At 40.6% G+C, this 116642-nt stretch overlaps 5 protein-coding genes across 5 annotated transcripts; 3 read left to right on the top strand and 2 right to left on the bottom strand.

Annotated features, from left to right (window-relative positions):
• Positions 1 to 12200: 12200 nt before the first annotated feature.
• Positions 12201 to 17911, bottom strand: mak16 (MAK16 homolog). Its single transcript, XM_080853435.1, has 10 exons — positions 17758 to 17911; positions 17396 to 17445; positions 17184 to 17293; positions 17012 to 17076; positions 15402 to 15553; positions 15242 to 15296; positions 14150 to 14224; positions 13767 to 13871; positions 13121 to 13186; positions 12201 to 13030 (listed from the first exon to the last, which is right to left on the bottom strand). The coding sequence occupies exons 1-10, from the start codon at positions 17770 to 17772 to the stop codon at positions 12800 to 12802; spliced, it is 924 nt and encodes a 307-aa protein (XP_080709561.1). The 5' UTR covers positions 17773 to 17911; the 3' UTR covers positions 12201 to 12799.
• A 10849-nt stretch (positions 17912 to 28760) lies between these two features.
• coq2 (coenzyme Q2 4-hydroxybenzoate polyprenyltransferase) lies at positions 28761 to 33435 on the top strand. The gene is made up of 7 exons (XM_080853683.1): positions 28761 to 29096; positions 29841 to 30007; positions 31297 to 31418; positions 31529 to 31614; positions 31704 to 31837; positions 31960 to 32148; positions 32585 to 33435. Exons 1-7 carry the CDS (start codon positions 28793 to 28795, stop codon positions 32723 to 32725), a joined length of 1143 nt encoding a protein of 380 aa, XP_080709809.1. The 5' UTR covers positions 28761 to 28792; the 3' UTR covers positions 32726 to 33435.
• Positions 33436 to 34927: 1492 nt separating this feature from the next.
• On the bottom strand, positions 34928 to 66903 carry gldc (glycine dehydrogenase (decarboxylating); the record flags this gene model as incomplete). The annotated part of the gene is made up of 21 exons (XM_080853878.1): positions 34928 to 35065; positions 36322 to 36494; positions 37616 to 37711; positions 37815 to 37926; positions 44604 to 44745; positions 44854 to 44966; positions 45073 to 45222; positions 49437 to 49562; positions 52858 to 52933; positions 55314 to 55456; positions 57518 to 57652; positions 57730 to 57810; positions 57900 to 58039; positions 58143 to 58248; positions 58392 to 58488; positions 59795 to 59969; positions 61124 to 61305; positions 61413 to 61490; positions 61638 to 61802; positions 62164 to 62299; positions 66888 to 66903. 21 exons carry the CDS (start codon positions 66901 to 66903, stop codon positions 34928 to 34930), a joined length of 2580 nt encoding a protein of 859 aa, XP_080710004.1.
• An 8750-nt stretch (positions 66904 to 75653) lies between these two features.
• On the top strand, positions 75654 to 81864 carry mboat4 (membrane bound O-acyltransferase domain containing 4; the record flags this gene model as incomplete). Its single annotated transcript, XM_080853877.1, has 5 exons — positions 75654 to 75748; positions 78411 to 78479; positions 80712 to 80881; positions 81002 to 81560; positions 81843 to 81864. 5 exons carry the CDS (start codon positions 75654 to 75656, stop codon positions 81862 to 81864), a joined length of 915 nt encoding a protein of 304 aa, XP_080710003.1.
• Positions 81865 to 84612: 2748 nt separating this feature from the next.
• Positions 84613 to 109969, top strand: LOC308377041 (major facilitator superfamily domain-containing protein 10-like; the record flags this gene model as incomplete). The annotated part of the gene is made up of 13 exons (XM_080853583.1): positions 84613 to 84662; positions 93983 to 94191; positions 95202 to 95298; positions 95558 to 95661; positions 95800 to 95958; positions 98364 to 98552; positions 99091 to 99199; positions 99489 to 99600; positions 101313 to 101421; positions 106127 to 106217; positions 106300 to 106347; positions 107365 to 107454; positions 109866 to 109969. Exons 2-13 carry the CDS (start codon positions 93988 to 93990, stop codon positions 109967 to 109969), a joined length of 1416 nt encoding a protein of 471 aa, XP_080709709.1. The 5' UTR covers positions 84613 to 84662; positions 93983 to 93987.
• Between the last annotated feature and the right edge of the window lie 6673 nt (positions 109970 to 116642).

Below are 116642 nucleotides of genomic sequence, written 5' to 3'. Positions count from 1 at the left end.
AAGTGTTTTCCAAAACCATATTTCAAACTATCAAGATAACTACGTTGGTAATTTGCATAGTCCGAACCATAGTTAAGTGACACAGGTGTTTCCCTAAACCATAGTTTGACCAAACGTATGGAAAGTTGTTTAATGCAAACTGCAGCTCTTGACCTGTGGTTAGAAGCTTGGTGTCAGAAACTTTCTGTCGTAAGACGTCACTTTTGGTATTAAAAATGTATCATAAATAAATGTATTCCCATTCCTGGTTGATATTTGACCTTGTTAACCATCTCACAACCCTACTTGCCATAAGCCAAAAAAGGATTAAAAGGCCAACTTGCAGAAAGGAGCTGCATGCACCTCTGCTAAGTCAGGTGATAATATGGAGCCCATTATATTAATATTCTCCTGTTTTAGGGAAGGAATAATAATGTAAGGGATAACGGCCGACGAGCTGTGAAGTTCTACAAAGTTAATGGACGCTGCGGGGCAAAGAACTCCACGACGTGCAGCGGAGTGGTGTTGCTCCGCGAAGTCCATTAACTTTGTAGAACTGCACAGCTCGGAGGCCTTATCCTTTTTATTACAGTGCATGAAATGCCCTGTATTGTTATTCCTAGGCTTCTTCTTCTTCTTCTTCTTCTTCTTATTCTTGTTACCTTTTTCTGCGATTAATTCAGCCCGAACCGCTTAACGTAGAAACTTCATTCAAACTTTGTCGCGTAGGTCTTGTAAACGACACTTATGCTATGTATTTTTCACTTTTCTAAACTTTATACTTTTTAAGATATTAAAGAAAAACGAATATAAATTTCTCCCATTGACTTACATTGGGCCATTATGACATCATAATAGAGTCTTTAAACTGGCTTGCACCTGTGCTTTACTGACACCTGTGCCAAATCCAAGGAACCTCTTCTCTCTCTGTCCCTCTCAATTTAACTGTAACTAGGAACATTAAGACACCATCCATTCTCTATTTTTTTCTCTCCATCTCTCCATCTTTCTCTCTCAGTCAACTTTCTCTCACACTCAATCTCTCTTCTTCACTCATCCAGAGCCACTCTTGTTCACTCTTCTTTCCTTCTTCCACTCTTCTTTCCTTTCTTATTTTCTTCTTCCATTTTTCTTTCCTTCTTCCACTCTTCTTGCCTTTCTTTTTTCCTTCATCCACTCTTCTTTCCTTCTTCCACTTTTCTTTCCTTTCTTCGCTCTTCTTTCCTTTCTTCGCTCTTCTTTCCTTCTTACACTCTTCTTTCCTTCTTTCACTCTTCTTTCCTTTGTTCTTTCCTTCTTTCACTCTTCTTTCTTTTCTTATTTCCTTCTTCCACTCTTCTTTCCTTTCTTCTTTCATTATTTCACTCTTCTTTCTTTTCTTCTTTCCTTCTTCCACTCTTCTTTCTTTTCTTCTTTCCTTCTTTCACTTTTCTTTCCTTTCTTCTTTCCTTCTTCCGCTCTTCTCTCCTTTCTTCACTCTTCTTTCCTTTTGTCTTTCCTTCTTCCACTCTTCTTTCCTTCTTTCTTTTCTTCTTCCTTTCTTAACCTTTGCATTTCATGCACTGGTATTTCCTTCAGGAAATGCATTTTCTAGTTATTATTATTATTTAGAATTTCCTTTATCTTTAGGAAATTTAATATGAATAATAACCTGATGAATTCGTGATTTGAAGCCTAGTGCTCCCGTTAGAGAAAGTAGTGCCTGGAACCGGCTGTTTAAAAAAAAAAAAAACGTTACGTTGGTTGTCAATGGAAACCATTCAAGAGCATTGATATGGAACGGCGATTTAACTTTTCTACTTGGACTACGTCCAAGGTGTGCGGTTCCACAAACTTAATGTACACCCCATTAGCCAATAAGAAAACAGTATTTCGTTCCAGAGGGAGATAAAATAATAATAACAGAGGATTAGAATGATAATTATGCAGACTTAATAATTATTTCAAGTTGGATGTGAACCCATTGCCTCAAAGGTGCAGGCGATATGAGTATTGGCCACAGAGCTGACAGCAATTGTTGTGATTATTTAGTAATACCACAATAGACAACTGATCAAGGTTAATACATATAAAAGACCTATAAAACTAAACTGAACAGACAGCAATTTTACAAGATACAGTCCTGCTCACCATTATTGGCACCCCTAGTGAAATATGTCTGTGCTGTTTATCCTCTTGGTGTTTCACTCAAAATATTCACAAAAATCTTACCTTTACATTGAAGTTAAATTATTGTAAGAGAAAACAACGGTTGAGATTAAATAAATATTTTTTACAAAAACATGTGTGCCACTATTATTGGCACCCCTAGAAAAATCTTATAATTGAAATCTAACTGAAGTATATTTCCAGTCATGTTTTACATTTTTAAGTTCACCTGTTTAATTATGAACTCTTAAGAGGTTAACCATGACTTCCTGTTCCACTGATGTACAAATATGAGATGACACAGGCCAAATTCCATAAGTCATTCATCACAATGGGAAAGACCCAAGAACACAGTGACGATGTGCAATGAAAAGTTGTTGAGCTGCACAAATCAAGAAATGGACACAAGAAAATCTTGTACCAGTTGAAAATACCCATTTCCACTATCATGGAAATAATAAAGAAGTTTAAAGCGTCAGGTGATGTTAAGAATCAGCCTGAAAGACGACGTGTGTGTACATTGACCCCACGCACCGTGAGGAGGATGGTTCAACTGGCAAAATAATCTCCAAGGATTACAGCTGGACATTAGTTGAGTCTTGGGGTTAGAAAGTCTCCAAAACTACCATCAGACGCCACCTACATCACCACAGGTTGTTTTGGAGGGTTGCCAGAAAAAAGCCTCTGCTGTCAATCAACAACAAACTAGAGTGCCTACAGTTTGCCAAATGGAAGTCAGACTTTCAATGGGACTGAGTTAAATGGTCAGATGAGACCAAAATAAAGCTTTTTGGCAAAAACAACAAAGGTGGGTTTGGCGTAGACAGAAAGATAGCCATACAGAAAAGCACCCCATACCTTCTGTGAAGTATGGTGGTCGATCTTTGATGTTATGGGGCTGTTTTTCTTCCAAAGGCCCTGGACATCTTGTTAGGATACATGGTATCATGGACTCGATCAAATACCAGCAGATATTAAATGAAAACCTAACAGCCCCCTCTAGTAAGCTTAAAATGGGCCATGGTTGGACCTTCCAGCAGGACCATGATCCGAAGCATACCTCAAAATCAATACAAAAATGGTTCACTGGCCGCAGAATAAAGGTTTTGCCATGGCCATCACAGTCCCCCGACCTAAACCCCAAAGAAAATCTGTGGGATGAGCTGAAGCCGAGTCTACAAGCGTTGACCTCAGAATCTGAAGGATCTGGAGAGATACTGTATGTAAGAATGGTGTCAGATCCCGTGCCATGTGTTCACCAACCTTATCAGGCATTATAGGAGAAGACTCAGAGCTGTTATCTTGGCAAAGGGAGGCTGCACAAAACATTTAATTAAGGGGTGCCAATACCTGTGCACACATGTTTTGAAGAATAATATTTATTTAATGTAAAAAAAAACCTTTTTCTCTCAATTATTTTACCTCAATGAAAAGGTAAGATTTTTATGAATATTTTGAGTGGAAGACCAAGAGGATAAACAGCCAAGACATATTTTTTCATAGCCTGTTTGCCCATATTCACTAGGGGTGCCAATAATGGTGAGCAGGACTGTAAGCCTATATGATCAAATTAATATGCACGATTGAAGCAAGCCTGAGTAATTTGCTTCATCAAAATACACAGATGTGGCAGTCCACGTGCTATCCTAGTCATGAAGTAAGTCATGAAGGAAGTACGAAATACTAACATAGTTTAAACTTACTTGGTTCTCTGTTGGTCCGACAGTTTTGGGAAACTTCAGATGTTCGTTAGTCGAACAGTGCACTGTACCATGTTAGTTTGGAGCTAACCTTGTTTGGGAAATGTCCCCCTGATCCGTAGTTACCATTTATCGTCGTGACATGTTATAATAATAATAATAAACTTTATTTGTAAAGCACCTTTCATGCAAAACAATGCAGCTCCAAGTGCTTACCGTAAATCCTCAAATAAAGACCGGGATTCAATTAGATGCCGGGCTTCATAGGAGCCGGGGGCGTGGTCGATACGGACAAATAAAGGCCGGGCCGAATACAGGCCGGGGGTAAAACAAAGGACTATTTTACTGTAGCATACCAGCATCAGTCCATCGGCACAAAGTAGACATCACAATTTTATTGAATGCATTTCATAAATACATGTTCTCCTCATGTTTAATGTTGTTGGCTAATTTCATGGGCTGTTTGCAATAAAATAAATAAAAAAAATCCCACGTAGGACTGCTAGGCGAATTTGTTATTGTTCATGAAGGCGCGTCTGGCAATTTGATATTTATTAGCCTGAATGCACGTATCGTAGCCTACTGTTGTTTATCTGTAACGTTTTAGTTGGCTAGGTTAGTTTACCAGAAGGGATCATACAGCAGTAGACTATGGCACTACGGCGAAACTTTGATATTAAATTCAAAGAGAAGGTGTATGCTGAGCCCAACTAGCAGGTGTAGGTAGAAAGAAAGTTAGCCTGGATATGGAATCCAGACTCGTCGAATGGATTCATGGATGACCATGATGCAGTGTCTAGAAAAAAGATTTAAAAAAATGAAGCTTTGGAAATCTTTTCCTCCTTGACTTACACTGGAGACCATAACTTCGATGTTTATTGTTACGTTGAGACCGAACATAAAGCGGTACGCGATGTGCAGGAAGAGTTCAACGCACATGCAATGAATGATATTAAGCCTACTGTAATTATGACCATTATTCGATTAAAATAATACAATTTTATAACAGAAGATAATTAAGAAATAAAAGCCTGCCCCAAATAAAGACCGGTGCGCTGTGCAGCCTAAAGGCTGATTCATGCTTCCTTACGTAAGCGTAAGCGCAAGCGCAAGAGGCCGCGCAAGCCCCTTGCGCGACCCTTGCGCGACTTCTTACGTCTTGCGTGCGTCTGCCCCTTTTTCTAGACTTGCGTAATTTTTTACGTAAGCCCTTACGCGAGCCTCGCAGCCTGCATTCTATCAACGAATGATACGAGATGAGGTTACTAAAATATTCTGCATGTCTACTCAGTTTTACAGTGCTTCCCAAGTAAAGGTTTGAAAAGAACTTCAAGCTTCAGACTTTCTGTTAGGGAACCTGTTATCTATCTGCAGAGCAAATGTCAGGCTCATACAAAAACATTAACGTGAATTACTTGATGCTAATACCTAGCGCGGTGTCTATAGGATTTTCCATATACGTTAGCATTAAGCTAACGTATTTTCTACCACAGTTAAACATGCAATACTATGTGATTGTTTTTAGAAAACGAATGTTACGTGATGAGATTACTCAAATGTAGTCTGCATGTCTGCTCAGTTTAACAGTGCTACCCAAGCAAAGGTTTGAGAAGAACTTCAAGCTTCAGACTTTCTGTTAGGGAACCAGCTTTCTATCTGCCAGGCAAATGGCAGGCTCATGACAACACGCGCAACCTTTGGGAGCATGAACTGCACCGAGTAAATTTTGCGCAACCGTTAACCCCCAACGCTGTAGCATGCAGCCGCCTTAAGGGTTCGAATACACATACGCGTTTTTTTCAAACGGGACGGGAGAAAATGCATTGATTCCTATGGTACGGCGCGCTTTGCGTGTGCGCTCTTTCTCCACCACGCGTTGCGTCTTTGTAGCATTTTTTAGGTGCACTTAAAAGTTGAACTATTCTCAACTTTCCAGCGCAAGGCAGAGAGGCGCACCGCTCATCAATGTCACATCAGATCAAGCAACAGGCGGGCAACAGGCGGGCTTAACTTCTTTATCACTTATTTCCTGTTTTGATGCTGGAAGATGTGGTATGATTAAGCAATATAGCATGAGTGGGAGTGGGATTATCCCTTACCTACCCCACTCCCAAGAGTATTGCTTTTATAAAACAATTGCACAGTCAACAAATTAACATTTAAACACGAAAAATAGTTCCATTTCCAACGGTTTTCATCAATGCGCTTTCATCGCGGAGTGATTATTATTAGCTGTGAAAAGTCTATTTTGGCCTCTGCACTTTGCCAAGGCGTTACTGAAGCGTCTGCGCCTGTAAAAAGACGCTTATGTGTATTTGAACCCTAAAGGCTGATTTATGCTCAGAGACGTAAGTGTAAGCGCAAAAGGTCCTTGCGCGACTTTTCACGTCTTGCGTGCGTCGGGCCCTTTTTCTAGACTTGCGCCATTTTTTACGTAAGCTTTTACGCGAGCCTCGCAGCCTGCAAGGCTGTGATTGGTCTCATGGTCTGTTGACAACATCCTTTCTAGAGTATCACATTTCCTGTTTTCATACCGCCATTTTAAAAAGCCAGTACAGCTCAGAAGATGTTTTAAAGATGAATGCTCTTGAAGAGCTTTTGACTGAAGAATCTAGAAAGTATGAGCAATTATATAACCCATTGTAATGAACCGAAGGCACTTGTAATGAGCCGAAGTTTGTTCCAGTTGTTACTTTGAAGAATATGCTAGCCGGTAGCGTGATCTATGGAATTTGCCCTATACGTTGGCATTAAGCTAACGTAGGTTCTATCAACGAATGTTACGAGATGAGGTTACTAAAATATTCTGCATGTCTACTCAGTTTTACAGTGCTTCCAAAGTTTGAAAAGAACTTCAAGCTTCTGTCAAGGAGATAAACCCTTAACCTAGGACTGTATTCTTTACCTCAGAATTGAGACTCACACACCCAGAATATAGTTAAATACAGACATTTACTCTGGGCCCTCAGAGGAATGACTTGCATGAATTTCTTCAAGCAAGGCACTAACCTCTCCTACAAAATGTCTGCTCTTTATTGAAATTAATATTCACACATATTCACAAATGAAGACACTCCCAGATCCTTTGTTCATACATTTAGCTCCTAGACAGTCTCTTCTTCGTTCCACTCTGTACCAGGCACTAAGGCAATAAATCAGGTTACTATCTACATTGCATGCCATGTAAGTTAACCAGACTTCTTTCGTTCCCAGACTCTGCATTTCTCTCAACAGAACAAAGAAACACATGGAAAATCTATTGAACAAACTAAAACACAACATGATAAAATTATAAAGCATATTTCCTTCACATTTCCCTCCTGTTTATCATGTAAATATACTAGTTTAGACATCAACTTACACATCTCCTTCAGCTTTCTGCATAGACATCATTACACTAAAGAATCAGTTTCCTGATGAGACAGCAGGGCATCAAATTCCTGTAGCAACATGACATTCTGCATAGAATTACGTACTAGGCTAGAAATGAGAACTTTAATACATGTAGAAATACACATCATAAACAGACAAGAAAGTATAAAGATTGCAACAATAGTTAACAGACCTTTCAACACAATTTGCAACCATGTACCAGAAGTGAGCCAAGCAAACGGATTAACCCACCCAGAAACATCAACCACTTTATCACTTGTTATAGCATCACGAACAGCCCTCATTTGCTGTAAGGCTTCAGCCCCAGATATCCAGGTATCATTCAGCATAACACAAACCCCTCCAATAGCGGCAGTAAGTAAATCTAGCAGTAATCTATTTTACAACCCCATCAGCCAAAGGCCTTCCACGCTGACTAAGGTGACATTAACAAATAGTCCTAACCTATAGTTAAGTCTTTCCATTATTAACATGAGTTTACCTATCCCTAGAGACAGAATCAGAGACAAAATGACTTTGATACTCTTGGTCCAAATCTTTTGGTCATCAGGCACGTCAGTCCCCCACACGCTGTTGTGATCCTAACAGAAAATCTCTTCTTAGAGATAACTCTGGCTGTAAGGTGGCACTACCAACATAAATATGGTCCATGAACTGAGCGGGGGCGCAAAGGCCATCCCAATGTGAAGAGAGATGATTGTACCATATAATACCACACACCCACATTACCTATCCCAGCGTAGGGGTACCCTTGTCAGAGGGGCAGTGCTTTTCATTCCAACCCCAACATAAGGAAAAGTTTCCCCATGCATGGACATGGCACAATACATACCCATTTTCTGACGTTGGAGGAGGAAGTGGTGCTTGTGGACTCAGTAGTCTTAGTAGGAATTACAGTTTTGTTACACTGTCGCCGTCTCAGAGAGTTGTTCCATTATTTGCAAAACATAATGTCAATACAGAATGGACTATCACATAAGGTGACAGCAAAGATGTAGTATTTAGCTCTACTAGGGGGTGGGTGTGTTACACGCATCCTGTACCTGGGTACCATTTGTGTCATAAGATGGAGTATTGTAGCCCCAGCTGTCTGGGCCACACTTCTCTCCAACACAGATTGTGGCTTGATATGAGAGTGGTCTAGCTTCAAGTCTAGGGTGTGAGAAAGAAGTTGACATTAAAGAACATACAATTGGTCTTATTACATCTATTAGCTTGCACAGGTGCATATCTATACCATGAATTAGTAGAATACAGATGAGTAACGTTCCCCATGGCCTCATGTTCCCCATATGAAATCAACCTCTTATGGATTCTCTCAATCAAATTTGTAGAGGACCAGAAACCCAACATTACCCCTGAAGTAATCACTAATAGCAACATCTTAAACATTGTTATAAGGGAGTGATATGATTTATACAGAAAAACAATAAACCCAAACAATAAAAACACAATAAACAATAAAATAATAAACACAGATGCACACACCCCTATGATGAGCTGAGTTTCCAACTGGGGCTCTACCTCCCCAGCTGGGTGACGTTCAGACGGAAAAGATCTAAATTTCTCAACCCCCTCAGGGAGCCACTAAACGCTACTCAACGTTAGTGGTGCATCCTAAACAAATAAACGAAGTTTACAGTGTGACAGATGAATACAGGTGAATACAGGTGGAGCGTTGACGGCTGTTGGGGTGGCCAGTAGCACCTGGTATGGTCACTCCCCTCTGTCGTCGGACCAAGTCTTTCTTTTGATGACTTTGATGAACACCCAGTCTCCCACCTTCACCTGTCCTTGTACCTGTGGAGACACAGAAAAACTCGAACAGTATGTGTTTTTTGTACATTCCCTAGTCAGTAAAGTTCTTTTCATATAATCTGCTAGTGTGGAAATGTCATCTGGGTTGGCCTTTTACAGTTGGAGTGAGATCTGGTATTATGTATGGTCTACCAAACAGCATTTCAAAAGGTGACGACGATTGGCCTTGAGCAGGGGTAATGTGCATGCTTAAAGATACTAAATCTAAACAATCAGGCCATTGTCTACCTGTTTCTGCCATAGTCTTTCGAGGTTTAGATTTAACCGTACCATTCGATCATTCCACAAATCCAGCACTCTGGGGCTGGTATGCACAATGCCTTTTCAAGTCAATTTTTAATTGTTGTCTCACTCTGTCCAGCACATCATTCACAAAATGTAATCCATTTTCAGACATTATAATTTCACATTGCTGACTAAAAGACTAAAAAAAAACGTTTTTATAATTTATTAATCTTAATCCATATGTATATTGTTTATGTATACCTTTATCTACATATTCCCCCTATTGATCCATGGCCCCGCCCATGAATCAAAATCACTGCCCATTTAAATAAAGATCTCACTTGTTAGGCAATCATATTGCTTCAAGTAGATCTTGTAGTAACTTTTTATATTTAACAGAAAATGTGTGAAGCAGTGTTGTGGAGAATAGGATCTCACTACACCTCTTCTTTCAATCATAAGACCAGATCAATAAGCTACAATAAGGAAATGTTCCTTAGATTAAATCAGTCTCATTGTATGAATGTTCTGAAAGCCATTTTAAGGCCTGTAAATTGTGGTGTGTGTGTGTGTGTGTGTGTGTGTGTTTGGCTCCCCCCGGGTTCCTGCGAGACCCCCGGAGACTCCCTCCCAACAGGGATTCTCTTGGAATGCGCCTATGTCGTAACTCCATTGCTGACTTTAACATCAGTGAATCATGTCTATGGCTAAGTTTACTCCTTCCCTAAGTGAGACTTTCATACAGATGAATTAATCCATGTTCATCTGAACATAAAAAATATCCCACAGCAGCAAAATCATATTGGCTGTCCGTGTATACAATCAATTCCTGACTTTTGTATAACAGACACGCCCTGGTCAATGTAACTATCAGACAAGCTAGACGGTCATCAATCACGTCCATTGACAAGCTAGAATCTCTGAGCTATGTGCTATACCTCTGAGTTAGTTGAAAATAACCACAGTCAGTCATAGTTTTCTTAATCAAGTGCAATGCTCTTTACTATTCAATCACCCCTTAAAATCACAGAGAGAATGAAAAACGCGATTTCATCTCAACCAAACATCTCAATGCCATTGATCCTCAGCTCATGAACAAGACGAGACAACTAGACAACCGAACACGGTCAGAAACATTGCATTAGCTGAATACATGAAATAACCAAGGCAGATTAGAACCCAAAACCATTTAGCATTTATCATAAAAGCTGAAAAAGCATTTAACATATGCAACAAACCGCAACACGTAATTTCCAAATTACGCACATCCTCATATTCACGCATACTCAGCTATAGTAGCCAACATTGAATTATTTTCATCTCACTTAAGACAAAACAACAACACAGCCTTATGCTGCAGTATTCAATGGTATATTTTCACTATCAAACAGCCAGTCACTCTAACAAACAGTATGGGCTCAGTTAATGTCCCCGTTACGTATGTAAACATACACACAGGACGAATACTTGTTCCATAAAAAAAAATGCTAACAATTACTCGTAATTGTAACACATACACTGCTCGTATCTCGGAACACTGTCAGGTCAAACTGAATATTGTAGGTCTTAAATTAAGCTCCTAACCGTTATGTTAGCTTGCTGCTAACGCTTTGATTGAAGATGAATGTAGAAGCTAGCTGCTAAAATGCTATTAGCGCTGCAATGCAGGCGAACTTGCTACTTGACACTCGCTGCTACATGACAGCCAAACTGATTTTTCTGACCACGACCCCCAGGCGAAATATCGCCTACGAAAATTCGCCCCCAGTGTGTACGCTACGTTAAGCAATTCATGCTCCCTGAATGGTTGCGGGTGTTGCCAAACAATTCACACCCAGAACAATAGTCTTGCGTAAAAAATGGCACCGGTCTAGAAAAAGGGCCGACGCACGCAAGACGTGAAAAGTCGCGCAAGAGGCTTGCGCGGCCTCTTGCGCTTACGCTTACGTCTCTGACCATAAATCAGACTTAAAGGGTTTGAATACACATACGCATTTTTTTTTTAAAACGGTACGCGAGAAAATGCATTGATTCCTATGGTACGGCGCGCTTTGCGTGTGGGCCCTTTCTCCACCACGCGTTGCGTCTTTGTAGCGTTTTTTAGGTGCGCTTAAAAGTGGAACTATTCTCAACTTTCCAGCGCAAGGCAGGGAGGCACGGGTGGTGTCCGGCCGTAGCCACCAAGGTTTCATTAAGGCGGCTGCTTGCTTCAGCGTTGGGGTTAATTGTTGCTCAGTGCAGTTCATAAATCGGCCTTTACCTACCCCACTCCCACGAGTGCTATATTGTTTTTATAAAATAATTCTACAGTCAACAAATTAACGTTTCAACACAAAGTTATTGATTAAAAATTGTTTATTTCGCATTGTTTCTCCGCAACAAAAAATTGTTCCATTGTCAACGTCTTGGTTTGGAATTATAAGAATTTTTAATGCGCTTTCATCGCGGAGTGATTTATTATTAGCTGTGAAAAGCCTATACAACAGGCTGTTTTGGCCGCTGCACTTTGCCAAGGCGTTACTGAAGCATCTGCGCCTGTAAAAAGACGGTTATGTGTATTCGAACAGTAAATAAAAGTCCCGGCCACAATTTGAGGATTTACGTTATTTAAGCACCGGGCCCTGAGTGTTGAGGTGGTCTTAATGCCAGGGCTGATCAGCCAAGTTCACTACAGCGTACGCGCTTTCCGGGCCAGGAACTAAGTTCAAGCCCCATGTTTGGCCGAGTGTAAACGGAGCTATTGTTAATGTTCGTTTAAGGGCTGTTTTTATGTGACATTCAAACAAGCTACATTTGCTGATGCTGCTCCAGTACAATTTGAGGTTCCTAAAATAAGTAGGCTTACTGCAGTTAAACTTTATGAAGCCTTATATATACGTTTTTGTTTTATATAATACTGATTCCTAATGAACAGATTGTGAAAAAGAGACGACAATGTAACAATTATATATTCTTTACTTGTTTTTTTTTAAAGAGAGAAGAATTACATGTTATTTGTGTGGCTTTACCTCCGCTATTGACATCATTAAGAGTCTTAGATCATTGTACAGTTTGGATATCGTAGTTCTGGTTTCCAAAGGGTTTAGCTGCATATCAGCTGAACCCCAATGTTCAACTTATTGCACAGCTGCATGTGAAAAAACTCCAAAACAAGTCATAGAGTAAAGCGCAGCAAAGACAGCAAAATGCTACCTGACAGAGCGATTGCCCATTCTTACTTAGGAAAACCAAACCAAAACAATTGCCTTGAGGAAAAGGCATTTGTTTAGCTGGAGTACAAAATCACATTTCCTTTGGGGGCATAAAAAAAAAAATCCTATTTATTATTCAAAGCAAAAATGTTCTGCTTTCAATTGACCTTCCATATCGATGGTTAAAAATGATGAATCACACACACAAATACGCTGTACAGTCCAAAGCCAGAGAAATCCATAGGATATGGAGTTCCAGAGTTCTTGTGCCCTCACTGAAGAACTGGGGTTACATGAGCAGACATGTAGACAGAGACGTACAGCTCAGAGGGGGTTTACGTCTATCTATGTAGCTTTGCTCTTTGGAGCAGGCGTGGTCTCTTCCTCATATTCAATTTCCACATAGGCTCGTTTCTTCCTCAAAGGTCCCTTGAGTGGAGCCTTTCCTTTTGAACTGGTCTTTGCTTTGACCTCTGTGTCCATCTCCTCTTCACTGGATTCATTGTCTTCCTCACTGTCCTCTTCGTCATCATCTTCCTCTTCTTCATCATCACTTCCCTTAAGGCCGTCCATGTCCTGTATTGTTAGAGTAAACGTATTAGCCTATGAACATACCATTAAAGGTTCAAATTATATGCATTTTCAAAACACTAACAATCCTTTTACCTCAAAGTCACTTAGATCACTCTCTTCAATCTCATCTTCTGCAACAAACTCTTTCTGGCCAACATCCTGCCAACACATCACAGAAAACATTGAAGAACAAGACATGACCTTAAGATAACCTTGTGTAACATTAGGACGGCCCAACATGGCAGTGAGACTACCATAAAACAAAGTGGTGGCATGCAGGAGTTCCTGTGCAACTGAGAAATATTGAGACTTGGGACCAGGGCAATAATGAAACACTGCAAGGATGAGCCCTATTTCTGTGAGATAAGAAAATGGAATCAAAGTAACTGAGTAATAATAATGGACCCAAGAGTAAATTAATGAAATTAAAAAGAATTTCAAACTGAAATTCAAAGTTATATAGGTATGAATGATACCATCATTACCATTACAGACTAGGATTACCACACTGGTTGATTAGTCAAATAATCTCACAGGGCTAGAGCGGACCTCAACATTCTGTGACCCTTATAGAGCAAATTCAAAAATGAAAAAGAATCTGTCGGGAAAAAAATAAAACAAGTTTCATAGGGCCCTCAAAGCTTTCTATACTTCATAACGTGTGCGAGTGGAATAATCTACTAAACTTCCCTCAGGATAAATAAAAGTATCCATCTACCGCAATCCTTCTGTGTTTTACCTTTTCTTCTTCCTCCTCCTCCTCTTCCTCTGACTCAGACTCCTCATCCTGTTTCTCCAGAGCCTTGTCAAAGGCGTGGATGGGGAAGTTATAAATGTCTCCATACTGAAGAAAATCAAAACATCACAATCATTGTTTGACATTGTTGAAATGAAAACATTTTAGACAAACAAACTCTAAGGGTGTTCCGATTCTTATCTGTGAAGCGTTACACCCCTTAGAAATGCACATTAATCTGCATTAGTGTAAATTCACCCTTTCCTTGGATTAATGATGACATATTTTGCAGTCATGAACTTCAAGTGAAGTAATACTAAAACAAAAAGCTTAATATTTACTGACTGATCTGTGAAGTGCATTAACTTAACAGTACTTGTACTTACCGTTCCCTGTTTCAGCCTTTCCAAGAGTTCTTTCTCAATAGCATTGTCAAGTTGTGCAGCAATAAGAGCTTTTTCCTAGAGAAATAACAAACAATCAAAACTAAAAAACATTTCTTAACACGCAATAGTATTTGTGTACAATTTTTCAATGCCATCTCTTGAATGGGTATTGGAAAACTAGACAATGCCGTCAACAGTGTTAGACTAGAGATACATTTGATCCAGCCAGATTATCCATTTAAAACAAGGGATCTGATCAAATGGAATAAAAAATGTTTAACTAATACAATATTTCAGTTAAAGAAAAGCTGTGCAACAGCTCATGGATATCTGTTTATTTCTGTATTCAAAAACAAGTACTAAGCTATATGAGCGTCTCGATCTTAGCACTGTGGTGTTGGGAGGGGGCCAGGCATGAGAACTTTGAGAACCACTGATGTAAATAGTTCTCCGTGTTTAAATGTCCATATCTGACTAAACACAATGCTCCATGCTGGGGCCAGACCAGTTACCCATAACCAAGTTGTTTCTCTCGGATTCAGAGTTGAAAGAATAATCTCCTAATTTTTTCCTATATTTCTTTCCATCATTCCCTGTGCATACACCATTTTCTTCTCATTTCCAAGTACTCAAAGATACATTAAATCCAATAAAGAACTTCATGTAATCAAATATGACTACAGTTTATTCACTTAGGTTCATGGCTCCCAGAACCTCCCAGGTATTGACCACTTCTGCCAGCAGTTTGCTGAACCAATGGCCTTAACACATCAGTCCTTCTGCATATGTAAGCTTGTCTTCTTAAGTGCTCCAACAACAACCATCTGTCCTTTCTATGGACCCTTGAGATAAACCTCATCACATACAAAAGGCTTAACTGTGACAGATGTCACTGGACATCATTCCAACTTATATTTTATATAGTGCATCAGCCATAAGAGCTGTGCAACATGTCATTCTCTATAGTTAATTACAACTCACACACAGGTTTGGACAGGCTATGAACAATTTCAGCTACTCAATATTGGGGTTCATGTTTGGAAATTACTCTGTGATAAAAGCACACATATTCAGCCAATAACGACCACCTACCTCTTTCCTCTTCTCTCTCCTCTCCACTTTTCTACTCAAGGGGACCAATTTTCTCCTGATGAAAGAAGAACACAACAATGTCACAATACAATATGTGAAAGATATCGCCTCATGATTTCAACCTGTAAGACTTTCTTCTTCTTCAACTTCAATAACTCACTGTCGCTTTAGCGTGAGCTTGCGAATGCGGATGAGGTACTGTGTGATCTTGGTGAAACGCTGTTTGCACTTGTGTCGGATAAACCGTGGCCAGTAGATAAGGTTCTCATCAATCTGTTCCAGAGCCTTCTCATAGTTTTTACTTAACTTCACCTGCAAGACAATAAAGATGAGAAAATAAGATAAGTCAAACAAGAAAGCATAGAAAGTGTTGCAAATAAGTTTAGGCAGCAGATGCAGAGCATGTGAGTATTTTTTTCAAGGCTTATTTGGTTTTAAAGATGCTGTATTGAAACATTATACACTTTGGTTTTAATCAAATTCAGTGAATTGCTCTTCACAACCCTCCAGCTGTCCTTTCTGTGAATATGCATCAAAAAAATACCTGTGTTCAAAGACAGCCCTGGCTCTGCAAATGATACACAAAGTGGCTCAGACCGGGCCATACAATTTTCTAGCTAGCCAATCAACATGTTGTCATAGACTTTACCTTTGGTAAAAGAACATATATTCCAGTCACCCGTTCATATATCAAATTAGCAACTTCAACTACTTATGTAAGGTTTTATAATGCTAAACATCTCCATCACATGTTTTATTTTGATGTTAGTTAATTTAAAAGAAAGTTTTCAAAGGCATGGTTTCGCCATGAGTCTCACATAATCCTGATCTTGCCTACCTTATCTTACAATCGGCATCAAAAGCAAAGCACAGCATCTCTTAAAGCTGTTTTGTGGCTTGTTTTAGACGCAGGGCCGTAAGCACGTAATTTACACAAGGGACTTGTTTTAGACAAGTTTTGATTAACGGTCCCTTAAGGTTCCCTAAGGATTGTGCGTGTTGCAAAGCAAATTGACGCCAGAACTGTAGATTTATTTTAAGTGAAGTAAGCGTATGCATTGCAGCAGGACAAAGGAAAAAAAAATTACCGGAGCATGAAAGTGTAGTGGGCGAAAGGCTTGATGTTATGAATACATGTGTTACACAAAATACAAAGGTTGGCAATTCAGTAACAGTAGGGAAAAAGACAGATCACATGACGCAAAAGTTTGTTTATTGACACATCTTTTAGTGACTGCGACAGGCTTTAAAACAATGTGTTTATGAGTTACATTATTCAAAGATGAGAGGTAAACGGCGAGAGAATCTCATCATGAATGTATGTTGCCAATGCTTGTAAATACAATGGTGCTGGCCACAAGTTAACGCCACGTTACTGTTAACTTTTGTATATGAGCTGACCGGGCTCATTCTATCAAACTCGCGGGTGCAATTGATTGATTCACGTCAATATGAACTCAATGAATTATATCACCATGACTCACAAGTGGTGGAAAATGAATATGAAAGTATTTGTTCGTGAATTAGCACATTCTCTCCAAACAATCACGGGTGAGAATGGGATATTCTATCCATAAATTTGCGGTCATTTGAGCATCCTAACTCAAAACTTGTCCTTGTGTAAATTACGTGCTTACGGCTCTGCGTCTAAAACGACCCTAAATTGGCCTTTACGTGCTTACGCGTTACGTCTAAAACAGAGCATATATCACCCTTTAGGACAGTAAGTTTAAAGCTCCTTCTGTTTTTTTGAAAATAAACATCACCTACCTTTTCCCACATACGTGCAGGGAAAGCTGCCCTCTCAATCACCTTCATGTACAGAAAACAATTACCTGAGAAGAGGAAAATGCTTGTGTTAAATTAGACTTTTCCTAAACTAATACGAAAATGCCTAAGAAAACTGATGACACAAAACTCTCAACAACAAAAAAACGTTTACCTTTGTCTTCTCGAATGGTGGCATATTGGCTATTGGCAAGAGGACACGCCGCCCGATTACAAAGTCCTGTGATGTTGTACTCGTTGCGACAGAAACCCTGCGTCTTGGTCCTAAAGATAAAAATATGAACTTAATGCAGCTTGGTAGCCAATAGCATATAGTACCACGTTCTCATTAACATGTCAAGCCTCTCGACACAATACACAACTTACTTGACTTTATAGGAGCAGAATTGTGTATTTCCAATAATGTCCCATATCACCTGTGAGGACAAGAGTAAGGAAAGTAAGATAAATGGAATTCGCTAAGCTTGTTCGGTAACTGACTGGTAAAGGAACGTTAGCTGGTAGCTCGCAAACTTCTATGGCTTGGTGGCTACGATGGATAAGATTAATTGAGAACACGGAAAGATTGAGGTAAAGACAATTTGGTGACTTCCTTCATAAACAAATACAAACAAAAAACGAGAACCTTTAACCACACATCTGGACAGTTGCTGACACATTAACGGCAACTAGCTAACGTTAGCTGTTGTGACTTAAATGCAAAAATACAAAAACAAATCCCTACTTACGTCGTCGTGCTGCATTTTTGGGCTAGTCTTTCACTGTTTCTTGTTACAAATCTCGTTTAATATAATCGTACAAAACCCAATGTCTGCTGAATAACAATATATTTAACTATATTCTACACAACTACAGCCACATGTAACTCATAGGAGGCAGCCATTTCATGTTCTTCTAATTTTGTGGTTGATTGCTACCTACGATTTGTGCATACCGCCACCTACAGTACAGGAGTGTGTACAAGGCCGTAAAAACCCAACAAGGAAACAAATTCTTGACGGATGACGGGCATCATTTTGTTTGTGACAGACAGGGGTCAGAATAGCATTTAGGCAAGTTATGTTTTATGGCAAGTTATGTTTCCCTTCTAATTCTCTGAGAGAATGAATGGGGTTTTTGAAAAATCATCAAAATAATGCCTGTGGTAGTTAAATGGCAAAACTGCTTGAGAGACCCCACATTCGATTATGTTAATTAAAATAGGCTACATGTGAATGTTGTCTCCGTATAGACCTTAAACACATTATATCACCAAAATATGCCTGTCAAGTCCCTTTGATAACAGCGAAAAATAAAGAACCACATCGCAAGTAATTGAGCTAATGTCATCAATTTCACAAAGTAACAAGAAGAATAGCTTATTAATTGGGGATTGCAGGTGTTCTCATAACAACCACTTGTAGTCCTTTTTCCATCCGATTTTCAAGCGAATTAACTCTTAAAGCGAATTAATTTGTAGCGATGAAGCGCCTAAACGGTTTTCCATCGACAGAATGGCGAATTAAAATTGTGTCACAATGCCCCGTGTTGAAGCGCATTTTTCTGACCCACTAGATGATTTTCCATCAACAATGTAGCGAAATAGAACCTTCTGGGAAGGTTACAGCAGCGCAGGGACCGATGTACGCGAGCCTCTAGGCTCTTTTTAGCTGCACTTCGACGACATAATAATCTATCTATAGTAACGCGACCTATTATCCCGCGGGCCACCAAAAAATCCGCTTAACAAATATGTTTTTATCAATATTAATATGGTTTAATGAATCAACCTTACATATTTCAGAAGTGGCAGGTGTGTAGAACATGCACGAAGTCTTGTTTGACTCTCAGCATGAACATTTCTTAACGTATTTTCCGATTTGTTTTGTACAGTCGCGAAATGGCAACAAAGTTGGCGACGACCTATTATCCCGCATTGATGTAAAATGCCGTTGGGAATCAAGCTCAACAAGAAAAAGAATTTACACCGAACGTCGCGAAATCAAAATTCTACTATTTGTATCAGGCTGGTTTGTACACGCAGTATTACAACACTATATACACTTCAACAATCTGTATATGTGCCATTTTTGCTACAAAGCTAATTTAAATACCCTTTTTGGGCAGGGACTTAAGTTTTCCGAAATCTGCGATCCTGGATGACACCGAAATCAATATTAAGTAACGTGTACCAGCGCTTGCGGGATAATAGGTCGTGCGGGATAATAGGTCGCGTTACGATATAAATCCAGGAACTCTGTGTGTCTGTCTGTCTAGGGCGTATCTCACTGACGGTAGTTACGTTAGTTATGAGATTTCACATGTAGCTTACGCATGTCATGAACCTGTGCATCCTTGATTTTGAAGATTTTTGAATTTATAGTTCGCGAGATATTTGTATTTTACCGTTTCCCGTAGGAAACAATGGGTTATCGTTTCCCGTCCCGTCGGCACTATGGGTAGTGACGTCACAATCAAACGCGTAGCGTTATTAAACTATCCTGCCTTCACTCAAAGTTCAGAATAGCGTTGGATATGATAAGGAGGTCCGCATTCAAATTCTTCTTGGTGAACAGATACAGACTTTTGCTCAGGTAGTCTTAAGACAGTGATTGATTTGATCTATTCGTTTATTTTTAAGCTTCTTTATATTAAGTTTCAAATATGTAGCTTACGCATGTCATGAACCTGTGCATCCTTGATTTTGAAGATTTTTGAATTCATAGTTCACGAGGTATTTATTTTACCGTTTGCCGTAGCCTACGGTGCAAACCCATGTCACCGTTGTAGCGGTGTAAGTAAGTAAGTAAGTAAGACTTTATTTATATAGCACATTTCGTACAGGAGTTGCAATTCAAAGTGCTTTACATAAAATCAATAAGAGCAAGCAGCAGGAGCAATAACATATTGGTCAACATCGTATCAGAACCTGATGTTCCGATAGGCTTAAAATATTAAAATCATAATAATGATGTAGTACTCAACTCTTGCAATGCGTTGTGATTTTGATTGGCACCCAGCCTTTTATTCACAGGTTTAATGAACACAGAGCAAAGGCGAGCACACACAGTATCTTCCGAATGACAGCCTCTCCCAGCCAGGGTAAATGCAGACTGAGGTTTATAATATTGCAATAATGAGAAAACAAAGTACAAACGAATTACAACAGATACATCGGGACACTTTTTTGTGAATGATGTCATAGTCATAGAACAGTTGTCGTCATAGATGTTACCCCCTACGGGCACTGCACTAGTCTATCTATAAATCCAGGAATCTCTGTGTGTCTGTCTAGGGCGTATCTCCCTGACGGTAGTTCTGTTAGTTATGAGATTTCGCATGTAGCTTACGCATGTCATGAACCTGTGCATCCTTGATTTTGAAGATTTTTGAATTTATAGTTCGCGAGATATCTGTATTTTACCGTTTCCCATAGGAAACAATTGGTTATCGTTTCCCGTCCCGTCGGCACTATGGGTAGTGACGTCACAATCAAACGCGTAGCGTTATTAAACTATCCTGCCTTCACTCAAAGTTCAGAATAGCGTTGGATATGATAAGGAGGTCCGCATTCAAATTCTTTTTGGTGAACAGATACAGACTTTTGCTCAGGTAATCTTAAGACAGTGATTGATTTGATCTATTCGTTTATTTTTAAGCTTCTTTATATTAAGTTTCAAAGTAATGTAGCTTACGCATGTATGAATTCATAGTTCGCGAGATATTTGTATTTTACCGTTTGCCGTAGCCTACGGTGCAAACCCATGTCACCGTTGTAGCGGTGTACCTACTCAACTCTTGCAATGCGTTGTGATTTTGATTGGCACCCAGCCTTTTATTCACAGGTTTAATGAACACAGAGCAAAGGCGATCACACACAGTATCTTCCGAATGACAGCCTCTCCCAGCCAGGGTAAATGCAGACTGAGGTTTATAATATTGCAATAATGAGAAAACAAAGTAAACGAATTACAACAGATACATCGGGACACTTTTTTGTGAATTATGTCATAGTCATAGAACAGTCGTCGTCATAGATGTTACCCCCTACGGGCACTGCACTAGTTATCATAATAACACAATATTTCCCTCCGTTTCCGTCAATGGGAATCGTCAGCTTACGGGCGAACAGAGGTGAACTGAAATGGGAAAACCTCTATCCAAAGACGAACTGATTCTGAAAACGCGGAACATTAGCCTACTTATATAACTTGCTGAAAATGAATTAAACCCCCCTGTTAAATATCCTAACTTAAATATCCTAACTTTTTATTGTAATCGTCTTTATGTGGCTCATCTGAGACTAAAAAGAAATAATGGCTCAACAAAAAAGTCTCGCGGCACCTTTTGGCAGTTATTTTCCTGACTCGCGCTACCAGGCTGACTGGTTTTCAAACGGTATATTTAGCCTACTACATACTAGTATTTGTAATGGAGAACCGAATGGCCAGACAATGTTTAATGTTAATATGTCAGCTGATCACAGCTATAATAGTATTGCGGCGAAGGATGAGGGCAAGAAGGGTGGAACTGCTGAGCCTGGTCGAGGCCTGCCTGGCGTTACCTCGGCGCCCATCGCCGCAGGTGTGGCAGCGACATCGCTCAAGTGTCTGGTGGGAGGTAGATGTTTTGGGGCATTTTACTGAGCACCAGTGGATAACATACTTCAGAATGTCCAGGGAGACTTTTGGTGAATTATGTTCTGCCTTGGAGCCACATCTTCGGCCGAATACACCAAGCCGAATTAGTAGTTGCCGGCAAGTTCGGTGTGAGCATCACCACAGTCCACCGATGTGTGTACTCTGTGTGCCTTACAATCCGTTGCCATCTGCTCCGGCATTACATCAACATGCCGTCAGCTGAAGAGGCCCAGCAGATCGCCTACAAGAATGCAATGAAGCATCACATCCCCCAGGTGAGTGTAGGCTATGAGAGGACTTCCTCACCTGCTGTCATGTTGTCCGTATAAACATTCGGTTCTGTGCTTGCTCTTTTTAAACTGGCAGGCGATGACGTAGGATAGTCCTGCCACGCCTTCACAGCAGACTGACAAACGTGTAGCCCATATTCATATCTACGGTGTAGTAGCCTTTGCGTTGTCTGGGAAGTCTCGCCCCTCTACTTCCGGCCAATTGGATTTTGCCTGCTGATAGCCAGAATAGCCTTTGCCCCCACTTCCCAACGAAAATCAACTGTTCAATCAATTGAATGTTAACATTGAACATTTTTGGATGCACTACCTGCTGTTTCAGCTCAAGTAATGTCTATCATTGGAAATGTGCTTCGAAAACATTTCATTATATTAGCCTACAAAACTATGCACAGTTCATGGAATGGAGGAAGTTGGGATGTCTCAATGCATAAATCACACCTCAAATAACGCAATGATATGCTAGAGCATATTTCTTTATTTTTGATTAAAGACTAAATAACAATTGTGTCCATGTGTTCTTTTTATAGCCTATTATGTATTAGTTATGAAGGTGAATGCCACTTACGAGAGTTAGCAAATGTTTAATATTAATATGTAATTTTTCTCTGTAGATCTATGGCGCAATTGATGGGTCGCATATCCCAATTCTTCCACCCCAGGAAGGATACAGAGATTATATTAATCGAAAGTGCTGGGCCTCTGTCGTCCTACAAGCTGTGGTGGATGACAGAGGCTTGTTCCGAAACATTTTTGTCGGAATCCCAGGGAGCACACACGACGCAGCTGTATTAAGACAGTCCAGCCTGTACTGCAATCCGGCGCTGCATCCCCAAGCCAGTTTGAATGTAGAGGGTGTAGACATCCCATTGGTAATTGCAGGTGACCCCGCGTACCCCCTCCTTCCCTGGCTGATGAAAGCCTACCCTGGCCCCCACCTTACACCAGCACAGGAAGCATTTAACCAACATCTTAATTCAATTCGTGTTGCTGTGGAGCACAGCTTTGGCCGCCTCAAAGGTAGATGGAGAGTCTTGGCAAAAAGAAGTGACATACACCACAGTTTTATCCCTACCGTTGTTTCAGCATGTTGCGTACTTCACAATATATGTGAAATACACGCTGGAGATGTAGGCCTACCTCCAGTCCCAGATATACAACCAACAGCACAGCCGTGTCAGGAAATGCCCACAGCAGAGGCATCCGTGGTGCGGAGTTTGCTGTTACTTCTTCTTTTCTTCTTAGTCCTCTTGGCCCCCTTGGGAGCATAGGGCGTCCACCATGGATCTCCACCTCACTCTCTTCTGTGCAGTGGTCTTTGCTTCTTGCCAGGAGGTCCCGATCTTGTTTAACTCGTCAAGCATAGACCGTCTCCAGTTGTTTTTTGGTCTCCCTGGCTTCCTCTTTCCTTGTGGGTTTCTTGTTTCTTGTTTCTTGTTTTCTGAGTGTATGCCCGATCCATCTCCACTTTCTCCTTTTGATTTCTTTGTTGATTTGCTCCTGGTTTGTTTGTTTCCACAGGTCTGTATTTGTAATTTTTCTGGGCCACCATATCCTCAGTATGTATCGGAGGCAGTTGTTGATGAACACTTGCAGTTTTTTGGTGATTGTGTTTGTGGTTTTCCAGGTTTCACAGCCATAGAGAAGGACAGATTTTACACTTGAGTTGATGTTGCTTCCCAGGTAGACAAACTCTGCCACATTTTCTAGGGGTTGCTCCTTGATATTTATTCCTTGGTGGGATTTAGTGTTGATCCTCATGACCTTGGTCTTTCCAACGTTGATCATGAGGCCTAGCTGTTTGCTGTGTTCATGTAATTTGTTTGTCTTCTGTTGCATTTGTGTGTGTGTTCCTGAGATCAGTGCCAAGTCATCTGCAAAATCGAGGTCTTCCAATTGTGTGAAGGGAGTCCACTGTAACCCCGTCCTTTGGGCATCCACTGACTTTTTCATAGTCCAATCGATGGCAACAAGAAAGAGCAGGGGAGACAGAAGACAGCCTTGTCGTACTCCTGTTTTTATTTGGAGGGTGTCTGATAGCTTTCCATTTGAAATGACTTGGCCCGTGAATCCATTGTACATACATTTAATGAGATTGACCAGTTTTATGGGAATTCCGTAATGTCGGAGCAGTTTCCACAGGATGTTTCTGTCTAGGCTGTCGAAGGCTTTTTCAAAGTCAACAAAGTTGATGAACAGTAATGACTGCCATTCGATGCACTGCTTGACAATTATTCTGATTGATGCAATGTGATCTGTACAGGAGTTGTTCTTCCGGAAACCTGCTTGTTCCTTCCTGAATATCTTGTCCAGTGGTTCTTGCATTCTATCCAAGATGATTCGGCAGAGGATTTTGCTGGGGACTGAGAGAAGCATGATGCCTCTCCAGTTCTTGCATTCACTGAGGTTGCCTTTCTTGGGAATTGTGACAATTAGCCCTTGTTTCCAGTCATTGGGTACCTCCTCTTTTACCCAGATCTCATTTAGAAGCCCGTGGAGGATGTCAGCGGTGGCACGGATGTCTGCTTTCAGTGCATCAGGGGGGATGTTGTCCTTTCCTGGTGCTCTGCCGAGCTTCAGTTTTTTGATGGCTCTTTTGATTTCTTCCTTTGATATCCTTTCACAGTTGATGTTTAGGTCTCGTCTCGCTTCTTCAATGTCTGGGGGGGGTGTCTGGAGGAGGTCTATTGAGGACTTCCTCAAAGTGTTCCTTCCAGCGCTCTAGTTGTTGGGAGTCTTTAGTGAGAAGGTTTTCCTGTTTGTCTCTGATAGGCCGGCTTAAGCTCTTGTTCTTACCAGCTAACTGTCGGGTAATTTTGTACAATTCCCTTGCGTTGTTCTGCCTGGCTGCTGCCTCTGCTTTGTTGGCGAGCTCCTCCGCTTGTGCTTTTTTGTCCCTCTTGCAGCTCTTTCTGACGATTATGTTCTTTTGTTGGTAGTCTTGTCGGAGGCCTTACTTCTTATTGCGGTCTGTCTCTATGTTGAGTTTCAGTTTGATGTCTCGCCTAGCTTCAATCTCCCTCCATGTTGGATCGGTAATCCAGTCTTTTCTTTTGGGGTCTCGGTACCCCAGGACAGTTTCACATGTGTCAGTGATAGCCTTCTTGCATCTTTCCCAGTTGTCATTTATGTTTTCTCCATCTGCTAGGGTTTGGAACCGGTTTTGGAGTAGAATTTCCCATTCTTGCCGTGCCTTGATGTCTTTTAGTTTTCTTGTCTCAAATCTTCTCTGTACCCTGTTTCCAGCTTTCTTTTTTACTGCCAACTTCATCTGGAGTTCTCCCATGAGAAGATGGTGATCCGAGTCTATATCGGCGCCCCTCTTGACTCTGACATCGAGGAGAACTCTCCTCCATTTCCTGTCTATTGCAATGTGGTCGATCTGGTTCTCTGTGCGGTGGTCCGGAGATATCCATGTAGCTTTATGGGTTTGTTTGTGTGGGAAAAGACTGCCTCCAATCACCAACTCGTTGAGGGCACAAAGGCTTGCAAAGAGAAGCCCATTCTCGTTCATCTGCCCCAGACCTTCTGTCCCCATTGTTCCCTTCCAGTCGTTGTTATCGGTTCCAATCTTGGCATTCATGTCTCCCATCACAATCTTAATGTCTCTAGTGGGAGCCTTTTGGAAAACTGCCTGTAGTTGTTGGTAAAAAGTTTATTTCACTTCAAACACAGCAGTGTTGGTTGGAGGGTAGCACTGAATGCATGTGATATTGCGTCCTTTGGATGCGAACCTGGCTGTGATGATCCGTTCTGATATTGGTTCCCATTCTATACGACTTTTTGCTGCGTCTTTTGATAGGAGTAGTCCTACTCCATATGTGTGGGGGTCTTTTTCCTTTGGGTTGCCAGAGTAGAGGAAGGTCTCTCCAGTGGCAGTTCTTACCTCTCCAAAGGTGTTCCATCGGCTTTCACACACCCTGATAATGCTTATGTTGTACCGTTGCATTTCCTTGGCCAGTTGTGCCAGTTTTCCTGTCTGGTATAATGTTCTAACATTCCAGCATCCGATTCTCGTTCTTGACTTAAGCTTCAGCAGACTTTTCCCCCCTTGACGTCTCTTTTGAGTTTGCCCCAAGGGGTTCATGGGTCCCATTTGAGGGTCGTCAGTTAGGCTTAGGTCACTTTCGAGGTAAGTATCCATAGTTTCAGTTTCTGTAATCATTTATTTAACAGCAGGGTGGGTGATTAGCCCAAGCTGCCGTTTCCACAAGTTATCCGCAGTGGTCGTAGACCACTTTTCTAAAAGCTCCATGGTCAAGAGGCAGTTTTGACTATATGTTGTCTGACCCCTCGCCCTAGACCTGTCCGGTTTGGTAAAAACCTGCCAGGAGTTGCCTCCCACCGGCATAGCTCTAAGGGGTCAATGGGGTGCACAAGCTCCCTTACCACGACAAGGTAACAGTCATAAAGGAGTATGCTGTTACAGCATATACAAAATAAATTAAATCTTTGATTGTACTTGTAATGTACTGCGTACCTACTTTTTTCCCTACATTTGTTGAAGGTGTGGATAATGCAATATATTATATCATATAAATCAACACATTATGACATATATTATATCATATGTAGTCACCTTACCTATTATATACTTATTTTTTTCAGAAAAAAAGAACAGCTATTTTAGAAGGATAAAAAAGCAGTTAATTTATTGTATACAAAAGTAATGGAAAGAACAAAGTTGAATTAATAAATAGATACATGTAATAAATAAATAAATAGATGTATAAATATGAAAAGAACACATTAGATAAATAAATATTGCAATATGTTAAATAACTGTGAAATCAATCATTTTAAAACATTTTTTTAAAACTACAGTTGTGTGTAGTGTGGTGAGAGGGAGTTGGAGGGATAGCTCTGCTGCTGCTGCTGCTGCTGCATGTAGAGAACTGACTGGTGGTAGGTGCTGGGACCTGGATGGGAATAAGGAAAGGGTGCTGGCATCCTTGAGGCTGCTCTCTGATCGGTTTCCATGCAGTCAACCAGTCGGTTGACTGAGGACACGAGCGACTGGAGCATCTCTCTATCGCTCGTGTCCTGTCTTTCGTGCCTCTTCAGTAACTCAGACAGCTTGTTGTGGATCTGCTGTGAGGGAGTCACCTTCCGCTTTAGTGGTCTCCTAAAAAGACCACTCCCTCCCACTGCAGCTGGGGTGACTGGGGTCTCTTGTGTGTCCATTTGGGTGTCCTTTTGAGGGACATCCTCCTCAACAGTTGTAGAATCTTTAAAACGGGGGAAAAAAAGGGATATAAACAGTCTAAGAAAGATAAGATCAATCATTTCAACAATGTAGAATTGCAGTGGAATTCATTTAACTCCCTCAAATGAGTTCAAAGTAATTAGTATTATTTCAGAACAAAAAATCAAAACCAGTACAATTTGTCCTTGAGCCAGACCCCCAAATTTGGTTCTACGGTACCAAGGACACAAACAAGTTTATTTGTCACATGCATATAGTTACTGGGTTGTAATAAATGAAATGAAATTGTGTCAGTTGTCAGGCTTTTCCTGTGCATAAATGAGAGAGAAGGGGGGTAGATAAAGTGCGGATATTACAGTAGATCACTTTATGCCTTAATCGCTGTCCTCGGATGGTACCGTCCAACCCCCTGGCCAATGTAATTTACCGGGCCTTTTTCTAGGCCTACTGTAAATGTGTTAAATAAGACTGTGTAGAAATCTTAGATGCATGGCAGATTTAATCGACTTACCATCATCATTGTCCTCCACTCCGTCAGACAGGTCGAGGTCGAGGTCTTCATCTGGGGAGACTGTGAAAGATATTAAGATTCAGTTAATCTTAACATTTTCTTAACCGTTCATTTTCATACTTGTTTGAACACCATATTCACATATTCACTCAACACTACCACAGCAACACGAGACACATTTCACTGAAATTGAATATAATAGCCTACAGAGCCTAAATAATAATGAGTTAACTTATGCTATTTCATACATTAGTTAAGCATTAAGGCCTATTCCTACACTAGTATTGTAAAGTGTAAAGAAGGGAGGATGGATTGATTGAATGGATTGTTTTGAATTGAACATGTACTTGAAGATCTCATTTTATCCTCCATAGGGTTTGGCTCTCCAGTAGGTGGCAGTCATACACTCAAAAATGTTCAGTCTTCAGACAATTTTATAGAAGAAGAGGAAGTGTGCGCCGTTAAAAGCGGTCCATACATGGTGAGTTTGATGCATGAATGTAGGCTAGTTGGGCTAGTTAGTAGTGAGTGAGAGAACCAAGTGACCAATGCTCAACATAGTCTGTAGCGAGGTTTCAATGGTTATGTTATAGCTTTGAAGTGTTTTAAATTTTTGAAAAAGCCCATTAACATGTTTATCGTTGTCCATGTCAAGATAATTAGCCTAGGACGTTGTAAAGGTGATACTCTGATATTAATATTCCTGATGAGTAGTTTTAGTGTTAAGTGTTTTATTCGGCCAGTGTTACGTTAACCCGTTATTTGTCGCTAGGTAAGTGAAGCTAGCTAGGGAAGTAGCAACATTTCTCTGTTGTTTTGAAAGCTATTATATCTGGTTACCTTACCAATGCTATCTAAACTTTGATAACGTTAATTAATGTTTATCCTTAAATGAACCTCTGTAAGCATGGTACTCAGCACAGCGGACTAAAACAAATACTCAATGAATGCGGCATTCTTTTGACCAAAGCAGAGCCATGGATCAAAGTAATCTTATTCGTACTGGCACATAGCGAGAACTGTCATGGCACACATAGAATATGACGAATAAAGAATGGTCGTAATTTGCATTTGTGTCCTTTTTTATTTGCCATTTGCAGATGTGAAAGATACGGTGTTTGAAAATCTACACACAGTATGACGGCCATCCTAAAACACGCATTACACTGCAGGTGGAAGATACCTTTCAGAGCCTTCTACACATGCACATACCCAACTCACAGGAACAGAGAAACAAGCCTGGCAACTCCTCTCCAACGGGTACCATGTCATAAACAGACTGACTTCCATGCTCATAGTGTATGGACTCGTTCTCTGTCTGGAATAAAGCTGATAACTATTCGTAAAAGGCTGTCCAGTCTGTCTGCTGCGGCTATTGTGAACTCGGCTCCATTATATATGAAACCATATCTTCGTTTAATGCGACTTGACAAACCCATTGGTGAGTGTGTAAACTGTGCAGTGATATCACACTGACATGCGTGCACACACCACACATACTAGTATTTAGGAAGAAACTGACACTGGAATTTTTCTGTGACAGAATAGGGTCTTATCTATATTATTAAAAACTAGTGGTCGACAAGAACAGAAATAGCTAATCATTATAATGACTGTTAAGGCAAGCGAGGGAAGCTAAACGCTACAGTGTGTAATCTTCACACTGCATTGATAGAACTGGCATAGTATCTTCGGTTGACCTGTAACTTTTCATATGTTCTCAGATTGGTGACATTGCCATAATCTGGTGCAGTACCATTTGGAGTTGTTACCTGGGTTGGGTCACAGTCTAAACATACATTTTAAATTCTATAAAAGTGTGTGGTCACTATGTGGGGGTTCAGATAATGCCTACTTTTCAGGTTTCACATTCAAGGTAGAAGTTCTGTTCTCTCTGACAGCCCAATGTTCACTTTACTCTTTAGCCCCTATGTTCCATCTTAAGGGTTCCTGTACAACAAAATGTATGCTTCTTCCAATAAACACACACGTTTTACTAATGTACTTTATGAAATGGAACCTAAATTCAATTGTATGTATGCATATAATGCTCTTATTCAGACATTGCACACTTCTTTGTGTCATAGCAGTATAAAAGAATAAAGGACAAAGGCATGTCTGAACTGATGCTGTATCAACACAGAAGTGACATTATTACAGACTGGTTGTTTTTCATGTCCCCCAGGAACATGGCTCCTCTTCTTGCCCTGCACATGGAGTATAGGGCTGGCTGCAGATCCTGGTCACCTTCCAGACATGAGCATGCTAGCACTGTTTGGAACTGGAGCATTGCTCATGAGAGGGGCTGGCTGCACCATCAATGATATGTGGGATAAAGACTTTGACAGAAAGGTAAACATAGCACAATCTATTCCCTCCCAGACTTTCACTGTTAAGTTAGTGCCCATGATAGTGCCCATGCAGAAATCTGATGGCTGATGGAGCTGATTGTAATCAGGTGGGCCAATCTCTGATCTTTAGTAAAAGCCTAGAGTGCTGACTCAACAACTATTAAGGTATGCTGGGTTAAGCTCCACCCTCTTTGATTGAGTGGATCCCTACAGAGACAGACCTGTGTCTGTTTACCCCATTAAATGTGAAGAAACCAGAAAATGGCTTCTACAGTCATTTGTTTTTCGGTCGACTAATGTCTTGTAATGTAAAGTAAACTTATGACTGGAGAAACAGGTCGTTCTCTACAGTTTCCAAGACTGATAATTACATTATGAGCCTATCGGGGCTTATTGCCGCAGGTTAAAAAATACTGCCGTTCTCCTAACTGTAAGTTCCAATGACGGTAAAAGGCATGGGTATCTTGTCTGGGAAGTCCCGCCCCTCTTCTTCCAGCCAATTTGATTTTGCCTCAGAAGTGGGTCTGGCAAACTTGCTACAGAAGTTCATTTCAGCATTGTAAGGATCCTTGGAGCCAATCACAAACTGGCTATTGGATACCTGTCACCTGGATTTAAACTAACCACGGCTACCTAACAAAAGCTACGGCACGGAGAGTTTTTAAACATTGGACATCTGTATATGCCCTATGCACACTTCTGATTTATTGGTGCTTTTATCCACACAAATTATAAACTTCGGGAGTGGCAAGCTCCCTGACAGGGGTGGCAGCTGCCCCCCTGTATAATCGCCTCTGGTAGAAAATGGGGAGACACAGATAGAAAATTAACATTTAATTTGAACTAAATTATTATTTATGACTTTTTTCATCTTGTTGGGCCTTCAGACAGCCCTGGCGGTCCGCCACTGCTTTCTTAGCCAGTTAGTAGGGGTGGATTAGGCTGGATGAACTCCAAATGTTTGCCGCCTTTTGAAGCTGAAATCACATTCCATTGTGCCTGTGGGAGCACCAATATTCCTCTCTTCTGGTGGTACTTTAAAAACAATGCTCCAGATTCCATTAAAGATCTAGAAGAATGAAGGATGTCCTGTTGTTCAAACAATGCCAAGTCCACTGGCAGAAGAGGAGTGTCTGTGATTCTTGTGTAGGCCCATTGTGTTTATTTCTGTAAACAAAACAATGACAAGCTCGTCCAGTTCATCCAGTCTCCATTGAGGTGTTGTTTTGTGTTTCTAGATGGATGATCTGCCAAAAGTGTGTTTCATTCATTCCAAACTCTCTTTTGAAGGTGGTTCGAACTGCGACCCGTCCCATTGCATCCGGTGAAATCTCCCGCTTCAAGGCTCTCCAGTTCCTGGGCGGTCAGCTCAGCCTGGCCCTCTGTGTGCTTCTCTGCCTGAACTACTACAGGTGACCTCACATGAACAAGACTGCTGCATGGTGTTCTGGAAGTAGAATACATACTGGTTATGTCATATTCAGTTATTTCAGACAGATGATCAAGATTTCTTTTGTAACAGTATATTCCTTGGAGCTGCTTCACTGATTTTAGTGGTCACATACCCGACCATGAAGCGTATAACATACTGGCCACAACTCATGCTGGGTAGGAAAATCATCATCAACATAATGAAGTTCCAGCAATAACCTATTACAGGTGTTGTACTTAGCCATGACCAAGTTGTTTTATTTCAGGTCTTACCTTCAATTGGGGAGCATTGCTAGGATGGTCGGCAGTGATGGGATCGTGTGATTGGTCCATCTGTTTGCCGCTCTATTTTTCAGGTGTGATGTGGACACTGATCTATGACACCATTTATGCTCACCAGGTAATACTGATATTTGTTTCCTGTAAGGCAAAATCGTAGACAAAACCTAGACAGAACTCTGGGCAACTTTTAGATGTAGGCATAAAAGACTGCACTTTCACATAACATGTTGGGTTTTTCAGGATAAAGAAGACGATATTAGAGTGGGCGTCAAGTCTACAGCTCTGAGGTTTGGAGAGCAGACTAAACCATGGCTCTCTGGCTTCTCTGTTGCCATGGTGGCAGGCCTCATCCTGGCTGGACTCAATGCTCAGCAGACTCTTCCCTATTATGCAGCCGTCTCAACTGTGGGCCTCCATCTGACACGCCAGGTGTGTTGAGTGAATAAAACATGTTCATAGGTAGATCTAATACTCAACACTTCATCTTCTGCCTTCCTCCTTAAGAAAATTGTTGATGGAACATAGTTTGTGATAAGAGAGTGCTCTATTATAATTTCATGTGCATTCGTCTGCGCAAAAATTAGGAACACGCTAAGCTGATAACTGACAACGCAAGTTCTGCAAATAATTCAGCTTGAACAGCTTCATAAACAAACTTAGTTCAAACTGACTGCTGTGTTATTTGACATTTTCTACACTTGAAGATATTTAAGATAAAGTGACCCCAATCTTTAATCTTTGTTTAATTTGTTTAAGTGCTTTAATCCTTTGTAGACTGAATGTGCATTCTATTTGTTTAACCTTTTAGCTTTCGTTCCTTCCTGGGAAATGTCTGAAAAATATGTTTTGTTGTTTCATCACATAGATCTCTTCACTTGATATCAACAAATCAGAGGACTGCTGGAAAAAATTTGCTTCAAATAGAAATCTTGGACTAATTTTGTTTTTGGGAATAGTTATTTCCAATTTAATGAAGAAACAAGAGGAGAGACCCAAAGAAAATTAGTTGTGTACATTAATAATATGACAAATAAACTGCAGAGAGAGAAAGGAATTGCCATACTGAACACAACACCTTAACTTCCAGGAGATGACTTCGTTGGAGTCTCCTCCTCATTGTTGATATATATGAACACTGTCATGCCTGGCTTGGCCGTGCACGGTCTCCCTCACTCAAACCCTGGTAATAGGAAGACTTTGAGCTGTCCCTCTCCCTCCGGGCTGCAGGGGGAGCCGTCTGCTCTGGCCAATGTGGCTAGATGGCAATCGATTGGCGGGTCACTTTAAAACAGGTCCTGATGTGAGCACAGTCTCTTCTCTGCTTGCTCTGGTCCTGCAGCAACTGGGGCTGGGTGCAGCACATTTCTTCCTCAGCTCCCTTTTCTGCCATTTTGCACTACACATACACTATGCTGATCTGCACTACACATACACTATGCTGATCTGCACTACATGTACACTATGCTGATCTGCACTACACGTACACTATGCTTTTGATAATACATGAGTTATGATTCCAAGATAAATGCTCTTCTTGGTGCACCATTAAATCAAGCAGTGATGACGGAGCCAAGCAGCCCAGCGTTGCCATGGAAACTTTGCTTCCCTGTGGGGAATATTGAGGTTTTAAGGGTTGAGGTTGTAAGGGTATGCTTAGATTTGATTTAAGTAAAAACCTTTTTTTTTGCTACGTTCCTTTTACTCTCATGTTATTATTGCCGAGTTCTTCTAGGATATAATCATGTATGCCACTTTTGCGTCAGTATATTTCCCCCATCTCAATACATTAATTCAAACAGGCTGAAATGGATGGATGGTTTTATAAATAAAATGTGTGATAACTTTTCTTGGGTTTGTTTGAAGATGATCTGTGCCACATTTGGTTAAGATTCAAAAAAGGTTTGTGGCCACTGAAAACTATAACACGCAAACGGTTTAAAATAATCTAAAATCCATAACACTTGTGAGGCCTGGTCTGAAGATCATCTGAAGGAAGTTTGGTGAAAACTGTACAAAATTTGTGGCCTGTACATTTCTTATTTTCAAACCCTTTTTAAGATTTCCATGACATGTTGCCATGTCTTGAGACACAAGAATACATTTTTTTAAGGCAAACATATCGACAGACATTAGCCAAAACATATTCTTGATTATTGCATCTATTGGTAAAATGATAAAATTATTTCTTGGATCCTCAAAATATACATCAAAGCTTTGCTAAGACATGACCCTTACCTCCTGTTCGGTGGCTTTGCCACGGTTTTTGAGTGGCTGCGACTTACGACCGCTCAAAAATCAAAAATCCATATGATAACTTTTTGTTGGTTGAGTCAGTAAATCATCTGCTCCAATTTCAGTGAAGACTGGAAAAAAACTTTTAAAAAAATCCAATATGGCAGAAATTGACATCATAGGGTGAATCCTGCTTAATTCAAGGAATCCAACAGTACCTTGTTTTTGAAAATAGAGTATAATTGAACTCCCAACTTTGACCCATTGGTGGTGATAGTCTCCTCGAGGCACAGACATGTACCATGGTGAAATTCAGGCCCCTATTAATTGTGCCAAATTTCACAACTTTTTACCATACTGCCATAGATTCCAATGGCAGAACAAGGAAATGAGGACAAAGAAACACAATGGGTGTCTATACTGCAATTGAATTAAAAACATGGTCACATTTTATACTACGATACAGTACAATTAATGTCATAATTATATTTGATCAAATGAGCTAACATTTCAACTGTATTGAGAGAAATACATTCTTTATAGGAACTAGTCTCAAAGGACAAAAGTAGGACAACTTCTCTGTGGTACTTTAAGGCAAGGTTTTGTAAGGTACATTTTCCTACAAACAACAAAATTCATGGGTGCTGTTATCATTTTTCAGGGTTTGCTTTTTATTTCTACAGCAGGTCATAGGAAGCTAAAAATTACTTAAAGATTAAAAAACATCTAAAAATATAAACTATTGTGACAGTGCATTAAATGTATATTAAACATCTTTGACTTGGGAGAGAATGGGGGGGGATAACCATCCATACATATATATATATATACACACACACACAGTAAAACTTAAATGTTTAAAAGTTGTTTTCTTTTCAAGTTCACTTTATCAAAAGTAGAACATGGAGACGGCTCAAAACACTTATAAAAATATATTCAGAAAAGACATTGGGTGGCTGTGTGACCACTCAAATGACTAAGATGAGGCCGCCTGCTCATAAGGGGACTCATAGACATCCATTGGTGGGCAGGTGCAGACTAAATGTTGGTCGCCATAGATGTCATCGATCCTGGAGATTGATGGCCAAAACTTGGTTTCCGGTTTCACAAATGACTGTAAATAACGTAGATGTTGACTTTAGTTAATTAAGGGATCCAACCCGTGCATTGTAACAATAACAAACAGAATTTCGTCACCGTTGATCATGCTAACCTCTAGCGGAATATATACTTACAATGGGGAAAGCAGCTAATTCTCTGGAGTAGGGTCGGTCCCATGTGCTTGATGCTAATACAGCGAGGGAATGTGGAGACATCTGTAGAATAGATGGAAAGCGTGACACGTCTGCATTTCAAAAAACCTTAAATACAGAATATTTGAAATCTGAAAATGTGAATGCTTTCTTTAGTATTTTCATCAACCTTTTAAAAATATGAAGCGGAAGTTTGTATGTAACCTTGGGGTAAAAGGCTTTAAACAAGGTGTCGACCTGGCTGGTTGTTAATTAAATCAGGGCCGATGTTAATAAGAAATTGGTACCAGTCAGTCATCGGTATACATATTTGTATCTAAATTCCTGATTAAACTAAACAAACAAACACACTTTACAAGCAATGCATGTACTATCCCGACGCATGAGACTTAGGACAACACAACAGCAATGCCAAGAGAATATCACTGCACTAACACGAGGCTGTGTAATTATGGGATGGTAGACATGCTGACATGGGTCTCAAAATGTTTTAGCTGCAATAACTTGTGGGACAGTATTGCCTTTAGTATGACCTCTTGTAAAGGATGGTCCAGAACACCCTATGCCAATAGAGAGAAGAAAGGAAGCATTGAAGCACTTTTCCTGAGCATTTATAGAATCGGACTAGCTATCATCAAGGCTGCCACTTTGGAATGTTACTAACTGAATTAAATGACCCAGAAGCATCTGAACGCAGCCGTTGTCTGATGTGCTGGAAACAAGGATGAAGGTAGCCCGGCGTTTAACGGCGTTAAAATGGGTTCGCGTTAACGCCGTTAATAACGCGTTAAACTGACAGCACTAATTTTTTTATAATGAAAGTATGAAATGCAGCTCATCTAATACCAGATTTGACATTACAGATTATTCTGAAGGAAGAATTGAAGGCTTATACATTTTAAAAGCAACTTGTCCAGGCAAAAAAATATTTTCTTATCTCCCTGCCTTTTTTCCAAGCTGCTTTAGATGGATTCAAAGAAGAGATTAGCAAGTGCAGTGCATTCAAAGAATGAATGTTGCCGGAGCCCATTTCTTTTTACAACGAAAATAAATAAAAAGCCTGATCAGTCGACCCCTTCTTTAAACACATTGTTTCAAAATGTTTGTCTGCTTTGACCTTGAGTGGGTTGACACGCAAGTCCATTCTGCCCTCTTCTATGTCTGCTATCTCCTGCCTTATGGCCATCAAGGCATCACAGAAACGATCCATCTCCGCCTTATCCTCAGATTCCGTGGGTTCAATCATCAGAGTGCCAGCCACGGGCCATGACATGGTTGGAGCGTGGAATCCTGTGGACATACGAAGACGTGTTAGTCTAATCCTGTGGACATACGAAGACGTGTTAATCTAATTCTGTGGACATAAAGACATGTTAATTAATCCTCTGGACATACAAAGACATCTCATCCTGTGGACATACGAAGACATGTTAATCGAATCCTGTAGACATACTAAGACATGTTAGCCTAATTCTCTATAATAATTGTTAAACAAGGACACTCACTGCCCATCACCTCTCTAGAGAGCCAGTCAGGTTCTCTTGGTTTGACTGTTGCTAAAGCCAAATCCTAATCCTTTGTTCATCAGTAATTTCAAGCCCTATTGTAACGAAGCAGCAAGGCAAGAAGATGACAATGTAATGGAAGACAAAGGGGTTACTTTGGGTCAAGAGCTCTGATGTGGCTGGCTGTCTCCATAGTATTCATTCCATCGACAGGAACCGGAGCTTTTTCTGACCAGAATGGACGCTGGCTACTTTTCTATTTGGTAAAGAGTTATTTCCAGACCACAGTGCGCACATTGGTCAAACTGCAATAAGAGCTTGCTGCGTCATACAGGCACACAGATGAGCTGATGCAAGCAATATTGACTCTGATAGTGGATCAGTCCTGTGCAGTATCTTGCTTAGAGACTCAGTGCAGCAGGAGAGGACTTGCATAGGAGCAGAAATAAAACAAGTAGTAATTAAGACTGGAGACTCTTAAAATCATTCATTCTCTTGAGTTGGCAAAAACCTGGATCAAATTCTACATGAATGCAGATATTTCTACCTTAACACTACAAACGTATCACTAAATTAATGTAATCTTCAGGCAATCGATTTCATGCCCAATCAAGTCCTAGTTCATTGACTAGGTCAACTTGGCTCTGATGTCAACTATTAAAAAACAAGACTTTATCTATTAATCTGTGTTACAGAGTTCACAGGGTTAAAAATGGTATCAGTCTGCTTTATATCTTATCACTATGAAAATGGTATCAGTCTGCTTTAAATCTTATCACTATTATAAAGGGCAAAGGTAAGTGTGCTGCAAGGGAAGGACAGTAGGCTGAATGCCAGAGTTACTGCTGAAATGCATGACGACAACTTGAGAATTGTTAAATGATTGAAATTCCAGGGTGCTCATACCGTAATCTTGCAGTCTCTTTGCCACATCCACAGCCTCAATATTGGCTGTCTTTTTGAATGGTCGAATATCCAAAATGAATTCATGGGCTACAAAACCTGAAAGTAAAAATAAAAGTCAGTCATTATTTTTTACAAAGGGTGAACATTTTTGTGTTCCACACTTCATAAAATGGGTTAAGGCAGAACGTCTCTGGTTTACCTTGGGATCCCCTGAATAGCACCTTGTAATGGTTCTCCAATCTCTTAGCCATGTAGTTAGCATTAAGGATAGCCACCTCGGTAGCATGCATCAGACCCCTGGCACCCATCATCTGATTACAGAGGAATAGAACGTCATCAAGTAGAGCGCAGGGAAGGGACACTTTTTGGCCACATTTAATTGGTATTAAAGACAGAAACATAAACAAATAACACAGAACGTGGCATATGGTCGCTACAACTAGGCTTATAACATTAACATTTAGCCAATAAGATCTTAACCTTTTTCAACATTAGCTAGTTTAACATTTCTGGATCCAGTGCTGTAGCAAAAGCAGTCGAAGCTGTAGGCTAGAAGCTGTGCGTTTGTTAAGAAAAGTCATTAAATATAAAAACTAGGGCTGGGCAAGTTAACGCGTTAATCTAGCGTTAATTCATCAAGTAATTAACGCCGACAATTATTTTATCGCGCATTAACGCAGGTTTTATTATTTATTTTATTATTGTAAAAGTCTGTTGCCAATAGGCTTTTATTTTGACTGCTGCGCAACCGGAAAAGAAAAGAATGGGCGGATATTAAACCTGGAGAAGGGCACAGACATACAGCCGCGGAAAAAATTAAGAGACCACTTCAAAATGATCAGTTTCTCTGGTTTTACTATTTATTGGTATGTGTTAAAGTAAAATGTACATTTTTGTTCTATTCTATAACCTACCCAGTCACTGATTCACTGATTTAAAAAACCTGAAAGTCACCGGTTCGATCCCCACTAGTGGCAACCATGGCCCAAGTTGCTTAACGACTGTTAACGACTCTTATCAGAGTAAGCCTGTATAATTACACGCCAGAAACGAATCTCAAGAACATTAAGGTGAAATAATAAGTTAGGAACATTACACATAGCCTAAGTTAAAACTTTTAAACACATACCACCATAAACATGTGAGATAATTCGACAAGAGACATTGAAAGACAGCTAACTCACTGCTTCGTGAAATAAGAGACATCAACTAATATATATATATATATATATATATATATATATATATCTCTCTATCTGGAAACCACTTACAGATTCCGATTAGCTAAATTTGCGTCTGGATGGAAAGCTTTGCCTGGCTGAGGTTTGTAAAAGACCATAAGGATTGAACCAAAGCGGACTGGAGGTTCTTCTAAGTTAGTCTTCTCTGATGAGTCCAATTTTCAGCTTTGCCCAACACATGGTCGTCTGATGGTTAGACGGAGACCTGGAGAGGCCTACAAGCCACAGAGTCTTGCACCTACTGTGAAATTGGACTCATCAGAGAAGATGAACTTAGAAGAACCTCCAGTCCGCTTTGGTTCAATCCTTATGGTCTTTTACAAACCTCAGCCAGGCAAAGTACAACGTTGTCCCGGAAGAAAAACTTGCTTCCTTTTGCTCTGACAATGTTCCCCAACTCTGAGAAGTGTTTTTTCCAGCAGGGCAATGCTCCATGCCACACAGCCAGGCCAGTAAAGGTGTGGATGGAGTACCACCAGATCAGGACCCTGTCATGGCCAGCCCAATTTCGAGACCTGAATCCCATAAAAAAACTCTGAAATGTGATCAAGAGGAAGATGGATGGTCACAAGCCATGAAAAGAAGCCGAGCTGCTTGAATTCTTGCGCCAGGAGTAGCATAAAGTCACCCAACGGCAATGTGAAAGACTGGTGGAGAGCATGCCAAGACACATGAAAGTTGTGATTTTAAAATCAAGGTTATTCCACCAAATATTGATTTCTGAACTCTTCCTAAGTTAAAGCCTTAGTATTGTGTAGTTTAAAAATGAATATGAGCTTGTTTTCTTTGCATTATTCGAGATCTGAAGACACTGCATCTTTTTTGCTATTTTGACCAATTGTAATTTTTCTGCAAATAAATGATCTAAATGACAATATTTTTATTTGAAATTTGGTAGGAATGTTGCCAGTAGGTTATAGAATAAAACAAATATGTACATTTTACTTTAACACATACCAATAAATAGTAAAACCAGAGAAACTGATCATTTTGAAGTGGTCTCTTCAAGTATATACAGCCGCGGAAAAAATTAAAAGTTGACCACACGTAACAGATAAACTTCTCGAAATAATGTGGCGATTCATTGCCTGTGCATCACCTCCAGCAACGGTTAACGTCAGTGGGCGTTAACCGGTCAGCTGTTTAGCTAGAATCTATAAGTTTGTTGTCTCTGAATGATGCTAGCAGCAGCTAAGCAGCTGGCTATCCTAGCCTGTCACCCTACTGGATCTATCATTAAGATCGCATCAGGATGACAAGAAAATCAACCATCAAAAATATGATTTTGAGCTTGTTGTGCAATGATATCCCGTCCTCCCGGCTCCCGATAAGTTAAGCTAACTAATTTTAACGTGCTAGCTAGCATGGGGAGTTGTAGCGAGCTACAAACGTCAGATGGCTATGGCAGAAACAACGTCATAACCAGGCTGGTTAGTTACATTACAGGGAAACCAGCCATCAAGTACATGGAATTGAGTTGTAATATTGTCAACACAACTTTCTGGTGCTTCACCACACTCTAAACATCAATGCCCTGGCAGTGGCAATAAGCTTCAGTTTTGTATTTGTTTTGACAACATTGTTTAACCTTTCAGAACGTAGTTTTTTTTTTTTCCAACCTACTGCAGTGGGTGAGTTTTTTTTTCTGGCTGATTCACGAAATGTTCTACAGAATGTTCTACGGGAACATTCTACAGTCATTGTTAAGGCTTCAAGGAAATTATTATGCAGAGTTTTCCTGATCTGATATGCTATCTAGACGTTTTTATCAGAAGTGTAGGCTATTCATTAAAAATATTGAACAAATTTCAGACTAATCAGCAAGTGCTTCTTTGTCAACCGTGTGACGTCATCGTAACACCATAGGCCGACAGGTGCCTGCACGTTTGTAGCGATGATAACGTCGTGGCAGTAGTTACCAGCCAGTCTCACGTGAATGTCATCACCTGGCCCAACAGTTGATGATTGTCAACGACTATTTCCTTTCCTCACATGGATTCAACAAAGGGTAAGTGACCTTATAATTTCTTTCTTTATGATATCCAGAAAACATCAGAGTTGTAAATTAGGCTATAAAAATCGATGTCAAACCATTTGTAGGTCAATAGAGCTAGTTAGCGGAATATGAGGTGATGTGATGTGATGTGATGTGTAAATGCTGTCGGTACCTAGTCCCCACAAAAGACTTCATTACCCACAATTCCCTTATCACCTAAATTGTTATCTGCATTTCAGTACTGAGACAGCAATTGGCTGAAAACAAGGTGTTAAAAAACGTGACGCACTTTCTCACTATAAACTGCGTTGAAATGATACATTCACTCTCTTTGCGCTCTCTCTACTCTGGCGTTGGCCAGCTCACATCTCTCTATCTCCTGGCGTCGGCTAAGGAGCATCAGTCCTTCCACCGTCATCTGGTGAAGGCCTACTCTCTTTGTTAGCCAAACACTGCCCGCTAACTAAGACAAAGTATTTTAGCAAAGCAGCTAACATTAGACCTGCTAACTAGCTAACTCTGCAACGGGAACAAAGCACAACAGAGACCTCGCGGAAACTGCAACATTCCGAGCGATCAACTCCTCGGAACTGAACTGCAGTGAAACAAAGACTTCACAAAAAGGACAACTTTCTCCATCTCCGGACATCCTCATCTACGTCAGCACAACTTTCCCCAAAGGACTGGTAAACTGACATTGACTGGGCATTTAGCTATTCACAACCTGGCTAAGCATAGGACTGTTTACATATGCCATTGTTCATGTATTGTATCTGTTTTGTTTACCGAACATAACTGTTATATACTTTCATTGTTAGTTGGTAGTTGGCTTCGCCACACCATCTAAGGGTTAACGTTAGGATTGCTTCTCATATACATCGGGACTTGCATGCGTTACTGACCACTTCCCTCTTCTAATATGGCATCTTAAATAACATACGATAACAAATACATTGGCCTTCATATAGCCACACACGCGAAGCTCAAAATCGAACTTCCCGCTGCAGAAAGGCTCGTCCTTTTTCATCACCACACATGTATGTTCACGATTGCACACACATGCACGCGGAACTACGTGGTCAGGACAAAGGAACACACACACACACACACACACATAGTTTCAGGCGCGCTCCTAACAGCGCAACTCTGAGCTTACAAGCTCGCTCGCTCGCACACGCACACTCCCTCTCCCTTACACATACATATACTTCTTCAATTAATTAGTTAGGTACATTTAGCTAGATTACATATTGTGTGTTATTTCTTTATCATTGTGTAATAAATACTTTGATTTATATACGCTGGTTTATTTAATGTTACACAAGAATGGACGTTGTCAACCTCTTCTATTCAGAACTCCAATGACCTTCAACCATACTATTAATAAGGTAACTGTGTTTGTAGTTATTAATTTAATTATTAATCAGAGTTCCAAATTGATAGTATAATATATTTTATGAGACTGATATATTTAATGAGACTGATTTGTGGATTATCAACTTAATTGATCTGCCTTTGTGTTGAATGGTTGATCCCTGTCCAATCGGGTGAGATTACCAACATATTGTTGCTGTTGCAAGGACAGCACCAGTGTGTCTTGGTGGCCCTCGTGAAGACAATATCACAATTCATACACAATTGCACCCACATTCACCCGGCGCCTGCTCATTGGGTAAGATACCTACATAATCTGGTACTCCAATATGAGAATGGTACCCATTTTACCCACAATGCAATGCAATTGCGTGAATGCAAAACAATACAAATGTGAATTCAATCGATGTCGAACTGTAGGCCAATAGAGCTAGCTAGATGTGAAAATAACGTGGAAATATACTCCAGAAAGTGAACGTCTAATTCAGTCGATTCAACAATAGCCAATTATTTTTTTGCGCAAATCCAGAGCTAGTCAGATGAGGCAAACGGGAAGTTGAGGTGAAATTACCTTATTTTTGTGCACAGATACCACATATCAGTGTATTACTTTGCGACGTTAATGTAGTCAATATCAAATAGAAGGCAGTTTAGTGTAGATTTTGGGAACATGATAACTGTCGAACAGTGATTTTGAGTAAAAGTTAGGTTAAATGACAAAAAGTGTGTACAACTCTATAGCAAACTATTTGAATATTTCAAGAAACCAGAAACATTTATTTTTAAAAGAGGCCAATTACTTTTATGTGCTCATGGACACACACACACACACAAACAAACACAAGCACACACGGACACACATACACTCATGAACAGGTTGTCATTGACTGTTGAGACATCAACTTATCTATGAACAGTGTTTGTACCGTAGGTTTATGCATGTATGTGTCTTTACATTTTGGCCATTACACTAACAGACTGGTATTTCTGTGTGTTTCAGCTGGTGAAGATGTCCCAAATTTTATCATCAGTGAGCTGTTGCCTCCTTTCAACATTTCTTGTCATGTTTATTTAGTTTTGTGAGTTTACGTTTACGCTACTTGTTTTTCTGTAATAAATGAATGAATGCGATGCGGGTATCGGTGTGTCGTTATTTTTTTCAAACTGTTGCATGTTGTGGATGCGCTGATAGTGCGCAAATATGATGTCAGTGACAAGTGATTATAATATGAAAAGGTGTCTGCGCAGTTTGTGTGCATCAATGATGAGACTACAATTATGCGTGTCCTGAGGAGTGTATGCCTCTAAGCTAGTCAGCTCGTGAAGCATTTCAAACGGTATATTCCCGCTGCGATGCTGGTTTTCATATCGAGCTGTCGTTGGAATTGATGTTTGGCTGAACATTGAGTAATGTACCATACATGTTATTTTCAGTTATGTATAGCCTATTTAATTTACCATTATTTCCCTACGGGGATTAATACAAGTTTCATGAATATAAAAACACTTGTTGTGCTTGTGTTGTACCGGAGATCATGTCTTCCCAAAGCTACGTTGTAACTTTGTCATGTACCATTGGACGTGGACCACACAAATATAGTAAGTCTACATATAGTAAACAAAATGATACTGACAAGACGATTTTAAGAGGCATAATGGATGAAGATGGCTGAATGTACAATGTTAGCTCACGTTAGCGAAGTTAGTAACCCACACACAGGCTTATTGTTACGCGGCTTTTGGAACGCTCCTGTTGCACATTCTGTCACACCCGTGTGTCGGTACGTCTTTGCGGAAAATTGGCTGCTGTCACACCGGTGTGACGCTACGTTCTGAAAGGTTAAGTTGAGAATTACACAAAGTATTTATTTTATTAAACTGCTACTATATAAAAATGCTGATAAGTTTTTGCACAACAAATGTTGTGGTACTTTTGTTCATATGGCAGAACATTTAAAATAAAAGTGCGCTATACACTACTTTTGAATTGATTATTGGATTTTGTGCATAGAAATGCGATTAATCAGGGAAATCATGCGATTAATCGCGATTAAAAATTGTAATCGTTGCCCAGCCCTAATAAAAACTAATGAGATGTTTGTAGCCTAATGTAATTGAGTATAAGTGTATTTTTTGTTTTTCATCGTAAAATTTACTTGAAGTATTCTGCATTAAATGTACGCTCTGTCTGAAACTGTGCGTTTGTTTCCATGTCATAAGACTACCATATTATTGGTTAGAATTAAGACCTTAGACACTAATCGAAAATCATTGAAAATCTACACAATGACCACAAAGAATGACGCTCTTCAGAAATAAGACCTCAAACAATGCGACCTATTCGGTAATGTCCAATAAAAAATTATGACAAGTTTACCTTGATATAAGCCCATGAGATGGGCAATATAGCACTTGAACCCCAGGGGGCAGCACTGATGGTCCCCAGAGAGCTCAGCGCATCACCGGCCTGCATGGGCACCACAGGGTGGCTGGGTAGGAAAGGGGCAAGGTGTTCCTTCCTGTGAAACAATTGATTGGATGAAATCATTATGCAAAAAACTTGATTTGATATTTATTTGTGTGTGGCATTGGAGCATCTGCAAGAGGATTGTGACTGACTGACTTACACTCCAATGGGTCCCATCCCAGGGCCTCCACCACCGTGAGGGATACAGAAGGTTTTGTGAAGATTGAGATGAGACACATCGGATCCATAATCCCCGGGGCGGCACAAGCCTACCTGAACAACACAATGCACTAGATCTTTTAAAACATTTCAGGGAATCCTCAGTGTTGTCAGGTTGATGACTGAATTCATCTGATAAACTAGTAGTAAGGCTCCTCACCTGAGCGTTCATGTTAGCACCATCCAGATAGACTTGGCCACCGTTCTGGTGGATGAGATCACAGACTTCACTGACGTTCTCTTCAAATACACCATTAGTAGAGGGGTACGTGATCATCATGGCGGCCAATTTGGCCTTGTGTTTCTCCACCTAAGGGGAAAATAAAGTATGAGAACTACGAACATGACCCCTACATTTAATTCTAACAGTGCCTTTACCTTGAATCCTTTATCTTTGTCCATAGTGATACATTTTATTTAAAGCAACATATGTTGTTAGGTACCGGATTTTGTATATCCTTGAATACATTTTGATGGCATATGGTCATGTGAAGGCTAGATATAGATCTGTTGATCCCGCTCACCACATTAACTGTGTCGTTTTGTGCTCTAGGTCAGAATATACAGTACCATTCAAAAGTTTGGAAACACTGTCTCACTCATTTTATTACATTTTCTACAATGTAGCGTAATACTGAAGACATCAAAACTATGAAACACCACATATGGAATTACATAGTAAACAAAAATGTGTTAAACAAACCAGAATATTTTTTTTATACTTCAAAATAACCACCTTTTGCTTTGCACACTCTAGGCATTCTCTTAATCAGATTCATGAGGAACTCAACTATGACTTCTGTACATATTATGGCAACAATGTTTTTTTTCTTAAGAGATAAGGGTCAGTTAATTCACAAAATTTCAAGAACTTTGATGGTTTTCACGATTGCACTTGAGAATACATTCAAACGGTATGATGAAACTTGAGCTCATAAGGACGGCCCTGCTGCAGAAGATAAGTTATTTACCGTTACCAGCCCCAGAAACCACCTATTAACACGCCTCAGATTAGAGCCCACATAAAGGCTTCACAGAGTAGCAGAAACCTCAACATCAACTGTTCAGAGGAGACTGCCGAAATCAGGGTTGAATTGCTACCACTACTGGGGAAGAACAAGAAGAGAATTGCTAGGGCCAAATCACACAAGGGATGGACATTAGACCAGTAGAAATCTGTACTTTGGTCTCATGAATCAAAATTGTAATTTTTTTGGTATGAGAGCGGATAGTTTCTGCAATTGTGATTCCCACCGTGGAGCATGAAGGAAGCCTGGTTGCCAGGTAGGCCAGCCCACAACATTTGAGGGCGGGAAGTTTATTCTGGCATTGCTCCTTTGGGGCAGAACTATGCCCGACCAGAGCTGTTTTTTTTTTTATTTTACACATCCATTTTATGTTGAAATGCAAGCTGCATCGATTATTGGATTGTTCAAAGAAAGTCAAAATTGCGACAAGGAAAAGCGTTTTCTCTAATAAAAAAATAGAGAAGGTAATTCATCTGTTGTTTTTCTTTAATTATCAAACACAAAGTAGGAAGTGTAGCAAAGACTCTGAGTAGCAAACTCGAATGTTTTAAAAGTCGAAATGAATTGATAATCGTTTTATCGGTTTAGAATTGATAATCGTTTTTTTTACACATCCATTTTGTTGAAATGCAATTATCGATTGATTATCGATTATCAATTCGAAACCGATAAAACGATTATCGATGCATTTCGACTATTGAATCATTTGAGTTTGCAACTCAGAGTCTAAAATCACTTCCTACTTTGTGTTTGATAATTAAAGAAAATCAACAGATCAATTACCTTCTCTATTTGCTTTATTAGAGAAAAAGCTTTTAATGGTCACAATTTTGACTTTCTATGAGCAATGCAATAGTCGATGCAGCTTGCATTTCAACATAAAATGGATGTGTTAAAAAAATAAATAAATAAATAAATAATCGTGAGGTGCCAAGAGATTCCCACCCCTACCAAAGAGTGCTTGGGTTGAATTAGTTTTAAACTAACATGGTTGCCGCTGGAGAGCTGAGATGTGTAGATTCTACCATCAAATCTGTTTTAGAAGACATGGACAGCGCATTCATTTTGAAAGAGGAACAGAGAAACGTGATTAAGGCATTTGTCGATCGAAAAGATGTTTTGCCGTCATTCCTACGGGATTAGGTAAAAGTTTAATTTAGTTTGAAACACGCCCCATAATCACAGCCCAATGGAGCAGTATCCGACTTATAGTTTGACTAGAATTATGAGTATGACGTCAGGCTAGCATGGAGGAGTGATGGGGCTTAGTTGGCGATTTATTAAAAAAAAGATTTATTTTCAACTGGACAATGACCCCAAAACACACCTCCAGGCTTTGTAGTGGCTTTTTGACCTAGAAGGAGAGCGATGGAGTACTGGGTCACATGATCTGGCCTCCACAATCACCTGACCAAAACCCAATTGAGATGGTTTGGGATGAGAAGGAAAAGCAGCCAAAAAGTACTCGGCACCTTCAAGACTGTTGGAAAAACGTTTCAGGTGACTGGGCATTCTCTCAATCAGATTCATGAGGTAGAGTGTGCAAAGCAGTCATCAAAGCAAAGGGTGGCTATTTAGAAGAATCTAAAACATATTCTGTTTGTTTGTTTAACACCTTTTTGTGTACTACATACACTACCGTTCAAAAGTTGGAGTCCCTAAGAAATGTCCTTATTTATCAAAGAAAAGCACTGTTTTTTTTCAAAGAAGATGAGATTAAATTAATCAGAAATACATACTCTATACATTGTTAATGTGGTAAATGACTATTCTAGGTGGAAATATCTGTTTTTTTTAATGAAATACTGTATCTACAGAGGTGTATAGAGGCCCATTTCCAGCAACTATCACTCCAGTGTTCTAATGGTACATTGTGTTTGCCAATCGCCTTAGATGACTCGTGGATGATACAGAAGAATAGTTGTGAGACGCAGAACAGGTGAAAAGATGCTGGAAGAGTGCCTGACGCCATCCGTCAAGCATGGTGGAGATAATGTGATGGTCTGGGGCTGCTTTGGTGCTGGTAAAGTGGGAGATTTGTACAAGGTAAAAGGGATTTTAAATAAGGAAGGCTATCACTCCATTTTGCAACGCAATTCCATACCCTGTGGACAGAAACGGGCTCTAACCAGAGTAGAAAGAGAAGTGGGAGGCCCCGGTGCACAACTCAGCAAGAATTCAAGTATATTAGAGTGTCTAGTTTAAGAAATAGACGCCTTACAGGTCCTCAACTGGCAGCTTTTTAAATGGTACCCGCAAAACGCCAGTGTCACCTTCTACAGTGAAGAGGCGACTCTGGAATGCTGGCCTTATAGGCAAAGCGGCAAAGAAAAAGCCATATCTGAGAATCGCCAATAAAAAGAAAAGATTGATATGGGCAAAAGAACAGACATTGGACAGAGGAAGATTGGAAAAAAGTGTTCTGGATGAATTTAAAGTTTGAGGTGTTTGGATCATACAGAAGAATAGTTGTGAGACGCAGAACAGGTGAAAAGATGCTGGAAGAGTGCCTGACGCCATCTGTCAAGCATGGTGGAGATAATGTGATGGTCTGGGGCTGCTTTGGTGCTGGTAAAGTGGGAGATTTGTACAAGGTAAAAGGGATTTTAAATAAGGAAGGCTATCACTCCATTTTGCAACGCCATTCCATACCCTGTGGACAGCGCCTGATTGGAACCAATTTCCTCCTACAACAGTACAATGACCCAAAGCGCACCTCCAAATTATGCAAGAACTATTTAGGGAAGAAGCAGGCAGCTCGTATGCTGTCTGTAATGGAGCGGCCAGCGCAGTCACCAGATCTCAACCCAATTGAGCTGTTGTGGGAACAGCTTAGCCGTTTGGTATGCAAGAAGTGCCCATCAAGCCAATCTGATGTGTGCAAGGTGCTTCAGGAAGCGTGGGGTGAAATTTCTACAGATTATCTCAACAAATTAACAGCTAGAATGCCAAAGGTCTGCAATGCTGTGATTGCTGCAAATGAAGCCTTTTTTGACGAAAGCAAAAGGTTGAAGAACCAAATTAATACTTCAAATAAAATTAATTATTTCCAACCTTGTCAATGTCTTGACTATATTTTCTATTCATTTTGCAACTCATTTGATAAATACAAGTGTGAGCATTCATGGAAAACATGAAATTGTCTAGGTGACCCCAAACTTTTGAACGGTAGTGTAATTCCATGTGCATTCCTTCATAGTTTTGATGTCTTCGGTATTAATCGATAATGTAGGAAATAATAAAAAATAATCGCATGAGGAGATGAGTGTTCAATCTTTTGACTGATACTGTGTGTGACACACACACACACACACACACACAGAGCGAGAGAGATAACCTTCATCAGTGTCAATTGTGCTGTTGATTTTGTTGCCTTGCAAACACCAACATTTTTGAAAGATAATAATACAGGGTTATGCCATGTCTACTCATTTACTAACAAACTAGTGTCAGTGTAGTTTTTAGTCAATTTAAAAGAAACTTTTTAGTATCTTACCATGGCCTTCAAGTGAACCACATCAATGCTTCCATCTTTATCCACCTCTACCACCTGAACCTTCATACCTGCCATCTGGGCACTGGCAGGATTAGTACCATGGGCGGATTTTGGGATCAGGCACACCTGAGAACAAAAGAACATTTGAAATATCACTGGTCTCAATGGACAAAATGTGACATTTTGAGCAAAATATAGAAGGAACCTCAAAACTCTTTAAAGTGACATTTTGGTTGAAGTTCTCAGTATAACTCCGGATACTTTTTGCACAACTTCACAATCATATTACCATTCATAGCCCCAATCAGTGCAGACACATGTGTCCAGTTTCCAATTGCAGTCCGATTTAAATCGAAGATCTGATTCATGTGTCTCCCCAAATCTAGATTTCCTGTGTCCGACTTGAGTCCGACTGGACTCCGATGTAGACCCCCGGATGAACGATCGGATTACGCTGGGAATCGGACTACGCGCGCATGTGTCTCTCGAATCTAGATTTTAACTGGACAACAACAACTTTTGCACGTGCTTGAGATCCTGCCCATAGACATATACAGTACATGCATCATATATGTCTATGATATGATAATCGCTGCTAGACGGTCAGTTCTTGTGCTCCTTCTCATTCACGTTGAAATACTGAAACCGAAACTGAAACTTTGAAACTGAAACGCAACTGTTTTGGACAGAACGCGCTAATTTTCATATTACTTTTCCACCACTTGTTAGTAGGGGTGCAACGGATCAAAAAAACTCACGGTTCGGATCGTTCCTCGGATCAGAGTCACGGATCGGATCATTTTTCGGATCAGCAAAAAAAATAAATAAAAATAGACAAGACAAATAAACATGTGGAGGAAGGGGCTGCTTAAATGCCGCGGTGATGAGCGGTTGTTGAGCCGCTTTCGGTTTCACTCCTGTCAGTGAAACACCGGGGTGATGTCGCTGTAAATGCGTGGCCATGCTCGATGTGTTTCCACTGTTGTATGGCTTTCTTGTGCCACAGTCAGTGGCGGTTCTAGACCATTTTTACTAGGGGGGCCAAGGAGGGGCCAGGGTTTAACCAGGGGGGCACATAAAAAACCAGCAACAAATGATATTTAAAGATTATAAACTTATATTACTTTAAAAACATATAAACATGTATAACTTAACATTATAAGAATAAGTGCAAGAGAGGTAGGGCCATACAAAATGAACAACAAGTCTTTTAGTCATTTAACCCACCATGGGCAATGCTGAAATCACTGTTACAGATAGTACAGTGTGCAAGACTGTAATTGTGGTTTACTTTTATAAGACAGGGGTACGTACACCTTTGTATAGTCTGTTGTAAAATGTCTTACATTTTCTTTTTGGGGGGCACTCTCCCTGTGCCCTGTTCCTAGATACACTGAACTGATTAATTTAATTATTGATTAATTCGGTTGGGAGAAGAGATAAAAGCCCGCCCACACTGAAAATTAATTTGTTGACTTACCGCAACAGGTAAATCAGGATGCTCCTGAGGCACACACGCACAGTCTCTAGGTCCCTCTCCCTCTCTGTCGTGAGCGCGCTACACAGATGCTAACGCAGTTTGGATCACGTCTGTCTCGTGTGCGCGGTCTGGCTCGCTCGCTCTAGATTCCGGGAGATTTTAAGTAATTTGCGGGCATCAAGGAGTCGTTATCAATATGCGGGAGACTCCCGGAACTTCAGGGAGACTTGGGATGTCTGTGTATTCACATAACATCTGGGAAAGTCAACAGGCATAGGATATTTCCATCTTTTGGTTCTTGAAAAAAATCTTCTCTGCCTTCATGTGGCAGAAAAATCACCAGCTCAGCCGGTAGACAGTTGTATATCATCACTATGGTTACCACTACAGGCACAGGCAGACTACCAGCTTAAGTTTAAAACCCAGCGATCTATTAATGATAGGGAGCGAGCTAAACATTTAAATCGTAGCTCCTCTCTCCAACAAGCACCACACATGGCAAACTACAGTGCGCTGTTTTAATTTACCCGTGTGGAACGTTGCGTCGCATTAGTACCGCTTTTGGCGCTTGGTGTAAAATCATAATAAATTCATATTTTGTTTTATTTGGTCAGCATGGTCATTTATTTTTTTCATAAATCAATCCGCGGATCATGCGTGTGCCGAACCGAAATAGATGATCCGAACGGATCACGGATCAATGATGATCCGTTGCACCCCTACTTGTTAGTCATGTTATCAATTCATATTGATGTGAATCAATCAATACTAATGCAACTTTATACAGTAAATAAGTTGTGAAATGAAACAAAAACACACCACAGTTAATCAACAGTAGCAGATGCCCGCTTGTAAATATTCCACATTTGATTTGAACTGACGCGGCCAAGATCTGGATTTGTCACTGCCATGTGCCGTGAGATAACACAGTTAACCCCCCATGGAGACCCCATGGAGAGAGAAATTGGGGTTTGGCCGAAATCGGAGTACTGCCATCATGTGCACGCACTGAATGAAATCAAACCTGATCCATTTCCATGATTTGTTTACATAGCAACAGAGTCTTTCTTGTGAATTTGTCTTCATTTATAGAAATGGTCCCAAAGCCCCTTAGTGCTCTAAACTAGCCCTTCGGTCTGGAGGACCCCTCAGTCCCTAAGACCAACCCCCAAACAAATGGAAAAATCGCTTTAAATCCTGGCCATCTCAATTTTTATCCACTATTAATCTGTATATATTTTCTCTTCTTCTAAAAGTCATGGAATCATGTTTGCATCATGTGGATATGCCACACGTGTGCCAATAGGTTTGATCCTCTGATGCATGTATGAACACAAACGTGTTATCATACAGATGCATTAAAAAAAAATGTGTGAAGATACTTGGCCTGTGTGTGGCTTATTCCATTCTTATTTAATTTGCAGTCTTATTTGTTTATTAATAAATCACTTTTTGCGGTAGGCTATGAAACCATGCCTACTCACTGGCACAGGCCTGTCACTCATCAACCAATCATCACAGTCATTGAAAGCAATGAGATTGTGCATGAGACTTGACGTCAACCATAGCAACTGAGTCTTTCTTAGTTTATTAAACTTAAAGTGTGACATAGAAGAAGAACTCTTAGTTGTAAGATCCAATGCTTTGTGAATACGGGCCCAGATTTGTAAGGGTTCCAAATGGTGATTGGAGCCTGAATTCAAAGAATCAACAGAATTAACACAGAACGTTCTCCGGTATTGCATACAAACATAGCCATTTTGTGAATAGGTTTAGAGTAAAACCCACAACCCAATTTGCTAAGGTTGGTCAGTCCTACTCTTGCAGGAATTCTGAAATAAAACTTCCAATAAAGAGCCAACATTCTGGGCTATCCATGTTGGCTTTTAGCCCAGAAAGGAGAACGGGTAAAAGGCAACCTTGACTGATAAGACAACTTACAATTCGATGAGACTCCCCTTTGGAGTTGAGATAGGCTTTGATGGCAGCAAGGCCAGCATACTCTCCCTGAGCACCACTGTAAAACAGCACATGGAGAAATCAGGATGAAGACTCAGCGTATCCCTGAGACAAAGTACAGAGATTAGTACAAAGGCCAGACCAAGGAAATGATTAGGTAACAGTCAACAATCTGTACCTAGTAGAAGCACTAAACATACTGTATGACTGGTGACTGCGTACTGGCCATTATAAAAGGGTTATGCAATATGACAGACACACAGACACAGACACACACACACACACACACACACACACACACACACACTGTTAATGTAATATACATTTAGCAAAGTCCTGTGTTACAATGGCACATTGTGTTTGCTAAAGCCAGTTTATCATTTTGAGAGGCTAATTGATCATTAGAAAACCCTTCTGCAAATGTAAACACAGCTGAATATTGTTGTGCTGATTAAAGAATCAATGAAACTGCCTTTCTTTAAACTAGTCGAGTGTCTGGAGGATCAGCAGTCATGGGTTCAATTATAGGCTCAAAATGGCCGTTTCTTCTTCAACTCATCAGACCATTCTTGTTGATGAAGGCTATTACTTGTGAAAAATTGCCATGAAACTGAAGATCAACATTATACAACACTGTACTACTTCCTTCACGGAGCGGTACAAACTGGCTCCAACCAGAAAAGAGAGAGGAGGGGGAGGTCCCTGCAGACCTGAGCACGAGGACAAATAAATTGTGTCCCCTTAGACTGTCTAGTTCAAGTAACAGACATAGGTCCTCAACTGTCAAGCATGGTGAAGGCAATGTGATGGTCTGGGGCTGCTTTGGAAGGTGGTAAAGTGGGAGATTTTGTACAGGATAAAAGGGATCTGAATAAGGAAGGCTCTCATTCCATTCTGCAATGTCTTCAGATCTCGAATAATGCAAAGAAAACAAGCTCATATTCATTTTTAAACTACACAATTCTAATGCTTTAACTTAGGAAGAGTTCAGAAATCAATATTTGGTGGAATAACCTTGATTTAAAATCACAACTTTCATGTGTCTTGGCATGCTCTCCACCAGTCTTTCACATTGCCGTTGGGTGACTTTATGCTACTCCTGGCGCAAGAATTCAAGCAGCTCGGCTTCTTTTCATGGCTTGTGCCCATCCATCTTCCTCTTGATCCCATTTCAGAGGTTTTTTATGGGATTCAGGTCTCGAAATTGGGCTGGCCATGACAGGGTCCTGATCTGGTGGTACTCCATCCACACCTTTACTGGCCTGGCTGTGTGGCATGGAGCATTGCCCTGCTGGAAAAAACACTTCTCAGAGTTGGGGAACATTGTCAGAGCAAAAGGAAGCAAGTTTCTCTTCCGGGACAACGTTGTACTTTGCCTGGCTGAGGTTTGTAAAAGACCATAAGGATTGAACCAAAGCGGACTGGAGGGTCTTCTAAGTTAGTCTTCTCTGATGAGTCCAATTTTCAGCTTTGCCCAACACATGGTCGTCTGATGGTTAGACGGAGACCTGGAGAGGCCTACAAGCCACAGAGTCTTGCACCTACTGTGAAATTGGACTCATCAGAGAAGACGAACTTAGAAGACCCTCCAGTCTGCTTTGGTTCAATCCTTATAGTCTTTTACAAACCTCAGCCAGGCAAAGTACAACGTTGTGCCGGAAGAAAAACTTGCTTCCTTTTGCTCTGACAATGTTCCCCAACTCTGAGAAGTGTTTTTTCCAGCAGGGCAATGCTCCATGCCACACAGCCAGGCCAGTAAAGGTGTGGATGGAGTACCACCAGATCAGGACCCTGTCATGGCCAGCCCAATTTCGAGACCTGAATCCCATAAAAAACCTCTGAAATGGGATCAAGAGGAAGATGGATGGGCACAAGCCATGAAAAGAAGCCGAGCTGCTTGAATTCTTGCGCCAGGAGTAGCATAAAGTCACCCAACGGCAATGTGAAAGACTGGTGGAGAGCATGCCAAGACACATGAAAGTTGTGATTTTAAATCAAGGTTATTCCACCAAATATTGATTTCTGAACTCTTCCTAAGTTAAAGCATTAGTATTGTGTAGTTTAAAAATGAATATGAGCTTGTTTTCTTTGTATTATTCGAGATCTGAAGACATTGCATCTTTTTTGCTATTTTGACCAATTGTCATTTTTCTGCAAATAAATGATCTAAATGACAATATTTTTATTTGAAATTTGGTAGGAATGTTGCCAGTAGGTTATAGAATAAAACAAAAGTGTACATTTCACTTTAACACATACCAATAAATAGTAAAACCAGAGAAACTGATAATTTTGAAGTGGTCTCTTAATTTTTTCCGCGGCTGTATATTGAGCATATATGTACACAATCATCATCCAACTCAAATATCTATTGTACACAATCATCATCCAACTCAAATATCTATTGTACACAATCATCATCCAACTCGCGGTCTTGCCTGTTTGGTTGGAAGGAGATCTTGTCATAGCCAGTGATCTCACAGAGGTCTTTCTCCAGCTGGTGGAACAGCTGTTGATAACCTACAGCTTGGTCCAGTGGCACAAATGGGTGGATGTTTGCAAACTCCCTCCAAGTGATTGGCTGTGGATATGAAGCAATACATCAGATAAATACATACATAAAGGCAAGGAAAATGTACATCACCTGATTATACATAATCAGCAGCAATGGGTAATGACAAAATGGCTCCTCTCACCATCAGTTCTGCAGAGCTGTTTAATTTCATCGTGCAAGATCCCTATAATGAAAGTTTTTAGGGGATGAAGTTGGAGATTAACCATTCATGTGTAGAAGAATATCAATGGTAAAGATATTTTTAGATGAAGTAAAATAAATGCATGTAAATGTGATTTATGTGCACACTTACAAGTGGAATCATACTATGCACAAGAGAGAGGTCTTTGTTCTCTAGACGTTTCATATATCTCACAAGGTTGGTCTCAGAGTGGTAACTGTGAAATAGAACAAGTACAAATGGATCAGTATAATTGGTCATAACCAGCATTCTTCGATGTATTATTGGTCATAACCAGCATTCTGTGATGTATTATTGAAGTTATAACCAGCATTCTATGATATATTATACAACAATTCAGCATGACGTCACAATAACAAATATCTTACTTCCGGGTGGCAAACTTCGCCCCTGCCCATAGTAAACCTTAACAAACCAACAGGATTTTTCATGCAATTTAACACGTTTAAATCATAATTATGAATATGATTACAACACGTTTTATGAGGATGATCTTGTCAACTGAAAAACTAGACGTCCTGATTTCGTTGCTGTCGATATTTGTTAGCGAATAACGGTAATATTGCAACGACCAAGTCATTGAAGAACATTGAAGTATCAAACTCGTAGTGACGTAGTGAGATCGCTACAATATCCAACTTAACATGAACGATTTTCAGGACCGTTTGTAGCTTTCCAGCTATTTGTGTGGACACAATAATTTGTCCATACAGATATAAATAAAGTACCTATCTATCGATCTTATTGAAAGTATTGAAAACTTTGTCATTTTATTGTACATGATCAGTTTTGAGGATTTATGATCTCTTAGCAGATGTGGTTGGGCTGGAGTTGGCCATCTCAGGTTTCAGCTGTTGTGATGGGGCAAAATCAGTGTGGCCAGAATCAGGGTTTTGCCGACCTGCATTATGAAAAAAGATTAAGCAACCGTATCATACCCAAGCCAGATCACGCCACTGTGCGTGGTTTGTTTATTTATAACAACGGGACTAGCACTTTCACGCTAGCACGATATGCTACCCAAAGTTATTTCCTATTATCCTTTTTGTATAAACTTACACAAGCTTTTGAGACATATTCTGCAGGTAACATTGTGGCGAGTTGATGGTGATTGACTAACTTTAGACATCCTAGCTTGTTAACATTTGCTAGGGGAAGAAAGTTGACATAACTTTGTTAGCTCAGCTTTCAGCGTGCGTAGGCAGAATGGCAAAATAAGCATTGATATAAGTTGCCCGCTTGTGTTGTTACTCTCAATAAAAGGATAATTAACGATTTAAATAGTGCTTTAATAATTATAATAATCATCCTTTACGTGGCTGGGTACATTTGGCATTTCAACCCCCAACACAATACGATTTCGCAATAACATTTGCGTTAATGAACTACTTCAGCTGTTGACAGGATGACAGTTTGCCACCCGGAAGTACATTGGCAACCTTTGTTTACAAACATTCTGATTTGGTCTATTGAAGTTATAACCAGAGTTCCTTGATATATTATTGAGGTCATAACCAGTATTCTGTGACGTATTATTGAGGTCATAACCAGTGTTCTTTGATGCTCACAGGCAAACATCCCCTTCCCATCTAGGATTCCAAAGCCTATCTGGCTTGTCCTTGTGCCATTTTTGCTTTGAGTGATTACATGTTTCATAACAATATATTACCTACCCATTTTTCTCAGAATCGACAAAAATAATTATCAATAACCCTTGTAAGGTCACAGCATTATAGATATAACACAGCCCTCTCCGTCTCCACAAGTACCACTTTTAAAATAAAAACCTCACTCAAGTATCTCTAACCTGGACCTATCTGACCTATTGAAATAGTGTTGATGAAATGTATACAAAAGGGTAAAACTACTACAAGAAACGAAAGTACAGCTGTGACATCTTTGACATTTATCTTGCGGACAAACCTGTTAAACACAGGATGGTTTAGGTACTTGCTGGTCCTCTTGAAAGGACTTCCCAGGAGACCCTTATTCAGTCCACTCATTTTCTCAGCAATGAGTTCCTGCGGGAAAAAAGTTCAGTCATTATTCTGTACATTACATTTCGTGGACAATTTTAGGCATGTACAGTACAACTTACAGCTGAAGATTCACAGCCAAACACCCAAAGAAGATCATCCAGATCCCTCTCTGTCACCGTCTCATCCAGGGAAACTCCAAGCTGTTGGGGTACAGAAGATACTGAGAAGTGAAAGCTTGTTCCATGAAGAACAGCTAGTGATAAAATTTGAGTCAAAAAGCTGGCCTCACCACTTCTTCACTGTAAATTCGTAAATTGATCTCGCGCTCAACTGCTCTTTCCAAGATGTCTTTAGCAGCAACACTACAGTGGATTTTCAAGGTGTCGAAGAACATTTCATGTTGTAGCTTGTGACCTGCACGCTTTAGTCCTTTAACAGCAAAGATTTTACAAATAATGTAATTATGTGACAATGGCCCAATCCATACAAATTCAGCATTAGTTGAGAATGAATGATTTCATTGCCAGAATACCTTCAGCCAGGATCAAGGCAGCATTGTGAGTCCTCTCAGCTATGTGACGCAAACCTTGAGGTCCATGGTACACGCCAAACATAGCGGCCATGTTTGCAAGAAGAGCCTGAGAATATCCCATGATTTATGAATTCCACATAATAAAAAAAATAATAAAAAAAGAGTACATTGTACTGGAGTCAAATATTATCAAACTAAAATATTATGTTCAGTATTAGGTTATGTTTGTTAGGGTTAAGGATTACCCACCTGAGCTGTACAAATGTTACTGGTAGCTTTGTCTCTGCGAATATGTTGTTCTCTGGTCTGCAGAGCCAAACGATAGACTTCCTTACCAGCAGCATCCCTGAGTACAACAGTAAAGGGTCAAGATAATAATGAATAATGACCGTTAATGTGCAATGTGGAATAAGTGTACAGAAAATACCCAAAACTAGGAAGAACCATTAATATGAAAATGTTCTGTGTTATTCAGGAAACCTGTATTCAACCAAAGTTAACTCAATAACACACCTATGGGTAGCCTAAAATGTAGTTGTAATTTGTGTTATGAACATTAACGTGACGCTCCGATGGCAGAGAGTCTTGCAGCTGGTCTAATGATGGATGCACACTATTCAAACAGTCCAAGTACAACAAACAAGAATTTTACCCAGTGATCTTCACTGTTTAATATAAATCAAAGATACTAATTTCACATCATTACCATTCATGCAAGACAACTCGTTATGAGAAGCACATTCCTGCCCTGGACTCTGAACCCGTACCCTTGGACACTAGGACCTTGGGCTCTTAAGGTGTTGGGGAGTGGAGTCCTCACTATACAGCTCTATACTCACTGGACTCTGAACCCGTACCCTTGGACACAGGCTCTTAAGCTGTTGGGGAGTGGAGTCTATACTCACTGTATACAGGTCAATTTTCACAACAACCATTGAGGCAGAGGCTCGATTACAACATAACTGTGTGTAACATTTGACTGGTAAGGTCATCTAAGTTTCAGGTATTTAACACATTTTATTTAAAGTGAATTACAAAACACTTGTTTAACATATAGAATGAGAACAAGAATGTGAAATTAAGCTATTTATGTGAGCACCACAAAATGAAAAGAAAACTTGAAAATGTAACCCGGCAGAAACACCTTGTTGTAATGGCGTTAGATGACAACACAAAATGCTACACTACAAGCAACAAGTTATAAAACTGGTATTTTAAGGCCATTAAAGTGAAATAATTAATAGAGCTAAGAGAGTGCAATCCAATCCATCCAGATATTCATACAGCAATGCAGCATAATGAGTGGTCACAGTACAGAGCCAGTCAGTGGAGACCCAAAGTTGTCACACATTCTAAATTATACAACACATATAGTGAGGATGGAGAATAATTCATTATAAAACAAAGAGCCACAATAAGAGAACACTAGATGGGCAAACACTTTAAGGTCATGTTTTGCAAAAAAAAAAAAAAACTAAATATGGTTTTTTTTTTGTTTGTTTTGTAAGATTTGTCTTTGTTTTGTCACTACACACTTCACATTGGACTAGTAAAACATTAGGTTTTGTTGCTCCATCAGAGCTCGGCCCTTTAATGATGCCATTATGTTATCATTTATAACAGACGTTTTAGGGTTTAATACAGGTTCCTACCTCGTCACCCCCACCATCCTGCCAGGCATCATGCGGATAAGGCTTTCTTTGACGGAGAAGAAGGCTGCGTGAGGGCCTCCGTAACAAAGAGGGACTCCAAAGCGCTGAGAACTTCCCAGCGCCACATCCACCCCAAATTCCCCAGGTGGCCGAAGAACACAGAGGGCCAATAGATCTGTGGCACAACATGCCAGGGCCTTAAGAGAGATTTTTAAATTAGATATATACACACACAATTGAACAGTAAAACATCCACTCTTTAAAGAGTGACATAGATAAAACATCGTTCAATATTGGCTTTCTAAAACACAAATTAAAAACAAACAAAAAAACACTGCCCATAAAATATTTGACAACTACAATTGCAATTTATGGAAGCCCGTTTCCGCCACGTAAAAGAAAAAATAAATGCAGGTCACAACTCATTATTTCGAGATAGTATCTCATTATTTTGAGAACTTCTCAACAGGACCAGACCAGTCATTGTAGCGTAATTGTAGCCTATCCATAGGCGCTACATATAGCCTATTATGACAGTAGATAGGCTGGAGATGATGGACTCGATTATTGAAGATTATTTCAGACATAGGTATTTAAATGCTGACATTTTGGCTCGATTATCTCAGGAGCACAACATTAATATAAGTAAAAGAACTCTAGAAAGAGCTCTTCAGAGGAATCAGCTGTGGCGAAGACGCAATAAGGCGAATATTGGAGAAGTAGCCGATTGAATCCATCGGCAATTACAGTCCTCTAGACTTACATTACTCCTCACTCCGCAACATACACCACCAGCATTCAATACGTTGGTTCCCCGTGCTTGGACCTAGAGTGGAAATGCCGTTTTCACTGCCGTGGAGAAAACTGCATTGCGGCAATGTGTGTGTGTTTTCCGTCCCGTGATCCAATCTCACTTTCAATGGGCTACCATGCTGCATTACTGAATCAATGAAATACCCCGCTATAAGACGTGGGTTGGTAGTTGAGTGAGATATATGAATAATGAATATGAAAAATAGGCTATATACAATTAGGCTACAATGACTGGTCTGGTCCTGTTGAGAAGTTCTCAAAATAATGAGATACTATCTCAAAATAATGAGTTGTCACAGCAAAAAACTCTTTGCCTACACAGAGGAATTGCTGATTTTTCACAATTAGTTTTCGACTTTTTACCAAAAATACAAATAAAATTGAGCTAAGTATGACCATACTGAGTCATTTCACATCACATATCAAGAACAGTACCAAGTCTTTTTTAGTGTCTATGTTCCCTTACGAATCTCGGCAGCACAATCAATGTACTAGAGAAGCAGAACTTGTACGTACATTCAGAAACCAAAAAGGCAAATGGCATCCTTACCCCCCCCTTATGCGCTCGATCAACTAAGGCAGTGAAGTCTTCAACACGGCCATCTGTGTCTGGGTACTGGAAGAGCACACCGCTCACATCCTTTCCACTGAAGTCCATCTCATGGGGCAGCTTCAGTATGGTCTTCACACCAATGTAACTAATATGTGCAGGATGGAAAAATGGAATCATTTCATACGGCTACTCAACATCAACTCAGTGTCCTCCCTTTGAACCTTAAAAAAAAAAAAGGACTCCACAACTTACTTTGCACGGGTCCGCACAACTGCAATTGTTTGTGGGTGACAGCGCGGGTCAATGTAGAAGGTGTTCCTTTTATTTTGTCTGAAAGGCGAGCATCAGAGATGTACATGTCACTTGAGCACCATGGCAACAGAGATGTACATGTCACTTGAGCACCATGACAACAGAGATGTACATGTCACTTGAGCACCATGACAACAGCAGAAAATAGAGTTCTTGTCCACTGACCTGTGGCAGAGCTGCATGGCCTCTGCAGCAGCTGTGCCCTCATCCAGGAGAGAGGCATTGGATACTGCTAAGCCAGTGAGATCACACACCATGGTCTGGTAGTTCAGTAAGCTCTCCAGGCGCCCTTGCGCAACCTCTGGCTGGTAGGGTGTGTACTGAGTCACCCTTTAAGCAAGAGACAAGATCTAATTGTTCTAAATGTCCACTGAGAGTTTTTGTCATCATTTGAAGTCAGAATTACAGGCTAGTGATGGCAAACGATTCGGTACACGAACTACAAGATGAATTAAGCTGCCTTGTAATTAAAGACAATAGTTATGCACAACGCAGCTGTAAATAACATTCTATAACCTTTTGCTCAATTCCAAATCAGTATTTCTTCACTGTTCGCGAACAATAATTTTCTACATGAGAAGTTCTTCTGGATATTGCAACTTCACTGAAATTGCACTGTATTGCCGCAAAATATGGTAATCAAATGTTCTAAAGACCAGAAAAGGGACAGGGAAAATGATGAGACACCAACCATCCAGAGTTTTCCAGCAGATTTCTCTGGATCACTGGGGGGACAGCACAACTATAATAGCCCATGCCAATATAGGACCTCCACAGCTTGTTCTTGGAGGCAATCATCTGAAGAGACTCAAGGATTTCATTTTCACCTGTTGAATATAGAATATGGTCCATCAAACACAGGGCTCTGAATGAAACAGAACATGAACCTGTATCATCACTGTTGGGGTTAACACCCTAGAAGATAATCTAATTTTACTAAATTAAAATGTATTATCTAAATATGAAAGAAAAAAAAAAAACCTAAGTACATGCTAAACCACGGCTAATTAATTGGAGCTTACGGTCATTTCATGACTATCCACATAGTTTATACAGTGCCCTCCACAAATATTGGCACCCCTTGTGAATATGAGCTAAACAGGCTATAAAAAAAACATGTCTTTGCTGTTAGTCCTCTTGGTTTTTCACTCAAAATATTCACAAAAATCTTACCTTTTCATTGAAGTTAAATTATTGAAAGAAAAAACTGTTGACATTAAATAAATATTTTTCCCCAAAACATGTGTGCCACAATTATTGGCACCCCTAGAAAGATCTTTAATTAAAATTTAGCTGAAGTATATTTCCAGTCATATTTTACATTTTTAAGTTCACCTGTTTGATAAGGAACTCTTATGAGGTCAACCATGACTTCCAGTTCCACTGGCGTACAAATATGAGGTGACAGGCCAAATTCCATTAGTCATGCATCACTATGGGAAAGACCCAAATAACACAGTGACGATGTGCGACGAAAAGTTGTTGAGCTGCACAAAACAAGAAATGGACACAAGAAAATCTCTTAACAGTTGAAAATACCCATTTCCACTATCATGGAAATAATTAAGAAGTTTAAAGCGACAGGAGATGTTAAGAATCAGCCTGCAAGAGGACGTGTCTGTACATTGACCCCACGCACCGTGAGGGGGATGGTTCTACAGACATAATAGTCTCCAAGGATCACAGCTGGATAATTGTAGAGTTTAATTGAGTCTTGGGCTCAGAAAGTCTCCAAAACTACCATCAGACGCCACCTACATCACCACAAGTTGTTTTGGAGGGTTGCCAGAAAAAAGCCTCTGCTGTCAATCAACAACAAACTAAAGAGCCTACAGTTTGCCAAATGTAAGTCAGACTTTCAATGGGACCGAGTTATATGGTCAGATGAGACCAAAATAAAGCTTTTTGGCAACAAACATCAAGGTGGGTTCACCGACCACAGAATAAAGGTTTTGCCATGGCCATCACAGTCCCCTGACCAAACCCCATAGAAAATCTGTGGGACGAGCTGTAGCCAAGTCTACAAACGTTGACCTCAGATTCTGAAGGATCTGAAGAGATACTGCATGTAGTAATGGTCCCAGATCCCGTGCCATGTGTTCACGAACCTCATCACGCATTATCAGTGTTGTATAGTAACGAAGTAGAAATACTTCGTTACTGTACTTAAGTAGTTTTTTTGGATATCTGTACTTTACTTTACTACTTATATTTCTGATGACTTTTACTTTCACTTCGCTACATTTTGCAAAGAAAACTGATACTTTTACTCCGATACATTTCCCCTGAAACCTTCGTTACTTGTTACAAAATCGAATCATCTTTAGAAAAAATAATAATCATGAGAGTGATGAGACCAACGTCGGGGACTGTGGTAGAACAGACTCCAAGCAGGTTTGGCCAATCAGCTGTCCTAGCACACGTTAAAGCGATTTTGACCGTTCGCAAAAGCCCCCTTAGTTACCGTTGCTACGTCAGACAAAACTGAGAGGACTGTACCCAAAAGCATGGCTTCGACGAGGGAGGTGGACAAGCCGCACTATATCTGTCGGTGTCAGTGATTCTTTTTGGAGTAATATATCTGCGGTATCCTCCAGATCAAGGCAAAATGGACTGCAATATGCAGTGGAAGAACATATCAAAAACATTAAGATCAACAATGAAGGGGACAAAACAATAATCAAAGCAATAGCATACAGGTGTCAATCTGGGAATAGCTCAGCGTGCAATTTCAGACGGTAACATTAACATTTTGACGTCAACATTTTGATTTTAACATTAACACATTTGTTGAAGAGACTAGTAATTTACTAGAAGTGGTAATAATACCAGTTGACATTAACCGTAACTGTTTGTGGATGTTATCTTAACTAGATAGCTACCACCTAGCAAAAGTGTAGATCGCTAGCTGCAAGCAGCTTCATTTTGCAGACATGCAGTAGCCTATGTGTTTGTCTTTGTCGATGTATTGAGTAGGGAGTGGGGTTCAAATCAGCCCATGTTTATAAGTATGCTCATTTTAGTCTGAATAAACTTCATTATTCTCAAAATTCTGACCCTTTGCTTTTTTATTAACAGCATTTATTTTTTTTTTTAACTTTTTACTATTACTTTCAATACTTAAGTACATTTAATATCAGAAAATTACTTTTGATACTTAAGTACAGTAAAGATCAGATACTTTAATACTTTTACTTAAGTAATATTCTAAAAGGTGACTTTTACTTTTACTTGAGTAATTTTCCAGTAACGTATCTGTACTTTTACTCAAGTATGGCTTTTGAGTACTTTATACAACACTGCGCATTATAGGGAAGACTCAGAGCTATTATCTTGGCAAATGGAGGCTGCACAAAAAATTACATTAAGGGGTGCCAATAATTGTGGCACAAATGTTTTGGGGAAAAATATTTATTTCATGTCAATGTTTTTTTTTCTTTTAATAATTTTACTTCAATGAAAAGGTAAGATTTTTGTGTATATTTTAAGTGAAAGACTGAGAGAATAAACAGCAGACATATTTTTGTATAGCCTGTTAAGCTCATATTCACTAGGGGTGCCAATACTTGTGGAGGGCACTGTTTGTGGATTTGTGTAAACAATTCTGCAGCAGTTAATATTCGGTTGCAGCCTATAAACAGGAAAGCATTTCTTTCTCATTGGGCGGACAGGTAGTGAATGGGTCTCTCTCTCGTGTGAGTGTGAGTGTGAGTGTGAGTGTGAACACGTGCGGGGAGGGAGTGTAGTATTATTGCTTAACTCCCTTATGTTTCTGCTTGAGATGCTCATCCTTTTTTATACAGCGACTTTTAATTGTCTAGTAATACTCACACCATAACTGCATGGCATTTAGTTTTACGTGACCCAAGGTAACGTTTAATTAACTGCGGCTAATACACAGGTGTGGTCAATACACAGCTTTTCTTTTCAAAATAACACAAAACGCTTATCATGTGGTGTTAATACAGTGCAGCTTATGGTCTAGAAATGCACCTCAGCTGAACTAGTCGAGGAAATATCAAAAACATGCCCAGACAAAAAAAAATGGTTCTCCTTCATTTCCTATAGCAGAACAGTTGTAACAAGAAATAACTCATGTTCATCACCTGCACAGGGCACCACAAACACTACATTAAGGTAGAATAAGATAATGCTGTGACATTCTGATGGACCCACTTAACAACATTCAGACAGCTGATGTTTTTCAGCCAAAAGCAAAGTCCTCAGGGTAAAGAGTAACACAATTAAAATGACAACTCCTCCACTGTTAAAGCAGGAACCAATTGGTGTCTTTTGCCAGCTCCACTCACACCAGGCTAAGCAAGCACGTTTCAGCATGGCCTCCCATTTAATCTCACAGTTTGGCTTTCTGCATGACTAGACCAGTGGTTCAGAGCTGTACAATCAGCCAGAATAGACAGGGCTATCTTGTCCAGATAGACTGACACTGGAACTCACATACATCCCTCTAGGTTTAATTAAAAGGCTAGTGCTAGAGTCACGCTACAAATACCGAGGGGACTATTATCCTAGTAAACAAACAGACAACAGCCTACGAACTATCCAATTCCCATTCAAATACTTATTATGAGAGCATCTCTGCTTGAGAATATACAAATGAACGGACAGCTGCGGCATGCGCTTAATTCACATCCACCACACCGTAGCCCATCATTTTCAGAACATCGTCTGAGCCATGAGATGGTATAAGGGGCATTCAAAATAATTCGTTCGTAGCCTGGGCAAGGTAGCCTAAATAAAGGTTTTCGCCATTATCGTATAGGGGCTATTATTATTACTATTGTTGTTGTTCCATTATTATGCTAAAATGTGTGTTGTTGCAAGGGTGAACATGTATTTATTCATCTTGTTCACGCCGAAATGAATCAATAGCTATATCTTAGTATGCAAAGTTGCACTGTTAATGCTAAAGGCGTGAGGCAATGTCCTAACCAGATTAAACTGGCCTTGAGACGCAAGGCTGAACTTTACACTCTCGTAGGCATCCTATTGGCAAGTTCCATTCCCAGCAAGAGATTGGTGCTGCAAGCGGACTTTCGCAAAAACAACTCCTAATATGTTCAAAGGAAATTTGACAGCGCAATCCTCGTACAAAGAAACTCTGACATAACGCATCGTGCACATAGCTGTAAGGGATTATACAACTGATTATTATTGCTTGACCTGATGCTAATTAAAAGTAATTTCCACACAAATAGCGTATAATGTTATGAAACCGTACATTTCATATAGCCTAGTCGTTTTCACCCTCAAAATGAATGCAGTTTATGGTGCGTTAACATCTAGGAGCCTAGCATTATGAACCGAACAGTGTATGCCAAACACCTTACAAAAGCAAAGAATTCACAACATTAACACGTGCTCTGATTTCAGCAGAAAGAGAGAAAAACTTACAGATGGGATCATCCATTTTCATAACTCTCTTCAAGCGGATAGAAGATGGAATGGTCTTTTCTATCAACTCCTCAACGGACTGCAATCAATAAACAAAAAAACACAGACGAATTCCTTCAGTTAGCCTAATGGCCTAGACTGGGACACTTTACAGATGCATAAGACAATTCATGGTGTGATCACACTAGCTTGATTACAAAATATTCTCAATAGGCTACGGTCACATTCAGTATCGATAACTTCAAAATCATTAAAAAAAAAAACTCCGTTTCAGTTAATTAGTATTGCCACATGTTTTGCCTACCTCAAGCTCAAGAGTACTAAGCATCTCCTTTTTTTCCTTTTCACCTGGTCCTATATGTCTTTCGGTAAAGTCGTCGTGCCTTGGCAACATTATCTCTATTTTCCTCGTCTGGAAAACCACGGACGTCCGTAATTCGCGGATAGGTGCAAAAACCTGCTGGTTTCGAATAAGCAGTCTTTCAAAATTTTGGCGATTTTTGGAGCGCACAAGGCGGTTAACCGATCTGGAGATGAGAAATCCCCCGGATTTCGCACAGCACTGCATTTTGAAATAATTTGCTGTGCTTTCAAAGTTATTCAAGTAGGCTACAGTTTGGACGACCCAGGCTATAACGCCACCTCTCCTTATAACTTGTAGCTTCTTCTAGGTGACTCCACTTTATACGCCTCCCTTGCACAATGGCGAACCAATCGATAAATTACATCACTGTGACGCGAAGACTAGTGTCTCCGCGCGCATTTAGCTCATGGTCCTCACGTGTAGTTATTCAACGACGTGATGAAAGAATGTCGTATTTGTTCGGTACTCTGCAGAAAGTCTTCTGCCAGTTTGATTCGATTGGCGTCACGAGTCCTCAGTTCATCCTGACTTAGATTAGTTTATGTCTTGTGAGAAAACTCACGAGCCTCTTTGTAGTTGGATCTAGATAGCATACACAGTAACCAGCGGTACATTGTTTGCATCGTGTTTATTCTGAAGCAGGGCATATCCTCGGCAATTTAATGCGCAGAAAACGATATTTTCGCAGAAAATAATCATTGATGTTAAATTGTAACTCCGCTGGCCGCCTGATGGTGGCAAAATTATGCACAGTTTGTCTCAACCACTACCAGTGTCTAATGTCCCACTGATTTGGTGCCAGATGTGTGATGGATTGACAATGGTGGTGAAGTTACCTTGGAATTGATGAATGACATGATATAATTCAATTCAATTTTATTTATATGGCGCTAACATTGTCTCAAGGCGCTTCACAGAACCCAGTGGCTAGACCCCCTAAGAGCAAGCACAATGGCGACAGGGGCAAGAAAAAACTCCTTGTAAAGGAACCATAAGGGGGGACCCATCTCCTTGAGGTCAGCCGGGAAAAGATAGGAAGGGGGCGGGGTTGTGTGGCAGAAGGAGAGGGGAACCAACAAGTGGTAGATGTACACAGCATACACGGGGTAGATGTACAAAATTTAAATACAAACAATATATTGTATATATATGATACATACATAAATGGCTTAGTGGGTATACAGTGTACTCATAGGGTTACTGTTACAGGGGTAAGAAGAGGAACTGAAAAACCTGATAGCGGTGGCAATAATATATATTGCATATAAATGCTAGCATAGAGTATGGGGTAGAATAAGTACGGTGGTGATGGGTGCATGAGATGATGAAAAATACCATACTCTATATTCAGTAGTTGGCGTCGCCTGCAGGTCCCCAGGGCCTTTGCCATTTGAGACTGTTTGGCGTGACACAAGATTAAGAGAAAAGACAACGGCAAAATGATAATACAGACATCTGATCCAATTTCAGAACATCAGATATATGTAAACCTACAAAAATGTAATTATTCTAATTTTGGGCTACACAAAATTATCAAAAGAAGAATGTAGCATACCGGTATATAGACAAGCTATAAAATGTCTGATGAAGAATGTAGCATATCTCTAGACAAGCTATGTTATGGCTGATGAAAAATGTAGCATATCTAGACAAGCTATATGGCTGATGGAAAGCCAGATTGACATTTCTCTGAGACTTGCACTGTGGACATTGTACTGGCACTGAATGGGTGGTCATCATGTAAAGGGGCTGAATAGAGAGGAGCTTTAGACCAACATTTTAAACCTACTAATCAGCAATATGTTGGGAGTGGTTTAGATGATAAAAGGGGTCAGGACACTCTTTAGTTTGATATGAGGCTAAGACAGTATTGGTGTTGTCAAGGTGGTTAGACAGCCATATTGGATCTGTTTTATGGGACCATAAGGAGAATACAATTGCTTATCTCCCTCTGGAACGAAATACTGTTTTCTGATTGGCTAATGGGGTGTACATTAAGTTCGTATAGATGGACACCTTGGACGTAGTCCCAGTAGAAAAGTTAAATCGCCGTTCCATATCAATGCTCTTGAATGGTTACCATTGACAACCAACATAACGTTTATTTTTTGACAGCTAGGATAAATCGAACCAAGATGGCTGCGTGTTGGGAGTTAGTGGGAAATATTTTATGTGAATTAAGCTATCTACACGACTTTTTATACGTCTAAATTGACTCGGTTAGTTGTTTATGCGCTACACGAATGTTGCAGAGTATTGTAAGTGTTAACTGAAAGTCTCAAATATTATTTGTAGGCGGCTGCTAACGCTTAGACCAAAAATCCATTGAAACACATAGTAGCTAGCTAGCCTATCTGCTAATAATATAACGTTGCTCTCACACGCGAGTTAGTGGGGATATCCAAATCAATATAAACAAATATTAACAAAGTTGAAAGTGTCCCATTGTAGTTTTTGTTATTTTAATGGCAGTCACTGGGCATCGGTGTGAGTCCAGCCTGAAAAACTATTGGACCCCAAGTGTAGTTGAGAGAGGAAGCGATGGAGTGACATTTTAACGGCCAGTGGTCCAGCTCACACGGCTAACTCGCCTGCTCCTCAACGCCTTGCTGTCGATTGTGAGCCTTCGACCAAAATTACCAAACTTGACCTCCCTGTTGCTCTGTCCAACTTCACCATCAACGGAAACGTGGAGTTCAACTTTAAATAGTAAAACCTTATGAACAACACCTGTGTCCGTGTGTCCGTTTACAGAGGAGAGCTCAGGAGTGTCACTTTGCAGCAATGCCCGGGGAAACGAAAGGTCATATGATAAGACAGCTAAATTAACAGGAAGGGGGGAGGGTCTGTTCCACGCACTACTTTCTCTAACGGGAGCACTAGGCTTCAAATCAAGAATTCATCAGGTTATTATGCATAGCCTATTAAGTTTCCTAAAGATAAAGGAAATTCTAAATAATAATAATAATAAAAACATTTTTGGATGTTGTAAACGGGAGATAAGCGGGATAACGGCCTTCGAGCTGTACAGTTCTACAAAGATAATGGACTTCGCGGAGCGTCGTGGAGTTCTTTGCCCCGCATCGTCCATTATCTTTGTAGAACTGTACAGCTCGTCGGCCGTTATCCCTTACATATACATGATCAAATCTGAACTGGAATTTCCGTAATGTCTAGAATTAGCAGTCCTTCTCCTGCTGCCATTGTCTTTGAATGAAGAGAAGCTTGGACTGAAGGGATACATGGGCATTAACCGTATGTGTATTAACCGTATGTGACAGGTGTCCTAGCTCTGCTTTAATGTATGTGTATGTGTTTGAAGAATCGGATTAAGAGTCTGTGTGCCAAAACGCAGAAGTGCATATACATGGCAGAAGTCACACCCAAGCCCTGATGTTTTAAACAATGCATGGGTCTATCTTTAACACAGGCTCAATTTATTGATATTAATCACAATGGATTATAATGGACTGTTTTGATTAGACTTGACTACTGAAGGAGAAATCCATTTAAGATCTGACTTTTCATCTATCAAGAGTAACTAAGAGAACCAAGTTTCGGACAAAGTTTGTTTAAATATAAATTGTGGATTTCAAAATATTGTTAAATTATATTATATATAATAAGTTGATAGTTTTGTTTTATCAGCTAGGGAATGATACAGCGTGTTTAACATCCCTACAATACACTGAATTAACAGTTAGATCAGTATTTTATTAAAGTAGGTTATAAGTATATGCTTGTTAATATTTGTGTCAACTCTAAGCTCTTAAAATAAACCATCAAAAGGTCACAGACACATGCAACATACCTTTTCTTCTGAGCACTAGAGGTATGTTAATGGGTTCATATCTTAAATGGAAAGTTATCTCTGATTTATCTTTTGCTATGGTCACAGAGGCTTGTAGCTTACTGTGAAGATACTGGGCTTGTCCTATAAAAATGTGTTTCCCTGTTTCTCACCATTTTACCAGGTATTGTTCAGGCATAAAGACATGGCATCAATATGGGATTTAAGTGGAAGTGCACAGTTGATGTACCAAATTGTCTCAATTCCTTTTGCTTTTATATTTTATTGCTTGGCAACAAATGGATATCTGACCTTGACTCAAAGGTAAATGTTGGTTATTTTACAAAATAATGACTGGACTATTTTTTAAATAGAGTGTGATCAAAACGACAACACACGATACAATTTTCAAATTTACAGACGCTATGCAAATTCAGAACCAGGTTTGAGGCGAGAGAGCAAACATGCTACCTTGAAAATTAAAAGAATCAACTTCAAATGCAGTCAGAACACAACAGAAGTGTTGTTCGCGGAAGGACACTCAAAAGGGATGGAATATTCTTTTTCACACTTGAATGTTATTGTGTACACCAGAAGCTACGGTCACCTGTGAATAGTAAGTTATCTTCAATGTGGACAAGGCTTTAATCATTGTATCGTAATAGGAATGGGTATGGGGCTGTAATATCAGGTGAACCGTGTTCTGCTCGTACTGTGGAATAATAAGATAGATAACTTGTTGGTAGGCTACATTATAATAGCCATGAGCACTGATTTAAGGAAAGCTGGGTATCAGCCGGGAAGAATATATGCAAGCTTGGGTATTGTCAGAGAATACAACTAATGAATGTATGTGGTTTTAATCATTGTTAATTACACGTGGGTGCCGTTATTCTTTTAAGGCCACAACAAACTCCAAATGGCTTAAATAAGGGTCTGACTTGACATGTCTGACATGCATAATGTTTTCAAAGTTGATGGATACATATTTACTCAATGAATGATGAACTTGTAGTTAAAGTTTACTGGAAACTCTTCTATGGTTAAATTGGCCATTTCAATTTTGGGGTAAAACAGAATGGCAGGTCATCATTGAAAGTAACATGATAAATGTGTACAACCATAGATCAGACAATGAACTTGCTAGAGAGATTTGTATGTCTAATGTTTTTTTGTTGCTCTTAATTTAGTCAAGTTCCTTCACTTGCTTCCTGAAGTTGCATTTTGAACAATTGAGCCAGCCATTGGCCAAAGAATCTTCTGGAAATCTACTGAAAGGTTTTGTGTGTATGCGTGTGTGTGAGAGAGAGCGAGAGAGATAGAGAGAGAGAGAGAGAGAGAGAGAGAGAGAGAGAGAGAGAGAGAGACAGAGAGCGAGAGAGAGATAGAGAGAAGTACAGAGAGAGAGAGAAAGAGAGAGCATCTGACAATTCAAAGTAAAAAAGCTGTTTTAATTAGCTAATTTGTCGTTCTGTGTAACAAGCAGTTTTATTGCAAAGTACCCAGCGTAGTTAAAAAATAACGCTCACTTGTAATATTAGTCATTTGTAGCCTACAGTAGCCTAAGTATAAATATAATTCAGGGTATCAGTAATTTAATTATAACAAATAACAATTACAGTTTGTACTAGTAAGAATCAAATTTTCACTTTCAAACAACCATATTGCCATATCAAATTGGATGTCCCTGTCCCTTATTTAATTTAATTGCAACTCATAAAAATACATTTTCAGATTTCTGCAATTATCTGCAATATCAACAACAGCAGCAGTCATGCGTTGCAACCTATGCAATTTTGTGCATGCTAACACTTATGTGCATGCTAACACTTATGTCATCCTACCATCTGTTGGAAAAGTGATAAATATCATCCTACAAGGCACAGGGAGCAAATACCTACTGATTTACACACTCTGCTATTGATATGAGTTGGGGTCCCTTCATTGTGTGCAATGCACCTTAACGAGATCTAGGACGAACTCAACCATTTTGTTCTTCTGATGTCACGATCGTGGCAGCCATTGCCACGATTTTGCGACCTCTTGTGGCCAAAGGACCTTTTAATGGACTTGGTGTTTTTCTGTGTTTGTTATGTGTCCACATGTGCTTTTGTTGTGATTGTGTGCCCTCACCTGTAACCCATTGTGTGCCCTCAACTGTTACCTATTGTGTGCCCTCACCTGTTTCCAATTGTGTGCCCTCGCTGGTTACCCTCTGTGTGTCCTCACCTGTCATGTATTGCCACTTGCCTTGATTAGCCAGGAGCTAAATACCTGGCTAGTTTCCCTGCCCTTTGTCGTGTCGTTGGATTGCTTTTGTGCCACTGTGTTTGCTTGCTACAAGGCATGCAACCCTCTCCTGCACTCCCAAGTGCCTCTAGCTCTAGCTCTAGCTAGTTTCCGGCTGGTGTCTTGCCCAGGTTTTTAAGCCTTTTTGCTTGCTGCGGTTCTCAGGCCGCTTTTGTCTTCTCAAAGCCTTCAACAGGTAGCTATTGTCAGGTCCGCCTGAGAGCTACAGTTTTGTAACCTTTTTAGTTTTTGGCCTTTTGCCCTGTTTCTGATCTGTTGTGTTTTGGAACTACCACAATGCAAAATAAAGCAATTGAAACGACATCTGTTGTCTTTGCCTTCTCTGCCTTCTCTGCCAACCTCCTTCTATCACACTAAAGACGATCTTTCCATCCACATTAAGAAGACTGCTAGGTCAGAATTGGCCTTTGTTCATGTTCTTCCCACTCTTTACCTCTGCCTGCAGGACTATACTACTGTGTTCATCATCTGCTTGTTTCCATTGATTCTTCAGCTGCCTCCTTTCTCAAATCAGCCTTTCAATTTGAACCTATTGTCTTGACATTGCTTAACCTTGCTTTTCCTTCCTAGCTTTCAAACAGACTCCATATTTTCCATGCCATAGTTATAGATGACCTCATGCAATTCAATTTACACTCTGCTGTACCCTTCAACACCTTTTGGTTTCTGCCCACTACACGTTCCCTTCCTACCCCTCTTACACACCACCGCATTGCTGAACTGCTGTGGCTTGGTTGTGTGTGTTTATTCACACCCCCAACCTTTCTGCCATGGCGCTGTTACTGCCAGCCCTATCTTTCAACAATCCCTATCTTTCAACAGCGTTTCTTCTCCAATCATGGCTGTCAATACACAATCAGTTTGGTATCATCCATCTTGGTGAAGTGGTCTGAAAAGTGAAGACCAGAAAGTTGCCCAGTTATAACCAGAAAAGTTACATGACTTTTATTACCCTCGTTCAGAGAGAGGCCGGGAGAGAGTGAGAGAGCGAGATAAAGAGAGCAATGGAAAGTTACTGTCCTTCACCTAATTGTTCTGTTAACTCCAATTATAGCCTACATCCTTATATAGTCCACTCCAGTTTCTCCTTGCATAACATACAACTACTTAAATGGTTAAAAAACATTATATTAATATTTCTCTCTGGTCTGTGACATGTAGCCATGACATAGCCCTGTAAATTGTGCCACCCCACCTATCTGCTAGTTTCTTTTCCCCTCTTTTCCCCTTTCGTGGTCAGCATGACTCTGTCACCTATATTTACAGGTTGACCCTTTGCTTTCCAACAGTACAATACAGCTCTGTCTGGTTTAGGTGTTGTGTCTCAGCATTAGACTGAGCCAAGGCCATGGTCTCTATTGCGTCTCTCAACAAAGAATCAATGTATGTGTCTACATTTACTGAATCCCCATCCAGCAGAACACGTTTAAACATGACAAACAGGCAACCTGGGAGTGTGGCCATACATTAATGAGAAAGGAGGAAGACCTGTGCTCTCATGTACAGTGCAATTGTATGCAAAGGTTAAACTGTTAATCATCTGGGGCCACTTGGCCTTTGACCTGGGTGGAAATTCTCAAATCATGTTTCCCAGAATGTGGTTCACTCTCTCTGTTTGACCATTAACCTTGGGGTGATACAGCGTGGTGTGAGTTTTCTCAACCCCAGCTAACAAGAACAGCTCTGCGTTTAAAGAGCTCTCAAAGCGCACCCCTTGATCAGAATGCCTACATGCCTGAAAACCATACACATAGAAGAGGTGATTTCAAAGAGCACAAGCAACTGACTTAGAAACAAGAGGGGCCCTAGCCTAAGATTCCAGAGCCTTACTAACTACACACCATCACGAAAACAGGGAAAGGCGAAAATTGTAAAGATGGTTCAAAGTTAGCAAGATAAGTCAACTTAGCTGACTAGTACTGTTATCAAACTAAAGTTTCCATTAAACTGCCTTTAACGTTACGCCTAAATATTAAAAATATAACATTAGCTTGCTATTGCTGGCAGGCTTGCTAGTTCAAGAATGGTCAAGTAAAAGGGAAAAAAAACATTCTTGTTAATATCTTGGTCTACCTTGGGGTGTATCTATTGTTGTCTCTGGTAGTGGCATGTATTCTAACCCATCATGAGTATGGAGGGGGGTGGCTCTGGGACGCTTGTGGGCTACAGACAGTGTTTGCTGTACTGTATAGGAGGGCCTTTACTGAGCCCAGGTGCAACATGTGGCACATATTACCAGCCACTTGTGCATTGCTGTTGTATCCTAGGTATGAGGAAATAAACATGTTCACACAGGAACTGCATGGACTTGCCAGGGAAAAATGACTTCAGTGGGGACTTGAGTGAGATGTTCTTCAGAAAAAAAGGAGTGGTCAAGTTCTTCCTAGATCTCGTTGAGTGAGTCACCCACCACACCAAACTCACAAAATCTAGTTTTAAGATATGTCTGTCCTGATCTCAAAACAGTGTGCTTCAACATAAAAATAATATAAGTTCAAATCATTGAGCCACAAAGCTGAAATATGGATGTTCTAAAGATATGAAAAATCCTTGCTCACAAATAAAATGTGAGCAAATTGAAAACACTGACATTTCAATATTTATATCAAAGTGATGGTTGCTGAAAAAAGGTCTTTGTGGGAATAATTAGCTTGGAATCAGCCATCTTTAATAATCTATAATATAATTTGAGGTATAAGAAATGTTTTAAGAGGCTTTTACTGCTGGAAGTGACTGAATTAAAGTTAAGTAGAGAGCCCAATAGTAAAAATAAAGAACAAATGTACCCTGAAATGAAGTTTGATACAAAGGACTTAAGAATAAGTAGTAAAGCGCCTTTACTTAGAAGCAACACAAACACTAGACTGTTTTAAGACTGGCCTAAAAACCTTTCTATTCAGAAAGGCGTTTCCTACTTCCTACTTTCCTACGTATTATTTTTCAAGCTATGCTTTTAAAATATGTTTTTTTTTCTTTAAACTATGCTTTTGTTATGGGCTGTTTTTAACTATGTAACTATGTGAGATTCTGTTTGAATGTAGAGTGCACTACAAATTAAATTAATTATTATTATTATTACTCCTTACAAACAATCTTTGCATTTACGTAGAAATATGAATATTCCATCCCCTATGAGTGCCCTCCAGAAACAGTACTTCTATCGTGGCTGGACTGAAAGTTGTTTCTGTTGTCGTCTGTTTAGATTTGCATTTTCTCAATAAATATGCAGGACTTCTTTGAAGTGTGGTGTGGGTTGTCAGTTTGATTATTACTTTGGAATGTTGGTAAAGGATTTTAAATGTACTTGTTTTCAATGGGCATTGTGTACAGTTCGGTGTAATGCAGAATGGGTCTTAGCATATACAATTGCACTCAAACTTGTTCAACCCCTTAAACCAGGGGTTTTCAACTGGTTTTGTTCAAGGGACCACCGATATTTTGCCTATAACACTTAAACATGTGAAATGATCAGGGTACATCGTTAGCTGCCGCCACGCCCCCTCCCCCTGCACATCTATTCTGCCTATAACACGATATTTTCATGATATTCAAGAGTAATCTGGAAATGTGTTGAACTATCAAAGTGAATTTATAAAAATTCAATGGTGAAATGATCAACATAGGCTCATGCCGCGGACCCTCTGCAATGCCGTCGTGGACCACCACGGTTGAAAACCCCTGCCTTAAACCTTCAAGATATTCTGATGTTGGGTGAATACAGAACTATTAGAGAAAGTTTACCAACACATGCTGGAGTGATGTGAGAACATAATGTTGATATTACAAAAAGTTTAAGCTAGAAAATCTGTATCAAAGATAAGATTACACTTTTTTTTCAAAAACCTTTTTCTCAAATTCAGTTCATCACTGTCCTCTAGCTGTTTGTTCTGCTTTATAAATGTAAAATGCAATCACAGTGGCTCAGACAAAGACATAAACAACTCTAGCCAATCACAGTGGCTCAAGCCAGAGACATAAACAACTCTAGCCAATCACAGTGGCTCAGACTGAGACATAAACAACTCTAGCCAATCACAGTGGCTCAGACTGAGACATAAACAACTCTAGCCAACCACAGTGGCTCAGACCGAGACATAAACAACTCTAGCCAACCACAGTGGCTCAGACTGAGACATAAACAACTCTAGCAACCACAGTGGCTCAGACTGAGACATAAACAACTCTAGCCAATCACAGTGGCTCAGACTGAGACATAAACAACTCTAGCCAACCACAGTGGCTCAGACCGAGACATAAACAACTCTAGCCAACCACAGTGGCTCAGACTGAGACATAAACAACTCTAGCAACCACAGTGGCTCAGACTGAGACATAAACAACTCTAGCCAATCACAGTGGCTCAGACTGAGACATAAACAACTCTAGCCAACCATGGGGCCAAACCGTTCCATTGTAGTGTCATCACTTCATAGTCGCCTATTATTATGACCAGCACATGAACATGAAAGTGCTTTCGAGCTAGCCTGATCATTGTCATGACCTGTTTTTCATGTATGTTTTGCACCATATGTGAGGTCCTATATGTCCTTGAATGACTAGCACGTGTGTGTCAGTGACAGGGACACTGCCAAGAATTATGGGCCCCTTGACAGAATGTTTAGGTATACCCCAGAACTTTTGTGAAGCTTGGTCTGAAGATGATGTGTGGGAATTTTGAAGAAGAATCGACAAGAATTGTATGAGGAGTTGCGAAAAAACACTTTTCCTTAACATTGGAATTAGCATAGAATCTATATAACTGCTATATAACTGAGTAAAGGGGCGTGAATAATTTTGAGTGCAACTCAAGTCTAAGATTTCCTTTACACTGTATTGATACCTAAGGTATCAACCTAAGGCACTAGTAACAGCTGGATAGCAAGCTAGTTACCAGGTTATGTGGATTTAAACAAAGCCTTTTCATCTATATCAAAGCTTCATAGCAGACCTTTAAGGCCTTGTATGTATTCACATACTGCATGTAAAAAAATGTAAACCAAATGGCCTTTATTTTGTGTCCCTCTTGTGTAACTAAACTTCATCTAACTTCTCTTTACAGGTACATCTACCTGGGTGTTGGAGGGTTTTCCCTTGCTATGATAAGCATGGGCTGGTACAGCATTGTCCTGTTTGTTTCTGTGATAATGTCTAATTTGTTAATTTATTATCTGGACTCACAAATAATTCACCCATGGATTTTTACTGTCCAAATGTTCTGGCAGTCCCTTTGGCACGTGTTCCTTCTTATCAGGCTGCTCTGGCATGAAGAACCTACAGACCATAGGTACCGAATATGATCAATATGACAGTATATTCCTAAATGTATACCAGGGGTTGATGGGATTTCTCTTAGCACTTAGTCTCATTCTACAATCAATCTTACACACAAATATGATTTAAGTGAAAGAGAAAAACAAATACCTCTCTACACTGACTATGACTTTATTCAAATCAGTTGAAGTCAGGTAAAACTGAAGAGCATAATTCACATTGCATTATTGATCCATAAAGTTTAGAAATCAGACATTTACTAAGTAAACACATTTGCAGAAATATGAAGATGATACCAACATTTATTCAAATAAGTGTCAATACACAGAAATATACTTAAAAAAGGATTAGTTGACAATGACAAACATAAATGACTCTCTTTATATGCAGCACTAGATAGGAGAAACGTTTACTGCATACGCCTATGTTCACAGACAGCACTTTTTGTCTCATTGAAAGCAATTTCCTTGATGTTGCTTTGACAAGAAATGCTGCATTTTGGCCAGAAAATACTGATTTCAAAAGTTTGAAACATTTGAACTTTATGGAAAAACACAAAGTGATGCCAAGCCTTTTTGTCAGCTGACTCAAACTAAAATGAAAAGACTGCTTATGAGAAAACAACCAGTTCTAATTAAGGAAGTGTCAATGTTAGAAGAGCTTTGTGGGAGTGAACTAATCTTAGCAGTCATTCAGTCAAGTCCAACTTTTTGTGACCTCGTGGACTTTAGTACGCCAGATCCTTCTATCAAGCACTGTCTACCTTGAGCCCCTTCAGATTCAAATTCACTGCTTCAGTAATGCGGTCTATCCAACTCAGCCCGTCCTCTTCTGCTTATTGCTACAGTAATGCTGTGTATCCATCTCAGCCCGTCCTCTTCTGCTTATTCCTACAGTAATGCTGTGTATCCATCTCAGCCCGTCCTCTTCTGCTTATTCCTACAGTAATGCTGTGTATCCATCTCAGCCTGTCCTCTTCTGCTCTTACCCTCAGTTTCCCCCGATCATGACATCCTTCTCCAAAGATTCAAAAAATATTTTACCTTCTGTCACATCGTGAGTCCTTCCAAGAAGTAATCTTGTATTTTCTCAAATCTTGATTAGTATCGATCCAAGTCATTCTCAGCAGTTTCCTCCAACTCCAAACTTCAAGTGCGCTAATTCTTTAGGTCTTACTGATAGTCCGGCCCTCACATCCAATTCTCACCTTTTAGGACCTTTGGGTGCCCCTGGTCTTCAATATGTTGTTCAGGCTTGCTAACCCCGACCTTCAAAGAAGCAAGCATCCCTTGATCTCTGGGCTAGTTTCCATCAGCAGTCATTTACAAGCCAAGGAACATGTAATCTGTGATCATCTCCGTTTCCTCCCCATCTATTAGCCCTATCTTAACAGGGCTGGTGGACATAATCTTGGTGTTGGGCATCAACGCAGCTGTTGTGCTTTCTTCCTTCACCTTCCTGAATAATGTCTTCAGGTCGTCCTTAATTCCGACCATCAGAGTAGTATAATTTATAGTACATTTGAAAGTAGTATCTTTGGCATATTTGAGATGCTTTGACATTTCTTCCTCCGACTTTAATTCCAGCATCTGCTTCATCGCGGCCTGCATTCCGCACAATTCCTTTCCCAAAATTGAACCTGTTAGTTGTTCCATGTTCCGTTCTGACCGTTGCTTTCTTGGCCTATGTAGAGATTTCTCATGATATCAGATGACATGGAATCCCCAATCCATATCTAATCCTACATTTAAAATAAATCAGAAGTATTAGAATATGATAACCTTCCTACTTAGTTAGATGTTCAGAAAACGCTATGTTACTCATTATAAGCAAGCTAATCAGTATAATCATGGTTCCATTGGCTATGTACCCTCGGGCTGCTTCTTTTTAGCAGTCAAAGGCCACCAGGCAGCATTTCTTTCTACCAAACAGTGTTTACTGTGAACACAGCCTCATTCCTTCATTATAGACTCAGGGAGTCGCAAACAATATTTAATTGTGTGTGTGCAGTGACTAATTGATTGATAAGAGAAAACAACATGAGAACATTTTCATCATCATATCAAATAATCATATTTTTCCACTGTAGACTTCTACTCATGGTGTCCTCTCTAATGCTGCTCACCCAGCGCGTGACTTCTGTTTCCATGGATCTTGAAGAGGGAAAAGTTATTCTTCACCCCAGGTTCAAAGGAAGGGTCTACAGTTCTCACCTCCTCCCTTTCACCAGCTACAGTCTCTCATTCGTGTTCTTGCTCGGTGGGCCTCTATGTCCATATGACCAATTTGTGTTTTTCGTACAGCACATTCAACAAAAGCCTCCACCTTCTCCTCTAAACAGAGTTTCTCTGAGACTTTTTTGGGTTTTGATCTTGGAAGGCATCAAACATGTCCTAACTATTATTCTCAAAGTTAGTTCTGTAAATCTGAACAATTTTGGTGGGCTGCAAGGAGTTCTGTGGGTGTGGAATCTGTCACTGCTTCTGAAGATGAGCTACTATTCTCACTGGGCCCTGAGTGAGTGTCTGTGTAATGCCACTGGTCTTGGCTTCTGTGCTAAACGCCCAACTGGTTCCCAGTGCTGGAATGGTCTGTCAGATGGGGAGCTGTGGACGACAGAGACATCATGCCGCCTGCCTGAGTTTACTCGTCAATGGAATGGCACAACGGCTGCATGGTTGCGAAGGCTTATTTACAAAAGATGTCAGACTTTTCCTTTAGGATTAACATTCGCTTTTTCAGCCCTGTGGCATGGTCTGCACCCAGGACAGGTTGCAGGTTTTTTCCTCTGGGCAACCAGTGTGAATGCTGATTATCAAGTTAACAAATATTTGAGCCCAAGGCTGACTTCACCATGGACAAGGAAGCTGTTCAGATGCCTGAGCTGGATTCAGACCCAGATGGTCATGGCATGTGTTATCGTCACCATTGAACTTCGGCATGTAACGCTATGGTCCTTCTGTATGAATTATATTAGCATCTTCCCTCTTATCTATGTTTGTTTATTAACAGCCCTTTCATTTTGATGATCTGCATTGCTGAATTTACACTTTGCTGGGTGCCGGGTCCTGCTGAGGAGGCGTGGCCTAATAAGCCATGATGTGTTTTGTATATCGCCGAAGAGGTACTGTAATTATTCTGAATCAGTTGTTTGATGTAGGACTTAAGATTTTAAGAAACTTTTTATCTGAATCTCATTCAAACTGGTTCTCATTAACAGAATACTGACAATGGTGACATAAGCCTATTACTTCAAAACAGACTCTTGTTTAGATCTTTGTGTATTGATGAGTATTTCCACATCAAACTGATATTTAATATTGATATTGATTCTGAATTGTACTTTATTTATTTAGATAATAAAACGATATTGGAGTTTAGAGACTGACAGACGAGTAGTACGTTTGTGTGGGACAATGAGGGACATGTTATAAATGCTGAGAGATAACCTGAAACTTTGATGTAATGTTTTGATGTAATGTTATAGTTAATAAGTATATATGCCATAGTCAATAATTCAATTTATCTCCCTCTGGAACGAAATACTGTTTTCTGATTGGCTAATGGGGTGTACATTAAGTTCGTATAGATGGACACCTTGGACGTAGTCCCAGTAGAAACGTTAAATCGCCGTTCCATATCAATGCTCTTGAATGGTTACCATTGACAACCAACGTAACGTTTATTTTTTGACAGCTAGGATAATTTGAACCAAGATGGCGGCGTGTTGGGACAAGTTAGTGGGCAATGTTTTATGTCAATTAAGCTATCTACACGACTTTTTATATGTCTAAATTTACTCGGTTAGTTGTTTGTGTTCTACACGAATGTTGCAGAGTATAGGAATTCTTAACTGAAAGTCACGAATATTATTTGTAGGCGGCTGTTAGCGCTTAGAAAAAACCCCCATTGAAACAGATGGTAGCTCACACGGCTAACTAGCCGGCTCGATTGTGAGCCATCGACCAAAATTACTAAACTTGACCTCCCTGTTGCTCTGTCCAACTTCACCATCAACGGAAACGTGGAGTTCAACTGTAAATAGTAAAACCTTATGAACAATACCTGTGTCCGTGTGTCCGTTTACTTTACAGAGGTGAGCTCATGAGTGTCACTTTGCAGAAACGCCCGGGGAAACTAAAGGTCCAGTTCCACGCACTACTTTCTCACTACTTTCTCTAACGGGAGCACTAGGCTTCAAATCAAGAATTCATCAGGTTATTATGCATATTAAATTTCCTAAAGATAAAGGAAATTCTAAATAATAATAATAATAATAATAATAATAATAAAAACATTTTTGGATGCTCCGCGTCGTGGTGTTCTTTGCCCCGCAGCGTCCATTAACCTCGTATAACTGGAAAGCTCGTCGGCCGTTATCCCTTACGTATCTTATACCTAGTTATAATTGTTACTTTTATTTGGGACTTTGGGACTTATCCTGAGGGAGTGTATTTAAAGAGTCAGCGAATGGCTCAGAGACTTGTGTCTTCAAGACCTCATGAATACTGAGGGTGACGCCCTTAGTTCGCCCCCATGTTCCTCTATTCTCCTGCCCCTCTGTTCCTATTTTCTATTGCCCCTCTGTTCCTATGTTCTATTGCCCCTATGTTCCTATGTTCTATTGCCCCTCTGTTCTATTGCCCCCATGTTCCTTTGTTCTATTGCCCCTCTCTTCCTCTGTTCTATTGCCCCTCTGTTCCTCTGTTCTATTGCCCCATGTTCCTCTGTTCTATTGCCCCTCTGTTCCTCTATTCTATTGCCCCTCTGTCCTTCTGTTCCTCTGCTCTATTGCCCCTCTGTTCTATTGCCCCTCTGTTCCCCTGTTCTATTGCCCCTCTGTTCCTCTGTTCTATTGCCCCTCTGTTCCTCTGTTCTATTGCCCCTCTGTTCCTCTGTTCTATTGCCCCTCTGTTCCTATGTTCTATTGCCCCTCTGTTCATATGTTCTATTGCCCCTCTGTTCTATTGCCCCTTGTAAGATGTGTTTGGTTGTTCATGAACTGTGAAAATTCCTGAGCTGGTTTCGCTGTGTGCTCTGGGATAGCCCTTGGAGGAGCAAGTAAGGATCATCTTAACTCCAAGGGCCATATAGCCCTCAATCTTATTCCTTAATCTTGATCAAATTGGGTATTGAGACACCACTAGCTCTCACATGAACACGCAACTTCAAGGGTAAGGGGGAAGATAAGGGGCAAGGGGAAGAATTGAGATTGGGCCTTACTGTCCCAATCTACTACGCTATTTGCTTAATTGTCCAGTCATTATTTGAATAAATAAAATGCCCTTTTGATTGGCCCAGAAGGTGCAGTGACCCATAGGGAAAGTGCCTGGTATGCCAATCCAGTAGTGATGCGCGAGAGGGCGTTATTTTAACACCCGCCCCAACCCGACCCAAGAAATTTTCCAAACCGCCCCGCCCGACCCGTGGGGAGTTCTGAAGTAATTGGGTAACCCGCGCATCACTACAATCCAGCCTTGTTCACTCATATCACTAGTTATTTCCCCCAACTGTTTAAGATGTATTAATTATCTTAATTTTAGTCTAGAAGTCACAAAGCATTTTCGGGGCTAAGGGTACCTCATTAACCTAGAACAACCTTGTGGAAACAACCACCTATAACAATGTATTCAGGATCTTCGTGCAAATAGGCCTCAATATTTTCCCTCTATAAGCAAAAATCATGAAGCTCAGATTGAATGGGAATTGCTCAGTCATTGCTCATTTTAAAATGGTTGATTTTAAACATTAAGGTGAGGCAAAAAAAAAGTCTCTTTAACAGGTTATAGAGGTTATTTGTGATAATAAACAAATCGAGATTATTTAATCTTAGGCTACTGCTGAGATAAACTCCGCAAAAGTCCCCAAACCAGAATAGGACCGTATCCGTCCTACGCTCAGCTGCCAAGAAGCCTACGTCACATATTGTCGGGATGAAATAAGACACCGTTTCCTGGTTTCATTTCAAGCCCTGAATTTACGTAAAATGCCTCACTCCTTCCGCAATCTTTAGATCCAACAGGACCAGCAACCGAGACAGGTAAGAAAAATATGCATTGCCTATTTATTTTGCTAACCACTACGTGTGATTTGAAACACTAGCCTACTACTAGGTAACCCATCTTACCAAAATGCCTATCATAATGAAACGGCAGATGCCTGGCCAAAAAAAACACACAAAACTTTTACCCATACATGCTGGTTGAATTTCATCATTTTAGAGACCCATTAGGATGAAATGTTTGAGCCCTAAACTTATTTTAGCCGAGTCATTGCCCTCCTGTATTGTGATGCATCATTGAGAGACTGTCATGTCTTTTCTGCACGTTTCCCAAACAATCTCTTCAGAGTTCCCTTTAGATAAACATTCCTACGTATATCATAAGTGGCTGAATGCGTGTGAATGCATCTCTCCACCCATGGCATTTAGTGTTGTCATTCACATAGATTTGAGCATGTGTGAGATGAGTATGATGGGCACAACTCAGATTGGAGTGGAGGTGTCCACTACAAAAAAGAAGCAGTAGTTTAAGTAGTAGCATAGCAAGTCAAAATCAAAAACTTCCCAAATAAGCACGGCTGTAGGCTACATGTTAGTCAGATTTGTATAGAATGGAAAATAATAGAATATACTTTATTTATCATTGTACATTAGATACACAACGAAATTTTGCAAGGGATTTAAAACATTTTTCAACCTTGCCCCTGTTTTTTTAGACCTTATTGGCGCCACATTTTTAGTAGGCCTAGGGACAAAAATGATCAAAATCGTAGTGAGTTAGAGCGCTATAAATGGCTAAATGGTGTCAAACTAAACCGCTTATTTTTGCAACTGACAGGCTCCTAATGCTCATAATGTTATTCGAGATGTCTGACAACATGATCCCTACAAGCTCTGCGTTGTTGTTTCGTTCACATTTTGTTCACATTTCATTTGATCGTGTCAGATCTGGTGAGAAAAGTTATTTAATTACAATGTGCGTCATTCAGTATATTTGGGCCATAGCCTACCTTTAATTGTTGAGATAACTTTTTAAGTTTGCCATGTTAAAGAAGGTTGGACATGAGGCTCCAACCATGATTAGTTCAGCTGGGCGTGTTTTGAATGAGCTGCTATTTCTGCTATGAGGAACTCCACCACCTTCTCTACCAGTCCTGCATTTCACTTCCTTCTCTGCATATGCAATTATAATTCATTAACTTGTTGTCAGCACCAATTTTAATGTTTTTATTCAAAGTGCCCAGGGTGTACCTTAAATGTTTTGTTAATGTTATCTTTTAAACAGAAAACAATACATAATAAGGTCACTTTATATAAAGTTATCCTAGGTTGTAATTAGAGTCGAGCATTTGAGTCTGAGATGATAAAGATAAACTTTTACTGATTGGTTTTGGTACAAGGAGTGGCAGTCCAGTAACAAACACGTAGACAATTGTGACAATTGGGTAGACAATTGTTGAACAGGCAGAGGTACAGACAGGGAAAAAGCAAAAGTGGAGTCGATTACACAAGCAGGGGTCAGAATCACAAGAAACTTAAATATCATTGAAGTCGCTGGGACGCTTGAGACACAGGGAAACAAAGACGAACTGGCAACGAGACAACAGGAACACACAGGTTACATACACTCAAGGTGATTAGGGACAGGTGAAAATAATTAAGACGGTGCAGACAATCAACAAGGCGGCGCACACACAAGGGCAGGGCTGAGACATCTGAAACGAGAGGAGAGATGAGTAAACAAACAACACACGACACTGAGGAAAACAAGATAAACTAGACGTAACGCAAAGCGTTACAAAATATGACCGCCGAACTGTTCAGTAGGTTTTAACACAGAATGAGTCATGGTTGTCAGTGTGCTTGTGTGTTTTTATGTGTTTTGTGTGTGTAAATTGGTTTGTGTTTCATTTTTATGTATTAAAGGAATTATTTGTGATAGATTTTGATGATTTGGTAATTTAATGTTTTGTGTACTACTTTTTTGTGGATTGTTTTGGTATATCTTTCTTTTGCAATGTAGTTTGTTAAAACAGGTCACATAAAGAGGTGTGGAAACAAAGTGAAGTTTCCAACCACCAACAGGTGGCGTTATAGGTGATATCAGTCAGGCATATGTACAGGCATATGTACGGGTTCGGGCCAGCGTCCACCCTAAGACATTTTCTCTGGATCAAACAATGTTCGCAAGAGTTATAAGAGACTTTGTGTTTTGTGGCAAGCACTGGTAAATTGGCAAAGTTTGAGGGTCTGCCACGCCCACACCTTCCGACTAATGAGAATATCCAATATAACTTTTGGTCGTTCATGGCTGAAGAGTAACCTGACCACATTTCAAGGCGTTACCATTAAATTTGTCGGAGGAGTTCGATAAGATGCGAATTGTGCAAACTCCGTCAAAACGCATCTTCCACTCAAAATGGCCGACTTCCTGTGGACCTGCCACCATGGCGTCAAGAGACTTTTTGGTGCGTCCAAGCATGAAGACGTGTACCGAATTTCGTCAAGCTACGCCAAAATAACCCCAATGCGCAGGTTTTTTTGCAGTGTTCTAGGGGGCGCTACAGAGCCATTTTGCTCCATCCATGGACAAAAACTTTACCGAAGATGGACGGTTACAGGCTTGATGTCCCTGGCAAATTTGATAATTTTTCGAGCACTTTCACATATATGCGATTGAGTTATAAGAGACTTTGTGTTTTGTGGCAAGCACTAAAGGCCTTTTTACAGTACTACGATTCTCTCCGATTTGGTCGTAGAGGGACACTTTGGCACGCCTTGGCACGCCTTGGTAACACCTTCACCCAGGTGTTGACGCCCATCCGAGCCGTCGGAGAGCCGTCGGAGAGCTGGTCGGAGACAAACGCTTTTTTCTAACTTTTCTTAAAGAGTCGGAGAGAGTCGGATACCCCCTTGGCTGTGATTGGCCAGCTTACGGCATCATTTCCAAACAGCATCATTTCCGGAATCACACATGTCAGGACCTCACATTTCCTGTTTTCTGTCAAAATGTTTTAGTACGACTTTGGTAAACTGCAAAGCTGCACAGCATGCAGCATTACGGCTACCGTATTTTATATAAACCCTCGAAAAGTACATTTCTCCCGACCACTGTTGGTCTCTTGGCTGGTGGCTCGGTGTTGAAAGTGCCTTCTCCAACCAGCTTCAACTGACATCTAACATAATTTGCTACGGATTACTTTGCATCTATTAAATAGGAAATGTATTTCATGTATGTGTAGAACCTATTTAGAATGACTGACTTAACATAAAACGGCAGTGAAAGACAATTTGAGTCAAACATTACTTTTGCCTCAATGAGGGTGGCGTGTGAGAGCATAACCAGCACGATAACGTTGTACTTATTAGCAGCGAGGCTAGCTACATTAGCAGCACACTTTTGAGAGTTATTGTGAATACGCTAACACTTGATTTAGCGGAAAATCTAGTAAACGTACGTACCACCTGTCTCCTGTTCTGTTGTTGTTGTAGTTGTCGCTCAAATCGCTACAAGCACGTCCTCTGCTTATACTCAAACTAGTCCAGCTCCACCATCAACCATTGTCTGTTAGTTGCCATCATTCGCTGTTGTGAGGATTCCCCGGAGGAGGTATTTAATACAATAAACGACTACCACACACACAACGATTTCTCTAAGAACGTCTTCTTGAAAATTGGGCATTAAAGGTGTCCAGGCAGAGGATCATAAGTGAGTGTGCTCCTGTATGTGTTTTTCATCATATTCATGGTTGAAAAGGCAGTCTCACAACTGACTCATACAATGCACTACAAGGAAGAAGGGCATAATTATACAGTGGGGCACGAGACAATACACAGACAGAGCAAGCAAGATGACTCCATGGCAGATTGCCTTAATGCACTATAACATGTCATACATTCAGATCTGTCTGAGAAACTCTCAAAGGCTTTATAATTAATTTAATCTTAGAGGTAATAGTGATGTCACAGCCGTGGGGATATTCTTTACCAACCTCGCTCTCACTTGTGTCATATTGATGATAAACTCTTTGATAGTTATTAACACAGACTAACATCTATGACGTGTTATAGTGCATCAAGGCTTTCTGCCATGGGGTTTGTCTTCCATCCTAGGCCTAAAAAAAAAAACGAAATGTTTATTTTATTTTTCCAGTGGCAGCGAGTGATAGGTAGATTTAAAAAAATAAAAAAATAAATTCTAAGGCACCCAGTGTAACTTTCGAGGCAAAAATAAACATTCAATTTCTAGTCTTTTTATACGTAGTAAGTTTCAATAACTCCATACCATTACATATCGACATTCAAGGAGCAAAGATGAGACGTTGTTGTGTGGTGAGAACTGATAGAAAATCGTAAACAACAACAATCTTTATTTATTGGTGCCACACATTTTTATATGAACAAAATATGTAGTCAATACAACCTGGACCTTTGGCATTGAAGACATCTCAAGCAATATATAATTAATAAATTCGATTACAAAAAATATTCGAGGCAAATTATTTACATCGAGCCTTCGTTTAATTCATATCATGCTCCGGCAGGTGCGCTGGAACCTCTTTCATGCAGGGGGTGCTGTGGGCTCTACTGAAATATGTGACGTCCATAGGCGGAGATCCCGGGGGGGACGTGCCCCTCCCTACTAAAAAGTTGCCGCTTTTTTGGGAAAAAGGAAGTTTCTTTTGTAGATGATGTAGCAATCTGTGTTTGTAAGAAAAAGGGAGTTTCTTTTGTGGTTGATGATGCAGCAATCTGTATTTATTCCAGTAAAGTGCGCAATCTTTTTCCAGTAAAGTGCGCAATAGTGATTCCAGTAAAGTGCAGTAACGAAGCACGTGGAACATACCCCGGATTAAGCGTGCAGATCTGAAGAGAAAAAAAAGACTTGTGGTTTCACTTGAAATTCATCATCTTTGAAGCTTAGCTGTGTTAGCTAGCTTTCTAGTCCTGCAAGGTAGCAAACGCAGTTCGAAGAAAGCATACAGAGAGAGAGGGCAATAGGGCCAGACAGCAACTTTTTCATGCCCCCCCCCCCCCAGGAATTACTCTATGAGATGTTACCATACATTGTCTCCCCCTTCAAAGAAATGGGATCTCCGCCTCTGGTGACGTCACAACAATATAATATTAGACAAGTATTTAGAGCAGGGGTGGGCAATTATTTTTCCCAGGGGGCCAAATGAGCAGCTGAAAATATTTTGGAGGGCCGGGCCAAAATGCCGAACTCAATTATGCATAATATACATTTTATTTCTATATAAAAAGCAGTAAATGGCATTGTTTTGACCGCTGGTAAGAGTGTATGTTATTATTTGGCAATTCAAATGTGACGCTAGCTTTCAAAAATATAATTTATTAAAATTGGATTTCCAAAATGATAAACAAAATGTGAAACATTTGACTCATTTTCAGTCACATTAATAAAAAAGGGCATTTTGAGCTTCATATACTATTGAAACAAGGATTTTCTTAGCTTTCTAAAGACATCACATCATCTTTGTAGCCAAAATAAACAAGACAACAAGTCACTGAACTGTGTAACTGTGTAAAGAAAAGTGTCCCTGTTTTGTTTATATGTCTATATCAGTGGTCCCCAAACTTTTTAGGCCCAAGATCACCAACCTTTGCCTTGGTGAAGGCGAGATCTACCTATTGAGCCGTTGAGAGAAAAAGACCGTCCAGACTCCAAACTGCACTTACAGCTTATCTTTTTTGTATTAGGCCTAGTTGTAATTGAATTAAATCAAACACTTTGGTCCAGCTTTCAAATTGATGTGACCAAGAACACATTTAACCAGGGGTTCTCAATTATATAAATTATCAATCCATCTCAAACTATAATTTTTCTAAATTATTTCCACAGCCCATATAGAACCACAGACAGCAATTATTTTATTAGTTTAACGCTGAAACTTTGTGACAGATTTCATCTTCATATCCAATTTAAAATCTCTATCTGTCTGCAATACCGCTCGAGGCCACTACGCAACTTCGGCGCTCTCACACTTGCCATGCATACACAGTAATAGAAAGCACGCACAGTACCTACTGTTTGGGCAAACCTGGATACAGGGCTGTTAACGATGTGTTTTTCGCCTGGAAGTCTCTAGAAATCTGGCGCCTTATTCAATTTCAAGTTCAATTTAAGAATCCTCCTGAGAACACTTCAGCTGTGTTCAGAGATATTTTCTGACTATGGTCTTCCGAAGTCCGTAAGAAACAGTTCGAAAACGAAAATGATCTTTTTAAAAAAACAAACATTTGAAGATCGAAAGGAAACGTCTCCGAGATCGACACGTCTCCCCTATATTGAATATTTAATGTTTTCAGAACTCTGCAAAAAATAATAACATTTTCCAATTATCATGTGATCTTTCGCGGGCCGGTCAGAATCACACGGCGGGCCATATCTGGCCCGCGGGCCGTATAATGCCCAGGTCTGATTTAGAGGCTATAGCACTGATTGTGACCACTAACTGACATTTAAAATACACCAGAACCAAGTATGAAATATTTCTAATATATGCTAACTTTATTTCAATTTCCGTAGCCAGTAGGCCTACACATTCACTGCCGGAGTTCAATTTATGCAAATGTCCTCCATCATCTATGATGATATCCACATACATTAAACTAAATTAACTAAATTAAGCCTAGAGGCCGAAGTTGAAATAGGCTGAGTATTGCCTTACAATCTAAACATGTAAACAGATCCAAAAAATAAATGAACAACAATAACAAAACATATAACACGATCGATTATGTGGCATGTTCCAGATTTCGGCATAAATTATAAACGTCATTAACATTCACAACTCCTGTGAATCCACAATAAAGAATTCGAAAGTTTGGTCTATGTTAATTTGCTCCTTTATCTCTAGATACACTCAGATTAAGTACATTAACTATTAGCCTAAAATGTAGCCTTTGAACAGAATAGCCTGTGGCCAACGATTCGTCGTTGTTGTTGACGTCCTTGACTGTTCATCGCTAATTTAACTTATCTTAACTATGCTCCTCGATAACAACTCCAAAATATGTTTCTGCTTATTGCTAGTCATTGCGACAGTGGAATGCGTGAGTGGAAAGTAGAAGAAGGTGCTGCAGCATCTCCATCTTCTAACTCGTCGCATTTTTGCCAAAATACTCATCCGTTAGCACACACACGTGAACCTCATTATTCGCAGTTATTTGTCGCCTGTCTTGCATCCCTCCACTTCATGTGGGTATACTGGGCTGATGATATTGTTGTGTTCGGTCCTAATTGAACCTAAAAATAACCGATAGTTTTTAAAAGCAATGTTACCAAGCGGTACAAGCATGTTGCAATTAATTTGATATAAAATCATTAATGACAATTCAAGTGATGTTTACCTGGGCTGGAGATGAAGGCTAATTATTTGGCCTGGTGCCAATGATAGGGATGATGATAATAATGGTGGTGGTGATGCTGCTGCCGGTAGTGGGATCATTTGACCTGCGGCAAAAAAAAAAAGGAAAGGGTTAAACTCACATTGACAGTAAAGTTATATGTTTTCTCCAAACAAGGAGGGGTGGAGCTCTTTAAGCTGATGTACGTGTCTTTCTGACTAGATAACATACTTCACAACGTTCAATTAAGCTAGCAACTTACTTTCAGCTATAGTTTCTGTAGTCTTGTGGTGCATGTCCTCAATGGGGTAAAACCCTGATGTTTGGTTCCATGATGTTTGTTTCCATCTTGTTTCCAAGGCTGTACTTTGGAGATTCTAGAGTAGGGCAGAGCCAAATCGGGAGTAAACTACAACAAGAGATAGATAGTATTAGTTTTGGTGGCATAGCAATGGAAATGACTTAGATTGTTTTTATCTACAGAGAAATTACATTTTCAAAAAAGAATCAAGGACACGGTTTTCAGCAGTTCAATAGTAATTTTAACTTAATTTACGTGTAGGCTACTTGCAAGACCGTTGCTAGGTGCTATTTAGACGTTTCTAGTGTTGATGTTCTCTGTTTGCAAATGTCCCAAATATTACAACCTCAATGGAGACAGGAGACCAAGGATATTCACCTGTGTCTGGACACCCCTTTAAAGGGTCAAATGAAGCAACTGAAACCTTTGGAATTTTTCCGTAATCAAAGTCCGCAGTCCTCACACACACCTACGTATACCTAGGCGAGCGCTACACAGTCACTTGGTTTGATCCCAACCTCTTACTAAAATTAGTTTGTTTGTTTTTTTATCATGGAATAGTTGTAGTAATTGCAATAGCCTACTTTTGATGAAGGCCAGATGTAGAATGGCCAAGGCAAGCAAGATTAGTGTTTTTAGCCTAACATTGAGGATTTAATTTCCAAGGGGAGATATGTATTAATTGCATGTAAAACGGCATATTGTATTTTTGCATAACATTGTTAACATAGTTAATGTCTAGCTGTTTACACACACACACACACACACACACACACACACACACACACACACACACAACTTCTGGGATGCAACATTTAACATAAGTTGATATATAATTTGACAATAACTGAATTGATAATAACTGAATTGGGGTTAGCCTACATGTACAGTTGTCACCTGCAATTGGTCATAGAATTTGTAATAGGCAGGCTCTGAATCAGTTAAGTTGTTTTATGTTGCCCAATCATTTTCGGAAATAAACGCTCTATATCTGACCAGGGTACGATGTCATGGTGGTGTTATTCACAATACCAAATGATAACGTTTGCAAGTGACCAAGACACGACGTTACTAACAGACCAATACACTGCGTTGCAACAACATTTTCCATACAATCATTTGTTGCATGTCCTGTCAACATGTTCGGCCTACTCGAGACGTCCAACAGAAGCATGCTCTTTGCCACTTGCAAATGGCATACAGTTAGTGGCATGCTGCCAAAGCAGGAGTGCTTTTGGATAGCCATGAAGGAGGAATTTGAGGATGAGTTTGAGGTTGAGGAGGAATGTGATATAAGTAAATAAGTTAGACTTATGGCTGATTTTGACACGGCACAAGTTTTGTAAGCTTGTTACTCTGCTCTCTCCATCTTTTTTTGTAATGCTATTGAACTTCTACCCTTTCTGCATCAGCCTATGAGCTAGGCCTATGCCCTACTGAATGTAGGCTACATAAGCACCTACAAAAGCTTTGACTCTGCCAATGTAACTTTGCCAATTATGTGTCCATAGTAAAAGCTTTTAAAAGTTAAAAGCTGATTGACTACAATAACATATCGCCTAATGAAGGATGTGTAGTAATGAAACATGCATAGAAAAGTAAACACCTTTTAATAAAGTATACCTTTCAAGTCTTCATAAAACGCTAAGAAACGCTGTTGACAGGAAATGCTCTCCCCCCCCCAAAGGCAAGATGGACTTGAAATCCCCTGGAGCTGCACATGTGTCCAAGGGATCACCAAATACAAAGGAAACGGCTGCTGACCAGACCTCGCAGGAAGGATACTCTTCTAGGGTCATCACTGTGGTTTTTCTGTCACTTCTGCTGGACCTTCTTGGGTTTACCCTCATTCTTCCTCTCCTTCCCTCCATCTTAGACCACTACAGTCAAAAAGATGTAAGTGTTCTTTTAGTGTCCAATATGAAATATGTGACATAATAATTATAATAATACACAGACTCATGGTGATAAGTCCACCGACAGCAGTGTAATTCAGCGGCACTGAAAGTGGCATGTTTTTTCTTTAAAAAATTTGTAGAATATCTTAAATCTAATATTTAAACAGAATTGTTGTTGTTGCCAAATCTTGTGACTGCTTCTTTTTATTCTTATACTTATGTTTGTGTAAACATACAGTCTGTGGTATCCCGAAATGTTTAAAGTTGCGTAATAATTCAATTCAATTCAATTTTATTTATATAGCGCCAGAACAATATAATTGTCTCAAGCCGCTTTCAGAGCCCAGAGCCTGTTATCTGTTTCAAATCATCAATCGATCAAGTGCTTTTTAATAATTGATGAAAATGAATTTGAATAATTGATCAACTGACAAAGTAGACTGGGAAAGTAGTACAACCTTTTCTTGTGAGTGTGTGTACAGAGCTGGAGCAGTAACCTCACAAAACTAGAACTGTAACCCACTGTCTGGAAAAACGGCTGTCTGATTGGTAGACTACCATCATGCTGAAGAACCTGTATTCTGTGCATATACTGCCCATTTTAAAATTCACAAAAATGAAAAGGAAAAAAGATTCTAAAAAACTACAAAGATAAATGAGAGGGTGACAGTTGCCTATTGAGAAAAGTGTACAAAAATGACAATTAAAAAACTGAAGTGTCCTTTATGAGACCTACATGCCAACGTTTTTACAATCAAGTGGTTAAAGCTGAATTAATCACAGAAAATGGAAAACAAGAATAAGAGAGAGCTTAGGAAAAACAATACAGTGCATGCTTTGCAAGAACTTTGCAAGCACTGTAATAACATGAGTACATTGACAATTGTGTGAGTCAAAAAGTCAATGTATTGGCAAACAGGATACCAGTGATCTGGAATGGAGCACAGGTTGACTTTGAACGAACAACTGGCCGTTAAACCTTTTCAATTTGTATTTTTTTTTCAACAGGATGCTGTCTACAATTCTCTGCAGAATTTAGTGGACTGGTTTAGAATAACTGTCAGAATTCCTCTGGACTCAAAATACAATAGTGTTCTTTTTGGAGGTAAGAACGACCTTCCCCTGAAGTCATGCTTGACCTATTATTTGTTTACTGGAGCTGAACAGCAAGTTGGCATTGAACTAAATTCTCTCATGGCAAAATGATGGAAGATTTAAAACAACCGAATGTCTCTATACATGCATAAGTGGAATACTAGTAGAAAATAATGAGCCTTCTATATAAGGTATGTCTGAGGGTGCATGCTGGTGAAAACACTAACGATGGAGCACGTTTTTAATTGATTGTATTTTCTGCTTTGCAGGATTAATTGGATCCCTTTTTTCTTTACTTCAATTCATTTCCTCTCCTGTGATTGGAGTTGCATCAGATTGCTATGGCAGAAGACCACTGGTGCTGCTATCCACAGTGAGTTTGTGTGCTGATAGGGCTCCCAGCTTGAGATGCTTAGTTGCAAACAATCTTCTAGGCTACAACTAAGCATTTTTTTTTGCTCTGCTAGCGTAATGTTGTACCACTATTAAATATGTTTTATTATATTCTTAGGTGGGTGTCATGGCCTCCTATGTCCTCTGGGTGTTTTCTCGCAGTTTCAGCATCTTCCTCCTGTCTCGTGTCGTCGGCGGGATTTGTAAAGGCAACGTCAGCCTGTGCACCGCCATGGTGGCCGATCTCCGTAATCCACAGGCTAGGAATCGAGGAATGGTTAGTGACTTGTTGATCCCATGTCTTCCTTCCCTTTCATATGTTTGTATGTATTGGTTAATGGGGAGTACGTGGTAAAGCAGAGATTTAAATTAGACTGCTAGTTGCACTGAAGGTGGGTACACTGCCTTGTCACAAATCTTAGCATTAGAATGGCCTGCCCTCAATGGAAATGATAATCTCAGGCTTGACAGACCTTTGACAGCCCTGATGTTTCTATTGTTAGCCATGTTGGATAAGGGGCATATCAAAAAAACAAATCATCAATGTAGTCCATTATCTGATTTTAACATGCAGTGAATTGAACAAATGGATTCTTTTTATTAAATAGGTTTTTTAATGTTGTAATCATAGTTTAACTAGGACTCTGTAGACTCTATGGGCCTATCCGAAATGCTAATTTCATTATGTGCGCACTGAAATCAGCAAACATGAACTGATTTTCAAGTGTCTTGGCTGTGACATAAACATAATTGTGCAGTTTCGATCACAAAAAGGTTCTCCCTTAAATAATGTGTATGTTACATAGCACAAAGCTTCAGCAGCAGGTTCATCATCCAGTTTAGATCAAAAGTTATTGAAAGCTGAAAGAAATCCAATTCTAAAACTGATTGTTCAAATCCTTGATTGTGATTGGCTAAAAGCCGTTGTAAAATCCAGCATTACCTTACAATTTGGTTTATCATTAAACTATTAATTCTTAAATTGAATTGTCTTCATTTATGAAACCATATCAAATATTTGTAGTAACAGTTTTAGAAAAGCAATAAGCCCCGCAAGTCCGTGGTTTGAGCTGATTTTAGAACAGGTAAGGGGGTTACCTGTCGCGTCGTGCCTAACAACTCCCCTTACCTGTTCTAAAATCAGCGCAAAGCACGGCCTCTTGGGGCTTATTGGCTAAACATACACTTATTTTAAAATATATACTTGTCATAAGCAGGGCTGTTTTAGGAACTCTGGGCCCTGGGGCTACACCTCGTAAAAGGACCCCCTCAACATTTTCACACAATATGTTCAGGCCATCAAGGCCATGTACCAATTTGCAAGCGCAGTTAAATGCTTAATTCTGACCGCCTCACCCTCAACACAACACAATTAATATACACTTTGTGGTATAACAGTGAGGAACTTGATGAGGTGATTGTAATTAGAGTGTCAAAAACTTAAGTCTCAATAATCCTATTAAATCTAAGTTGAGTATTAAGTGTAGGTATGATTCATTAGTAAACTATATAGTTTGAACAATTATTTTCAAACCTGAGACAAAGTCAAGGCTAAATGTACAGAATACCATGGCACAACTTTCACATAAAGAAGGCAACATGATCACATAGCGCACATTAAAAAATAGACACAACACAGACACACACATTTTGGCACAGCCTAGACTATTCCATGACAACTCAGCTACACAAGTTGTTAATAGCCAAATGACAGAAAAAGATAAATCAGCATCTTCTTATCAACTTATCAACTTAGTCATCCAGCTGTAATCCTAGTTTGGAGTACTTTTAGGGTGCTTCACACGCTTTTTATACGGACTCGGCTACAGTTGAGGCGTTAGCTCAGTTCATTTGGTTGATGTGACGCTATTTTTGGATCAGAGGTCAACACCAGGGACAGAGTCCTCCAAAACCTGGGGGTCTGGGGTACAGTTCACCTCAACTCCAGCACAGTTCACCTAAAATCCAATGCAGTTCACCTGAACTCCAGCACAGTCAGTATTTGGTGTGAAAGCTATCCAATCTAAAAACCAGGGAGAACACTATTTAAGATGGCTGAATTAATTTTACCCCCCAAAAATTAAGTTGACACACATAACATGCAATTTTCACTAAACACTAACAGTCTTAAAGATAGTGACTAGAGAACAGCTATTGTTATGTATGAATTCATGCTTGAGGTTTTGCATACATGCTCTACAGGAAAAGCTGCAAATGAATCTCGCAATGCTGTGTGTTTCTGCAGAATCCTCCCCCTCCAAGCAGCTTCCATCATTAAGGGCAGAGCCAAAATGATCAAATAAACAATTATTAAACAACCATTTTCCCTTCCATACTTTGTGTCATTGGTAAATAAAAAACTGCTCATTGACTACATGTTAGTGACATGTTAAAGGATATAATGTTTTTAAACTCAATACTGGACCGATTTCGGTCTTTGATTTTTCCTTAGTTTGGACCCAAAAAACTCTAAAAATAGGGCACAGGTTGAAAAATCCCAAAGTTTCTATTTAGTATGGTTTTGCAAATGTTGTGGCATTATGCTTATTGCTTAATTTTCTCATTGCTGTTTTATTTTTAGCAAATGTTTATTTTTATGTATTGTTTTTAAGTTGCTTGGTCCATAAGTGTCTGCTAAATACCCTTACTATAATTATAATATCTTATTGTATGTTTAACCAGGCTATGATTGGTGTCGCCTTCTCTCTTGGATTCACACTGGGGCCATTACTGGGTGCCTACTTTGCACAAAGGCCCAAAGAAGCTGGGGAGTTTTATCAGGGACCAGCTTTACTAGCCCTGGCTTTCTCTGCAGCAGACCTGCTTTACATCTTTGTCATGCTACCAGAGACTTTACGCAGAGACAGTGAGGTAAGCTCGTTGCAAGATTACATACACCATTCTGAGCTGTTAAAGATGCTAAAGGCAAGACTTTTAGTTTAAAACTTAAAATATCAGAATTTGAGGAAATGACAGTGTGTTGACGTTATATCAAAATCGCCTATGTTCTGTGTTGCCGATATACAGTATCTACAAAGTTAGCATGCTGTCAAGCTAAGGTCTGCCCAGACTTTCTTGTTATACCATTTTGTATCTCAAGACGTAATAGTGAATCACTGTAGCAAAAATCAGAAAGGAGTTAGTAGTAAGCCTATCGGCCAAATAATGGTTAGCCTATCAGCTAGCTCAACAGCTTGAGTCCTACAAAGGTCTATTTGCCTCAACTAAGTTAATGTATATACATATATCAATCAATTTGGATGATGACACTAATGGTCTAAAGGCAGGCCATCTTCACCAGACTGGCAAGAAAAGATCCTAGTGGAAACCCTGATCTAGATACAGACCACTTCATTTTTGTGTTGATGATTGTGAGTTTTTTAAATGAATGATTTCTGCTTTGACATAGGTTAATGACATTAACTCAGTGGTTCAGGGGCCTGGAGACCTTCTTAACCCAGTGGCACTTTTCAACTTCACAGCCATCACAAGAACAGACCATGCACCCCCAGCGCAGAGTAAGATCACATATACTGTATGTTTATCTAGCACACTAGTCATTATCACAATAAACCATTTCAGACATATTTTAACAGTTAGGAACTTGCCAGAGATTTGTTTTAAACCCTGGTGGACATTTCAAACCACTGTCAGAAAAGGTAACATTCTTTGAAGAACAAAAAGAACACATTCTTCAGCCAAACCTGTCAAATGAAAGACCATAATCGGAGAACTGATATTGTATCAATGCAATAAACTGCAATACATCTATATATCTACACTGTTATTTTCTTGGATTTTCAACAGAAATGAAGAACCTTAAAGTTTTGGGGATGGTGTACTTCACATACCTCTTTCTGTTTTCTGGACTGGAATTCACACTGAGTTTTTTAACGCACCAGCGTTTTGGATTCTCCAGGTAAGTATTCATACACTAGCCTGGATACCAGCCCAAACTCCGCCCACAACATTTTTGGTCTGGGAGATTGGGTCTGGCGTTGAGCTAGTTGGGGAGCGATATCAGAAGGTAGGATTCTGTCGGACCAATCAAATTGTCAGGGCGGGCTTTATACGATGATGGACAGATGATCAAGCGGTAGATTTCGAAATCCTCCCAAGATGGCGGCGTATCGAGAGCTTGTAAGTGGGACATTTTTAATGTAAATGATGCTATCTACACGACTTTTTTATGTCTACATTGACTCGGTTAGTTGTATATGTGCAACACGAATGTTGCCGAGGATTGTACGTCTTAACTGAAGCGCACTAGACCATTATTGTTAGGTCATTGCTAACGCTTACACCAAAAATCCATTGAAACACATAGTAGCTAGCTAGCCTTGCTGCTAATTAGTAACGTGAGCAGGCATATCTCAACAGATATTGACAGCGCATTCATTTTGAAAGAGGAACAGAGAAACGCGATCAAGGCATTTGTCGTTCGAAAAGATGTTTTTGCCGTCCTTCCTACGGGATCAGGTTAAAGTTTTAATGTATCAGATGGTCATACTACGTTGCTCTGATTTGTTCTAGGTATCCAATTGAGCGAAGAGGCATTTTTTCCCCCTGGTTCGTTGAAACACGCCCCATAATCACAGCCCAATGGTTCAGTATCAGACTCATATTCTGACTAGAATTATGAGTATGACATCGTCAGGCTATTCATACACATGGACTTGGAGGGAATGTAACCAAACAAAAGTGGCTAACAGTGACTCCAAAAGGACTCTATTTAAATATAATGCTCATAAGGATTTATTCTGTGGAAAAAAAGAAGACATTTTGAAGAACACTTTGAATTTCCAACATGAAATGATAGGGGTGGGAATCTCTTGGCGAAATCGATTCAGAGGTCAACGATTCGATTTTAAATCGATTTTGTAATTTTTTTTTTTTAATTTTACATTTTTTTTTTTTTTTTTTTTAACACCATTTTATGTTGAAATGCAAGCTGCATCGATTATTGCATTGCTCATAGAAAGTCAAAATTGTGACCATTAAAAGCTTTTTCTCTAATAAAGCAAATAAAGAAGGTTATTCATCTGTTGATTTTTTTTAATTATCTAACACAAAGTAGGAAGTGATTTTAGACTCTGAGTTGCAAACTCAAATGATTCAATAGTCGAAACGCATCGATAATCGTTTAATCGGTTTCGAATTGATAATCGATAAACAATCGATAATTGCATTTCAACAAAATGGATGTGTAAAAAAAATGATTATCAATTCTAAACCGATAAAATTATTATCAATCCATTTCGACTTTTAAAACATTCGAGTTTGCTACTCAGAGTCTTTGCTACACTTCCTACTTTGTGTTTGATAATTAAAGAAAATCAACAGATGAATTACCTTCTCTATTTTTTATTAGAGAAAAAGCTTTTCCTTGTCACAATTTTGACTTTCTATGAACAATCCAATAATCGATGCAGCTTGCATTTCAACATAAAATGGATGTGTTTTTTTTTTTTTTTTTATTACAAAATCGATTATGAACTTTTCTGAATCGAGAGAGAATCGTTTTAGAGAGAATCGAGAAAAATCGAATAATCGATTTCCCCCCCACCCCTATCATTAAATGATAGCTTTATCTAAAACAGATTGATGGGAAAATCTCTGTATTTTTTCTAGCATGGACCAGGGGAAGATGTTCTTCTTCATTGGTATAACCATGGCAACCATTCAGGGGGGATTTGCCCGAAGGATCAAACCAGGGCATCAGATCAAGACAGTTCGTTTGGTAAACTGCTTTACCCTTATAAAGAAATGATATCCCTTTATTTGTCCATACTAATTAGGGATCAAACCAGGGCATCAGATCAAGACAGTTCGTTTGGTAAACTGCTTTACCCTTATAAGGAAATTATATCCCTTTATTTGTCCATACTATTAACTATAAGAGTAAGTATTATGCTTTTCGGGTTTTCCTTTCCTGAAGTGTGTCCATAAACTGAAGTATGTGAGGGCCTGTGTCCATATACTGTTTTCTTTTCTTTTTTTCAATTGTTCCTATTGAGAGGAGGGCGCAGGCAGAGAGAAGAAGCATTGCATCCAGTGTATTTGTTCAGAGCAAAAAAATGAACAAAGATGACTATACATGCAATTTGTCTGTCTTTTTTCCCCTTAGAATTCTTCAAACTTACCTGAGAAATAGGCATTGTTCAATCAATTCATTAAAATAAAATAAGCCTGAGGTAATTTGTGAGGGGTGTACCAGCCAACTATGTATTATTAGCAAGTTAGCAAGCTAACTAGCCTGGTGATATGCTGATATCACTGCTTGAAAAGAGTTGTATCCAGGACTCCTGTGTACGCCCATATACATTCCAAAGATGATTGGATGTATCTGGGAGTCTGTTCCCCTGTTACAGTCCCAGATCCTCCTGGATAGGTACCAGGCTTGGGGGCCTGCCATTTGCATCTCACACCTTGGGCCACAAGGTATTCTTCAATTGGTCAGAAATCTTACCTTGGATTGGTGGCACAATGTCTTGTTCCTCCTCTAAATCCCCCATTTATCCAATTATAAGACGTATAAATGAGCAATATACATCAATGTACAATTACACATGACATCTATCTATAAATCCAGAAATCTCTGTGTGTCAGTCAGTCTGTCTAGGGTGTATCTCACTGACGGTAACCTGTTCACGTTAATTGCTGTGAAATTAGCTAGCCTATTGACGTGCATCGAACGTGCACTGTGCACTGAATTCGGGTGGGGGATAGTAACGCCATCTCCAGTCAGCGCAAATCTCGCTGTAAATTAGTTTATAGTTTAGACAGCAACGTTGACATCTATATTCAACTGCATCCACTACATAATCTCAAACTTTATTTGTTGGTATATCTCCAAAAAGGCTAACATAAAACATTTCTTAATGAAAAGGAAACATGCATCACAATAACACTTCAGTGTAACCTGTAGCCTACCTATGTGGAGTGCAAATATGTCTTGCTATTACACTACCCAACAGCTACACCTACGTCTGCTAACACTACAGAATGCATAATTCCTACGGGCACTGCACTAGTATGATATAATGTAATACGGTATAATGTAATATAACATAACATAGTCTTTGAGTGAGCGTAAAGGAATCACTGATCACTTGTTAGCATTCTCAAGAAGGACCCAGCTCCTCACACTGTGGTCTCCATTGCACATCTATCCACATGAACACATACAGTACATGGTGATTGAAAAGGTACCTCTGGTCTGCATCCAGTACTTTCTGTAGCTCCCCACACAGTGTAGACTGTTCTATGGGCTAGAGGTCAGACGACACAGAGTTTAAACATGAAGGTCTACTGATGATTGCATAGGCATACTCTGACACCCTTGCGCTTTACACGCACAGGCATTCCTTGCGCATCCACCAATCGTACTCCTCCCATCCAGAGCACCGCCCCACACACAAGTGCTTCACCCATCTATAGGGTCAATCGCACAGTGGTCAACCTACCTGGGGGTCCCTCACACAGGGGTCAACCTACCTGGGGGTCCCTCACACAGGGGTCAACCTACCTGGGGGTCCCTCACACAGGGGTCAACCTACCTGGGGGTCCCTCACACAGGGGTCAACTTACCTGGGGGTCTCACACACAGGGGTCAACCTACCTGGGGGTCCCTCACACAGGGGTCAACCTACCTGGGGGACCCTCACACAGGGGTCAACCTACCTGGGGGTCCCTCACACAGGGGTCAACCTACCTGGGGGTCCCTCACACAGGGGTCAACCTACCACGGGGTCCCTCACACAGGGGTCAACCTACCTGGGGGTCTCTCACACAGGGGTCAACCTACCTGGGGGTCCCTCACACAGGGGTCAACCTACCTGGGGGTCCCTCAAACAGGGGTCAACCTACCTGGGGGTCCCTCACACAGGGGTCAACCTACCTGGGGGTCCCTCACACAGGGGTCAACCTACCTGGGGGTCCCTCACACAGGGGTCAACCTACCTGGGGGTCCCTCACACAGGGGTCAACCTACCTGGGGGTCCCTCACACAGGGGTCAACCTACCACGGGGTCCCTCACACAGGGGTCAACCTACCTGGGGGTCTCTCACACAGGGGTCAACCTACCTGAGGGTCCCTCACACAGGGGTCAACCTACCTGGGGGTCCCTCAAACAGGGGTCAACCTACCTTGGGGTCTCTCAGACAGGGGTCAACCTACCTGGGGGTCTCTCACACAGGGGTCAACCTACCTGGGGGTCCCTCACACAGGGGTCAACCTACCACGGGGTCCCTCACACAGGGGTCAACCTACCACGGGGTCCCTCACACAGGGGTCAACCTACCTTGGGGTCTCTCAGACAGGGGTCAACCTACCTGGGGGTCCCTCACACAGGGGTCAACCTACCTGGGGGTCCCTCACACAGGGGTCAACCTACCTGGGGGTCCCTCACACAGGGGTCAACCTACCACGGGGTCCCTCACACAGGGGTCAACCTACCTGGGGGTCCCTCACACAGGGGTCAACCTACCTGGGGGTCCCTCACACAGGGGTCAACCTACCTTGGGGTCTCTCAGACAGGGGTCAACCTACCTGGGGGTCCCTCACACAGGGGTCAACCTACCTGGGGGTCCCTCACACAGGGGTCAACCTACCTGGGGGTCCCTCACACAGGGGTCAACCTACCACGGGGTCCCTCACACAGGGGTCAACCTACCTGGGGGTCCCTCACACAGGGGTCAACCTACCACGGGGTCCCTCACACAGGGGTCAACCTACCTGGGGGTCCCTCACACAGGGGTCAACCTACCTGGGGGTCCCTCACACAGGGGTCAACCTACCTGGGGGTCCCTCACACAGGGGTCAACCTACCTGGGGGTCCCTCACATGGGTCAACCTACCACGGGGTCCCTCACACAGGGGTCAACCTACCACAGGGTCCCTCACACAGGGGTCAACCTACCTGGGGGTCCCTCACACAGGGGTCAACCTACCTGGGGGTCCCTCACACAGGGGTCAACCTACCACGGGGTCCCTCACACAGGGGTCAACCTACCTGGGGGTCCCTCACACAGGGGTCAACCTACCTGGGGGTCCCTCACACAGGGGTCAACCTACCTGGGGGACCCTCACGCAGGGGTCAACCTACCTGGGGGACCCTCACGCAGGGGTCAACCTACCTGGGGGACCCTCACGCAGGGGTCAACCTACCTGGGGGACCCTCACGCAGGGGTCAACCTACCTGGGGGACCCTCACGCAGGGGTCAACCTACCTGGGGGACCCTCACGCAGGGGTCAACCTACCTGGGGGTCTCTCACGCAGGGGTCAACCTACCTGGGGGTCTCTCACGCAGGGGTCAACCTACCTGGGGGTCTCTCACACAGGGGTCAACCTACCTGGGGGTCCCTCACACAGGGGTCAACCTACCTGGGGGTCCCTCATACAGTTTACGAGCAGACATTCCTCCAAAAGGAGAGATGGATTCACCACTGGATGATTGCCCACCCAGGTGGAGAGCATTGTGCAAGGGCTGCTTGGGCTCACAGGCCTAAAGGGGAACCTAATTGTTTCTATAAACGAGTTTTGAAATATCTATGGAATCTCATGGTGATTGTGTGGAAGAAATTAACAATTACAAGGATGTGCTGTCAGGCAGGGGGTATTTTTGTCATTCAAAAGGAGAAGAGCACTGCCAACATATGCCAATCCCAACCTATCAGTCTTCTTAGTCAGATCTTCTTTAGTGGTAGTAACAAGGAGGTTGGTGTCCTATCTGAAGGCAAAAAGTTTATAGATATTTCCGTGCTGAAAGCAGGAATCCCAGGTTTTTCTACATGTTTTGAACAGAGAAGCATTATCTGTCGTCAAATTCATTAAACCAAGGACAGAAGACAAAGACCTCTGTGTGGTGTTTTTGAACACTGACGAATGAAGGTGCCTCCTTGAGAACCCCAGTGAAATGTTCTTGAAGGCAGCCTAGTTGATGTTGTAGTATCCTGCTGCTCAGACGTTATGGATGGGTAGTGTGGGCTTAAGCATTTGTGGGCTACAGACAGTGCTTGTTGTACTGTGAAGGAATGCCTTTACGAATCCCAGGTACAACACACGCATGTCGTGGCTGTCTCCTGGCAGGTGTGCTGTGCTGTTGTGTATATGGTTAGGCAGTTGTTATATTGGTAAGGTAACTGGCTCTTAGTTCTGGCATGTGACAGTGAGCAGATTAGCCACTGTGGGAAGTCCCCAAGGAATTTAACATCTTTTCCTGTGCATTACAAAAAACGTATCAATTAAGCATGTAAATCTATTCTAGTAGACCCCAGAAATACTACAGTTTTTTTTAATAGTCTTTAATAGACACTTCCATGTTATTAATGAATGCATTTAGAGCTATAGCAATCAATGTCAATACATTACTTCATAGCCACAGATGTAAGACCTCAAGACAGCAATTGGAATGATTAATATAATATTTTAATTCATTCGTAGGCATTCATATCACTTATTCCAGCTTTTCTGTTGATTGGGATTGCTTGGAATATGCTGTTGCTGTACTCAGGACTGATGTTGTACTCATATTGTAAGTACTTTCAGTACATTCAGTACAATTTTTTTTTTAATAATTTTCATGGACATAACTGACATATTCTTCCCCTTAACAGCCGCTGCTGTTGTTGTTCCTTGTCTGTCCACACAAGTTTCAGAGCACGGTAAGAACAGTTTGATGAGTGATGTTTTGTCTTTCCATAATTTTCATTTTGTAACTTGCCCAGGTTTAAGTACACCATGATCCATCTTTTCAAGAGTACAGCTATTCTTTACCTATTCTAACATGGAAGGGGGTGTTGTGGCGAGAATAGGATCTCACTACACCTTTTCTTTCAATCAGAAGGCCGGAGACTGGATGTAGAAATCTGGAGGTTTATTATTGTAATCAATAAGCTACAATAAGGAGATGGTCCATGGATTAGCTCCATCTCATTGTATGAACATTGGGTCAGTTTTTAAAGGAACCTAGTTCCTCCCACTCTCTTGTGTTTGGCTGTTCTGCAAGGCCAATCAGAACTTACCCTATTCTCTAACTTTTACTCCTAACTTTTCTCTCTCTCTCTCGCTGTGGGTGTGTGTGTGTGTATCTGGATCCCCTGAGGCTCCCTGAGATCCTCTAAGACCCCCTCCTTGCTGGGGGTTTCTTGGAATGTGCCTGTGCCGTGACTTTAGTGCTGACTTTAACATCAGTGAATCATATCTATGGTTAGGTTATTGCTTCCCGCCTAATCTGCCTTTCCTAAAGTGAGACTTTCATACTGAAGAGTTAATCCATGTTCATCTAAACATAAAAAATATCCCACAGGGGTTTGAATAACATTTTTGTTCACATTTCTGAGGAGTTATTCAGAAGAATTTCCTGGTAAATAGAATACACAAGCTGCAAAATCACACATTTTAGGCATCATATTTGAGGCAGTGAAGATGTTTATTAGGTTTTTTCATGCTTTCTTTTTCTTTTTTTTATTCTGCTAGGTTCATCAACATTATAACTGATAATCCTCATAATAAATCTTATTCTGCTAGTTTCCTCAACATTAAACTGATAATCCTCATCATAAATCTTATTCTGCTAGTTTCATCAACATTATAACTGATAATACTCACCATAAGTTTTATTCTGCTAGGTTCATCAACATTATAACTGATAAACCTCATCATAAATCTTATTCTGCCAGGGTCCTCCAGCCAAAAGGGGATGGTAATGGGCATCCTACGCAGTCTGGGGGCACTCGCACGGGCATGTGGACCGATTGTGGCATCATCTGGTAAGTGGTTATATCAGCAATCTTACCTGCTCATTTCAATTACCTTATAAATAATGTTCTGGAATTAATTACAATTCAAACACATATACTTATATGAATTTGGTGGAGTTAGTATTCACATTCAGAGTGTACAGTAAGGCTATTTCGGTTATTTGACTTTGGAGTTCGCAAAAATAAAACCGAAACAGTTGTGGGTTATTATGACCGCTGCCTCCTTTTTCAGTTCTGTTTGCCGATTTTCTGTCAACGATTCCCGGGACACTGAAACACCGAGGTGCACGAAATTTGGTGGGCATGTAGCCCCACTAGATGAGCGTGGAACCATTGAGTTTCGTTTTGATCCGTTGCACCCCCGTCGGACTGGACCCGTTTTAGAGAGGGTGGGGCGATTCAGTTTTCTGTGAATAAGTCGAAAACCGTAGGGCTTAGGAGGACCAAATTTTTTTTGCATGTTGGTCTTAAGAGGCCACGTCAACCATTCCACTACCACTTATTTTATGTATAGCGCCACCTAGTTACAAATAGAGTGTTGTAAAACATTTTAATTATAAGTTGACGAGGTCAGAACTGCACGAAATCGGAGGTGTGTGATCATTATGACACCTTCTGACTGCACGTTAAGTTTCGTGGAATTACGTTCACGGGGGGACGGGCATGCAATAAATTGATTTATATGATAATACACCAACTGGCCTGTAGGTGGCGCGACACAGTTTTCTTCAAATATCCCGAGAACCGTAGGGCCGTGGAGGGCCAAATTGTTCTTGTATGTTTGTGTTAAGGGGCCATGTCAACCCATACCATAACCAGTCATTAAATGTATAGCGCCAACTAGATAAAAATTAAAAAGCAAAAATGAGGTGTTTTAATCGAATATATGTCAAAGTGCTCGGAAAATTACCAAATTTGCCAGGGACATCAAGCATGTAACCGTCCATCTTCGGTAGAGTTTTTGTCCATGGATGAAGCAAAATGGCTCTGTAGCACCCCCTAGAACATTTAAAAAAAACCTGCGCATTGGGGTTATTTTGGCGTAGCTTGACGGAATTCGGTACACGTCTTCATCATGCTTGGACGCACCAAAAAGTCTCTTGATGCCATGATGGCAGGTCCACAGGAAGTCGGCCATTTTGAGTGGAAGATGCGTTTTGACGGCGTTTGCACACCTCGCATCTGATCGAACTCCTCCGACAGCTTTAATGGTAACGCCTTGAAATGTGGTCTGGCTACTCTTCAGCCATGGGCGACTAAAAGTTATATTGGATTTTCTCATTAGTCGGAAGTGCTAGCCACAAAACACAAAGTCTCTTATAACTCAATCGCATAATTGTCAAAGTGCTCGAAAAACACAAAGTCTCTTATAACTCTTGCGAACATTGTTTGATCCAAAGAAAATGTCTTAGGGTGGACGCTGGCCCGAACCCGTACATATGCCTGACTGATATCACCTATAGCGCCATCTGTTGGTGGTTGGAAACTTCACTTTGTTTCCACACCTCTTTATGTGACCTGTTTTAACAAACTACATTGCAAAAGAAAAATATACCAAAACAATCCACAAAAAAGTAGTACACAAAACATTACATTACCAAATCATCAATATCTATCACAAATAATTCCTTTAATACATAAAAATGAAACACAAACCAATTTACACACACAAAACACATAAAAACACACAAACACACTGACAACCATGACTCATTTTGTGTTAAAACCTACTGAACAGTTCTGCGGTCATATTTTGTAACGCTTTGCGTTACGTCTAGTTAAAATGACATCACACAGCCTCTCCCCTTCTAGCAGTGACAAAGGCGTCTTTATATGGACAACTTGTGTGTGCAAAGGGCAAACAGTGCCCTTGTGCGTGGACATATCTGTCTGCATTCACACACACTCTCTCTCTCTCTCTCTCTCTCTCTCTCTCTCTCGCTCTCTCTCTCTCTGCAGTCATTCAGTCCCAGTGTTTGATAATGTTAGCCTTAGCCTTCAGTAGGTAACTGTGCAGGGAGCTAGCTGGTCATTAGCTTGTAGCCAGCTGATTTGCCAAACAATGGAAGACTAGCATACACAAAACTGCATTTCTTTGTTTAAGGGTATGTGAAAGCTATGGACTCACAGATCTCCTGCAATGAATTTCCACTTGTAACCCCTGAAATCATTTACACTTTACACAGCCTACATTTCCCTACCCACCACTATATGCCAAGACTAGTGGAATTTCAAAAAGTACGGAGCTTATGTCCGCTGGTGCCAGTAATGACCCCACTGATTGAACCTCATCACGCCGTAGTTATAGCATGCTCGGTGGTAGTCCTGGACCCCAACTGAGCCAAACAGCTCTTCTGCACAAAACTGCAAGATTAAATGTTGCTAAAGAACATGACTTTTTTGCTGTCTTTTTTTTACAGTCTATTGGTTGGCTGGGGCGGAGACTTGCTTTCTCATCTACGCAGTCCTCTTCATTGTGCCCCTGGTGTTACTGAACCAAGTAGAGAAATCGAAAGATGACTGACGATTCTGAGAGTGGAAAAGCCTCATCCTATCTGACAACCATACGGAAACAACATTAACACGCACACACACACACAACCATGCAAGAGAGAGAGAGAGAGAGAGAGAGAGAGAGAGAGAGAGAGAGAGAGAGAGAGAGAGAGAGAGAGAGAGAGAGAGAGAGAGAGAGAGAGAGAGAGAGAGAGAGAGAGAGAGAGAGAGAGAGAGAGAGAGAGAGAGAGAGAGAGAGAGAGAGAGAGAGAGAGAGAGAGAGAGAGAGAGAGAGAGAGAGAGAGAGAGAGAGAGAGAGAGAGAGAGAGAGAGAGAGAGAGAGAGAAAGGGAGGACATTCTGCAGCAGGATGTCAGTTTACCCAAGAATGGTTCAGGCAGAATAGATCAAAGTCTGGCCTTACATTCAACAGAAATGTAGTAGCAGAACATGAAGGAAGAAAACCCACTAACATCACCAAGTTCAAGTACTTTTATTTTGAGGAATAGGACAAAATTCCTACCAACTGTCATGGGGGACTTTTGAACAGCTGGTGGAAATGTATTGAATGTATGTTATGTCATTGTTTTAAATGGGGTTCACAACAGTTATTACAGGGAGGGGTTCACATTCTTTTTGATACTATGGTCATTTAATGTTGGATAATTTGATCAATGAAAGAATAAATAAGTACAACACTTTTTGTGAATAAATATTCCTTCGGCCATTCTTTATCAATTTTGATGATTGGTTGGCCAACCAGAAATTCAACCCAATGTCACAGTCGGTGTAGTAATGTAATTATTATCAGCAGTGTCAAAGGCTGCACTAAGGTCCAATGGACTGGACTGATGTCTTGTCTGTATCGGTATTGAGGCAAACGTAATTTAAAACTTTAATGAGCGCCTTTTTCAATGCTGTGATTAGCAAGCAAACCTGACTGAAGGTCTTCAAAATAGTAATTTAACTTTAAAAGACGGTAAGGTACTTTTTCAATGATTTTTCCAACAGATGGTAGATGAATATGGGCCAATGGTTGTTAAGTATGGAAGCATCTAGATTCTTCTTCTTGAGTAGGGGTCTTAGAACGGCTGTTTTCAGGGACTTGCCAGACAGCAATGATGCTTTTACAGATTTGAAAAACATGGTAGGCCAAGTATTTAAGCAGCATGTGGAAGGGTTGAGATTCTGTACTGTTTTTTTTTTAAACTTTTTTCACAATTTCTTTTCTATTAGTTCTATTCTTTTATTATTCTATTGTCTATTAAAGTCAATTCTGACATAAGGTTGAGTTTTTCTTTCTTCGTTGCTGGTAAATCCAAATGTTGAGTTGTTAGTAATTGAGAGAATATGTCCTGCATTATTTTATACATTTGACCTAAATTGATAAAAAGATGCAAAATCGTTGCACTTATTTACAGAGAGAAGTTCGGGGCCAACTGTGAAGTGGGGTTAGTCAACTTCTTCACTGTTGAAAACAGCACATGAGTGTTATTTACATTTCTACGGATGATGTTGGAGAAAGAAGGACCTTCTTGATTTGCATATTTCAGCATTTTATTTGTCTTCCTACACTCTCTGTTTAGGAGTTTACAGTTGTACTTTGTTTCCATGGTGATTTATGTTTGTCAACAACTGTCTTAACTTTTACTGGAGCAATGTTATCCATAATATGTACCATTTTTGTATTAAAATTTTCAGCAAATCATCTACAGAGTCTAATTGCTGACTCAAGGACCTTAAAAATGCCTGCTGAAAGAGAGAACTTGGGTGATCATTTATGACTCTTTCCTACAGTCAAAGATCTGTTCTGAATGTCTGAGGACACATAAAAGAACACACAGAAATGATAAGATAAGGCCCAGTCCTGGACGCTTGTAGAGATATTGAGACCCTTTGTGACGACAAGGTCCAGGGTATGACGAAGAGTTGGCCACTGTATGTGCTGGGTTAGTCTGATAGTATCCAGTTCCTTAGCATGAGTGTTATCTGGATTATCTGTATGCAAGTTCCTATCCCCTTACTAATAAGACATTAAAAATCCGTACAAATTACTGATAAGACTGTGCTAGCTCATTAAGAACAACTTTAAGGCGTGTGTTTTGTAGGCCTGTAAATAGTTTCAAAATATGCTGAACACTTAATGAGACCACATATGTATTCAAATTATGTAAAATCACCAACTAATAATAACTGTTTGGCCTGAAAAGATTCTTTGCAGAGTATGACTATTCCTCCTTGACTGTGGCACTCATTTAAGGGAAGTTTGGGGGAGCCGATATCAATGAGAGTAGCAACACAGCTTGCTTGATCCAACTATGTTTCAGTTAAAAGGAAGAAAGTCAAGTTTACATGTTGAAATAAGATCAACTAAAAATGACTTGTAAAGAAATCAAATGTTCAGAAGACCTAGTTTTACTGTTAATGTAGAAGGTGTAACAGGTTCATGTTTATATGTAACAGACTTTCAATTAGAAAATTTCCTCTGAAAAATGCTTATTGGTTCTCTTTCTGACAGGTATTGCTGAGTTAGTGAGCACACAGTGCTCTGGCTGAGTTTATATACATAAATACTGCATGGCGACTCTCTGAGTGAAAGTGTGAGTAAAAGTGTCTCTGGCAGAGGTGGTGTAGACACACACACTCTGAATTCCACCTCTGCATTTAACCCATCCAGGGAAGTGACACACACACAGTGAAGTGCAGTTACACACTAACCCCGAGCAGTGAGCTGCCTTTGGCGGTGCCCGGGGAGCAGTGATGGGGTTAGGTGCCTTGCTCAAGGGCACTTCAGCTCTGGGTCTCTTCAGGGAATTTCTTAGTGTCTGTGACAGTTGGACAGGCTGCTGGAGATAGAGAGGCAGGTTTGACATGGAGGTGGGAGTGGAGTCTTGGGAGAGGCAGGTTTGACATGGTGGTGGGGGTGGAGTCTTGGGAGAGGCAGGTTTGACATGGTGGTGGGGGTGGAGCCTTGGGAGAGGCAGGTTTGACATGGAGGTGGGGGTGGAGTCTTGGGAGAGGCAGGTTTGACATGGTGGTGGGGGTGGAGCCTTGGGAGAGGCAGGTTTGACATGGTGGTGGGGGTGGAGCCTTGGGAGAGGCAGGTTTGACATGGTGGTGGGGGTGGAGCCTTGGGAGAGGCAGGTTTGACATGGAGGTGGGGGTGGAGCCTTGGGAGAGGCAGGTTTGACATGGTGGTGGGGGTGGAGCCTTGGGAGAGGCAGGTTTGACATGGTGGTGGGGGTGGAGCCTTGGGAGAGGCAGGTTTGACATGGTGGTGGGGGTGGAGTCTTGGGAGAGGCAGGTTTGACATGGTGGTGGGGGTGGAGTCTTGGGAGAGGCAGGTTTGACATGGTGGTGGGGGTGGAGTCTTGGGAGAGGCAGGTTTGACATGGTGGTGGGGGTGGAGCCTTGGGAGAGGCAGGTTTGACATGGGAGAAAGGTGGAAGTGGGTCTCTGGGCGCTAGGCACTTGGACCTGTTTCCACATGCTCATAGTCCCCATTTGACTGCTGAGATCCCGGGAAGTTTGGTGCAGATGATTGGCTATGCGTCATTGTAGCAGTGCCCTTGTTGGCAAGCCCTTGCGTCATCCCCATGGCTGTGGAGGTGGTTCAGCATTCTACCTCTGTTTCAGCTTGTGGGGGCATTTATTTTTGGTTCCACAGAGTTCCTGTTGTTCACTCTTGTTCACTCTGTACAGCTGCCGAGAGCTTATCGGAGCGCCCCAAAAGTCATTAGGTGAAAGAGGGAGAAAACATAGCTGTCGTTTCAAACTTTATCCCCTCTCCAGCTGAGTTCTGTATTGTTTGGTCTGAAATATTTGCTGCATTTCCAGAATAGCTTGAAATTGTCTATAAAATTCATCCCAATTGGAATACAAGTTTTGCGAGCCAAGTGTTTAAACTGAGCAGTCGGGAAAACACAAAACTTCACCTTGTCACTGGACCACTGGTAAAGTTTGTATTCCTAGCTCATTTAGGCAGAAAAAGTTCCTTAAGCCTCGAAGCAATAAATACACATTTTTACCATCTGCTCTTACGTTACTGTGTTGAGAAACCTTTTTCAGTAGGGATTGGATATTGTCATCAATTTCAATTTGACATGTAATGAGGTCTGTCTTAACATGCGTATTTGTTGTTCAGTGCTGTGAAAAAAGTATTTGCCCCCTTCCCGATTTCTTCTATTTTTGCTTATTTCTCACATTTAAATGTTTCAGATTATCCAACTAATTGAAATATAAGACAAAAACAATGTGAGTGAACGCAAAATGCAGCTTTTAAATGATCTTTTCATTCATTGAAGGGAAAGTGTTATTCAAAACAAATGTGAAAAAGTAAATGCCCTCCTAAACCTAAAAACTGGTTCAAGTCTGGACTTTGACTAGACCACTCCAGAACCTTTATTTTGTTTCCTTTGAGCCATTTGGAGGTGGACTTGCTTGAATGCTTCGGATCATTGTCCTGCTGCATAACCCAACTGCGCTTGAGCTTTAGGTCACAAACTGATGGCCGGACATTCTCCTTCAGGATTCTCTGGTAGAGAGCAGAATTCATGGTTCCATCAATTATGGCAAGGCACCCAGGTCCTGAAGCAGCAAACCATCACACTACCACCATTGTGTTTGACTGTTGGTATCCCCTTGACGGGCAGGGAAAACGCGGGCGGGGCGAGTGGACTAACAGTGCCTTCCCTCCCTCAGCATCCACTGCTGAAGTTCCCCTGAGCAAGGCACCTAACCCCTGACTGCTGAAGTTCCCCTGAGCAAGGCACCTAACCCCTGACTGCTGAAGTTCCCCTGAGAAAGGCACCTAACCCCTGACTGCTGAAGTTCCCCTGAGCAAGGCACCTAACCCCTGACCGCTGAAGTTCCCCTGAGCAAGGCACCTAACCCCTGACTGCTGAAGTTCCCCTGAGAAAGGCACCTAACCCCTGACTGATGAAGTTCCCCTGAGAAAGGCACCTAACCCCTGACTGCTGAAGTTCCCCTGAGAAAGGCACCTAACCCTGCTCACCAACACAAAAAAACGTGAGCATATCACACCTGTCCTAGCCTCCTTGCACTGGCTTCCAGTCCAGTCAAGGATGCAATTTAAAATACTGCTCATGGTTTTTAAGGCTCTCCATGGTCTGGCCCCCAGCTACTGTACATGGCTGATATCATTCATACCCATGTAGCCCCCAGGTCCCTCAGATCCTGCAGCCAAGGTTTCCTCCATGTCCCACGGTCCCAACTTAAGCAAAAAGGTGACCGTGCCTTTTCTGTTGCCGGCCCTCAGCTGTGGAACCAACTGCCACTCGACATTAGAAATGCCCCTTCAACCACACTTTTTAAATCCAGGCTCAAAACGCACCTTTTTACATTGGCCTTTCCTGTGTGCTAATTGTCTCACCCTGTTATGTCTGTAATTAAGTGTTGTCTGTTGATTTATTCCATTTTATTTTGCTTATTCTATTTTATTTTGTTTATTCCATTTTATCTTGTCTTATTTTATTATTCTTTCAATATCTAATGCACTATGTACAGCACTTTGGTCAGTGCAAGCTGTGTTTAAATGTGCTCTAAAAATAAACTTTACTTACTTTACTTACTAACCCCTGACTGCTGAAGTTCCCCTGAGCACCTAACCCCTGACTGCTGAAGTTCCCCTGAGAAAGGCACCTAACCCCTGACTGCTGAAGTTCCCCTGAGAAAGGCACCTAACCCCTGACTGCTGAAGTTCCCCTGAGAAAGGCACCTAACCCCTGACTGCTGAAGTTCCCCTGAGAAAGGCACCTAACCCCTGACTGCTGAAGTTCCCCTAAGCAAGGCACCTAACCCCTGACTGCTGAAGTTCCCCTGAGAAAGGCACCTAACCCCTGACTGCTGAAGTTCCCCTGAGAAAGGCACCTAACCCCTGACTGCTGAAGTTCCCCTAAGCAAGGCACCTAACCCCTGACTGCTGAAGTTCCCCTAAGCAAGGCACCTAACCCCTGACTGCTGAAGTTCCCCTGAGAAAGGCACCTAACCCCTGACTGCTGAAGTTCCCCTAAGCAAGGCACCTAACCCCTGACTGCTGAAGTTCCCCTGAGAAAGGCACCTAACCCCTGACTGCTGAAGTTCCCCTGAGAAAGGCACCTAACCCCTGACTGCTGAAGTTCCCCTGAGAAAGGCACCTAACCCCTGACTGCTGAAGTTCCCCTGAGAAAGGCACCTAACCCCTCTGTGAGTGTGTGTGTGTGTGTGTGTGTGTGTGTGTGTGTGTGTGTGTGTGACAAAAAAGAGAGGTTATTTTTAAAGAGAGAACTTAACCCTCACAAAGGCCAGGTATGATCTCTGATTAGACATCCGGGTAGCCACTCAGTTTAGGTGTGGGGATGAGCAAGAAAGGAAGAGAGGTCCGGGGACAACTTTATTGAAAACTGATTAACATTATTTCTCAAAATGTTTGCTGAAGAAAAAAATGAACATTAGCACAAAAACCTAATTCATTTCATAAGTATATACATGCTTGAATCACATTTATAAAATAAAACAAAACGTTTTGACCATCAACTGTTGAAATTACCTGCACTCAACTAACTTCTAATGAGTTCTAATGAGTGTTATCACTAATACTAAGTGTTTCTAAATCTGAACTTTGGCATGGTTTCAAGCATTTTGCTCTTTCAGAAAAGAGCAAACATGACTTCTGTTTGTTAAGGAGGAATTTCTTGCTGTACTAGG

The sequence above is a fragment of the Sprattus sprattus genome, assembly GCF_963457725.1.
Source record: "Sprattus sprattus genome assembly, chromosome: 16".
NCBI classification, from domain to species: Eukaryota; Metazoa; Chordata; class Actinopteri; order Clupeiformes; family Clupeidae; genus Sprattus; species Sprattus sprattus.
The sequence above is the reverse complement of the archived record's forward strand: the minus strand, read 5'-3'. Positions and strand labels throughout refer to the sequence as shown.

Excerpts from the sequence above, each read along its gene's own strand:
- coq2 (XM_080853683.1), top strand. The coding sequence starts at position 28,793 with ATGACGGCCATCCTAAAACACGCATTACACTGCAGGTGGAAGATACCT. Across the intron at positions 31,615-31,703 it reads CTGGCCACAACTCATGCTGG|GTCTTACCTTCAATTGGGGA; the intron begins GTAGGAAAATCA and ends GTTTTATTTCAG. Across the intron at positions 32,149-32,584 it reads GCCTCCATCTGACACGCCAG|ATCTCTTCACTTGATATCAA; the intron begins GTGTGTTGAGTG and ends TTCATCACATAG.
- mak16 (XM_080853435.1), bottom strand. Across the intron at positions 17,077-17,183 it reads CACCATTCGAGAAGACAAAG|GTAATTGTTTTCTGTACATG; the intron begins GTAAACGTTTTT and ends TCCTCTTCTCAG. Across the intron at positions 13,031-13,120 it reads GTGATCTAAGTGACTTTGAG|GACATGGACGGCCTTAAGGG; the intron begins GTAAAAGGATTG and ends CTAACAATACAG.